General features: G+C 31.4%; 21 protein-coding genes and 1 non-coding gene across 28 annotated transcripts; 11 read left to right on the top strand and 11 right to left on the bottom strand.

Moving 5' to 3' along the window:
* Positions 1-9,720: 9,720 nt before the first annotated feature.
* LOC124830842 (protein transport protein Sec61 subunit gamma) lies at positions 9,721-11,764 on the top strand. Its single transcript, XM_047304724.2, has 3 exons — positions 9,721-9,897; positions 9,993-10,108; positions 11,536-11,764. Exons 1-2 carry the CDS (start codon positions 9,804-9,806, stop codon positions 10,106-10,108), a joined length of 210 nt encoding a protein of 69 aa, XP_047160680.1. The 5' UTR covers positions 9,721-9,803; the 3' UTR covers positions 11,536-11,764.
* A 2,894-nt stretch (positions 11,765-14,658) lies between these two features.
* Positions 14,659-17,706, top strand: LOC148204551 (uncharacterized). Its single transcript, XM_088113112.1, has 5 exons — positions 14,659-15,480; positions 15,511-16,608; positions 16,693-16,916; positions 17,002-17,259; positions 17,349-17,706. The coding sequence occupies exons 1-5, from the start codon at positions 14,770-14,772 to the stop codon at positions 17,704-17,706; spliced, it is 2,649 nt and encodes an 882-aa protein (XP_087969238.1). The 5' UTR covers positions 14,659-14,769.
* A 2,817-nt stretch (positions 17,707-20,523) lies between these two features.
* On the top strand, positions 20,524-25,559 carry LOC124830700 (indole-3-glycerol phosphate synthase, chloroplastic-like). 2 transcript variants are annotated; one of them, XM_047304607.2, is made up of 11 exons: positions 20,525-20,663; positions 20,755-20,885; positions 21,341-21,601; positions 21,698-21,874; positions 22,495-22,569; positions 22,690-22,734; positions 22,832-22,996; positions 23,415-23,493; positions 24,468-24,550; positions 24,877-24,945; positions 25,284-25,559. In XM_047304607.2, the coding sequence occupies exons 3-11, from the start codon at positions 21,428-21,430 to the stop codon at positions 25,365-25,367; spliced, it is 951 nt and encodes a 316-aa protein (XP_047160563.1). In that variant the 5' UTR covers positions 20,525-20,663; positions 20,755-20,885; positions 21,341-21,427; the 3' UTR covers positions 25,368-25,559. The 2 variants fall into 2 exon arrangements, with proteins under 2 accessions (XP_087949892.1, XP_047160563.1); XM_088093766.1 differs by having other exon boundaries at positions 20,524-20,885.
* A 941-nt stretch (positions 25,560-26,500) lies between these two features.
* LOC124830558 (WEB family protein At2g40480-like) lies at positions 26,501-28,983 on the bottom strand. The gene is made up of 2 exons (XM_047304355.2): positions 28,451-28,983; positions 26,501-28,202 (listed from the first exon to the last, which is right to left on the bottom strand). Exons 1-2 carry the CDS (start codon positions 28,673-28,675, stop codon positions 26,742-26,744), a joined length of 1,686 nt encoding a protein of 561 aa, XP_047160311.1. The 5' UTR covers positions 28,676-28,983; the 3' UTR covers positions 26,501-26,741.
* A 6,772-nt stretch (positions 28,984-35,755) lies between these two features.
* LOC124830046 (uncharacterized) lies at positions 35,756-36,828 on the top strand. Its single transcript, XM_047303694.2, has one exon. It carries the CDS (start codon positions 36,046-36,048, stop codon positions 36,559-36,561), a length of 516 nt encoding a protein of 171 aa, XP_047159650.1. The 5' UTR covers positions 35,756-36,045; the 3' UTR covers positions 36,562-36,828.
* A 3,893-nt stretch (positions 36,829-40,721) lies between these two features.
* LOC124830478 (peroxidase P7-like) lies at positions 40,722-43,012 on the bottom strand. Its single transcript, XM_047304240.2, has 4 exons — positions 42,740-43,012; positions 42,012-42,203; positions 41,575-41,740; positions 40,722-41,400 (listed from the first exon to the last, which is right to left on the bottom strand). Exons 1-4 carry the CDS (start codon positions 42,950-42,952, stop codon positions 41,009-41,011), a joined length of 963 nt encoding a protein of 320 aa, XP_047160196.1. The 5' UTR covers positions 42,953-43,012; the 3' UTR covers positions 40,722-41,008.
* A 6,180-nt stretch (positions 43,013-49,192) lies between these two features.
* On the bottom strand, positions 49,193-50,076 carry LOC148204550 (respiratory supercomplex factor 2 homolog C1565.01-like). The gene is made up of 3 exons (XM_088103568.1): positions 49,926-50,076; positions 49,639-49,732; positions 49,193-49,520 (listed from the first exon to the last, which is right to left on the bottom strand). The coding sequence occupies exons 1-3, from the start codon at positions 49,972-49,974 to the stop codon at positions 49,367-49,369; spliced, it is 297 nt and encodes a 98-aa protein (XP_087959694.1). The 5' UTR covers positions 49,975-50,076; the 3' UTR covers positions 49,193-49,366.
* Positions 50,077-50,614: 538 nt separating this feature from the next.
* Positions 50,615-53,490, top strand: LOC148204549 (uncharacterized). The gene is made up of 4 exons (XM_088093752.1): positions 50,615-51,110; positions 51,330-51,498; positions 52,212-52,281; positions 53,093-53,490. Exons 1-4 carry the CDS (start codon positions 50,825-50,827, stop codon positions 53,222-53,224), a joined length of 657 nt encoding a protein of 218 aa, XP_087949878.1. The 5' UTR covers positions 50,615-50,824; the 3' UTR covers positions 53,225-53,490.
* Positions 53,491-53,706: 216 nt separating this feature from the next.
* Positions 53,707-56,186, bottom strand: LOC124821929 (peroxidase P7-like). Its single transcript, XM_047293869.2, has 4 exons — positions 55,880-56,186; positions 55,529-55,720; positions 55,284-55,449; positions 53,707-54,267 (listed from the first exon to the last, which is right to left on the bottom strand). Exons 1-4 carry the CDS (start codon positions 56,117-56,119, stop codon positions 53,882-53,884), a joined length of 984 nt encoding a protein of 327 aa, XP_047149825.2. The 5' UTR covers positions 56,120-56,186; the 3' UTR covers positions 53,707-53,881.
* A 2,041-nt stretch (positions 56,187-58,227) lies between these two features.
* Positions 58,228-64,570, top strand: LOC148204548 (uncharacterized). Of its 6 annotated transcripts, none has more exons than XR_015780516.1 (9): positions 58,228-58,363; positions 58,958-58,996; positions 59,366-59,521; positions 59,615-59,680; positions 59,760-59,793; positions 59,883-61,650; positions 63,185-63,269; positions 63,516-63,811; positions 63,976-64,570. XR_015780516.1 is itself a non-coding variant. In XM_088093749.1 (8 exons), the coding sequence occupies exons 3-8, from the start codon at positions 59,442-59,444 to the stop codon at positions 64,007-64,009; spliced, it is 2,067 nt and encodes a 688-aa protein (XP_087949875.1). In that variant the 5' UTR covers positions 58,228-58,363; positions 58,958-58,996; positions 59,366-59,441; the 3' UTR covers positions 64,010-64,570. The 6 variants fall into 6 exon arrangements, 4 of the variants coding, with proteins under 4 accessions (XP_087949875.1, XP_087949864.1, XP_087949871.1 ...); XR_015780514.1 differs by having other exon boundaries at positions 63,516-63,888; XM_088093749.1 differs by lacking the exon at positions 63,516-63,811.
* Positions 64,571-68,583: 4,013 nt separating this feature from the next.
* Positions 68,584-70,280, bottom strand: LOC124828457 (uncharacterized). Its single transcript, XM_047301747.2, has 4 exons — positions 70,054-70,280; positions 69,454-69,579; positions 69,160-69,327; positions 68,584-68,854 (listed from the first exon to the last, which is right to left on the bottom strand). Exons 1-4 carry the CDS (start codon positions 70,129-70,131, stop codon positions 68,759-68,761), a joined length of 468 nt encoding a protein of 155 aa, XP_047157703.1. The 5' UTR covers positions 70,132-70,280; the 3' UTR covers positions 68,584-68,758.
* A 15,466-nt stretch (positions 70,281-85,746) lies between these two features.
* LOC124828452 (protein LURP-one-related 10-like) lies at positions 85,747-88,189 on the top strand. Its single transcript, XM_088093720.1, has 3 exons — positions 85,747-86,156; positions 86,223-86,450; positions 87,705-88,189. Exons 1-3 carry the CDS (start codon positions 85,890-85,892, stop codon positions 87,834-87,836), a joined length of 627 nt encoding a protein of 208 aa, XP_087949846.1. The 5' UTR covers positions 85,747-85,889; the 3' UTR covers positions 87,837-88,189.
* A 143-nt stretch (positions 88,190-88,332) lies between these two features.
* Positions 88,333-90,779, bottom strand: LOC124828451 (amino acid transporter AVT6C-like). The gene is made up of 5 exons (XM_047301739.2): positions 90,354-90,779; positions 89,820-89,972; positions 89,367-89,570; positions 88,816-89,281; positions 88,333-88,698 (listed from the first exon to the last, which is right to left on the bottom strand). The coding sequence occupies exons 1-5, from the start codon at positions 90,712-90,714 to the stop codon at positions 88,581-88,583; spliced, it is 1,302 nt and encodes a 433-aa protein (XP_047157695.2). The 5' UTR covers positions 90,715-90,779; the 3' UTR covers positions 88,333-88,580.
* A 1,306-nt stretch (positions 90,780-92,085) lies between these two features.
* Positions 92,086-95,174, bottom strand: LOC124828453 (amino acid transporter AVT6C-like). The gene is made up of 5 exons (XM_047301742.2): positions 94,640-95,174; positions 93,470-93,622; positions 93,157-93,357; positions 92,576-93,047; positions 92,086-92,438 (listed from the first exon to the last, which is right to left on the bottom strand). The coding sequence occupies exons 1-5, from the start codon at positions 95,031-95,033 to the stop codon at positions 92,321-92,323; spliced, it is 1,338 nt and encodes a 445-aa protein (XP_047157698.1). The 5' UTR covers positions 95,034-95,174; the 3' UTR covers positions 92,086-92,320.
* Positions 95,175-101,129: 5,955 nt separating this feature from the next.
* On the top strand, positions 101,130-103,819 carry LOC124828454 (alpha-soluble NSF attachment protein 2-like). Its single transcript, XM_088103507.1, has 9 exons — positions 101,130-101,485; positions 101,579-101,628; positions 101,721-101,793; positions 101,991-102,070; positions 102,193-102,344; positions 102,690-102,849; positions 102,936-102,983; positions 103,076-103,156; positions 103,567-103,819. Exons 1-9 carry the CDS (start codon positions 101,341-101,343, stop codon positions 103,645-103,647), a joined length of 870 nt encoding a protein of 289 aa, XP_087959633.1. The 5' UTR covers positions 101,130-101,340; the 3' UTR covers positions 103,648-103,819.
* Positions 103,820-105,120: 1,301 nt separating this feature from the next.
* LOC124828455 (uncharacterized) lies at positions 105,121-107,882 on the top strand. The gene is made up of 2 exons (XM_047301743.2): positions 105,121-105,435; positions 105,794-107,882. The coding sequence occupies exon 2, from the start codon at positions 105,813-105,815 to the stop codon at positions 107,490-107,492; it is 1,680 nt and encodes a 559-aa protein (XP_047157699.2). The 5' UTR covers positions 105,121-105,435; positions 105,794-105,812; the 3' UTR covers positions 107,493-107,882.
* A 1,436-nt stretch (positions 107,883-109,318) lies between these two features.
* LOC124828456 (staphylococcal-like nuclease CAN2) lies at positions 109,319-111,496 on the bottom strand. Its single transcript, XM_047301746.2, has 9 exons — positions 111,232-111,496; positions 111,010-111,065; positions 110,750-110,864; positions 110,520-110,630; positions 110,257-110,444; positions 110,121-110,177; positions 109,884-110,043; positions 109,730-109,798; positions 109,319-109,650 (listed from the first exon to the last, which is right to left on the bottom strand). Exons 1-9 carry the CDS (start codon positions 111,382-111,384, stop codon positions 109,546-109,548), a joined length of 1,014 nt encoding a protein of 337 aa, XP_047157702.1. The 5' UTR covers positions 111,385-111,496; the 3' UTR covers positions 109,319-109,545.
* A 5,072-nt stretch (positions 111,497-116,568) lies between these two features.
* On the top strand, positions 116,569-117,335 carry LOC124828458 (copper transport protein CCH-like). The gene is made up of 3 exons (XM_047301748.2): positions 116,569-116,699; positions 116,798-116,873; positions 116,974-117,335. Exons 1-3 carry the CDS (start codon positions 116,691-116,693, stop codon positions 117,117-117,119), a joined length of 231 nt encoding a protein of 76 aa, XP_047157704.1. The 5' UTR covers positions 116,569-116,690; the 3' UTR covers positions 117,120-117,335.
* A 3,594-nt stretch (positions 117,336-120,929) lies between these two features.
* On the bottom strand, positions 120,930-120,993 carry LOC148204547 (small nucleolar RNA snoR101). Its single transcript, XR_015783988.1, has one exon. It is a non-coding gene; the product is annotated as a small nucleolar RNA snoR101 (small nucleolar RNA).
* Positions 120,994-121,295: 302 nt separating this feature from the next.
* Positions 121,296-121,977, bottom strand: LOC148204546 (protein EARLY RESPONSIVE TO DEHYDRATION 15-like). Its single transcript, XM_088093706.1, has 2 exons — positions 121,691-121,977; positions 121,296-121,598 (listed from the first exon to the last, which is right to left on the bottom strand). Exons 1-2 carry the CDS (start codon positions 121,905-121,907, stop codon positions 121,432-121,434), a joined length of 384 nt encoding a protein of 127 aa, XP_087949832.1. The 5' UTR covers positions 121,908-121,977; the 3' UTR covers positions 121,296-121,431.
* Positions 121,978-123,397: 1,420 nt separating this feature from the next.
* On the bottom strand, positions 123,398-125,194 carry LOC148204545 (uncharacterized). The gene is made up of 2 exons (XM_088103372.1): positions 124,292-125,194; positions 123,398-124,189 (listed from the first exon to the last, which is right to left on the bottom strand). Exons 1-2 carry the CDS (start codon positions 125,155-125,157, stop codon positions 123,553-123,555), a joined length of 1,503 nt encoding a protein of 500 aa, XP_087959498.1. The 5' UTR covers positions 125,158-125,194; the 3' UTR covers positions 123,398-123,552.
* An 11,004-nt stretch (positions 125,195-136,198) lies between these two features.
* LOC148204544 (PRA1 family protein B3-like) lies at positions 136,199-137,314 on the top strand. Its single transcript, XM_088093701.1, has one exon. The coding sequence runs from the start codon at positions 136,359-136,361 to the stop codon at positions 137,004-137,006; it is 648 nt and encodes a 215-aa protein (XP_087949827.1). The 5' UTR covers positions 136,199-136,358; the 3' UTR covers positions 137,007-137,314.
* Positions 137,315-140,124: the final 2,810 nt, after the last annotated feature.

Below are 140,124 nucleotides of genomic sequence, written 5' to 3'. Positions count from 1 at the left end.
ATAGGAAAAATGTAGAAGCAGTGGAAAAGTAAACGGTGACGTAGGTTTTTGGATGCACATTGTTCCCTAGTAGGTGAAGGTACAGAAGAAGGAAGACATAGGGATAGGGACAGGGAGATGGAAAAAGAAGGAGAAGAGAAGAAAAGGAGAAAATTAATAAAAAAATGAAAAAAGTGGTTGGGTTGGCTAAAAGCATTGACTGTTGTTTGCGGGGAAGACAAAGAGAACCACTCCAACGTCTCAAACAAAACTGCCTTCTTTCATGGCCCACCTTAACCAAAATTAAACACACTCTATCAAAACATCTCACTCTTTCTTATAAACTCACACCACCACCATCATCATCATCATCATGCTGCTTTTCTTCCCTGCCCATGAAGAACAACAACAACTTCTTCCATATTCGAACCTTCTTCGATGATGTTTTTTGTCACCAACATGGCCCAAAGACGCTGTTTTGAAGAGGTCGAGGTTCTCGTTTCTGCTGGAGAATTCACCAGTGGAAGATTAGGCGTACATGGGAAAGCCAGGCATTTCTTCAACTTTTATTTTCCTTTAACCTTCTTTTCTGTTGCAATTAATTCATCATCGCTTTTTCTTTTTCTTTTTCTTTTTTTCATTTTTGTGGCTCAGTAACCCTTAGAATCTACTTCCTGCTACAAGACATTTGTAAACCGTTCTAGAACATCATGGTCATCAGATTACAACACTCATGAAATAAACATTTGTGACTGGTTTTCCATGTCCCTCTTCATTTGCATGTTGCTCTCTCCTTCTCCCTTTCTCTCTCTGTGTAGCTCCAAATTTTAGTGTTATATAGCATTGATTGGCATAAAGATTGATGAGCTTTTTTCTTCTTCTTCTATAAAATCGATTTCTTTTTGCTTTGAGATCACAAATAATAAAAGGGTAATGTTGTGGTTGATTTGCAAGGTTATATATTTGGGGGGAAATCTGCATAAATAGGAAGTTGTAAAACAAAGATGTTTCTGCTAAAAGCCTAAAAACTTCATTTTCGATATTTGCTACCAAATTTTTTCTGCATTAGTTTGTCGGCAATATTTCTCGTGTTTTGATCATTCGAAAACCCCACCTAATAAACTAGTCATGTGTTTCAAAGAGAAGACTATTTAACCAATGCATGTAGTAATTATAGATATGTGCATGTGCTTTCATTATTGATTATTGAGGTTCTACCAATTTCTGCCTCTAAATGCACCAACTAATCAACTTTTAATTAATTATGAATCTGGTCTCTTCAATAACACATTTTTTAAGCCTTTTATGTTTATATATTTTTATAATTAGGGTAATTTTTCTTTACAACCATATAGTCCCTTGATACTTTTACGTGGTCAAATTATTACTAATTAATCTATTTTCGTTGTGTTTGCATATATATAATCTAAATTTTTGTTTTCACGTGTTTTTGGATTTACGTAGATGTACAAGCACAATTTTAGTAAGAGCTAAACGTTAGTAACGAGGAAAATGTAATGTTAATGTTTTACCTTGTAATTAACAAGCGAAGTTTCACAAGAAGAAAATGTATTTTTTATTTCACTAACTATATTCTTAAAAAAACTAGTAAATATAATCAGATTTTGGTTTTTTCCAAAACTCATTTTGTGTTCGTGGATATAAGAAATGTTAAAATATCTAAAATAATCGCAACCACTAAATAATATTAACATGCATCCAATCATAGTGTGTCACATATGTTATTATCTTGTAGTAGCTGACATGACACTAGACTACAATAAGTGACTATTTTAGAAAAAAAAATTATGATAAATGAAAAAAGAATTCAAAGAACAACCCTAAGTATAATCATAATTATGAAAACTAAAAGACATAAATGATAAGCTAATTAATGTACTTCTTAATTGTTTAGAGAAAGAAAATACAAAATACTAATTAAATATGACTTGTAAAACAGGAATTTATATATATATAGATGCTCTTTGGGCAAACATTTAGAGGCAGAAATTAGGTTTTGAAAATGTTCACATGAATAGTGTTTGAATGAATTATTTAATCATTTTGTATGTGAAAATATTAATTTCATAACTATGACTGCAGAAATGCTTGATGATGTGAGATAGGGTAAAACATGATGATTTGACACGAGAAACAGAAACTACAATACTCTATACTATTACATATATCAGTTAAATCTAAATTATTAAAGTTGATGCTGCTTCATTATAAAATTGGTGGGTCTGCATTTTTCATATTGACATCAGAACTACTACGTTCTTTTAAATATTTGATCTTCACCTTTTACTTTTAAATAGATGCTTCTTACCATCCTAACAGCCATGTAAAAACAATCACTAACTACAGAATATTGTTTAGAAAGAAAGGGAAACACGTATATAAGAAAAGAGATAGGGATGCCAAAGAATTGAAACATGTTCCATAAAAGTTATTTGAAATATAAACATGATGATATTATTATTAAAGTTAGTGGTTTTTTTTTCATGCAAAACCTTTCGACATATATCTCTTGAGAAAAATAAATTAAGACTTAGACATAGTACTAAAGAAATTCGAGTTCTATTTACATGGAAAATTGATACCGTTTTCAATTAAACATTTTAAGATAACCTATTCTGATATTATGTTCAACTTCTTTATTTTTAATTAATATTAGACTCATGTTTAGATTTCAACAATCTCTTTTTAAAGGTTAGTTTCTTTTACATTAATATATGTTTTTTTGAGTTCAAAGATCATATTCTATTTGTATGAATTTATATGAACCGATGATTAAAACTAAAAATCAATTCTGATATTACTGGTGTATCTTTAAAAAGAATAACTATAAAAATATAAATAATAAAATATAAATCCAAGCAAAATAAAAAAATTAGCGCTACTTTCAATCCAAAATCTCAATACAATAAATTATATTTTTATTTTCATCCCATATAAAACTTATTTTTACGTTTGAATTCCAAACACTTTTTGTTTATACATATATAATGGTGCATGTTAGACATGGTTGTGGTGTCCATTTTCAGATAACCAATATGTTGAATTTGGTTTTGAAGAGTAATAAATGCTGCACTGTACTTGAAATTTGGATGCATATATAAATTTTGTTCTTGGTAGAAGGTATGGAAGAGGTAATAAATCCTTTTCAGAATTCTGCGGCAGACATTACGCTCGAGGAAGTTGTTGACTTTCTTTTTCTCTGTCGATGTTCTTACAATTGTCTCTAGCTAAACATTTTTTTGTTTTGTTTTATAACACCACAGCATTTGCCATACTTATGAAGTGAGGAAGATGAAAGATGGAAAGTATTATTATGTCATGAAGATGTCATATGGTAAAGTGGGTTTAGTTAAAGGTTAGAGTTTTTGAGGTTTTGGGGATTGGGAAGAAGAGACATTGAACGACAGAGAAGCCTGGAATTCTGTAGGAGATTAAAGGTTGTCAAAGTGGGTTTTGTTTAATTTTGACATTGTGTTCCATCCCTTTCACACAGGGATTTAATAATTTTGTCCCTATATGTCTCTGACTGTTTGCACGTGTACGCTTGTTTCTTCCTTTCACAGGTAATTAATTTCACTTCATCTTTCTTCAATCCCTTCCTAGGATGCCTTTTTCTTGGAAAACTTTGACTCATTCAAACATCTTCATATCAACCATTTCATGCCACATCTATTCTTTTCATTATTTAAGAATTTCCATCTACGTCCAAATTTATTTCTAATTAACAACTTTCTTAAGGCATTTTAGTCAGTAATCATATTTGGAATTAAATATATTCTTTTTCTTAATTTTTATTAAAAGTTAGAGATAGTCGTATTCAAAATTTGATATAATTTATTCCTCAAATTTAAAAAGTATGTAAATTTGATCTTTTAATTAAATTTTATTGTTTTAAACATGAAACATGATAACATTTAAATTGTTTATTTGATATATTTTTGTTTCAATGTTAATTAAGAAATAAATTTGTAATATCAAATAAATTTAACAAAATTTAGTTAAAGTTACTAAATCTGCAGTTTTAAAGATAAATAACTAAATTAGTCCGAAGCTTCAAAAATAAACTAATTTTAATTTAACTAAAAACATATTTAATCTTAATATATTTTTTATTAAAATACTAAATTTTTTTTAGGAGAAACATAAAAAAAAGATTTAATACTAATGAATGATAAACAAGTTTATATAACATATCATCATATTATTTTATTTATTGTAAAACGTCCAAATCACTTTGAATTTTTAATATAATTTAGAATTGTTTTCACAATCACATGTGAAAGAAACAAGCTTTTTAATATTGAGTGTATATCACGTTTATGCATAAACTTATGTAACAAGCATTTGATATGGATTCACTTTATAAATTATTAGGATGAAATAAAAATGATTAAACTTTGTAGCAGAATATCAGTGTTGATGAAAAGTCAATATTATGTTAGTGTAGTTTTGGTGCCATGACCGACACTAGTTTTCTCCAAGTAACACTACAGTGTCAATGGTAATGATAGTGATATATATTATGATAAAAGTTATAAAAAATGTAAACCCTGATTTAACAATCGAAAGTCAATTTAGGGAGCTTGAGTGCTAATACAAAACTATGATGCAATTCATCATGAAACAAATATGTTCTAAGTAGAGGAATGGATTGGGCTGTAACAGGTTGGGTTGGTGGGCCTTACGCTGACCCATCATAATTTTGTAGATAAAAATATTAGGGGTGTTCCTCCCTTCACCATCCCAAGCGCTCCTGCACCTTTCCATTATTTTTTATTTCAAAAATACTTTATACTTTTTACTATTTTTTTTTATTCCAAAAATACCTTACACATTCTCACTATATTCAAAAATATTTCTCTTTCTCTCTCCACATTAATGGAGCAATTACATGACTCAGATTTAAACTTGTGATATATTGCAAAATTTTATTTACATTTTTCCTTAAATAAGTTTGATTCGATCTTATTTTCACTGTTCAATGTTTTTTTCTTCAAATTACTTAATAAATGGTAAAATTTGTTCTAAATTTTTAGAAAAATGTTTATATATATGTGTTTTTTTTACATTTAATATATATAATTTTTAACATTATATTATGTTTTAGCTTATCGACATGTTTGACTCAAATAACTTGAATAAAATATTTAATTTATTAGATAAATAATAAAAATATTATTAAATACTTAAAATATAATAGAAAAGTTATTTGTTAAAGATTTGAAATTTATTTAGTTCTTTCGTCATTATAAAGTTAGTATATAATAATAATAATAATAATAATAATAATATATTATTTACTATTAATATTATTATGTTTATTATTTTGTATTTGCATCTAACTCTTAAGTTTATAAAATGGAAGTGGCAGAAGCACTAATATTAAAGTTTTCTCTGAATTTTATATTTTGCAATATATCACCAGTTTAAATTTAAGCCAAATGAATGCTCCATTAATGCAGAGAGAGAAAAAGAAAGATTGTTAAGGATAGTGGGGAGGTGTAGGGTATTTTTGGAATAAAAGAAAATAGTGAGGAGATGTAGAGTATTTTTGGATACACCTTTCAGAATTTTTTAATTCCAAAATTACATTTTTTACTTTTAACATTTATCCCTTTTTACTTTTTATGTCAAAACTCTAATTATCCTACACCTCCCTCTCATTTTCACTCACAACTACAACTCCACCCCAATTTCACTTTCTCTCTTTCTCTCCATATTCGTTCCTTTCCCTACCATTCTCTTACTCCATGCATATATCACATGTAACCTCTCTCATACTTTTCTACTTTTTCTTTTCTCTTTTACCAAAAACTCATCTTATCTTCCCTCCTTCACTACCATTAATTTCCCAAACACTTCACGCGCTCCTTTCCGTACCCTTGGCCATTCTCAAACCATCAACTCTTTTATCTTCATTAAATCACTCACTTTTTCCCAACAATTCTCACACACTATTTTTCTATCTTCCTTTCTCTTCACCAACGACATTCAAAACAGCACACACTCTCCTCTTATCAAAACTCATCTTCCTTTTTAACTTGAAACCCCACCATTCCAATGTTATCATTCTTTTTTTCTCTTTCTCTTACAAAAACTCACACTCACTACTCTCTTCTCCCTTTTTCTATTTTCTTCTTTTCTCCTTTCTCTTCCTTTTTAATTTGTTACGTAATTATTTCTAAATTATTTTTATTTTATTTAATCAAATAATTATTATTAATTTAATTACAGTTAATTGATTTTGTTTTGAAAAATTACAGTAAAGAAGAATCACAGTAGGAGAGAAGAAAATAAAGAGCAATTTGATTTATGTGAAAGTGGTAGAGTGTGGGGGTGCATTGGTGGGAACCATTAATGAGATTTAATAAAATAGTTGAATATTGGTGAAAGTAAAAACAGAAATTAAAAATTTACAGAAGGACAAAAGAAGAATGGGGAGGTGCAGGGAGCATTGTGTGGTGGTGGAGGGAGCAACTCTCAAATAATGAATCCCAGAGAGTTACTCCGTCCACCACCCCAACTGCTCCCAACACCTCCCCAGATTTTTTCTTATTTCAAAAATATCTTAGGTTATAATTTTTTAACTTTTACCATTTAACTTTATTTACTTTTTTAAAACTCTAATTATGCAGCACCCACCCCCTTACTTTCTCTCTTCCTCTCTTCTTCACACAAAGAACCCACACCCCTAACTTTCTATCTTTCTATCTTCCTCTCTTCTTCACACACACAAAGCCCCCACCCCCTTCCACTTTCTCTTTGTTTAATCTTCCCTTGTACATTTTTGTGGTTAAAGCTTCTTTCTTTTTATTCTTTTTGTATATATGTTATGTAAATGGATGTATGTAATGTGTTGTGTAAGAGGAAGAAGAGAAACGCGAAGACTTGAACGGATGTGAGAAATCTATTCAGCCTTCAACGGAGCTTGTGATCCGTCTATGGATGTCAAGATTCGTTGAAGGCTGGACGGATTTCCCACATCCGTTCAAGCCTTCGCGTTTCAACTCTTTTAATTTTTTTATTATTTTTAGTTTATTAATTTTTTTTTTGTAGATTTTAATTTCTGAACATTGTAAGTGTTCATTTGTGTAAATTTTACATAATTTAATAATTTTTGTAATATTTTTATGTATAAAAAAATTGTTAAAAAGAAATCCTTGAAAGAGAAAAGTGAAGGAGTAAGGGCTATAGAATTAGAGTTTTAAGAAAGCAAGAGGGTGAGAGATGCATTGTTCAATGCATCTTGATTGAAAAAACTTTTAACTTTATGACAAAATGGAAATGGAGAGATACAAAAGCAATGTGTTGATGGTGGAAGAGTAACCCTCAATCTTAATTGTCATCGTAATTGCCTAAACAAACGACCTAAATTCCTTGATTGCACAACTCATCCTTTTCCACCGTAAAATAATAATAATAATAATAATATTATTATTATTATTATTATTATTGGTTGTGAAATCATAAAAAACTAAATAATTAAGAGGAAATAATAATCGTAAAAACAGTGCAACGTGTCCATGTTTTTTTTAATTGTTTGCATATAATTTTATTTATTTCAATAAAAAATTACTCTCATCTCTCCTCAGTTATATTAAATCACTCGGACCTCTTTCAATATATATATATATATATATATATATATATATATATATATATATATATATATATATATATTTAAAATATTTAAATCTGACATGATACAAGTAGTAGGATTGAATCTTCATCAATAAAAGTTAACATTTAATGATAGTTTTTTAGGTAAAATTATGTTTACATAGGATAGGGTTTTGACTAATAATTTAAAAAAACGAAATAATATATTTAAATTAAGAATAAGTTTAATGTATAATCTAAACATAAAATCATTATTATATATAGTTCACTCTCCACACGTTATAAAATAATTTAAGTGAGTTTTTCTTTTCCTTTATACATGAATAAATAATATAGAAAATTGTATCATCTTTAATCATCAATCACATACTTGTTTACGTCTCTATTCTCAAGGTAAAATAAAAAATAAAAACGATAAATCTCACAATGAGATTAGGAGATAAATTGACTATAATTTAAATAAACATTAAAAAGATTAGAAATTGAAATTTCAAAATACAAAAGTTAAAGAATTTTTTATATAAAAAATTAAGAAATTATTTTTCTTATAAATAAAACATGAGATGCCAATGTCCTTTTATGAAAAACATAAGATGTTTGAGTGTTATTTATTAAAACCACGAAGAAAGTGAATGTTTATTTTTAAAAAATATAAGATAAATGTAATTTTTCAAAAACATAATAGAGCTACGTCTAAATTTTAAAGTATAGGAAATGTTATTGTCATTTAGTACAATTTTAAAGGAAATGAGTAGTATCTTGAAATAAAATTTTATTTGTCTTTAAGAACATCTTTAATTTAATATGAGTATTAGTAAATGTCTTAAACTTAAGAACATGTTAACATGACATACTCAAAGTCTTAACATTGAGACATTGTTGTTATACAATATATTTGATCTTAAAAACAAAAATAAATTTTCAATACTAACATCTTGTCTTAAAAAATAATTTAATTGTCATAATTAAATATCAATTTAATGTTAGTATTTTTCAAGTTAAAAAATTAAATGCTAAGTTTGTATTTTTCAATATGCTATATGTCCCCCATTAATAAAGGCATAAACACTTTGAGTTTGTATTATATTAAAATTCCATTAAAAAACCTTTTTTTTTTGTGAAGAGTCTGTATAATCTAGTATATACTTCTTTGTTTGACAAAAAAGTTATATAAAAATAAAGTATGAAACAAAAGACACATTACATATGATCCTTATGAGTGTGATTATCTACCAAATAAAAATGTTATTATTGTGGATAAGTAAGAAATGCTCAACAATTTTTATAGATTCACTAGCATAGAAAAGAAAGAAAAAATGTCATCACGCCCCTTCTATAATAACTGTAGACAATAAGTAATGTAAAATAAATGTCACTTTTGTATTACTTTCTGTACAAAAGTAACACATAGCATATTGGTTCGTATTGTAACTAAGTATGTCAATTTTCTACATAAATTGTCAATCAAATCAATGTCAAACGGCCCTCCATTCTCTATATCAATCACATTTACATCAATTTTAAAGCTAACGTAAAATATTTAAAATTAAGTAATGTATAAAGTTTTTGTTGTATTAGTTTTATTTGAAATTTTAGACGATTATAAAAAATAAAAAAGACAACAATTATTGAATCTAAAATACGCATGTGAAAAGGAAATTACATCCAACTCAATTACACTTTTCTTTGTTGGATTGAATTATTAGTTATTAAAACAATAAAATATAATATATAATATTTATATATACAAAATCCATAAAAAAATAATATTTTGATTTTATTGTAAAATTGTAAACAAAATTATAATGTGATTAGTTTTAAACATTGAAAAAGAATTAATAAATTTATTATTTATAATAATTCGTCAATGTGTGTATACGTTATCATATCATCTTCATGTTGTTTTTAAAATTTTGGCTCACTTAACTTTTTCAATATTTATATTTTAAGTTATTAAGCATTAATATTAATATTTTAATTAAAAGTGTTTTTCTACATCTTTTTAAAAAATTTAAGGACATATTAAAAAAGTGATTTTAAATATTGATAATCTAGACTAAGAAGATATTCTTAGCTTCCTTATAAATTAAAACTCCTATCCTGTCCGAACAAAAAAAATCAACGCCTATTTCCGTTCTCGTTTCCAAAGTTGGGAGACAGGGAAAGAGTGTGAGAGAGAGAGAATGGACGCCATTGATTCCGTCTTCGATCCGCTCAGAGAATTTGCAAAGGACAGCGTGAGGCTCGTCAAGCGTTGCCACAAACCCGATCGCAAAGGTTAAACCCTAATCCCAATTACGTTTCTTCCATTACGATCCGATTCGAATATCTGTGCAGTGGATCCTGATTTTTTCATGCATTTTGTATTTTAGAATTCTCCAAGGTTGCAGTGCGTACCGCAATTGGTTTCGTGGTGATGGGGTTTGTGGGGTTTTTCGTTAAGCTCATTTTCATTCCAATTAACAACATTATCGTCGGATCTGGTTAGGTGAATTATACTACTTCATTCAAAAATGTTTTTTTTTAATTGTTTTTTATATGCTTCTTTCCGGCTATTTGGATCTCTCGATTTTTTTGCGTGTAGATTTTAAAATAATCATTTGAAGGGCTTGTTTGATTGGTTAGTCAATTGGGAAGAAGTATTGCTTCAGTTGTTAGCATTATTTTCTGGTGATTGCGAGTAACGATTTGATATGATGGTTTGAAGCGAATATGGCTTCGATTCGATTGGATATCTAAGGATGAGTGAACAGTGGAGATTTTTTGTGTAAATTCATGTGTTTGGAAATTTTATAATAGCTCAGACAGTTTTCGTTCTATTGATTGATTGATAAGTGTAAGTGATGAAGTAAATTATGTTTTTTTAAGTAAAACTGAAGTCAAATAAATAATTTAGTCTTGAATGGGAATGGTTGAGTTCTTGTTCGATTGAGGTTCTTTTTATGCATATGATGATGTGAATGGGTTTACGATGACGGCGACAAAGTTATGGACTTGAACCTTGCGCATATTACTCAAACTGTCCACCTAACCCACCACCACTCCATCCACTAAGCCGACCTTACTGGGTTTTGTTTATATTCACATTGTACAAATTGAGATCAACCTCTGTCTGTCTTCTGTTTTTGCCCTGATCATATAATTGTTTAGATCAGATGGCATTGTAATAAAGGGCGGGGGATTCCCTTCTCAAGTATCTTCTTTTTAGAAATCAAAATTGACACAGTATTTGGCCTATGTATAAGAGTATGCTTGTTGTCTTTTATCTGTGCTTCTTGATGGAAGTTCAATATAAATTAATGGTTCATGGAGTTTTGAGGTTGAACTGGGTTGAATGACAAGTCAACCACATTTTAATGAACTTTATGATCTCTCTATTGGTTTTTAGGGTGAATAACTACTAGTTTTTACCTTATCATAATGCTTGCCATTTGTTAATTGGCAGGTGACTTTATCATCTTTGACTCTGTTATGTTCTATGTTTCTCTCGCTTACTTTGAATGGTATTGCTTTTGATGTAAAATGTAGAATTTGTTTGAAGCGCCAGAAATAATTTTTTGCATTGTAATACGGCTTTCAAAAGATAAATTCCACTGCCGTTAGTTTTAAAGGAATATACATGACGATAAGGTGCTACGATTTCATATTCAAACATCTTAGTGGGGATTACTTCATGGGTACATGTATAAGATTATGCATATCTATCCCCTCAGTAGCAATTCGAGAGTATTTATCAAATAAACTTTTATTATGGGATTTCTACTTTCTTTGAAAAGGCATTTTTAGATAGTCTGGTTTTTGTAATAATTTTAGTTTATTTTGTCTGTTTCGAGATGATGGCCGTGTTCTTTATGAAATTGTCTTGAACAAAGTGTGCAAAATGAATGATAAATAAACCTTCGGTTTTCTCCACAGGTTAAGGGGAACTGCAATTGCCTCAGGACTTCAAGTTATCAAGAAAATGGAGGCTGAAAAATCCCCCATGAATAGATAATTAATCTTTTGTTATATTTCATTTTTGGTTTTTCCTTATGACTGGAAAGCTATGAACGTTTGTGCTTATCTTCTGTTATATACCTTCACACATTGTTTTGATTTAGGATAAGGAGGAAAAAGGAATGGTGAAACTGTAGTTTTGTTTTTAGACGGTTATAACTGTTTTCTTTCTTATGTGATCAGTTCATGCTTCAACAGTATAGTTGCCTAAGAAATACTTTCCTGTCTCAAATAGTATTTTCTTAACAAAATAAATTCAACAATTTCTTTATAAGTAATTAGAAGTAGTTCATGAAGAACTATTTATATTGAAAAGATCAACAAATTTTTTATTAAATTAATATCACGGTGTTGGTGAAAACAAACTAAAAAATTATTAATCTCATTGGGAAAACAATTTTCCTTTCTCCTTCGCAACTAAAGTTGATTATCCTAGCTACCCGAACATGCCCACACTTCGGAGCGTCTCATTACATGGATGAACATTCACAACCTCTTTGTTATTTCTTTAATATTAAAAAACTCTTGCGAATTTCTATTTAAACAACATTTTCATACATAAATAACTTTCATAATGAATTCTATTAAAGTTACGAGTGGCAAAATGGACAGTCTGGCTTGTTTTAGTCTGGGTTGATATTGGTTTACTGAAAACGGGTGGGTTGGGTTGGACTTCTCTGTCAATTAAAAATAGATTGAAACTTAGAACCCGGTTTAGAGGATGGCAGGCTAGTCTATCAGTTTTTTATTTTTTGTTATATACATATAGTTTTAAAACTTGTATGTGTAGTGCAATACCTTTATGATGTATTCAGTGACATTCACATAATGCATTGTTACAAAAATAAAAAATCTTAACTGGACATATAAGTACTTGTACCAATGAAAATTCAGAAAATTTGTTCACAGATGACAATCATAATCCTCAAATATTACTAGCAAAGGTAGAAGTTAATACATAATAAAAAACTTCAACTTTCTTCTTTTGCCACAAGCCATCTACCTGAAGGAGTTTCAACACAAAACTTTCACTTGAACACAAATAACAAACTCAGGATTCAATATATTCATAACATAAAAAATATTTCTTCTTTCAATTTTCACTATTTTCCTTTTTAGGGTTATTAGATGTATCATTAGAACAACTTCCCTTCACTCTTCTATCTTCATCAACATCATCATCTTTGGAATGGAATTGAAAAAAAGAAGTTAGAATATAAAATTATTTATGAAAATTAAAAAAATTAATAAATTTTAAATTAGAGAAGTTACTATAATCACAAAATTCATGTTTTTAATTGGAAGTACAAATTATTGTTTCAACCTTTTTTGACAATAGACGACTTCTATACTTCTTTAAAATCCTTAAACCAATGTTGAAAGTAGTTCAAATGCAATTATAGTAATTGTGATACTTAACAAGTCTAGCTATGGTTGACAAATCTGAAAAACATTGACTATTATTCTTCCACCATTCAAGAACACATATACTTTCAATAATATCAATGTTCAATGTTGACTCACTCAAGTATATATCAAGTTGGTTCCTCTCCATTTTAGCAATCGCCTAAAGCTTGCATTTTTTTCATTTCCTAATATAAAAAGTGAAATCAAAGTTTAATTTATTGTATAATAATAGTAATTAAATGACGAGAAAATAATATGACTTACATAAAAAGAGATTGACTATGATGTTGACAAAAATCATGCATTCGCTTTAGAACAAGGGAAGTCTCATTCTTGGAACAATATTCAAAGAAAAGCTTGTATAATTTTTCTTTCATCTTCTTTAACTTTACTTCTCAAAGGATCTATCTTCTCATAACAATATCCTAATGTTTCTAACTTCATCATTGGATCTAAAATTTCCCTAAATGTAAGGATAATATTATATTTATCATAGTATTTATCAAACTACGCCATTATTTCAGCCATATTTTTGACAACTCCATCTTTATCTTTTAAACATTCCATTAAAAGGGTTGGGATGTTCCAAACATGTAAAAGGTACAAGTTCGATGTAGGGTAGCTAGAAATCATTTTTATAATTTCATTAGATGGTGACATAAAAATATATATTTTTTGTACTTTTTTTTTCAATTTCTCCTTAGACAAACAATACTTATAATTCTAGTCAACTAGGTGTAAACTTCCAAACACACATTAGTATTTAAGAGCACTTTAAAGCATAAAAAAAAGTTGAGCTTCACCTAGTAGGAACATCTATACATAAAATATTTTAGGTTTAATACCCAATGTTGTCCCCACTTTGGTTCGGAAATCTCAATTTAGTCCCTTTTTATAAAACTTATTGTAATGTATCCTTACTTGTAATTATGTGAGTCTATTTAGTCCCTTCCGTTAAATAGAGGCAAACGGAGTTAATGGGCTGATGATGTGGCAGTAGTCACTGATTAGGTGTCAACACGTAATTGAGATTGTGCTTACGTGGTGTTAGGGCACATGATTTTAAAGTTAGGGCACCTAATTGGAAATTGGGGGATAAACTGATTTGGGGTGATTTGTTGCAGATTAGGGCATTTTGGTGTGTGCGAAAGAAGACAGAGGCAGTGATCGCGGGAACCATTAAGTTTAAGAGAAAGCATTTGTCAGTGGACGACCATTCGTGGAGATCGTGTTGGTGGGGTATCGAAAAGCGACTTTCGAAGGTGCGTTTATGGCAGGTTTTATAATGTGTTGTGTTGCTTTGGGTGTGGTCCCCCCAGAAGTTTTGATTTTTGTATGGTTTGTCTGTGTTGTGTGCCCCATTGTCAGTGCATTTGCTTTGTTTCTGTTGCGCCATTGTCGTTGTGGTCCCCCATGATAGTGTGTGGTACTGTGTTGTGGCATTTTCTTTATTTACTGTGATAAATGTGGTTTTGCTTTGTTTGAGTTGTTTATGGTCTGTACAGTGGTATGTTTATGCTTTGTGTTTTGGTTAGATATCATTTGGGTCAAGGGTTAAGCATAGATTAACTGTGAACAATTTTTATATTAGATAATATGGCCAACTCAGACATTGAAGTCGTGTTTCACCATGGAGGGAAATTTGAGAATAATGGGACATTTGGATATCACTATGGTCAAACCACAACTTTAAAAATAGACCCTGACCGATGGAGTTATTTTGAAATATTAAGCATTCTAAAGGAGATGGGTTATAAGAATGTAAAGGACTTATGGTATTCATTGGGTCGTGGTCCTGTATTAGAGGATTGTTTGGAACCTTTATTAGATGACAAGGGTGCTTGTCATCTGATCAATATTGCTATGTTGAATGGTGAAGCTCACCTTTATGTTATACATAGGGTGTGTGAACCTGAGTATCTTCTGCAGTTGGAATACTTTTTTGAACCCCAAATTGATAGACCTAGTGGTGAAGGACAAGTTGAGAGAGAGAGTGCTGATTTGCAAGTTGATAGACCTAGTGGTGAAGGAGAAGTTGGGAGAGAGAGTGTTGAAAAGGAAGTTGAGATAAAGATTGGTGAAGCAGATGTTGAGGCAGTGGGTGAAGCAGAGGTTCAGACAGTAGCACCTAAGGTAGAACCTGAATCAGAAGTTGATCCACAAATGATAGAAGTTGAGGTTGATGTACAACCTGAGGTAGAACCTGATGTAGAGGCTATGGTAGAAGTTGAGGTTGATGTACAACCTGAGGTAGAACCTGAATCAGAAGTAGCCCCACAAATGATTGAAGTTGAGGTTGATGTAGTGGGTGATGTAGAGGTACAGAGTGATGTTAGTGTGGAGGCACAGGTTGAGGTACAGGATGTTGGTGTGGAGGCACATCTTGAGGTACAGAGTGATTCAAATGCTGAGGGAAATGATGTGAATGTAGACGTGCAGTCTGATGTGCAGTCAGAAGTAGAAGGAGAGGTAGAGGGTGAGGTAGAGGGTGAGGTAGAGGGTGAGGTAGAGGGTAATGGAGTAGAAGCTGATGAGTATGATGTTAGAAGTTGGAATGGGTCCGAAGAGGATGTATTGAGTGACCATGGAGATGAAGTGGGATTCGATATTTTTGAAGCTACTAATGAAGTTGAATTTGGTGGACCTAGGGGTTTATCTGATAGCGATTGGGAATCCGACAGTTTGAACAGTGTTGTGGAAAGTGATAACACAGATGATGACAGGGATGACTATGGGGATTTTGGTGTTTTTTCAATGCCCAAAACTATGGAACAATATAAATGGGAAGTGGGCACGTACTTCAGTGAGAAAAAAGATTTTACAGAAGCTATAAGATCTTATGGAGTAGAAAATGGTAGAAAATTAAAAGTTTATAAAAATGACAAAAGAAGAGTGTGTGTCAGATGTTGTGGGGCAAAAGGGAAATGTCCTTGGAATGCATATTGTGCATATAAGGCAGCTGAAAAAACATGGCAGCTAAGGAAAATAGTAGACAACCACACTTGTAGTAGAGAATTTAACATTCGTTTAATGACTTCAAAATGGTTGAGTGGAAGGTTAGAGAAGACTATGAAAGACAATCCAAATATTAATCTATATAACCTCCATAACAAAGTTTCTAAGAAGTGGAACATTGGTGTTTCTCGGTCCACAACGTGTAGGGCAAAAGCAATGGCTTTTAAACAAATAGAAGGTGATTTTAAAGAACAATATAGAAGAGTGTATGACTATGCCAATGAGTTGCTTCGGTCAAATCCTGGTTCAACTGTCAAAGTTCATGTTGAACCTAATGAGGACACTCCAATTTTCAAGAGACTATATGTGTGTTTCAAGGCCTGTAAGGACAGCTTCGTGTCTTGTAGGAAGATTATAGGTTTGGATGGTTGTTTCTTAAAAGGGAAATTTGGAGGTGAGTTGTTAACTGCAGTAGCAAAAGATGGGAATGACCAAATGTGTCCTTTGGCATATGTTGTTGTGGAGGTGGAGAATAAGGACAGTTGGAGTTGGTTTCTACATTTCCTCATTAATGATCTTGGTGGTGTGGAGATTTCTTCAACCATCACATTTATGTCAGATCAACAAAAAGTGAGTAACTTACTATTGCAATTTTTTTTTATCTTTTAAGCCTTCATGTCTTTTATTTTAACTTGTATACCTTCATGTCAATAGGAACTTTTACCAGCATTACAAGAACTTCTCCCTGGTGTGGAGCAAAGGTTTTGTGTTCGGCACATCTATGCTAATTTCAGGAAGAGGTTTCCTGGCCAGATTCTAAAACGTCTACTATGGAAGGCAGCAGCATCAACACACCCTCAAACATGGGAAGCAGTGATGAGAGAAGTTAAAGAGGTGAATCCAGACGCCTTTAAATACTTATTAGTCATTCCACCAAGGTATGTCAATCCACATGCCATTGTTCCTATTAATTGTTCTTTGTTTTCATAGCTGATATTTTGCACTTGTTATTTGTGTAAGTAGATTTTGGTCACGGTCAAGGTTTACAAGTAATGCTGTTTGTGACACCTTAGTGAATAATATGTCCGAAGAATTTAATAGTGTAATATTACATGCAAGAGGTAAGCCTATCATCACAATGATGGAAGACATTCGTCTGTACCTCATGAAGAGATGGGCAACAAATAGAAACAAAATAAGTACATATGAAGGTACTATTTGTCCAAAGATTAAGAAAAGATTTGACAAGGATTTGCACTTGACTAAATACTGGATCCCTAGGTATGTTGACATCACTACATTACCATTTGACTTCTTTATGTATTCAATTTTGTACTTTAAACAGTGATTTGTGTTTTAAAAATTTGCAGTTGGTCAGGACAAAAATTTTTTGAGGTCAGACACATTTCAATGATGAGTGACAAGTATGTGGTTGACATAGATAAACTGGAATGCAGTTGCAGAAAGTGGACTTTAACAGCTATCCCATGCTGTCATGCACTAGCTGCCATGACATTTATCAACATCAATGGAGAAGACTACGTCCCACATTGGTTTACAAAGTCAACCTACCAAGAAACATACATTCCAATCATCTACCCTGTCAATGGTCCTCAGCTATGGGAAAAGACTTCTCAGCCTGATGTTTTGCCTCCAAGTAAAAGTGTGTTGCCTGGTAGACCAAAAAAGAAGAGAAGGCTAGAGGCTTGGGAGCTAAAGAAGGATTAGACACAACTCAAGCAAAATGGAACTCGTAAGAGATGTTCCATATGTAGACAGCTTGGTCATAAAAGAAATAGTTGTCCACAAGCTCCTCCAGCAAACCGAACTCAATATCAATCAACTGAGCAAGCTGAAACCCAAGCTGAACAAAGTCAGCCAATTACTGGACCAAGTCAGCTTACTCAATGCGTTTTGGAACAAACTCAGCCATCTACAACACAAGTTTAAAAGTGATTTAGGACTGACAGTATGTTTAGGTTAAGTATGTTTAGCTTAAGTGATGGCTATTTTGTAATCAAAGACATGTATTTTGTTAACTGTCAGACGTGCATTTCAAGTCCACTTCGTAATTCCAATGACAGATTTTGTTTTCTTTATGATGTAATTATGAATGGTGTTTGGACCTTTGGCATATCAATTTCAATGACAGATTTTGTTTCTATGTGCATTTAACAATTCCAATTTCTCATTATATTTTGATCACAGCTTCTGTTTTGGTGTTTGATCACAGCTTTTGTTACAGAACTATTTTTTTGGATTAAAACAATGCACATATACTTCTTCCAATCACTGAAAGTCCCTTCTTATACAGAACTCTCTTTTTGGATTACAGAACTCTTTTTTGATTAAAACAATGCACATATCACTCCTCATTTTATTGCCAGTTACACACCACTTCCTCATTTTATGTTGTATCTATCAAACAAAATGTAAATTCAAACCATAATTTCAGATGCTTGAATTCAAATTTCACATTCATTTCATAACATCATATTACAATTTGCCCAAAGTGCTCTTCACATAAACTATCTAATAGAACACATCATGGACTTTTAAACAAAATACATAGAACAATAATGTTAATGAATCCCAGAAAACATATCATTGTTATTAACATCTTCTCCCTTTTCTGACATTCCCTAACACATTTCTCCAGGCTATTAATCTTCCTCCTTTGCCTTCCCTTAGTACTAGCAGCATCATCTACGTAATCTTCATTAAGCCATTTAAAGAAATTGCATCCTTGAAGTTCTTCATTTCTTGTCCGCTGTTCAAAGTATCCAATCACAAAATTTTCATTAATAACTAAAAATAATTTATCACAAACATTAAACTACAAACCTTGTAGTTAGGGCAGCCCCAGAATTGTTTCCCCTCGTTCTTAACTGTTTTTGCCACTCTCAACACAGCAGCCTCCCCACAATGGCATATTTGGCTTCCAACCAATCCTCTGGATGAACCACCACGAGAGCTCCCCCATGAGCAAGATGAACAACCGTGATTCGAAGACATTGCCAACCCCAAAGCGAGACAACCACTGAGAACGAAGAAGAAGTCGTCAACCGCGAACCACCACCAACCACTGACTTAAGCACAACCCGTAAAGAAGAACAACACGAATGACAAGATGATGAACAACAACACCCACAACTGCTCCGTGTTCGCAATGTACGTGAAGAACTCCAACTCCAGTTGCCCTAACTTTCTTTCTATTCAATGCACCTAAAGAACTCCACCTCCAGCTCCCCAAATCAATTTATCCCCCAATTTCCAATTAGGTGCCCTAACTTTAAAATCATGTGCCCTAACACCACGTAAGCACAATCTCAATTACGTGTTGACACCTAATCAGTGACTACTGCCACATCATCAGCCCATTAACTCCGTTTGCCTCTATTTAACGAAAGGGACTAAATAGACTCACATAATTACAAGTAAGGATACATTATAATAAGTTTTATAAAAAGGGACTAAATTGAGATTTCCGAACCAAAGTGGGGACAACATTGGGTATTAAACCAATATTTTACTCATCAATGTTTGCTATTTTTTTAAAACATTGTTTAAATTTCATCATTCTACTTATTAACATATTTTATGCTCTCCGTAATATGATCAAAAACATCACCAACAACTTTCAATCCTTCTTACATAGTCAAGCTTAAAATGTGTGTATAACAACACACATGCATAACAACATCACTCTTTACCGTATTTCTAGAAACTAAACTTGCACTAGGATTCAGATAAGTAATTAGGATTAGTTGATGAAGAACTACTTATATTGAAAAGATCAACAAAATTTTGATTAAATTAATATTGAAAAAAAATTCAACCATATCTTGTACCTTCATTTCTTAAAAGGTTATCATTAATAAAACCTCAAATCATTTAATGAATTATGAATTTGGTCAAAGACCAATATCCATTATATTGTAATTGTAATTGAGACATTCTCAGTATCCTAACTCTAAAGAGAATAATAATTTAGATATAATGATTAACTCTCACCATATTTTTTCAATAAAATTGAGGTCATAACACATTTTAAAATAATTTTAATTCGGTGAAATTGAAATCGTTAATCGTTAATTATATTAAAATAAAATCAATAAATATTTAATTTAATGTATTCATTGCATTCATGAATAATTTAAACTCGAAAGTCTAGAATAGTTCCTCACCTATTTTTCAAATTAACAATTGTATTCCTCACTTAATAAAAGTGGAATCCTTTTCCCCACGTATACAGAAGAATACACAATAAGAAAAACCAACAATAAATGAATCATTTTATTTCCTAATCTTCTCACTTTCAAAAATGAATAATCTCTTAAAGAAGTATGAATATTATGTAAATTTTTACTTATTGTGTTTTCTTTTTCTAATTGCTTTTGTAAATTTAATTTTTTTATGGCACATCTATTAAATTTAAATTTGTATTGATGATAAATCAATATGATAAATTAATAATAGGTTATAATTCTTGCATTGCATTGCAATTAATTGGGTAATTTTATGCCATTTTTAGGTCTCAATTTGTCAATCCAATCCCAACTGGTGTGTGCTCTGTTTGGCTCAGAAAAAGCATGAACAGGGTGTGCCATCGGAACTGAATTTACGCGCACGTGTTGAACGCGAAAACAGTCTTCTCCGTCAAATCAATATAACATAGATAGACGGTGTGCTCCCTTCAACAACTCTTTCATTTTGATTCTCGTCTTCCTTTTATCACTCCCTCATTCTTTCCAGCGTTACCTCCTTCAATGGAAGGTTTGGCTTCTCTCAAGGCTCCCTTTCAGGCCACCCCATTCCTCTCTTCAAGACCCAAAACCTGGGATCTTCAGACCCAACTCAATTTTTATAAAAGAAACTCCTTTTCAACATTTTCAGTTCGGGCCCAGGTGAGTTTTTTTTTGGCAAATTTTTTATCTTTTCGCAACATTTTGGGGTGTCTCCTCATGGATTAGTCTGGGTCTCTGTCTATTTTTGTTTTGGGAGTTTGGGCTCACTGAGAATGGAATACATGATAGGGATTCATTTAAGAATGAATGCCGAATTTATTTACAGGGAACTCTTGTTGATTTGCCATGTGGGGTTTGGCTTATGTGGTGTTTTGGTTGGGTGGAGTCCAATGAGCTGTGTGGGTTAGGGAAGTATGGTTTTTGTTCATTTGGAGTGAATGCAGAATTTTATGTTCTGAGGAACTCTTATTATTTGCCATGTGAGTTTTGGATTATGTTTTGATTAGGTGGTGCGTATGTGGGTCAGGAAAGTAGAATTTGGGTTCAATTGGGGTGTAGAAATGCTGACGTTTATGTTATGAGTAATTCTTACTGATTTGTGGTGTTTTTATTAGGTGGAGTCTACTGATGGTTCTGCTGCAGTATCCTCATCTGGTGAATCCGTGACAGAGGCTCTCAAGATTAAGGAGTGGGAGGTAGGAATGTTGGAAAATGAGGTTGCATCTAGCCAGGGCATAAGAATAAGGAGAAGGCCACCATCTGGACCCCCTCTGCATTATGTAGGACCCTTTCAATTCAGGTTGCAGAATGAGGGCAATACACCTCGGAACATTTTGGAAGAGATTGTGTGGAACAAGGACAAAGAAGTCTCACAAGTATTATGATTGAATTGTTTTGTGCTCTATTGTTCTTAATATAAGTTATTTTTTAACAAATGGATTGAATGTATTACTGGTGACTGTGATTCTCAGCTTAAAGAAAGAAAGCCCCTCAGTGTGCTGAAGAAAGCTCTCGAAAATGCACCTCCTGTTAGGGATTTTATTGGTGCTCTAAGGGCAGCGAATGAACGAACTGGACTGCCGGGGTTGATTGCTGAAGTGAAGAAGGCATCACCAAGTAGGGGTATTTTGAGAGAAAACTTTGATCCTGTAAGGTTTCCTTGCCTTCCTTTATGATTTTTACAGATCGAATTGTTTTCTCTCTACAACTGTAACCTTTATGAAGTTGTTCCTGGTTTTTTTTGGGAAATGTTTTAGCTGGCCTGAACTTGCTGACACCCATTTCGTGTTGTTGGTTAAAGCTAGTCCGTTCATTTTTTTTTTATTTGGCTTCCATGAATCTTCTTGTTACAGAATACATATTTGATCCAAGACAGGTCTACGTATCAATTTCTTCTCCTTTGCATCTTAAACCTTTTGCTTCCTTGAGTAATTTTCTGTTTACCCGTTTGATATTCATGCTCATCAAAATAAATTTCTTCTAAAATCTTTGTCTCCCGGATTTTGCTTTTACTATTATTGCATTTATAAAGTCAATCCCATTATAGTTGTTAAACTTTGTCCTCACAAAACAAGGACCTGCTGTGATTTTAATGTATCAGGAAGATGTTATGTTTTATCACTAAGTTGAATATCTTGGTCTTGGTGTTTTTTGTATCTCTGAATATATCATGACCCTTCAAACAACTTATCCAATAATTTTGTTGGTTTTTCTTTTTCTTTTTCTCTCTTTATGGTATATTCAATTGTTTGAGCTGTTTCTGTGTCAGGTTGAAATTGCTAAGTCTTATGAGAAGGGTGGAGCAGCATGCCTAAGTGTTTTGACGGATGAAAAGTATTTTAAGGTAAACCAACCAACGTGGAATTGGTTGTTATGTGTGTACTGCTTGATAATATTTGGTTGCTTGAGTACTGGGAGATTCTACAGCACAATGATAACTCACTCTAACTTAATATTGGTCCAGGGAAGCTTTGAAAATCTTGAGGCAATAAGAAAGGCTGGAGTAAAGGTTTGTTTTGTGATTTGTAAAGTATCTGATATTGTATATATTCTACCATCTAATGCCTTTTATAGACCACGTTGATGACTCTAGACAAAATATGCAGTGCCCTTTGTTGTGCAAAGAATTCATTGTAGATGCATGGCAACTGTATTATGCTCGAACTAAAGGTGCAGATGCTGTCCTTTTAATTGCTGCTGTTTTGCCTGATCTTGACATCAAATACATGATTAAAATATGCAAGATACTTGGACTGACTGCACTTGTTGAGGTAAAGTTGGCACTTTTTATTTGTTTCCTAAATCTGTTCAACTGCAGCATTAAATTTTTTTAAGCATTCTGATATCTTATGTTTAGTATGAATGTACCCATTTTTTGTGTAAACTTGGTTCTAAAGCAGGTCATTTATAATTTTGAATAGCGTAGTTGTTATAATTATAAAAATAGGGAGCTGACTACTTACAATATAAACACAGAACCCCTTTCGCATAATGATTCTGTACTTGAAAGCAAGAAATAAATTTTGATAGATTTACAAATATAGAATCTATAGATTGACTATGCCTTTGTTGGAACCAGAAATTTCCAACGTAGCTTCAATCAAAACTTATGGATTGTCATGACTGATTCCGTGATCGCAATACCTGATGGACAGAAAGATTTTTTCACATTTTATGCTGTTTTGGCAGGTCCACGATGAGAAGGAATTTGATCGTGTTCTTGCAATAGAGGGTATTGAGCTTATTGGCATTAACAACCGTAATCTTGGTATGTCTTATCCTTTACTCTCCACCCCTTGCATTTTTTTCTTTTTGATGAAATGTTATCTGGCTTTTCTCGAGCTTGTACCCTAAATGGAATGTAGTTGTAATTATATTATGCAATTTATCTTTTAATTTACAGTCAGTAAAATCCTTTTGGTGTTTGATCAGCTTGTTTTCCGATACCTCTCCATTTGGATGTGCCTTTTATTTCTAATTTTGCTTTCATTTTCTGTATGATTTTTCAAGTTTTCTACATTAATGTTCTTTGTCTTTCTTATCCTTCTACATGGATACATGATCACTTAAGTCCTATCTAAACCTTCTTACTACAAACTTTTAGAACTCTTAAAACTTTGAAGCACTGCAATTACTTTTATCTGCATACTTTCTGCTATTACTTCACCTAGCAACACTTTTCGTCACCCAAGTTTTTTAAGCCAATTAAGTTCCTATTTTTTTAATCATGCAAAAATTTGGCCCCTCCTTCTATTTTGTTATATCTGAAATCTTCAAATTATCTTTCTCTTCCTTCTAAATATTTGAGGGTTTATGACAGATTCAGGAAGTACAATCATTTTACAAATTAGAATTACAAAAGTTTAGGGGCTTTAAGGATTTTGTAGGGTGTGAAATTAGGATTTGAAGAGAGAAATATTTGAGATTATTATTTTATTTTGGTGAAATTTAGTGTTTTGTTCGGTTAGTTTTGAGTAGGAAAAGGTTTTAAACAATTTAGTTAATTTACATTGCGAAGGTCTCAAGTAGAAAATGAGAAATTAAGGATTTTAGGTAGAAAACATAAATGGAAGGACTTAACTAGACAAAAAAATTTAAAGGGACCAAAATCCAAAGTAAAGGAAATAAAAGTGGAACTAAGTTTTTTTTTTTCTTTCTCAAGCACAAATACATGTTTGAAAATATTAGTGATTTTGTATTTTGATTTTATCTTTCTGTTCCAATCTCTTTTTGTGATTGCAGAAACATTTGAGTTGGATATTAGCATCACAAAGAAGCTTCTTGAAGGAGAGCGAGGCAAAATAATCCGTGAGAGAGACATAATTGTACATGGCCTTTCCTTTCCTTGCCTTTGTTTAGAGTTACTCCCTGTTTTCCTATATAATATTCTCGTTTTGAAAAAGAATTGGTTTCATTTTTTTTTTCATTTATATTATTTCCAACTTTATTTTGCATTAAAATTTGGTTGGAGAGGAAACTGAAAAGGGTATAATAATGACTTATTTAAAACTGTCTTGAAAATAATAAATTAAATGTTTTCCTTGAGTGAAAGAATCTTAAAGGAATATTATATAGGAACTGAGGGAATATTTAAAAGAAACGTTGTTTTTGGTATATTAAAATGATGCTGATGATCATATGGTTTGTTCAGATGGTTGGAGAATCTGGTCTATTCACCCCTGAGGACATTGCCTATGTTCAAGAAGCAGGGGTCAGAGCTGTAAGTATTGACAATGTCATATCTTATCAATAAAACACCTAGCAAATTGTAATTGAAATTGAATTTCATTAAAGCATGCGTTCTCATTCTTAAACATGAATTTAAATTCTTTGCGGCGTTTATGGTGTTGTCCTTATGTATTTTGAAGGCTCAGCAGAATGACAGTACAAAAAACTTAGTAAACAATCTGGATTAAACATTTGTTTCTTGTTGATTATATTTAGTAAAATTTTCTACACTTCATTGTGAACCAACATCAACAGGTGTTTTATTACTCACCCCAGCTACAGTAATACCCTTATGGTATCAAACTCATTGTTTCACCATTTTTTTCACAGATATTGGTTGGAGAATCCATTGTGAAACAAAGTGATCCTGGCAAGGGAATCAGCAATCTCTTTGGCAAAGATATATCTATCTGAGTTGAAGTGAAACTATCTTCAGATATAGGCATTTGAGATGACTGATTATGATAAAGTTCTTGATTTGATGCCTTTATGTACCAAATTATCACAATTTTATCATCGGGAAGCATGTACCAAAAGAAACTTTGAATGTTAAATTATAGTTTCCTCCTAAATAATATATATCATTAAGGCAATAGTTTGGCGACAGTTTGTGTCATTAACTTTATTTTTCAGTCAGTTTTCCCTAAACAAATTCAAGTAATCATACTTAAATTTGTATGATATAAACGACAAAGTAGTGTGATAACGTCGTTATCACTGTTAGATAGTATGAAATTATTTCTTATAAAATTTATGAGTTCACACATAATAAAGCTCAAGAAACGGTAAAAAGAACAACAAAGTTTCTTATCGTACATACTGATCAGAATGATAAAAAGATACATAAAATGGTGACAGTACTCTTATTTATTTAAGTACTAACAACTATCAACAAGTAACTAATTCATAACAAATTTTCTGCACACCCAAGTGGAAGTGATGAACACTACTTTTGTACGTAATTTTGTGTACAAAAATTTAGCCAAAGAGGCACTTTTGACTGTAGAAAAAGTAGTCTTGGAAGTTTTTCATGATTGTACATTCACCTTGTTAGTATAACCAAGTGAGTAAAATTTAGTTAAACATCATAGGTGAAAGAAACAAAAAGAGGTAAAAGAAAAATTAGTTAAATCAACTTATCCCACCTGTGATACTCTACACAATTGCCCATTTACAAATGCTTTACATGAAATCTTTCGAAATTGGTGTTATTGAATATATAAACAAAAACTTTTTTCTGTGGCAATTATGCTTTATGATTTACATATATCCAAAATCTAATAAATCACAGAACATTTGTTTTCAACAATTAAAATGAAGCAAAATCTGGAAAATGGAGTAGTAAAATCATGCATCTAAGTAATCATTGTTATAGTCTGTTATAGATGCGTTTGAGTTATTCACCTAACATTTGATGAACGGTATTCCATATTTGATACTTATCTTCCACTACTAATTAACTGCGTATTGGTCAATCGACATCTCAGTCTGTCATTATCATCAACGATTCAATCTTAACAATAAACATAAGTAAAATCCACTAGCCCTGTTAAAACTGAGCAAGTTGTATAAAGTAAGACAATCACACAACAAAAACATAGTTTACAAAATCAAACAACAACAACAACAAATATAGCCTTATGCCGCTAAGTGAGGACTTTACAAAGTTATACAAAAGAGTCACAAATTCTATGACTTATAAAAAGCAGACGTAACATATGAATAAAGAAAGAATGGCAAAATACTGATGCGATTTGTGGATATTGATCCATGCATAGGCCTCAGGATTCATGTCTTCTTCTTACTTCGCTTTCCCAAGGGGAGTGATATTTGGATGAAACTGAACTTTTTCCTAGATGCTATGAACTGCTTTTGCTTTTGATTACTCTTCACATCTTTCTCGGGTATTGTCGGCAGAGTTTGATCCTCCTTCAATGCTCGAAGCATTTGACTCAAGGCTACTGTCTGTCCAGAATGCTCTTGCATATCCTTTGTTGTAGTACAATCTTCAAGAACTGGCTTTTTGCTAAGTACATCTCTCATTGAAACTGAAGACCTTAAGGCATGCTTCGGATCATTGTTAGTTGTAATTGATCGGATTACATCTGGTAGAGGAGAATCTTGACAAATTCCAGCTTGATTGAACATGCTGCTCTTAGTCAATGTCTGCCCTTTTAGATCATTCTCAGGAATCCATCTCCGAAGAGCCTCTTCAGCAGCAAGCTGCTTTATGTTTGCACTTTCAACACTATTCAATACCTCAGTCAAGACTTGTTTGCTGCGTAGAACTTCCTCTGTTGCTTCCTCAAACTTTTTCAAAATACCCAGTTTAGAAATGCCTATTTTGTCAATTTGGAACTCGGAATCTGTTTCCTTCTCCAAGGTTGACTCTTGAGGAAACTGAACTACGGGATTTAGAGGAGAGCACTCCCCTAAGGCAAAAGTCACTTTCTGATGTTCTGGAAAAGAAAATTCAGATGATATCTCATGGCAACAAAGAGCCTCAATTTCAGCAAGAGCAACGGCTTCTGCCGCCATTGCAGCTTCTTCCATCTTTTTAGCTGCAAACCACCTCATCTCAGCAGTCTTAATACTAAATCCATTCTCACCAAACTCAGGCAAGGGCCTTAAAACTTCAGAGCTTCTTGTTTCATTCATTCGATTGCACTGTCCAGTATCAAATCCAAAGCTCCTCCCACCATTAAGGGGATGGTGACACGTGCAACCTGTTCCTACAGTAGCTTCAGGAGGATTAAACCCTGCTTCTGTTTTGGTTACTTCTTGAGTAGAGACAGCTGCAAACTTCGATGCCAGCTTCTCTCGTGCCCTCTCAACAAAAAGCCTTTCCTTCTTCATTTTCTTATTTAAATCTTCAACAGAGGATTGTATCACTACAAGATCATTAATAGTTTTACCAAGACTTACTTTAGCTTGTCTTAACTCCACTAAGAACAGATCAGGTAAAGGTGCACACTGACTCGAACTTTGCAATGTCTGCTCTTCATTGTTGATACCATTCTCACAATTTCTAGTAGCAGCTCCAGCTTGTTCACATGAATTCTCACCTCGAGTTGCTAAACAATTCAATGCTTCTGATTGTAGCTGCAGCTTCAATTCCTCCAAAATTGCTTTGGTAGCTCCCAGTTCTTCAAGCACATCAAGTGTTTCGAGTTCTTTCACTATCAAATCCTTTTCTAACTTTGCTGCTTCTTCCTCCACTCTCTTTATGTCAAAGTCTTCAACACTGTTCTGTTAACGACAAACTTCATCATCAGAGAGTAAATCACCACAGGAATAATTCTAATTCAAGAACTGCCCTATACTAGAACATAATGCCACCAATAATTATAGTAAATGGTAAATAAAGAATAACACCATAAAGCAGAACGTAGGCCAGCACCGGCAACATTTTCAACATGCACCAACAAAAATGAAAACTGATAGCGAAACACGTTCATTATTCAAAATAAAATCCAAAACAGAAACAAAAAATTTACACGAGCCTCTCCAAATTTGTAAAAGCGTGTCCAAGGCCCGGTTCCTTCAAAACGGGTCACCGCTTCCTTGACAGACGCAAACGGCGGCGAAGTATCAATTTCAGCTCTCAAACCAAACCTTATAATCCCCGGGTTCTGACCTGACCCGGGTACAACACCAGGCTCGGGTTTCACCCTCGAAGTTGCCGGGAAGCCGGCTGCGGCAAGTTTCCGAGTGTCGGTCATTGGCACAAAGCTCAAAGCAAACGCGGGTTTCAGAGAAGCATCGATAACTAAAGCCACATAAAGGTTCGAGCTTTGAGCTTTTTTGGTTACCCATTTGTGTGATTTATTGCAATACCGAGGATGAAGGAGGAAGGGTGCGTGATGATGGTGTCGCGGGGCCGAGTAACGAACCGGGTCGAAAAGGGATGTCGGGTCCACACTACTAGAAGAGTAACGGGGAAAGCGGAAAGGGAAAAGGAGACCGGTAGCGGAAAGCGCTTCTATTGTGCTTTTCGCGGTGGGAGATAGTTTGGGGATGGTGACGTGGATTTACGGTGTGGGCTTGGTGTTATTGGTTGGTAGAGGTAAATATCAAGGGCTGTGATTAATTGTGGTGAAGTGTGGCCAATGAAGAAGAGCCACGTTATGGATTTAGGTGAGGGTGAGAATGTTGTGTCGGTGAGCTTTGCCTTGATTTGGAGCGAGATTAGCGGTCAGGGAAAAAAGTGAACTAGATGCCTTAAAAATGCAAAACGCGGTTAATTAATTTCAAGTCTAAAAAGCAGAAAAATTGTAAAATATCTACAAATTGAAAAATGTGAATTTGATCTTACAATTAAATTAGATACGTTAAAGTTACCATTTATTTCTGTGGATATATTCTTTTTAGGTGGTAGCTGATACTGTACACACTCACTTCAACTCGATTGATAATTGATGTTCTTTTACTGTTTTTAAGATCTGATAAAATCATAATATCGATAATTTTCCTTTTAATTATTTATTTTTATTTTTATGTCTAAAAATACTTTTAAATTTTCACTTAATTTTTTACATTATATTTATATATAAATTATTAACAAAAACATCACAATTTCACATTTTTTCTGCATTTTATATGTTTTATATTTATTTTTAGTTTTGCAATATTTAGATTTAATTTCTTTTTGTGTTATTATTTGTTTTTCTTTTGTCTTTCAATTAATAAATGGGTTAATGCGAGCCTTAATTTTTCAAATTTATTGTAATTTTATATCTTCACTCTAAATTGACTTTGCAATGTCATGATTACTTCAATACCACTAGAAAAAGTGATTGCCTCAAATTATTAACCAATTCTAATTAAAATAATTCTTTGAAGTTAATTTGGACATAAAGGAACAACTTGGATCAGAGACAAAATTAAATCATTTATTAATACTAGGAAACAAATTTCAATAGTGTATGTATATTTAAATATCATAAAAACTTAAAAAATTTGACTATAAAAACTAAATATAAGTTGATGTGCTTATTTGTATATAAAAATTGATTCAAAATTTTACAATAATGGTATTATTACAGTTTGATCGACGGACGGACGATCGTCCTATTCAGGTCTTCTCCTAATATCGATCGTTTGCGTCTCTTTAAAAGTTCTCTTCAAATCGATATGTGTTTGACCTACAGAAAACACTCTAACCCTGAAGTCAGATATGCTTCACAAAAAAAAGTCTTAACAAATTGAATTATGTTCAATAGAATTTATAATAATCAAACCTATTAATTAATTATTATTGACCGTTAACATACGTGTTAATCATCCATTAATGATTATTATCACATTAATTAGCTTTTAACTACTTTTAATAGTTTTCTGTAGGGAACGACCATGCCCCATCAGAAATTAGTTGGCATAAACGTATACATAGTACAAGTACTATCTTAACTTTAATCATTGGTATATATTTGTAATTAATTACACACAATATACAACTCTATCATATAATATAACTCTTTTAAATTTTAACAACCAAATATATTAATTTCAAAAATTTTATGGTAAATAAAAACAATATTGAGATGAAAGTGTGAAAAACTAAAGTGAAAATTTCTAACAAAAAAATATAAGAAATGGGAAAATAATTATATATTTACTAATAATATGGCTTACTTAAAAATTTAAAAGTAATTTTAAATATCAAAATAGTATTAAAAAGTTAAGCTAAATACTAAGATAATAATAATATGCTTAATTAAGTATGAAGTCGGTTGTAAAATTTTAATTTTAATTAAGTCTTCATTAAATATATTTAGTATATTAAGTATTTAAATTTTGTATAATTTTTAATTAAGTTTTGTCGTTTAATTATTTTTAGTTAAGTGTTATGTAATTGTTATTTTGTCTATATCATATTTATTTATTTTTACATATTAAGAAATTATATATTTTATTGTTAATACATAACGATATTGTCTTAGTGTAAAATAATAAAATTTTTATTATTTTAATTTAAAACATGCCAGATAGTAAAATTATTAAATTTTTTGTCCGCATTATCTACCACAATAAAAAAAATTGTTATTGTAACCACCGTTGATATAAAAGACAATATTAGTACCTTGTAAATCAAACATTTTTTAATATAAAATCTTAAAATAACTTATTATTTTACATTAATAATAATATCCTTTAATATTAATATTAAACTTCACATCTTTTAACATAGGAAGACAAGTAAGTAAAATATAAGATAAAATAATAATCAGATTGAGTGAACGAAAGAATTAAATGATAAAAAACTAATTAAAGAATATAAAATTTTTGAGTACATAATAAACAAAAAATTAGTATAAACTTACTTAAAAATGTTAACCTTTTATAAAAAAGGTGGTGTGTCTTTGGTGAAGTTTGTGGTGAAGTCCCTTGTGGAGTTTGTGGTTAAATCACTATAGTGAAATCTATTGTGGTATTGTCTGCTGTTCAATCACAGATTTAGTCAATAATGATTAATCATGATATATGTTATGAATTAATATTATCTTGTTAAAAATTTAGATGTTTTTACTATTAGTGTGTTAGTGAAGTCTGATTCATTGGTTAGCATGTTTTATTTGGAGAATGTCGTTCTCATAAATAGTTTACAAGGTTTATAATATCTAGATTCATCTTAGTGAGTTTGAAACAATTTTTAATTCTTTGACATGCAAGAAAGTTCATTTTTTGGATGAATTGAAATTAGCTTTGAAAAGATATGATATGTTTGATGGGAGAGAAGATTCTAATACGAAGAAGAAGATGATGTTAGTCCACTCAAATTAAAAAAAAAACTTGGTAGTGATAAACCAAAGAAAATTAATATTAAATTTTCCTAACCAAAAACTTATAAAAATTGTTAAAGACTTTTTTTAGAAAGTGAGAGAGTTACCTAATAATAAATATGCTAAGAAATTTTTTATTTAGTTTTTTTTTTTGCATAATAAAATTTTCTTGTTTATATATATGTGATATAATTTTATTATGAATTTGGCATGGTTCTTATACTTTTACTTTTTTAATAAAATTTTCATGACAATAATGTCTAACATAAAACTTTATTTGAAAATTTTAATTAATTCAAAATAATATAATATATAATATAATGTACGATTTTAAAGTATAAAAGAAACCCATTTTAATCTAAACTAAAATTGTCTATATATATTAAAAAAAATTGTAATACAGTTTTGTTTATATTTTTCATTGTAGTGAAAAATTAGGAGGTATTCATGGACCTTTGGGTATTTTTGTCATATGAGAGAGTATTTTTTTAACTGGATATACAATAGTCAATGAAACACATTTTTATATCAAATAGCAACTCTTAACCATTAGTTATTTCTCATTTTTGCCTCGTCCCACTATCATTCATTTCTATTATTGATAATTAATAACGAAAAAGACAATTGATTCAGCTTTATGGATCTAATATAAATTTTACAATTATTTATCTAACCTAATTCATCCGGTTCATTTATCAAGTCTAAAGCGACTACTTTATTTTTCATAATATACATTCATATAATTTTAAAAAAATATATCTTGTCGAATGACTTTGGTAGATTTCAATTTAACATGTGTTTTAGACTCCACTTAATTATGTTATTACGTTCAATGAATAAATTTTATTTATTTATTTTATCTTGTTCTTTATTAGAACTAGGATTGTTATAGTGTTTTTGTCACTATCATCTTCACCATCTCAAGTTGTTTCTATAACAACATTTTTAGATACACCACATTAAGAGTAAATTAATTATTAACTATTACAAGCAACTATTAAATTAACTTTTAAATAGACTTGTGACATTAACAATTCACTGAAAAGAGTATTAAGATAAAATAGGGAATTGTGTCGAATATAGTTTTATTATATATATTATGTAGAAAGTAAAAGATTAAGAAAGTGTGGGGCAATGGTTTTAATGTGCTATATCCTTCCACAGGGACCTGCCTAATCCCTGCATGTTCTGTGTTGCCATGTCTAATTCAGACCACCATTCCTCATAAGTGTTCAAATCAAAGCAACTTTTCGTATCATAATTAATTTGTTTTTTTTTCTCTGTCCCCACAACAGAGAAATGGCAGTAACAAAAGTGACTTCTTCTGATATGTAGAAAGCAAAAACATGTTTAAGAGTAAATATTCCGGATCGCAACATGCAGTAAATTAACCTTTCAGATTCAGTGATCAACACATTAAATCCTAATACATGTACATAGTTAATGCATGTTGTCGTGTAAATGTTAATATTATTTCGCCATTCAATGTTTCTGACCCACACAAGAAGAAATTCCTTCATCACGATCTTTTTCCAGCACAGGACCAGTGCATGGTCCTGCATGCTGCTGTTAATTAATTCACCTAAAGTGATAATAATGGTAGTTTCTCTTTTGCAGTAATGGGAAAGTTTTGATATGAGTCTCCTTCTTTTTCATCTTTATCAAATATTTTACCTAATATGATATTTAGGGTATCACGATATCTTATGATTAATATTATTAGATCCCGTTTAAAAGGTGATAAGAGTGGAAATAATGGAATTTGTTGATAGCAAAACGTGTTGGAAAGCAGTTAACCGTATGAAGATGAAGTGACTTTTCTGATAACACAGCTCATCCCATATGTGACATTTCATGGCTAATAAATAATAGTAATACCATTCACACTTTTAAGTACTGTGTGATGCGTCTCTATCCAAGATGCCCGAGTAGGTCAACCTATTCATGAACTTCTTCCTGCTATTTAATGAGGCTGAATTCTTCACCATCCAATATCCAAGCTTGGGTACAAAACAAACTTTGCTTGGAGAAGGCCATGGCGCAAATTGCAGCCATCTCAACCACCTAACACGTAGTAGAAACACCTTTAATTACATCAACTTTTTTCATTCATTTTTACATCACCTTTAATCACCTACCATGCATTGATTAATATCAGTGCCTTCGTATCATTGGATTTTCTTTACTTCAATCATATATAGCATTACATGCTTTTAGTATCTTTATAAGCTAACATCTCACACCTGAAATCACTTGTGTTTTTTTTTTAAAAAAATTCCTAATGAAATATAATTAATTTAAAACCTTGTGAGAATGACAATTTAGGTAGATAGACATGAAGTTTGTTTAGGAACAATTACACAGTAGAGTAATACGTAGAATATCTACCAATTCTTGCTTTCTGATTTCAATGAGCATGTTTTCATTTAGAAAAATAATGCGCTAACCGATATTTATTAACAATATTTTGATACAACATGTAAAAAAATATTGAAAATATAGAATCTATATATAAATCTAAATTTTACTTTGGATAGAAATGAGAAAGTAAAATATTATATAAAAGTAAAGACTTATTAATCCATATATCTTAAGATTTTGCATAGAGTGTGGTGTCAATTTCTATGATTCAACACAAAAATAGCTTTTAACGTATGTTATTTTAAGTTTTTGATGTCTTTTAAATGTTTGACGTCATAGTGGGAGACGCTAAATTGACACCGCCGTGAAGGTGAGAAAATAGACAAGTGCGGCTGTGAGGGTGAGGAGAAAAACGCCCACAATAAGGTTCGAAAATCGCCACCGCAGTTGTCCCATAATGCGTCCAAGAACTGCACCAAAAGTCAATGAAAACGAATTTTAATCGATGAAAATGAAAGATAATGGTTCCAAACGTAATATAATCGGTTCAAAATGATTTTAAATGGTGCAAAGTGGAAGAAAACTTACCTGAACGTTAAATGTGAACGAGAGAATGCAGAGGAAGAAGATGAACATAGCAAGAGAGAAAATGCGTAACTAGCAAACACGAACGAAACAAAAACTCAAACGCAAAAGAAAGTGAGGCTCATATTCTGAGTTTTTGGGGTTCAAAAGGGCATTTGACGTCGGCAACCCTCTAGATCCGACGTCTAATTGTTAAAAAAATCCATTTTTGCGTTATTTTTGGGATATTTTCACAGCTTATTGACGTCTAGGGAAGGGGATCCGACGTCTAATATGTATTAGACGTCGACCCCTTCTATGTTCGACATCTAATGTTTGCAAAGGTGACCTTTCAATTCTTATTTTGCAGCTGGCAGAGGATTTGACGTCTGATTTGGAGGGCACTAACGTTTATTTTTGGACCTTTTTTACATCTGATCTAGGAGGCCCGACGTTTAAAGAAGGATTTGATGTCTGATTTGGGGGCGTCGACGTCTATGTCGTAAAAAAAATTAAATATTGACACTTAAAATGAGATATTTTCAAACCTTTTTAACATCTAATTTAGGGGGTTGACATCTAAAAAAAGATTTGACGTCTGATTTGGGGGACCGACGTCTATGTCGTAAAAAAAATTAATATTACCGCTTAAAATGAGATATTTTCGAACTTTTTTGATGTCTGATTGGAGGAAGCCGACGTCTGACACAGGGGAACCGACTTTTATAAAAACGTTTTATTTACAAGAATGTTATAGGTATTTTTTTTATGTTGGATTTTGGGTGATCGAAGGTTATGCGCCTGAAGTTAAAAGTCATTTTTGGACTAGGATGAACCTTTTTTTCTATAGATCCACTATAGGGCCAGGTTTACTATCTTTTTGCTTTCATTTATTACAGTGCTAACGCGTAACCAAATGCCCTTTCCTCTCAACGGTTTCACCTCACCAATGATTTATAAAGGAACAACCACACACTGTTTCGTCAGTCTTTAGTCAATGATCGAGATTCTTCCATAAATAATTTTGCAGCTACCTCTAATAACCCATTCAATTACACAGTTTAATCATCAACAATCCATATCAGACATTAAATTTGGCCACAACCAAATTGGTGCGCTCCAAAAATACCTCCCATCAAATTCATCACACCCGGGCCCTCCTTGATTAACTCCATGCTTAAATTAATTCCCAATCAAGAAACCCAATTCCTGAGTAATGTACAAGAACATGCTCTCTTTAATGATATTTATAAGTCTTAAGTTTTTGGAGTATGATAAAGTACTGGTAGCCATAAAGCAGTGCTAAGGGTCTAGAAGGCAAATATAAGGGAGGAGTAGCAGCAGCAGCATAGTTGAGGTAAGAAAATCTTAGAGTTGAATCCAAAATGGTGAATGATGGTGTATCGATTGAGAAGTCCTTCAGAATAAAGGAGGATGATAGGTTCTTCTCAAGGCTATTGTCGAAGGAAACCTCCAAGGCTAACTCTTCTTCAAGGGTCTTCTATTATGGAGAAACATCAATCGCAGTTCCTTTCACATGGGAGGCACAACCTGGTACCCCAAAACATCCTTCTTCTCAGACTTCTCTACCTCCTCTCACACCCCCTCCTTCGTATTACTCCAATTCCAAAACCAGCAACAAGAGAACAACCAAGACCAACATATTTTCATGCATTTTCCCAAGGTTTATCAAACCTTCAAGAAAGCACCAGGGCTCACCATCATCATCTCGCTCATCCTCCTCTTCCTCATCGTCTTCATGGTCATTGGTATACCCATCCGATCAAGGAACCCTCTCCTTCTCACGCTCAACTACTACTGTTCGCACTTTTCTCAAACATAAAGCTTCCAACAGATTCAGAGGCTGCTATTCTTTCGGAAACATAAGGAACGCAGCCTAGTCTGTCAAGGTAAAATCGTTACAACAACATCGTTTTCTGCTGTGTATCAGAAAAATGTAGATGTTTGGTTGGTCATCATCGTGTGAGTTTCGAATGTGTGGACAAAATAATTTCCTATCTCATTATTTTAGTTGAGATTGTATATGCCTGAGTGCAGTTAAATGTTCTTATTAGTTAATTATAGTAAATTGTCACCCATTTAAATGTGCGCTTAGATATGCTAACTCGTTAATGAAACCATAACCTAATCAAAATGATTATTAGAAATTCATGTGTTTTCAAAATCAATTTTCAAAGTTGCAGACAGCTTTGTTCTTCTGAAGGATTGTTTGATGAAATAATTGTTTTTTTTGGATGTTCGGAAAATATATTCCTGGTGATTCAATAAAGTTGATTAAATGTATTTTTTTGTCATATTCTTACAAATATTTGTATAAGATTTGTAATGATAAAATAGTAATTTGTGTTTTTTTATGCTGTACAATTTTTTTTTTTAATTTAGAACATTTATATTTCCATCTGTTTATGGGAATAATTTCGTGAAAAAATCACTAATTTTTAAAATCATGATTTTTCTCAAATAAGCCTTTGTCAGATTAGTAAAATCTAATAAAGCACAACATGGCAAGAAAAATTAATTTTCGCTTTAAATGAATTTACATTCAAATTGTATAAAATGTTTTTAGAATTTAGTTATATGCTTGTTGTGTTTGGTGAAATAAGATTTGAACCCAGATAGAAAAAAGCGTTGTTGTTTTTGGGTCAAATAAGAACTGGATCTAAACATAAAAGCCCTAAGGCCCAGGCCTAGATATGAAAAATCTAAAAATACTGTATTCGTTCAGTAAATAAATACATTTACGAAAAGTTAATTTTAATTTTATTTATTTATTTTCGGTCAACACTAATTCTATTTTTTATGTTTTTAAATTGATAATTTTATTCCTAATAATTTTGTAGTAGATGAATTTCATTTCTCATCCTAATATTCAGACTTGCATAAAGAGAGACAAAGTTCACTAATTATATAAAAAAATGAGAACTAAAATTACTCTATATATATATATAGGGGTTTGCTAACGCGCGTACGCCTGTTTTTCAGTTGGTACATTTTAGCAATGTGTACCGGGTTTTAGTAGACAAAAATACCCTTATATATCATGGATTCTAAGTTTTAAGGTTAAGGGTATTTTAATAATTTTCATTCTCAAAACTTAAAAAAAAAAAAAAAGAAACCCCCAAACCCTTACTCACCTCTCTCATTCATCTAAATCCTTTCTCTTTCATCTCTCTCACTCCAACATTTTCTCTGTCATCCCTACTGTAGCCCCAATTGAAAAAATCAGAAACACTTGCCTTTAAACAATTTGTCTTTGTAAAGAGTTGAGTCATTGACATATTCACCTTCAGGCAAAGGTTCATTCAAGATCTCTTCAATCTCACCATCTTCACTAATTTCTCTAATTTCATCATTTGCATATGTTGAATCATCATCTCTAAAAAAACCCTCCAGGCCAATTACCAATTCTTTCGGATGTCATTATGCTTGTGAATATTAGATAAAATTATATACGACAAAAATTATAAAATGAAAACTCATTATAAAGTCATTTTTTGTAAGAAATTGTTTAACAACAAGTGTTTCTGATTTTTTCCAGGCCAATTACCAATTCCTCTGATGTCATTATGTTTGTGAAAATTAGATAAAATTAGATAAGACAAAAATTATAAAATAAAAACTCATTATAAAATCATTTTTTGTAATAAATTGTTTAACAACAAGTATTTCTGATTTTTTCCAGGTCAATTACGAATTCCTTTATGTTTGTGAAAATTGGATAAAATTAGATGAGACAAAAATTATAAGATCAAAACTCATTATAAAATCATTTTTTTTGTAAGATTGTTTAACGGCAAGTGTTTCTGATTTTTTCAATTGGGGCTACAGTAGGGTGTTTCTCATTTTTTTCAATTGGGACTACAGTAGGGATGACAGAGAAAAGATTGGAGTGAGAAAGATGAAAGAGAAAGGGTTGATAGGAATGAGAGAGGTGAATAAGGGTTTGGGGGGTTTCTTTTTTTTTTTTTTTAGTTTTGAGAATGAAAATTATTAAAATACCCTTAACCTTAAAACTTAGAATCCATGGTATATAAGGATATTTTTGTCTACTAAAACCCGGTACACATTGCTAAAATGTACCAACTGAAAAACAGGCGTACGCGCGTTAGCAAACCCCATATATATATATATATATATATATATATATATATATATATATATATATATATATATATATATATATATATATATATATATATTTACAAAAACCTTTTAACTAATTCACGCACTTTAAAATATAATTGATTTAGTTATTGACATTTAATTTTCAAAAATTCATTTTATTTTTCAAAATCATCCTTAATATTTTTAAATTATTAATATATCTTTGTATTTACTTCTTTCTCATTTAATTAATTAATGTTTGAATTATTATATAGTTCGTAGGTACCCATCTTCTCTGATCCTCACAAAAGTGAGAAAATGTTCATCAATTTAATTTTTAGTATTCGTTATTTTTAAGTAAAAATAAACTAATTAAGGATGCTTTAGAGAAAAATAATTAGGAAACAGTCTTGTAAGAAAAGATAGACAAATATATGAAAAAGATCTGATGGATATAAATAAAGAAAAATCAATTAACTTAAAATATATTTCACCACACACACTAATTAAAATAAGTATTAAAAAAAGAATAATGTTAGTTTTGTTATAATTCACGTGGATCTTATTTATTTTTAATATTTATATTTATTTAAATTAATATCATATAAAATAATACTAATTTTATTATTAGTGTTATTTATATCAAAATTAATTTTATTTATTTGATTATATATTTAAGTTAGAGTTTATTAGGTCTGATATTTAAACAATATATATTCAATATATTTAATATTTATTTAAGTTACTATCTATTTAACTAATTTTAATTTTATTTATATGTTATGAATTTTTACCTTTTTATGAAGAAAAATAAAAATATTAGAGTATTCTCAATTTAAAATTAAAATATAATAAAAATATTTTAATATGTGTAATTTTAATTAACACAAAATTTTTATTTTTCTTTGTAGATATCTGAAAAAATAGTGCAAAAATGATTTGTATTGACGTATTTTATTTACAAAAAGCGATAAATCAATTACATATTTAAACTTTTTAAAAATTTTTGATGTGATCTACACGCATTTGGTTCAATAGAAAACAATTCTATTTGAGAAAAGATTTTATAAATTTATACATGTTATATTTTTATTATAAGTTTGGTGTAGTCTTTATGTTTTTCTTTCTTTTTTTTTTCTTTTATAAATTTTTCATGTAATAACAATAATATGTAACATAAATTTATTTAAGAGATCACTTTATTCTTCCCCTTCCTAATTTCCTATTCACCAATAAGAAAGAAGGAGAAAGATAATAAGTTCTTAACTAATTTATTCGGCCTAATTGTCGTACTTAATTTGGAACTGTTAAACTAATCAATAAAATAAATTATAATTTGACATTCTTTTGTGCAAGTCAAGGTTTTGTTTAACAGATTAAGACTAATCTTAATAAACATGCTACTTCTTCAAGCAACTTTGTTAAAATAATTTTATCCTTTCTTAATAAATATATACTTTTTTTTAAATATAGAGATTAATTTATTTGAATATAAAGTAGGAACAAAATAATCAATGCTTACTTGAAAACTAAAGTAAAGACCTAAATTTTCCTGCACGTCATCTTTTTATTTTCTCTGTTATCGAACAGAACAAAAAAAATTCAGCTCATTTTTCATTGAACAGAACAAAATCAATGCTTCCATGATTCTGACTCATAATCTGAAGCAGGTATAGAGAGAACTCTAAGTTCAGCATTTATTTCAGAGCAATACATTCAATTCAACGCCCTTAATCTTACACCAAGTTTTATGAGCAGATTGATATAGATATATATGCTCATGTTTCTTTTACCAAGTCAATTCTCACAAAAGTTAAAGTTCTGAGATATCCTGATCTCAGTTCATATTTCATCATTTATAGTTGTAGAGGAAGAGAGTCATAAAAAGCTAAAATGTTTGTAAGAAAACAGACAAAAGAAGCATAAACATAAAAAGGAAAACAAAAACCGAAAATCGGAATGGAGTAATAATTGTGGTAGAAAAAGTCAGGAATGAACTTGTACATCGAAAGCCTTCAACTTCAACATCAGAACTCAGAAGAAAAATTAACAAAATAGGACAATGCAGGTACACTTGGTAGCACACAACATAAAAATGACAGCAGCACATACTTAACAACTTATTACACCTGCATTGTTATCAAATCATAAAATCCAAAAGTTACGGTTCATGAGTATATATCCATATATTTATGTGTGGTGTAGATCTCTTCAGCAATTCAATCAGTTCAACCTTCTGCAGTTCTTCCTTATTTCTCCGGTGGAGCCAGTGAGGGGACTGATGTCTCCCATCTTGATCATAGCGGCGGAGAAATCATCGAAAAAGGAGGCTGGGTTGGTGCTGTAGGTACGCACAGTGGAGTCAGTGGAACCGCCATTAAAGAGTTGTTGATCAGAATGGAGAAGACCCTTCTTCTGAATGAGGTTCTTGAAGTAGTGATTGTCAAAGAAAGTGGGAGTGGCAAGGTCAAGGGGTGCCAAGTTGTTGTCCCCTGATCCTGAGTTTCGAGGGCATGTAGATTGTCTCGTGTGGGCAAAGGAGCTATCTATGTTGGTTTCGTTGTAGATGCGAGCTCTAAAGGTTGTGCACCTTGCTTGTCCAATTGTATGACCCCCTAGAATATGAATGAATTCAGTATTGTTTCCAAGGTAACAAGTTATAAAGTACCGAGGTTACACATATGTTTGAGAAATTAATGTTACAAACAGTTTCTAAAACACCATTTTATAGTCTCGTTTTGTAATGTTTAACATGTGTTAGAATGAGTGTATGTAAAATCTTATAGTACCAGATAGTGCAACCAAGTCCTTGGAGGAAAGTCCGAGAGAGTTGAATCTGGAGATGAGTTGGTTGAGGTTTGAAGTGGGTCGTGGGATGCCATTGTTGGCAGCAGATTGGCTTGCTGTTCTGGAGTCTCTTCTTCCAAGTTTCACGTTCCAAGTTGGGCCACCAAGCTGAGATCAAAGAAAAAGAAAAGCTGACAGTGGAAGAAAAAGAAAAGGCAAAAAAATGAAAATGACAGTAGTTTATTTTCTCCAAATCAAATAATGAAACTTTAAGACACATTTGTCAAGGTTAGTGAATAAGTCTTTTTCAAGGACACTTGACCTTATATGTTATATAAAATAAGGGATATTTTAAACATTTTTATATAGATACTTTCTATAAGATTATAAACATATATGATTAAACTATGATATATGACAGGTTAGAGTAATTGCTTACGATGTGAACAGAATCTCTGGCAGCAATGGCAAGGATATCAGCACAGGAGACAACACCCGGGCACACTTCCTCCACAGCTGATTTGATTTTGTCGATCACTTCAAATCCACGAGCAGAGTTCTTGTTAGGACCTGCGTTCTTCTCTCCGGTGAAGCTTGATGTATCATCAAGTAGAATCGACCCATCACACCCCTGCACCATTTATTATTCATTCAATAATCAGCAAACATATACAGTGTTCCATTATATACATTGCTAGTTTAAAATTGTTGACATAGTCAACCAGTTAGAAATTATTGTCGGTATGATTTTCAAAGTAGTAAATCAAAAGTAAATTTATCCTATACAGTGATTTATATATGAACAACTATTTATAATATCAATAAACATGGGTTACTTTGCAAATTATGTATCAGCAAGTGAAAAATATGCTTGGACATACATTACACTGATCATAATAATTGATATCTGAACTAAGACAGAAAATATACGGGGTTATTACTTCAGTATAGTTTGCTTGTATAAAATGTAACGTAAAAACTAGCCATTAAATATTGCTTTTAAGTAAAACCACCAAACCTAAAAAGATGTAGAAACAAAAGTGTTAAGGAAACAAACTAGAACATGTTAACTTCTAGCAGTGAATAGAATTGCATGCTAAAATAGGCAACCTTTTGCTGATAGAAGAAAAAAAAAAGAGTATTTAGTAACAGATGTTAAAAAATTACATTGACAAAGCAATCGTGGAAGAACAAACGTAGGAGAGAAGCACCCATGCGGGTCTCCTTTGATATGGCTGATTCCACTTCGCATTTCACAGTGTCAAAGAGTTTTGGGCAAGAATGGGAGTAGAAGTTTGTGTAAAGTGTTGCATTGGCAGTTCCAAAAAGAAGGACCAAAAGGGTCAAACCGACGATAAAGCTAGAACAAGAAGAAGCCATTATTCTGAAACCCTAGAAGAGTAAGTAATACTTTGCTCTGTGACTGTGTTTTCCAAGTGCATATGTCACATCTTTTTATAGCCACTGGCAACGTTATAGTTTGTCAATGCGAGGTTAAATCTCAAGGTGCTTTGTCTTTTTGCCGTTACCTAACCTAACACGCAGAACTATAGCTAAGTTGTCAATGCATATGGAGCTTTTACTTGGCTTTTGTATTTTGATTAATCAATTCACAACAACGATGTGAACCTGCTTCGTTTTTCCTTTTATCCAATGACTTCTGCTGCCGGCTTGCCATGATTTGTCAAAGTGTTGGCAAAGTAGTTAGTAACCTTTTTTTAGGCTCTCCTATTATATCATATCATTTCATAGATTATCAAGCAATTCATACAACTCCACATAACTGAAAAGATTCCAGAATGCACCGTTTCATTATAATATAGGAAAAACTCGTTTGAATTATGTGAAGGCTATGAAATTTGTAGTATATACTTATCAGTTTAATCATGTAAATGTACATCATTTCATACTTTATCAACGGTCAAAGAAAGAATATTGAATTAGGTTTATGTATTGATACTACATGGATTAATCTTTGATCATTCTTTGTTAAGGAAAAGTAGAACAATAAAAGTGAGAATGATGATATTTTTTAAAATTAGAGTTTTCATGCACTAAAAACTGCATAATTTGTGAGAAACAAGGTTTTTTTTTTTTCATTTTTGTAGTAATATCTATGAACTTCCTCAGTGGGTATTGAAATTTCATCATACAAATTAAATGAATAACTGCCACAACGATATTTTACTAGCTTAAAAATTTATTCTAAATATATCAATGTTAATCCATAAATAATAGTATCTTTATGTATTATGAAACTTTTGTGTAAATTGGACGGCAACAAGAACAAAATTTTGCTAGAAAAACATCATAATCTATCAGAATTCTTTGTAGTGTCCCTCATGCAATTAACATAGCGTCTTCATCACGTTGTTTTTCAGCATTTTTTCCACAAATTTGTGGCCCCTAACTTATCCTTGGAGAGACTAAAAATATTCTTCTGTGAAACATATTATAGATACATTATTGGTGAAGTAATTGTGAAAGGAAATAACTTGAGAAGGATAGATCAATTTAATTGGTGGTAGTAACAATCATTACTTTATCACAAAAGTATATTAAAAAATTGATGGATCGTATCAAACTTCGATTATATATGGCTATGAATATTCTCAAAATTAGATAGACTTTTTGTGGCAATGGTGTATAAACTCTTTACAAAGTAAGAATCGTTTTGCTTTTATTGTGTCGTTGATAGTGTCTTTTTAATTGGTTTTGTTAAAATTAATTTTATAGTGAAATGATTTTTGTGCTTGATTTCTTTTATTACGAAAGGAAGTTTGGATAGGGGACAAGTCTTAGTTTTCTCCAACGAACATTTAGTTTTCATATACATTTTTTTTTTATGTTTTCTACAAAAATAGGTGAGAATTTGACTTACATGTTATGGGACAAGTATTTTAATGATATGAAAGTAGCAAAAAGAATCTTATTAGCGCATGCAGCTACACCTATATAAAGTTTGGAAGCATTTTATTGTTAACAACATTTTCTTTGACATGACCCTATTTTATCAAATTAACATTTATATTTTAAGAAAAATCAAAACAATTTTTGGAAACAAAATCATCAGGCTATTTTTGTTTTCTCCTTTTTTGTGTGTTTTTATTTGTTTATCTTCATTTTAATTAATTTAAATGTGATAAGTGATGACTGGATAAAGTATATATATATATATATATATGATGATGATGATTATGATTGTTATATGACTATAACGTAGTTATTTATAATATGACGGATATCAAGTTGAATTGAAAGATGGACACTTTTATTAGTAATAAATTGAAATTATATGCATGTGAATATATGAATGAGATAAATTCTGATTGTGTATATGATTTAAAATGTATATGCAGGTTAAAGTTAACTATCAATAATTCAACCGACAAAAGCCTGTAACTTAGTCTATATTTCGTTGAAAGGATGCTATTGCTCATGGTCTAAAGAGAGAGACATTAGACAATAAGAATACATAAACAAATCAAATGCTTTTACGTTAACCTTTAGCTGCCACTAAAGAAAAAAAATATACATATTTTGAGGGAGTCTTTGTAAAAGTAGTTCAGAGATGAAAGAAAATGCACAATCAAACAAAAGTATAAGGAGAAATATGATTGGAGTGAGTAAATTTGAATGATTAGGTTATATGACTTGGTCCCATTTTGTTCTTTTGTACCTTTTTTATATCACCATTGGAAATATCCACGTTCCCTCATACGGTGCCTCTTCCAAATTAAATAACCTTTTGTCCTTTGGAAAATTACAAACTTTAGGTTTAAAATTATATTCATTTTGATCATCGTGTTAGGTTATTATTACTTGTGTATTAGAAAGTGATAGAAAATCGACTTATTTTGGATTATTTGAAGTTTCATGGAGAGTAACGAATCTTCCACGGCCTTAATGTAACATTGCTAAAGCATAACTAATACCATTTACTATAATAAAATTCAACGTTCACAAGTTTGACAAAACTACTATACAGTATTTGTGCCACAAGGCTACAAACTTGGTTTAAATATGAATTAATTAATTAATTAATTAATTAATTAATTAATTAACTAATTATCTGTTCGTTATTAACCATGAACATAGAAGAACCTTGAATGGTAATTGCATTTAAATGCCAGTCAGAAAAATTAAAGGTAATAGTGTGAAGTAATAATTTTTATGTAAGTTTTAAATATTCATCAATCCCAATTTTAATTTGTTAATTAATATTTTTGGAAAAGGATGTTTATTTTTACCTACTTGTCTGGTGAAGATGATAGGATCTGGACTTTTTGATTGTGTTCACATTGTTTTTTGTTTCAATTGTCAAAGTTCAGACAACGATCCGTTGGATAAGATCATGGAGAGAAAAGATGGTCGAAAATTAAACTATGTGATTAATTTTTGCCTTTACATATAAATATAGATGAACTGGCTAATTTGGAATTAAATTCCTTAATCTCTTGCACTGTTTTCTTTTTGCTTTATCTTTTTCTGCGTTGACGATGAATTAGAATAACCTTTTAGTCTTACTGATTCAAGTGGTATATATAATATAGATTATGATTACCAACTTAAATGACCTCATTGTCAATAATAATAATTAATTAATTTCACTTACAGATGGAGATTTACTATCAATCAATCTACTGTAATGATTCAGATCATTATAGAATATTTGAGTTTGATTTCAGTCATCAGCACCAAGTTTTTTTTTCTTTTCTTTTTTTTTTTAATTTTCTTAATGAACCCTACTTTTTGACTATGGTAATTAAAATTATTTTATTCATATGTATATTGTTTAGGAACCTTTAATTAAATAAATCTACCGTTGAATTAATCTAGAATTATTTTATACATTATTCGTATACATAAATAATTAAGGTAATATGTGTTGTTATCATTGGTTTGATAAATGAATTTTATATTTAATTTAAAGTTATAGAAAATGTAATAACTGATATATCAATTTAATTAGAAAATGTAATAACTGATATACTATAATTCCTTTTAATCGAAATTAAGAACATGATATAAACTCTACTATATAGAACGGTAAAACTAACATACGCCATGTAATTATTATTTTTTTTCCATCAATCACCATAATAATAAAAACCAGATCAAAATATTGGTAAATTACACGCACATCCTTTTGTCCTTTCTTACTTTCACTTACTTTTAAGGATTAAAAAGTTAATGTTTATATTTGAGTTTCATTAAAATTTTATGAAATTGTTATTACATTCTAATTCACTTATTTTAATTTCTTTTAAATTTTATTCAAAAACTCACATTACACTCAAACTTTCTTACTTTGATAGAATAATTATAATTATATGATTATCAGTATTAGTAATAAGTTAGTAGTTATGTTAATAAAAAAACTTACCTTAAATTGGAGCAAGTAATAAGGGAAGTAAAAAAGGAATAATAGCATAATTTTTTCAGCTTAATTATTATTTTCAATAAAATTGTGTGCTCTCATGTTTTTTTTTGAAGTTTAATCATACAATATTAAACGAAATAAGAATTTGAAAATATAGGATGAAGTAAGATTTGGTTCAACATACAAAAGTTTTAGGAAAACATTTAGGGTGTGTTCACTTGGAGGGTATTTACTGTTTACTAATATTGGAAAGCGATGAAAAGCAATGTATTGGGTGTTCACTTAACTGTATTTGCGCGGAAGGAACGTGACTGATTTGCGGGATGGAGTTCTTTTTGGTCACCCGCCCGGCTGAGAAGATTTGGAGGGATAGTAGGGTCAATTACTCATGTGCCCCTGACATTTTAAATTTTTCCATAACCACTGTTGCATGATTCAAAATTTCCATAAAAAAGTGTACACATTTATTCTTTAAATAATCTAAAATATTCAACAAAATAAAATAAAACAGAAAATTGTAACACGATTATATTAATAAAAAATTAATTTCAATCAAGTATAATTTAATTATATTTTTTAAATTATTTTTAATAATTATTCCAAATTTTTAACTTTTAATAAACATTTTTACAATTAAATATAACATTAACAAATATAATTTTATATTACTTTAATACCTAGGGACATTTTGATAATCTTCAATTTCTACCAATTAAACTAATTTTTTAAAATCGTCACATCAATCAAATCCTACACTAATTCTCACAAACTTCAACCCAAAATTCACTCTCAATTACTTTTAAATCCACTCAAATAAACACACAAAAAAATCACCCTCAAATCCCCTCAAATCCACTCAATCACTCTCCCCCAATTACCTCCAACTAAACACACCCTTAGGATTGTAGAAAACAAAAGAAAAACAACTAAGCCAAAATATCTAAACGCAATGCTAACTGGTTAGATAAGTTTTATCACTCATGACATTAGTTTAATTGATTAAATTGTTTAACTCCACTAAGTTAAAGCAAGAAGTATTTTAATTCACTTTTGAATATAGAAAACAACAAAATGTTTTTGAAAAACAAGTACAGATAATTATTCTCTTATAAATGATATATTTTCAATATAATGAATATATGAAAATTTGTAATAAAAATTTTCTTTTTCAAAGAGAAAGTACAGACAATGTAAGTGAGAGAGAACGTTGAGAGCATAAAAGAAATTAACAAATCTTCTTATTGTAATTTTTTCCTCATGCAATCCTTTTATATAGACTTTTTCAAAAAGAAACTGTTACTTAGAACATTAAATTTTACATAGAGTGGGTAACATTTACGGACGAGGCCAGAGGTTATGTTGCTAATTGTGTTGCTTGTAAGGATGCCTTAGAGGAAAAGTATTAAGAAAACATTCCCAAAATACAAGGAGACTTCAGAAATTGGACAACCAAATCCAAAGAAAAAAAAACTAAAAATCTTGAAAAACTTCTTTCAATCATTCTCACAACCCTATAGTAATAGAACAATAAAAGAGAAAATGAGAAAAAAAAAATGAACATTATTACCACAAAAAAAACATATAAAACATAAAACCACTCTTTCTTATGAACGTCGAAATTAATAAATTAACGACTATATAATAATTTATAAAGAATCAAAGTTTAGCTAGTACCACCTTATCTAACCAAATCAAATTTACTCAATTAACATGATTCATATCAAAAGAATAAAACTTTTTTACAGCTTTTTGAAAAGGTATTAATACAGTCTATAATCAAATTAAGTAGAACCTCATCTCATTAACCATTAAAAAAATAAAAATTATATAAACTGACAAAAGAAAAAAAAATTTCAATGACTACCTGTCCAGATCAAATTAACAACACAACACAGTGTACCCTTATTACGTAATAAAAAATTCTAGCCAACCTCATTCATAAGTTTAATAAAAAAAAATCAATTTTAAAATGCTATTTCATTATTTCAGTATCTAACGTTATATATACCTTTACAAAAAGTTTCTGTTTACCTAACTTATTAAGTTTTATATTCTATACTGCAATTAATTTTTTTTTTAAAAAAAGCAGGAGACATTAACTTTTTTATTATAATTTAAGTTAACTACTTATTAGATATCGTGAGTCGTGGTACTTACACATGATATGTACGTGGGCCCAAACAGCGTGATTATAGGTGCAGTAGATTCGTATTGAAAACAACCCGGTAGACCCAAAATGAAGTAAAAGCAAGTGAAGTCTTTCTCATTTCCCTTTTATACAATTCAATCACCAAACTCTTGATCTCCAAAAAGGATAACTTTCTGTTTTCCTCTTTGTGGAGTCTGATAATTTTATATTATATAGTAATTAAAGAAACTACAATAACTTGGTAATTATATAAAGTTCAATTTTAGAAAGGACTTTGGAGCTCCCATTCAACTAGCTGGGCCACAGTGGGAGAAGGATAGTGGGCCTGTTGTTTTGGGCCACATTCACGAAACTCGTAGTATCGATAAACCGCAGCACCAGACAACACTGCCAGTGTTAAAGCTTGCGCATGCATTCTACAAATCCAAACAGCATAAAAGAAATGAGAAAAGAAAAAACAAAGGAACACTATATTATGTATGTAGGTGATGAATGTGCATGTATGTATGCATGTATATGGGACATGTCATGTACCTGGCATGGATGAGTCTAAGACTAGGTTTCATTGGAGACCTTGTACGTGAGTTAGCCACAAGTGATGCCCCAATCCCAGAAGCCCACAGCCCCCCTACAACCAAACACCAATTAATCATAATTTCCTTGTAATTGAATTTATGGAAAACATTACCTACCATACAATTAGAAATATAAGTGTTGTTTAATTATATTTTTTTATTAAAAGTAAAAACTTGAGAGAATTTTTGTTGTTAAATGAAAAATAGAATATGTAATGTATAAGAAAATGAGAATAAATATCTTACCAAGTGTGGCTAGTTTGTGGTTTGAAACCCATGATTGAATTGTCTCCATTTTTGAGTCTTTTAAGTTGCTCTGTTTTGTGCTTTGGAATTTAGAAGGTAGATATTTATAGACGAGGAGGAGAGGGTAAGATTGTAATTTGGGAAGATTTTTTATGTGCCCCTTGATTTGTTTACAGGGTGTTCCTGTGTGTTGTGTTAGAACACTGGAAAGGTTAAACAGGAGCAGTCTTACCCTGGTTTTGTTTTGGAGGACGGTGTTGCTATGGGTGGAATGAAATAATAGGGAGTGGGATCATCCAAAACTTAATACATTTATATACAATATAAAATAAAATAATATTAAAAAAGTAAATTTTTATATTTTAAAAAAATATACATATAAAAAATAAGAAAAAAATAGTTTTAAATATATATAAAAAATTTATATGTGTGAAAGTATTATTTTTTCTTAAGTAAATATTTTATGTTACTAGGACTAATTTTTAAATTTTATATATCATAAAATTATAACCCATGTTAACCTATTTTAGAAAGTTATACACGATTTTTTAAAATAAATATTATGGTTATGAATTTTCATACACACTTATTTATTTTGTAAAATGATAAATATATATGAGTAAACGTAATCTCGCTATTGCCACGTATGACTGAATATTAGTAAGCCCAATCCAAGCTCTGGCCCGTATTGGATAGGAGCAGGTTTGGCGTTGGCCTTCAAATTAAAAAAAAAAAAAAATCGAATTCCAGGTGTCTGGGAAGAAGAAGAAAAAGAAGAGGAAGAAGCTTCTTGTGGAATCCTCATCTTTCTCGCGCTTGCAGTAAAATTTCTGTACTTTCTTCTGCACACGTTTAACTTGTTTTTCGCCGGCAATGGAGAGCCAACTCCGCAAGTAAGAATGGAAACTAACAGAAGACGAAGAGTGGTCCCTCGCAGAAAGCCTCTCTCCGATATCACCAACACTTCTCCCCCCGTTTCGCCCGAACCTCACAAAACTAACCCTTCTTCTTCCTCTACTTCTTCTTCTGCGCTCGATAATCGTGCCACTGAAAGCAGCGCTGTTGCCGCCGCCACCAATCTCGATGATGCCCCAAACCCTACCTCTCCTTCACCGCCCGTTCCCTCCACACCATCTATCGGAGCCCCCTCTCTACCGGCCGATTCAATCACTCCCCCTTCACTTCGTACGCACGCTTCCCTATTTTCTTGATTTTTGGATTTTAGTTTCTCTTGCAACCGAAGAGACATTCTACTTTCCAATACTGCTGTTACTTGACAAATTTAATTTCAATATAGCGTGTTTAATCTCTGTGATTAAGTCTTGCTGTCTGATTTTAAGCTCTCGTGCATGCTGTGTTTAATCGCTGTGTCATTTCTTTTCTTTTCTTCTTTTTTCCCTTCAGAGACTGTTGATGCTGAAGCTTCTGATGATGTAGAGGCTTCTGAGCCTGTTCAGTCTATTTCAGTAGTGTACAGCCTAAGACGTTCTTCGAATAAAAGAAAGAAGGATAAAGGGAAGGCAGTGGCTGTTCCTGTTAGTACCACGCCCAATTTGAAGATCTCTGATAGTCGGTAAGTGATTACCCCTCTCTTTTTCGTTGTGGTAGATTGTGTTTTTGTGGAAGTTGTACCGATTTTTAAGAAACAATGATCGAAGGAGAATAAGAGATGGGTGTTCGAAGTTTGGGACATGGGGAATAAAATGTTAAGGCTGAAATCTACTCTTTTAAGCTAATTCTTGATTAGTACTAAGGCTGAAATCTATTGGAAATTATACAATAGGGGGTTTCACTTTTTATTTATTAGGTCTCACTTATGATTATTGTATTTGATTAGTTTACAGTGAATTTTAGCCAATAGTTGAGAGTTTGTTAGAGCAGTATGTTGCTATTTGCCAGCACTCTTTTATATATTAAAATTTAAGTTCTTGAGAGGAATTCTCTGAAGTATTTTTTGAGTGTGATGTTTGGATTGGGTATATTAATCTTATAAGTTTTGTTTGAAAATGCATGAAAACTCTTGGATTTGTGAAACTTTCCTGAACAGATTATTTATTCGTACTTATCTTTTTTTGTTTGACCTGTTCAGTCTGTCCTGTTTTGGCATTATTATGCTTTATGCCCATGACATTGTATGTTTCCTTCGTTTCTTTGTTGGATTCAATTTTATAGTTGGATACATTCATTATATCTCTTGTCGTGAAAAATGAGTTTGATTTTTGTTTTTTTTCCTGGAAGTTCTCCCATATAATTGTTCTTTTGTATGGTTTTGTGATGAAAAAACAGCGAGAAAAATGATGAGTTTGAAGGTTTGAACCTATCCAAGGCCAAAGCATTGACTTTTCCTCGTGCAAAGGTATATTAATTTACTATTGTGGTCCTAAGTTTCTGTTATTTTATTAGGAAACTCAAAGGACATTGAATTTGTTATTCAGCAAGGACTTGATCTTTTATGAAACTGTCCTTGTTAAAAATATTGCACTGAGCATTTCCGATGACTGTTTATTTACTGTTTAAGATCAGTATCCCTGCCTTTTTAGTGGATGTATCAATTTCTTTGGCATGATTGATCTTAAGTCTGTGAAACTAGATAGACAACTTTAAAAGAAGGAGCTCTATGAAATGTCCTCACATCTAAAATATAATGGGTACTTTCACTATTTGTTGGTCATGAACTTGTGGGAAGGGTGAATCTTGATGCATTGGTAAGATTACCACCTGGTGATCACGCATGGGTTATATAGCCACAGATTCAACCTATCCATCCGTTGGGATATAAGGGGAGCCTTGTTTACTGACCACCATATTTGTATAGTATTAGAATAATATTGGGAGCTTTGTTCGATCTCAGATAGTTCTTGTGATCCCCAATTATTGATATTTCCTTTGTCATTACACATTAATCACTGTCCTGGTAAAATCTTTGAAATAGTTGTTGGGTGGAAGTCGTATATACAAAATTTCTGGTAATTTATAGCTTCATATCATGCACCTCAGTAAGTTCTATTTGTTACCCTTTCACTTGACATTTTCTTTTGCTGGGGAATGGAGGTGAAATCTTGCTTAGTGGCCCTAGATTCTGCATACTTAGTTTTAAGTTACGTGTTCCAAATCATGTCAAAATAAATATTTTGCTAGTGTCTGATACATATTTGCTGAATTTTCAGAAACAGCGTACTTTGTCATCTGAAAAAGATGCAGTCAAGGATCACCAGCTTCAAGAATATATAGAAAAACAGAATGCTTACTTTAAAGAGATTGATGAATTTGAACTGGAGGTTGAATCTGGTGAGGAGTAAGATTAGGTGGTAGGAGATGTAAACTAAAAATAGCAGCTTGGAGTTTCTTTGTTTTGGTATGGTGTATAGTTGAGATATCGTGGTTTTCTCATGAAGTAACTAACTCGCTGGCTTGTCCATGGCCAATATATAGATGTAAGCTCCTAATAATATTTTGTAATAGTCCTGTGGGAGCCATCAAAGTTAATTCTGTGCTTAACACACTATGTCTTAGAACATTTTTCTGATTTCTCATGTAAATGTATTATAATATTGTGATTTTACTACCTTGCTTTGTTTCACGCCATTGATTATTTTACAACCTTACCGGGCAAATGCAAAGAGAGGCAAATTTTCTGGATAGATTTCAAAGACGACTAGATGCTGATATTCCTAATGCTGCGTATTGTCGTTCATGCAGAGGTCATAAGTCTGCTGGTTATGTTGATTGCTTATGTTAGCAGTGACGATGAGATAATTCTGAGTGAAATGCTAATGTATGATATACATAAATACATATACTTACATACATATATTTATTTACACACAAACACAAATGTATAAAACTAGGTAGTTTATTGATGATAAAGCCAGGTTGCTTGACGGTGAAAGGATCAAGTTCTTTTTAAGAACAGGGAAATCGAATTTATATTTTACATCAGCATCACTTGCTAACGTTTAATTGAGTTTCCCGCAATTGATTCTGATCTCTCCCTGGCTTCCTGTGAGAGGCTTGATGTTGCTCATTTTGACCATGCCTTTGGCAAAGTCTTCGAAGAATGCAGCAGTATTGACAGCGTATTTTTTAACCAGATTGTCAGTAGAACTGCCATTGAACAGCTCCTGATCGGAATGAAGAAGGGCTTTTTTACTGATCAAATTCTGGAAGTATAGATTGTCGAAACGGATTGGAGTTTGGTGGTCAAGGGGTTCCAGTGTATTGTCCCTTCCACTTCTTGGGCATTTGCTCTGCAGGAACTTCCGGTAGGAGGGATCAACGTTGGAGTCATTGTAGATGTGTGCTCGGAAATTTTTGCACTGAGCCAGGCCAATGGTATGTGCCCCTGTTATTGAAAGCTTCTGTTATTTAGTCGTAACACTTGGTGAACATGGCAAGTTAAAAACTTCATCCAGGATCCTCACATTCTCCTAGCACGACAGTGTTCTGGCAGAGAACACAATTCAGAGCAGGAAATAGAGAGTATTTCACAGGAGATTTTATTTTTTTCAAAATAAAAAGTATACTATATTGAGAAAAAAAACCAAATTAACCAAAATCGTTTTCAAGCATAATTTAGGAACATCAGAGTAGTCATTTTGGTAATAAATCGGGGGACCAAAAGTCAAACTGACTAATGATAATTTAAGGTATTAAATAGGCAGGGCCACACTCTAAATCAACACTGGAAATTGCATTCCAATTCTGGCAATAACCAGGAAAGGTTTCAGTGTGACTCATTCAACGTTAAGAGTACAAAAATTCGTTTTGACTTGTAGTGACAAATTAAGGATGGAGCATTTAATAATGAATGATGAATGGAATCATAATAAATGAGATGAGTTCGACTAGAATGAGATGAAATAAAAAATTTCATGTTGAAGTAGAAGAATTTTTTTTATTACATTATCTAAGAAGTTAACTGAATACTAATAATAGTATGAAATAATAATTTGGTTCCAACCATACCTCGATGGAAATCAGACGAGTAAACAATGAGTTTGTACAAGATTGCATGAACACAATAAACTTTTAATGATTTTGTTTAATTTCATCAGGAAAAAGTGATCTTTTAGTTATGGACATGTTAAAGAATATTATAATGGTATTGTAAGCTTTTTGAAAAATGAAAATATGATAAATATTGCAGTATTTCTCTTTAAAGTTAAATGTATCTGGTTCTGAAAAAAATCTGAAAAGACAGAATCACAACATTACTTTCTTTAAGCTCAAAGAAATTGGCTACTTATCAAATTTTTTGTTAAATCTCAACCACTTTACTTTTATTAATTCAATCATTGAAAACATGATCATTCAACTTTTCATCACTGATTGAAGACATCTGATAAATTATTACATCACCTGAAAGAGCAACCAAGTCTGTAACAGAGAGGCCTTGATTAGCAAAATTGTTTGTGAGATTAGCTAGATTGAGGAAAGGCCCAGGAAGGTTATTATTAGCATCCTTTCTGCTTGCTGTTGTAGAATCTCTTCTCCCCAACCCCACTTCCCAAGAAGGTCCTCCTAACTGCAAAACTTTTATATGTTTATGGATAACTCTTACTCCAATAAAAATAGAATCTTAGAAATACAAATAAATCTATTACATAGACAACAGAATCTCGAGCTGCAAGAGCAAGAATATCCGCACAGGACACCACTTTGGGACACTCTTTCTCCACACTGCACTTAATATCATTTATCACACTGAACCCTCTGGCTGATTGGTTGTTAGCTGCTGCGGTTTTCTCTCCTTCCAAGTTGCTACTATCATCCAACAGTATTGATGCATCACAACCCTGAACAACATCACAATGTAAACCCCATTTGAAAAAAATTATCAGATATAGTTCTAGATCATGAAACATTTATAGTCTAGTCAATTTTTACAACACACAGTTCATTCAAAGATTGTTAATACCTCCTAGCAGAAAAAAATACCAACATTGTATACTTACGTTTACAAAGCAGTCATGGAAATGCAATCGGAGTAAGGAAGCCCCCATGCGTGGTTCTTTTTTAATGGCTTGAGCCACTCCTTTCTTGACTATGGTTAACAAGTTTGGGCAAGTGCAGGAGTAAAAGTCTGTACATAGGTCTGTACCAGAAGCTGTAATAGTTGTTGCACCGACAAGAAGAAGCAAGAGGAAGTAGAAAGAGGCCATTGGAGCTTTCATACAGGAGATACACCAAATCATTGGTGCTTTCTCTTATACAGGGTTGGACCAAATTATCTTGTTCAATCAATGAATTCAAGTGAAAAGCTCTATCTCTCTTGTCAGATAGTGGGGGAGTTCAAATGAAGGGCATGTTATACAAAATAGTCCCATTTAATTCAAAAGCAAACAATACATTAAAACACCGTTATTCAATCACAAATTTGATATATAAAATAAGAATATTGACTTTTGTAGTAATTCTTTTAGATAGTAAATATAAAAATTAAAAATAAATTAAACATAAATTCACTTTAAGCATTTTTACTTTGCTATTTTTTTTAATTATTTTCTGGTTTTCTTTTCTATTTGCTTTTGCATTTTTTATTTGTTTAATTTCTCTGATGATGACGGTTCAACTATTGCATGGTGTTGCAGTGACAAATTTAACAGTTTCGATAGTCCAAAAGGCTGTACCGTAATTATTTCACCTTTTCTGTGCATGGATTAGATTGCTCGTGAAGGGTTCAATCAATCTTATTATTTTTACAAAATAAAAAAATACAGCTTTTCCTTTTATATAGTATACCGATTCACGTAAATTTATTTAATAAAACTATGAAAAAAAGTAAACATTAATAGACAATAAGAAAATTGTTTGCGTGTCTAAAGAAATTGTGTCTCGTAACGCAGTATTAAATATACATTTTTAAAGAGCAACTTTTCAAACTAAGAACTAAATTTTTAACAAATTCATAAATAATTATTAATTTTATTGATTAAAAATAAGTAATCATAATAACCATATTAATTTATAAACTAAAAAATATTAATAACTAAAATAATTTCTATTATAAATAAAAAATTATAATTAATTTTTAAATTGATAAGTAAAATGGTTTATATTATGAATTGGTATATTGATCACTAACATTAAATTTTAAGGTTTTGGTTATCAAAAAATTTGGTATTTAATTAGGAAATTGGTCTCTAAACATATTTTTTATCATTAAAATGGGTCATATTTTAGAATTTTTTTATAGTGTTTTTCTTTTCTATTAAATATAACTAAACAACACATTTGAAAATGAATAAAACTCTACACTATAAACCCAAGGTCCAAATAGAAACTTATATTACTTACTCTACTAAGTCTATAATATAAGATTATAAAAACTCGCTGATGATCCATAATAATATGTTAGAATTACATAGAGAAAAAAATATTAGGTGGAGGTTTCTATAACCTAATGTGTTGTATTAAAAAGAACAACGTATATTACATAGGGATTTACAATGTCATATGAGTCAAAAGATGTTTTCACTATAGAGTTTTGTTTTAGTGACAACGTAATGAAGATAGTGTGATGGGTAAAAATCTCTATATCGAATTCAATATATGTGTTTTTGAAAAGTATAACTATGTGTTTATGTAATTGATAACAATAATATTTTGTCATGAGATATAATCATTAATGATTAATATTTAGATACTTAGTTATAATATCAAATGAATGAATTGAAAATATATCCAGTAAAATATATATAGATGAAATATAAACATAATAGGTACGATTTATTGCAAAAAATAATTTTAATAACGGTTAAAATTATACATTTTAACAATTAAAAATTATCATAAATACAATTTTAAGTGATTAAAATAACTATTTGAATTATATATGTCAAAAAATATCTGTGACAGAAATATTTTAAAAATTATAAATTTTAGCAATTAAAAATTATCACAAATAAAATTTTTAGTGATTAAAATAACTATTTGAATTATATATGTCAAAAAATATTTGTGACAGAAATATTTAAAAAATTATAAATTTTAGCAATTAAAAATGATCACAAATAAAATTTTTAGTGATTAAAATAACTATTTGAATTATATATGTCAAAAAATATTTTTGACAGAAATATTTTAACCGCTGATATTTTTCTAAAAAGAAGTTTATAGCAATTACAAGATTTATTCTTATTTAATAATTCTCTATTAAATTCTAACTATTAAATACAGCCCTAAAGTAAATTTTTTTTTATCATTCAACGTTCTTTAAAGGTTTAAACTGTCAGAAGTTATTTAAAATGTCTTTCTAAATTTTCTAAATTTTAATCATTAATTTTATAATAAATAAAATAGGGTTTTCCTCTGCCATTATTACGTGTTGTTAGAACTCTCTTCCATTCCCTCCTTCGTTCCCGCGCTCCCGTTCTCCCACTCGTCGTTGTTGGGTTGATTTCGCACACCTTGTTGTTGTTGTTCTTCAGTCCCTGTCTGTAAGATACTTCGAACCCTATTTTATTTGCATTTCATAGGTTTTGTGGTCAGTGTTGGTTTTGAAAAAAAAACTCAAATTTCATAGGTTTTGTCTTGGGAGGATTTTTTTTTTTTCGGAAATAGTTATTGTTAGGGTTTGATGCGATTTGGGATTTCTATTACTTTTGGGTTAGGGCATTGACATAAGTTGGTTGTCTGCACGTATGTTGTGTTTGGGGCAAAAGTTACACTCTGTTGTTACACCTAAGTGGCTATTAGGTTTTCCTTAAGTGGTAACATGAGATAATCTTTTTGTGCAATTAAAGAGGGTTTGTGAAAGATGCTGAATTTTCAATTAGTAAATTCAGAAGTAGTTGAAATAAGCTCTCGCGTTTGCGTTACATGTTTCTATTTACTTGATTTAAATATTTGATATCTAACTTGACTAGGACTAAAATAGTTAATCTTCCAAATTAAAAAAGGTAATCCCTCAAATTTAAAAGATAAAACAATTTAAAAAAAAAGCATTTTAATTTCTTAAATTTAATGTTTAGCATTTGAAAGCATGATGTTTGGGGCTTAACTATTATTTTCAATTTGAATTCCATTTACAGGGGAAGATATTTGTAAGGAAGTAAAAGAAAAAAACAGAGGTAAGGAAAAAATTATCAAAATACTTTTTAAGCTCAAGATCCAATTATATAAATTGAAACATTCATGGTGTGGTGGGTCCCATGATATATGCATAAAATTGTGAGGATTTGAGGGATAGTCGTGTAGTTTAATGGCATTGCTTCATTCCATGTAAAATAATAAATTCGAAATTATTTATGGCTTATGAGTAAGGTTGCTCGTGAAACCAAAAAAGAGCTACATGCTCTCTATCATAATTAGTGTTGAAGTTATTCTGAAAAACCTGAAATACCGCATGCCAAATTATTATTCAAATTGACTTTCTAGATAAAGGGTCAGGTAATTGTGTTGCATTCTAATCTAACTTAGTTTTTATTTTTTTTCTGCAGAAGCTCTTGACAGAGGAGAGACATCACACTTAATTTCATTCTATTTTTCTTTTGGTTTGATCGGTACAGTTAAGCAATGAAGTTTGATAGGACAGATGCTCTGTCAATTTTGTCACAAATTAAGCGTCAGGATAAACAGATTAAACTTAAGAGTAGGTAAGATACTCATTCTAGTATCGCAACCTTGGTTTTTTTTTTTTTTTTTTTTCTGTGTTAGATTTTAATTATATGAATCTGAAATTGGTGCAGATGGTTACTCGGCATTCCTCCCACAAGATATGAGAGGAAGAAGTTGAAAAAATATTTCAAAAATAGGTTAGTGCGTCATTTGTTCAATGATTTTGGTCCTAGGTTTTCACTCTAATGACATTTTATTTTTCCTTTTGATCAATAGGTATTTATCCGAGTCTTTGATCAGAGAAGAGGATGTAAGCATTACCATTTCTTTATATTTATTGTAACTATGGTTAGTTGCATTACTATTTGAATGATAAATTGACAATCTAGTAATTGTCAGATGTTTTATGAGTCAGTAAAAACTCATCTCGAAGATGCCGATGGAGAACACTGCTTTGAACAAGAGAACGATATTCCTAAGGGGGATATGGATTTGATTCAAACAGTGAACATGAAAAGGTTGATATCACCGTTGCTTGATAATTTGACTACCAAGGGTCTCTATCTTCTCGCTATGATAGTTACTGGCAGTTCATTTAAGTCTGAAATAACTCGTTGCAAAATGAAAAGGGTTATCAAGGATTCTCTTTCAAGTGTTCTGGGCAGCAAAAGCCGCCATAACCATCTGGATACTTGTAAACAAATTTTTTCACTTCTCAACAATCCACAAAATTTTCGAGACAGATGTGAGCCTTTGGGTGCATTGCGATCCCTCTCTTATCATGCTGCGGCAGAAAAGGTATTGCACAGGCTTCAAAACTTACCATCTCAGACCTTGATTGCAATGCGTAGAAAACTTAAAGGAGTGAAAGCACCAGTACCGCAGTTACAACCCCACAAGCATGGATGGGCAAGAGACCATCTAATCAAGCTAGTGAAGAAGATCAGTATGGAAATGCTTTCAAAACTTGATAGAGAAAGTGAGTTGCCAGAGCCATTAGCCAAAGCTATGGCAGTAGCAGACTTATCACTAAAACTCACAACTGGTTCTCATAACATGTTTTCAAAAGAATTTTATCAATTCTCCCCTGAGGTGAAGTCCTTGCAAAGGGATATTATTAAGGCTATATGGTCTGTTAAGAAAGTAACGACAGTGCCAGAGCTAAGAAATTTACAGCTTCTCATAGAACCAAAGGCTACAATATCAAACCGGTGCATTCGGACAACTTTTGTAAATTTTTTAACTGAATTTCTTTTTGAGTGCAGTGATATGGATAGTATTCCGAAGTCTCTATCACAGACCCTAGATGTTATTAACAGAGGTCCTAATAATGGTGGCTTTCACAGTGTACTATTCGAAAAGAAGTATATTGAGGAAGAAGTTGACTGCATACTAAACATTAGTGCTTTGACAAAACAAATTGTTTTGGATTTGTTGCCTGATGATAAATTTGATAAAGACTTTACTGATGCTTACATGGAGCAATTAGAAGAAAGTGATGACAGTGACAGCAATGAGGATGTTTGTAGTCAACTTCAGGAGGACATACGATTCGGAAATGGATCATCATTTGATTCAATCGATACATGCAATGAAGCTGAAAGTATTGGAGATTTTGTGCCATTTGAGTTCCTTTCTTGTACCATCAAAATTGAGGAAAATGTTTCATCTTCCCCACTTACAGTTAGTGGTAGGTTGAATAGTGGTTCTGAACGACTTCAACCTAATAAATGTTGTAGTGTAAATTTGGAATCTGAATTTCACAATACTACACGTAACATGGTAACTGACCAATGCCAAGGAGAAAGCACAGAGCATTTTGATACATTTATGGCTGGCAAAAACAATAATTCATCATTTGTTTCACCTGACAGAGAGTTGGATGAAAAGGTTGTAAAGAGAAATCATTTGTTTGAATCTGTTACTAAAATAGCTGCAACGGACACAACTAATTTGTTTTCTGAGGAGAAAGAACCTGTGCCCACTAAGCACAGTGCATGCAAAAACCAATACCTTGCTATCCAAGATGCTTGTGATAAGACAAGTATGCTTGCATATAGTCTTGTAGGTCGTATGTTGCATGAGTTTGTCAAAACTGAAGGCCTAGATGTAAACATGAGCAAGAGTTTATACCTCAACCGTAATAATCTCACTGAAGATGTTGAAGGTATTGAAAGTTTATGCTATCTTACCTATTATAACCAAAATATATATCATATTGTGCCTACCATTTTAAAGATGTTGTTTGATCATATTGCTATTATACATTGTATTAAAAGTAAATTTCGTTCTCTGACAAGATTTTGTCCTTTGTGAAACTTGAACAAAGTAAAACATGTCAGTATACCTTTATTTATTATTGAATGAAATGTCATTTGTCTCACCCACAGAAACTGTATCTTTTTCCTAGAAACCTTGTCTTTTTTTCTTTTTCGATTTTCTTGCATGTTCTCAGTTCATGGTACATACTAATGGTAACTGTAATTTTTTGTAAAGCCTAAGATTGTTTCATTCATTGAATGCGTAGTAGTTTAGCCATAACTCTGTCATGTCTGCTTTAGGTGTGCTGAATTTGGAACTTATTTTTAAAGATAGAGGCCAAATTCTCATATATGCATTTCCACATTTCTAAATTCTTACTTATGTACAACTCCATCAAAGTCCCCATTTTATCATACAAGCATTTTACCACGAAATGTCCTTTTTCTCACCCAGGGAAACTGTATCTTTTTTCTGGAAACCATTTCTTTTTAGTCTTGCATGTGGCAGTTCATGGTACGTACTGATATAACTCTGTCATGTCTGCTTTAGATGTACTGAATTTGCAACTTATTTTTAAAGTTAGAGGCCAAGTTCTCATATATGCATTTCCACATTGCTAAAATCTTACTTATGTACAATTCCATCAAAGTCCCCATTTTATCATACCAGCATTTTACCACGAAATGTCCTTTTTCTCACCTACAGAAACTGTATCCTTTTTCTGGAAACCATTTCTTTCTTAGTCTTGCATGTGCTCAGTTCATGGTACGTACTAATGGTAACTGTAATTAATTGTAAAACCTAAGATTGTTTCATTTTGTGAATGCATAGTTTAGCCATAATTTTGTCATATGTTTGCTGTAGGAGTGCTACATTTTGAACTTATTTTTAAACTTTGACCAAATTCTCATATGCATTTCCGCACTGCAAAATTCTTATCTCCGAAGTTACAGCTCTATCAAAGTCCCCATTTATGTGACCAACATTTACCACGTAATGTTTGCAAATAATATGTTGCATATCTTCATGGTGCTGATTCCTTACCAAAATATGTCTGATTTCAAATCCCACTGACTGCTTGGCTGGATACTATTGAATTTGAGATGATGAAAACTGTTAGATGCTATTTCTGTAAGCCAATGCAATAGAGATGGAACAATGAAAATTGGGGATCAGCTTGCTTTGTATTCTTAATGTTTGCCTTGTGTCTTTTCCTCTTTATATTTTAAGCTGAATATGAAATGGGGTCAGGATATGATGGCAAGTAACAAAAAAAACCCTACTACTACCATGCCTCGTGCATAGGTTTTTGTGATAAACATCTAGTGCTTTGGCATACATCTATAAATTATGAATATAGACATTTGATAGGTTGAATCCAATACTCTGCTAGTATCATTGTGCAGTCTAAATTGATTAGCCTGTTCTATTACATGCAGATATAGAAGAGCAGTCATCATCTGGGAAACATGCAAGAGATTTTGTTCAAGTAATTGAAGAGTTGATTCCTTCCTTTCCAAATAGGTATTTAGTACATTCTTCAAATATGATTACATAACTTAATAGTGTTGTATTTAACATGCATGCTTCTTTTCCTAGATAATCCGTTTAGTTGAAAACTTGTTACTTGCTTCATTCATTGCATCGTGTGGATTACCACTCAGATTCAAGGCAGATATATTAGATGCTTACATAGGCATATAAATGCATATTAAAAATCCAAAATTATGTCTCTTTAACTACGAGCAACTCGTGCTTTGGACACTGCAGTAGCATGGAAAGACTGAAGATTTTGATGGGCTTACAATAACGGAACTCAGGGTTTCAGGTTCAAACATTTTCAAATAGGTTTGACCCAGTTGTGAGCTTGCTTGGTGTGAGCTTTGCCCTTCCCTCCAAGGAATTTTCTTGTCACAAATGGATTCTCTGCCGTAACAAAAAGAGCTCGCCACAGAGGAATCTTATAATTTTAAGCCTCCATCAATTCTTGCTACAACGGATGGATAGCCTCGTCATCGAGTTTATTGCATCGCTGTAGTTGTTGAGAAGAATAGAAGCACCTTGGTGTAATTGTTGTATGCTTTATTTGAGTACATTTTGGTGGGAAAATTCAACGAGCTGGGACGTGCTGGAATGTTTTAGTGTGCGGCATTTATTAAAGATAACATTAATTGCAATATGTCATTGTGAAACAGCCCTTATTGATGGTGGTCTTGATGTGGGAATGCAGGGTGTTCCAAACCGTGGTGCTTCTATTAGGGTAGGGAGGGAAACAAAGAAGAAAGGGAAGAGATACTTTGAGGATAGGAGGTCTGCATCTAACATGGACCCTTATATGGTCACTTCCATGATTTGCTGAAACAACCATTCTTTTGGAAACCATAAGCAACCTAAAAATGAATTCGACAAATTCAGATTCTTCTGCCTGGAATCTGCATCATGGTGACTTAGGAATCAGAAGCCTTGTAATGATGACAGTACTTCTACTCATGGGACTGGTTTGGCTATAAATTTATGTGCCTTATATATGTATTGTTCAGTTTGAAAATTAGTGGTAGATGAGATGAGGATGTTATTTGCAGTTCCTTTTGCTCGTGGAGAGTATCTTTTATTCTACTTTCACTGTACAACACACAAAGGCCTTGAAGGCTATTACCATGTCTTCCTCATTTGGCTTTCCGCATTGTTCATTGTTCTTGTAGGAACTGTAGCATCCTATGGCTTTGCAGCTTCAACATATATGTCAACTGTGAATAACTTGCAACCAATTCAAGTGTAAAAAATTTGAAATACATTAATTTGATGAAGTATTGCATATTTGTAAATTGTGAGCCTTGTTATGATTTGCAGGATTGTACTAGGCTATTAAATAGTGTTTATTTTGAAGTAATAAAAACATATTGATTATAAAATAATTTTAAAATTGTAGAAAACAATTCAATTAATATAAAGAAATATATGATAATGATTTCATAATTTAAAAAAATATATGATAATGATTTCATCGGAGTTGGGTTTCATAATCTAATTCAATATAAAAATACTAAATAATATACTTTTAAGTTCTATTTTAGGATTCACATCAAATTTGATTTGACAAGTCATAATTCTTAACAGTAAGTTTAAATTTTAGTAATAAATTTTTTAATATTTTAGCAATTTTTTTAGTTCAAAATTATAATGTTATAAATGATTAATTGTTTAATATATGAAATCTATTAGTTGTTTTATTTTAATCAAATTTTTTAAACAATTTTTCAATTAGAATGTATTACTAAATATGTAATCAATAAGTATTTCATTAAAAATAAAATATAACAATATTCTTATTGATTATATTTTTATTTTTAATGACATTCTTATTAATTAGTAGAAATATATTGACTAGTAATGAAAATAATTATATCTAACTTCCAGAATGAGTCCATTTTTCTCGAGTCTCTTATTTATAGGATTTGCTTGAATTTCTTTGAATTGGACTCTGTTTGAAATTTGGACTTAATTTTTATAGTTGAAATTCCTCTATAACTTATTTAGTTGAGATATTTTTTAATTTCCAGTGATTTCTATTTATTTGATTTTTATAATTAAAGTAAGGGTTAAATATGTTTTTAGTCCCTAAACTATTGGCCGTTTCTGGTTTTCGTCCCTCTTCCAAACTAAGGTACAATTTGGTCCTCATTCTTTAGAAAAACGTTCGTTTTAGTCCTCAAAATTTTGTTTTTAGTCCTCGTTTTAGTCCTCAAAACGTTCGTTTTTTCGACTAAAACGAACGTTTTTTAAAGATTGAGGACCAAATTGTACCTTAGTTTGGAAGAGGGACGAAAACCAGAAACGGTCAATAGTTTAGGGACTAAAAACATATTTAACCCTTAAAGTAATTATTTATTCAATTTTTTTAATTAAAGTATTGATGATTAATTTTTATTAAAATATTTTTTAATCTTCAATAATTTTTACTTACCTGCATAAATTCATCTTTTATAAATTTGATATTATTAAGATTTGAATGTAAAAAAGGATAAATAGTATATTTTAAATGTTAAAAATTATAAAATATATTATAATGACATAAATATTAAAACATAATATCAAATAATAATGGTACAAATTTCAAATAATTAAAAAAATAATAAATAATTACGTACAATTAAAATTTTATGATAATTACTTGTGAGTATCTTAAAATATAATATATTATTGGAACGAAATTGCATCATGTAAGAAATGTGTCATCAAAATTATGACGAAGAGAAAAGTATCTTGAAATCTAAACTAATAAAGTGTTGAATAAGTCAATTGAATTAAGAAGAAAGACAAAATTTTATAGAAAAATAATGATTAATCAAATGAAACGAAACTAAACACTACAAAATAATAGTTTTTTAAATTACTTAATAAACTATAAACATTTATAATAATTTAAAATAAAAACATGAATGACACAAATATGTATTTGTCATTCTCATTAATACAAATATTTATCATCAAAATAAAAAATGATTTGTCATCCCTCATTATAGTAACTAATAATTTAACACAGTTAGTCGAAAATACAGTAATTAAATAACAAGATAGATTTTAATAACAAATTTAATTTAACTTTTTTAAGTTACTGGTCTAAATAACGATTAAAATAATGTAAATGACGATAAACTTCAGACATCACTAAATACCCTTTTCTTTAATAATGCAACAATACAATCAAATTTTTTGCATATAGTTAGTAAAGTTTCAAACTTTCATGTTAATTATTTATGTAATTGTTTTAATTAACATACTCCTTTTTTAGTAAATATTTTAATCAACTCTTAAAATTTCCATTTTTTCTTCTCCTAGAAATTTTATATATTATAATATAGAGGGAAAATTAACAGGATATATGTTACACTTGTGACGTATTTAAACTATATTTTTTAAAATGATTCTCAATTTTAGGAATTATATCTTTATAATTATTTCACACGATATAAATATTTTTAAATAAATACCTATTCATCATATCCGAGACAAAACAATAAATTAATAGTATAAAAAAGTTAAAATATAATTACAATCATTTCAAATTATTTTATTCAAGTTAATTATAAGAAATTAAAAAACATATTTATAAATATAATTTATATACCTAAATATATAGTACTCCCCACATATATTATTATAATTATAACTGAATATAATCAATAAGGAAAAATTTAATCCAATTAAGTGAGGTTATTAGAATCTTTACATATTCAAAATTCAAACTTGATAATATTGGTTATGTTATACTACAATCTCATACCCATTTATTAACATATTGCTGATACAAATTAAGAACTTATGAGTGGAATCAAACAAAATAGAAGTTCATGACATGGTAGTATTTTAAGAGGTGAAAAGTTATAAATTTTTTAAAATAATCACATTTTACTTAACAAAGAGGATATATCATATAAAAAAGATCACTGATTTTTATTACAATGTTTGATCTTTGTATGCATATATAAAGAAATATATATTATTATATGCATCAAAACAAAAAAAATGCTTAATTATAATGTAGGAAGAAAATGCAAAAGTTTTAAAAAGTTATTTATTGAAAATATAACTTAGTTATTAATTTTTATTTTTTAAAGAATCTAATTATTTATAAATTATTATATGTTATGTACATTAATATATATATATATATATATATATATATATATATATATATATATATATATATAATATTACTAAAAAAATTTAGCATATTTCTTTTGAGTTTCTTTCGGACTCACCTGTCCTTAACAATAATAGGCTCCCTCCCAAATATTCTTATAACAATGCAACAGCGAAAATTAATTTTATTTATGTGCTGCCTATTAATTACACATTTAGTATTATAATAGAAAAAAAAATCACTTCCCTACAAAAATTAGTCCCACATTGATAGGTTTTTATATTTGGTTTTCCCTTTTAGCTATACAAAGAAAGCCATAATTAATGTATTTTTATTTAATCATTGCAAAATCTTATTTTATGTTAACTTTCATTACTTAAATAAATTAAAAATATCCTTTTTTAAGAAAGAGTTTGTTGGTATTTAGATGAAAAAGATTTTGCATCTCTTAAATTATTAGAAAAATCTATTTCATTTAGTTGAAAATACATACTAATATAGAACAAATAACTAGTTTTAGAGAGTGTTACTGCTTTCTTTCTCATAATATTTTTTGTCAGGATCAACGATTTTTTTTATAGTTATTTTGATACATCAAATCTCATGCAATATACTTTTATAAAAATACTCATATACATACATTATATATATATATATATATATATATATATATATATATATATATATATATATATATATATATCTCAGTCAGATGTCCCACAAACACAGTGTAATAGAATATGTGTCTATTTTGAAAGGAATAAAGACCCAATATACAATTTAGTTCCAAATTAAAATGTTCCATGCAAAGAATGTTCTTAGTTGAAAAAAGATCCAACACCTAAGAAACTGTAAAGTTATCTGACTTCAATTCATGATTAATAACATCCTAAAATCTTAGTTTGAAAACATTCATATCATACGTCTATTCCATGTCAACACGTGTCAAGTTTCAGGATTTGCTGTCTCAGTAGGTCACATCTTTGTTAACTCTATGTACTAAGCACCTTTAGTCCTTTAGGATGTGCCATCAAGTTTTACGTATCTCAAGGCAATTTATACTCATTCCATTCTACCTCTGAAGAATATAATATGTTTATGAAAATTTCATATAATTTTATGAAAATTAAACTTACTCCTTTGGTGTGTATCTATCTATATATATATATATATCTTAGACATGCTGATTCCATATCAACAAACTTATCAATCATCAACTACTCTTCTTCATTATCTTCATATGTATCTTAGACACGCTGACATATTTTCTTAAAAATTGGAAGCTAAATCAATTCCATAAGGAACAAATTACCATCTAGCCACCATGAAAGAAAATGAAAAAAAAAGATGAAAAATGCAAATTACTGATTTACTCTTCATCGCCACCTTTGCTCCAGTTCTTTATTGCTTGTCCTACAGCTTCTTTGACAGTATGTGCATCAATGGTGTCTCTTTCTTCTTCATTCTACAAAAGTTACTTTAATATTTTACTATCATTCTTATACAGGAATGTACATATATACATGAAAAAGATACATGAAAATTAATGCATAGTAGTTAATGAAGGTGATAGAGAATTAACTTAGGTTAAGATTTAACACTACGTCCTTTTACTCAATTACCCCAATGAGGAACTTCTTATAAAAGGACAAAGCATGTGACATCCAAAAGTATTGATAACAGAAGGAATAGAGAGATAAATGATATGCATGTTAAAAGCAAATGAGGAATTTTAACAGTGGTTCTTTGCTATGTATGTGTATCTCTTACTTCTCCAACAGCTTGAAATCGAAAAGTGTCTGTACACGAAACCCTAGCTTCGAGCACAGTTAGTCTCATCTCTTCAAAGACCTCCAATATGGAAACAAGCAGACCTGAACACCCTTTTGCTGAGTAAACATTTATAAGAAATCCCTTTTCCAAGGTTTCTACTGTAACCTGCAGAAATCAATTCACTAAATGTCATTCCAATCAATGTTTTTTAAGGCAAGAAGTTTATAAAACATTATATTAAAATTGCCGAATATAAAGGATGCTGTTAACTTTTCTAAGTTAGGGAAATACCATAGGCAATGGGTCGTGTGCAGTTGAAGTTTCTGCAGAAGCTATCTCTTGATTCAGTCTTTCTACCTTTTGCTTTAACTTTTCAATATACTTCGATGCATCGATAACGATCGAACTTTCGTTTAGCTGTAATGCATATACATATATATCACCATTATCAGATAATTTACTTACCTCTATATGCTGCATATAATTGATAGAAACAACTGTAAATATGACTTAGTGTACTAGTTAAGAAAGTTATCAATCACTATTTTCAATATTATAGATAGTAATTAGTAATAATCTTAATTATTTTTTCCACCCAAATATGAAAATAAGAACAACTCAGAAAGATAATGGAAGTTACAAAAAGAATGAGTATGGATTTCGTCAAAGGAAATTGTAGCTTTGTAAGATTTGATTAATAAGAGAAAGAATCCTTTAACAAAAATGAAATAAAATTGAGAAGAGGAAGAGAAGAGGGAAGTTTATTAGTGTATAACAATACTACTGTTCTAACTGAACATTCTTTTAGGGAATTAGCTGATTTCCTTGAGAATATTCACAGAGAAATTGAACGAAAAGGAAGAAATCAGAGAAGATAATGCAGGGAATTACAGCATGAGAGTTAGTAAGAGATCGAAGATGTTGCAGCTGCTCATGCAGTGCTGCTCTCTTTTGCTCTTTGGAAACCATTTTTTCGCGGTCTCTTTCTCTCTCACAGCTTATGATCCTTCTGGTTTTTTCACTCTGGTTCTTTTCTTTTGCTATAACCTCTGCAGAGTTCTGTGGTAATTTAAAAGAAGGGATGAGCTCTCAAATCCATATGATCTCATGTGTTTTCTCCCCACATGACTGACTCAGTTTATTCATAAAGAAATACTATACATTTTATCTTTTCTTGAACTTACCAAAGTACCCTTCTGTTATATTTTGGACTCTTTCCATCCTTCAATTTTGAAACCTCTTCTTTCTCCTTGCCAAGTATTAAGGATGTGGCAGCCAGAAGATTACAAGTTTCATTAATATAATACACATCTAATAGTTGTTCTAGATCATTTAATTTGTCATCTGTTGTCTAATCTTTAGTTTTCAAAAAATCATACTTTTCTGTCATCTTCTGAAAGAAATTTCAAAAAGATGACTGTTTCTGAAGAAATACACTTCCCACAATGTGTGCTTAAGTTTGTGTATTTCCTTATCAAAGATTAACTATAGTGAAATCATTAATGAATTATCAAACCGAAGTGATATCTGAACTCAGAACATCTAAATTATATAGTTTGGTTTAGAGTATATGCAGTTTGTAATTAAGTTGCATTAATTGAAGCAGAAAAATAGGAGAAAGTAATGATGATTAGTGTATTTAAAAGTAGAAAAAGGGTATGAAGAGAAGAAGGGTATAGAGGGAAAATGGAAAATGTATTTGGAAGAAAATGGGAGAAGGGGAATCATGAACTCGTGATAGTGAAAATAGACCATCGAAAGAAGTGAAGGAGAAGCAACAAAAGGATGTTTAGTTGTGATTTTGGAATGGCTCCAAACACTCCTCACGGGGGCTTTTTAGCCTCTCCTCCACTCTCCATCCTTTCTCACACCTCCAATCAAACTTTTGTCTTCTTTCTCCCTCTCTCTCCACACGTGCCATCATACCCTTCTTATCATATATCACACAAACACCTCATTTTCATTTTCATTTTCCATTCCCGCTTCAAACTCAAATTAAAATGTCATCATTTTGTATTTCTATGCTTTTCTTTCGTACGTGTTACCACTAACATGTATACACATATACTTCCTAGCTGTTCTTCAGGTACCATGCAGTTCCAATATACAGATAATTAGCGTCCATTATTAATTATGGCATCACTTTTCATGCATAATTATCTCTTGTCTCGTTTCCATATGTATCCAAACCTGTACATAAAACTTGACATGGATGTTCACATGATGATATATGGATTTCTGTATGTAACTCAAACTCTGGTATTCATATCACGGATACTGAAATTACTGCATCCACTTTTTCCTAGTTGCAATTATTAGCTTGTCCAGCAAAGAAACTCTCACCACATTATAATATTATATTATTCATTTCTTTACTTTGAAAAAAATGCATCTCATCCTATGTTCTTTATTCTAACATATCACGTCAACCGTTTAACCAGTCCAGTTAATACCAGTTTAAGCCTTGTAATTTTAACACGTACTAGTCAAGTTTTATTTCATAAAATTAAAGAGTATGAAGGCTATTTTGAATAACAATGCGATTGGAATGGAATAGTTTTCGTACATGGTTTAATTTATCAGTGGTGATCTAATTCTCACTTTATTCAGTATGGGAGTTTGATTACAACAAAGAAACTGAAGAAAATTTGGATGGTGCCTTAATTTGCAGATTAATGCTTATATAAAAAATAATTAACGCACTAGTTTGCAAAAATGTGAGTTAACTTTTGCATAAGTTCATGACCCTCAGATCTGGTAATCTAACAAGTGTCAATTGTATTTCTGAACTTTATATAATAATTTTTTTTGTCAGTCACATGCTACTTTGCTCTGATTGTGCTAAGTCAAGCTGTTATTTGACAATAATTCAAGTAGACAGAAAGACATTGCTAGAAGAAGAAAATTCAGAATCGATTCTTATGGAATTAGTCTCACATAAGAAAGGTAAGAGACATCCAAGCAAAAAGAAAAAGAGTCTCGTAATTTTTCTTTACACCAGAAGTTCATAACTGTTTACAGTTTCCCCCATGCTTAATTCCAAGATCAAAGATTTTGTCCTGATAAAAACAAAACATATCTGCAACAGTAACTCTACAGTATTAGTAGACATATACATATACCAAACATTAGAATGGTATGATCATGTAAACACCTTTAACTGCATAATTCTAATTAGAATCTGATATAATTAATATATATATATATAGCAGCCGAAAGAAAAGGCATGCAGTAGTGACAGGATATAGAGATATATAGAGAATATGTGTGTGTATATGGAGGTGTTACTGGTTCCGCATTGCAGTATTGTCACGATTCCAGAAGGACAAATCACGTACCCACCTGTATTCACATGCGTGCCCATTAATCATCACAACAAAACAATATCCTCCATACACATATCCTGCTCCTACCTTGTCTCTTGCCTTCCATAAAACCATTTCTTCCTCTGAACTCTCCTACACTCTTTTAGATTCCATTAGTGCTCAGCTATACTCTTCCTCCACCACATCTTCCACCCTTCTATGGACCATACTCCTTCCTCTTCCTATTATTCTTATTTCTATCTCCTTCTATTTTACTTATCCATTTTAATCTCTTTCTTTAATGCAAATTCGTCTGTTAATGTAGAGATCATCACCTTAAATTAATACAACTTTTATACTCTATACAATCTAGACTCTTGATATCCTATTCACAAATCAAACATGTTACTGCTATATATATAGCATGTCATTAATAACATTTTCGTCTGCTAACTTTAAGATTTAAAATAAAGATCATCACGAGGGTAGTTTTCTATCATGGAAATTCTTATCTAAGTTAATTTTTTGTAATGTCATGAACATCTAATTAGTTCCATTTGTACTGTAATTGTCATTAGCATAAAGTTCTTTCAGAGTCAAATAAAGAAAAAACTCTATATAAATTTGTGATGTCTAATTACTTTCCCTACCCATCGAGTGTCTAAATTTCCCAGAAGGGAAGAGACCCAAATATTCAATTATTTCATCTAAAAATGGAAAATTTATGATTTTAAGGAACTTATAATGAGTAGAGGTAATGATTTTAATTAAGATCATATATTTTTCATCACATTTATTTTTAATCTAATCATTTTAGTAAATAGTTTATATTTAATGGTTTGATTAAAATAACTAATTGGTGAAAGCGAAAAGTAAATCTCTTATAATTTCTAATACATTTCATCATTAATAATTATTAAATGATATTGTATTTTTTTACATTATATATAAATTGTGTATGATAATTTTTTTTATGATAAAAAATGTATAATAACAGAAATAGTTGTGTATAATAAAAAAATGTACTTTAATAATAACTATTTTAAAAATTCTTTTATGAAATGAATTCTAATTGTTTAGAACAAAGTTATAGTCAATGAAAGTCTTTATGATGAATAATATTTAGTATGCATAATCAAAGAATAAAATGCATTATTAACCAGAGGAGTTCATATAGCAAAATATGAGCCTCATAAAAACATATGGCAACAAAAGGTTATGCTAGTCAATTCCAAGCATTAAAGTTGAAGTTAAAAACAAAGGTAAATATGTACTGACTGGCACATCATTGAAAATTTGACAATAAAAGAACAAGACTTGGTTGGGCCTGGGATCAACACTAGCTAGGTCATTATCATCTATTTGATTTAAATGTATTGTAAATATGTGCCACAAAATACAAAATCATACAGCCAACTCTTTTTGTCTTCATAAACAGTGGTCTGGTATATATAATTAACTTTATTCCACCAATCTTTTATCTTATATACAAAAAAATCTCATCCAGCTGATTTTAATATTATCGTTTCTAAAATATCTTTTGTTTTATGCAGGTTTTCAGATTCTTGATTTAAGGTCTAATAAAAGATGGTTTGGAATAAAAACATTTTTAATCAAAACTTTTTCTTTCTTTATGTTGGAGACTGAAGAGAGTATATATCAATTCAGACACGAAAAAAGGTGAATCTTTACCATATAGTTTAAATAAGCATAATATATAAATTAAAATAAAGCAATGTTCACAACATGGCACAAATAAAATTCTGTATTTTTACCCACAAACACCCTTTCAGTCATTCTGCATTGGATCATTTCAAACAAAATCATATTAATTGATCAGAAACCAAAAATGGTGTCATTAGAACGATGCTGTAAGTTTCAAAATTTAAACCTAATTTAATGAGATCGAATATCAGTGATGGGAATCTTACTGAATTTGCAGTCTTTTCAAGAATGAAAGGAAAAAAAGAGAGAAAAGGTTGTCTGTGTTATAGCTGATCATAGATAGGTCTTAGTTCATAAATAAGTGTTGTTAACAGTGTAACCTAAGACCTTCATAGCCGGAGTGTCCTTGAAGGGTTGAAGAGTTGTTAGTTGCAATAAAGTTGGAGAGTGAGAAGATTCTGTTTTGGATTTGAATGTTTTTACTTACGCATGTTCCATGATCCATGATCCATGAATATGATATGTACGGTACACATTTTTTGTATGATTGAAGTCATGCATGTGTAGGTATATATAATATGGTGGATGATTATTTATTACTATATCATGCTGCATAATCTCAGAGGCTATTATTTTCAGAAATGATTTTAATTTAGTAAATGATATGATGATGAGTGATAGATAGATAGATATATGAATAATATATAATGATATTATTATATATGTATTGCTGACCTGTACGCGTTTTTGTGTCCATTAGTATAATAATATCACGTGAGCAAATGAGAGCAGAATGAAACCAGAAACAGAAACATTTTTTAGGGTCCAATTATGCAGAGAATTCTTTTGCTCGTTTCAGAAAAGTTTCTCGTGACATTCCAAATTATTTTTAAATCAATCTCTAATGTTTGTCTCTATATATGAAAGGGAAACCCTTAGCAGATTCACACATTTCACAGAGCCTCCATTTTATCCAACTGCTAATACAGTAGATCTGCATATGCACAAGGATAAAACTGTTATTTATCTTTATGACTGATATTATATTTGCCTCTGATTTTATATCTAAAAAGCACATTAGTGATAGATTGATTAACTTGTAAATGTTTAAGAGAAGGTGTTTTTTACTTTTGTTATATATCTATACATTGTGTTGGTTTTGTAATGTCGTACATTAGTGGTCTGAATCTTGTTACTTGCGAGATAGCAAAACTCACGTGAGTTGCACTTTGGAAATGGAAAAGTACATTCACATGCCAATGTGTGACAATGGAAACAAAATTTATTAAAAGTATAAAGTTGAGTGACAAGTGCTTTTGTTGTTCATGAACAGGCAAGAGAATCATGTAGCATTGGCCAACAATGCAAGAATCTATGAAGATAATATAAACAAAAAGGCCAAACATTTCATTGTATATACGCATATATATATCTACAAACATCAGGTAAAGTGTCTTCGGGTAAAGGTACATGCAGTGTTTACAGTTTGGGTAATCAAACTGGGTTAACTTTTCGGCTCATCCTTTTCAAATTCACTCATCTATGATTTAAGTATTCTTTCGATTTATCGTTATATATCGTACATGTATCGTATAATTTTTTGTATATTTTTAGTCTTTTTCAACATAAAAGAATATTAGTTATAATTAATTGTGTTTTTAAATTATGTTTTTATTTTTAAACATTAGAACAAACTAAAGGATCCAATTTTTTTAATCAAAATATGACCCTGATTATTATGTTCTAGTATATAATAATTAATTTTATTGCAGACAAAAGTGTATATTTTAAGAATCTATCTACTAAATAGTATATTGTTCTCAATTTATGTTTGTTTTTATTTAGCCTAGGTTATCCATTACATGGATTAGACCTTGAGTTCAGTCTGAAGTACTTTCCATATATACTTTTACTCTTTGTAAATAATATGTACCAAAAAGATAAACACACCTTCTTTAAAAAAAATTAAATATTTTACGTTTGTCTTTGTAATCTGTAGAAATTCATTATTTAAATTTCGAAAACTATCAATGATTCGTTATAAATAATAGTATTCAAAACTAAAGATGAAAACAATTCAGAATATAGGTAGTGTCTACTTTTATTAAAAAAGAATTCTGTTATTTGCTTTGTTACTTATATTCTGAAAAATATTTACAGTTTTTTTTTATACAACAAAATAGTAATACAAATAAATTTGGTCATTTTAAAAAGAAAATTCGAATAAGTTGTTCCGAAATATAAATTTTCAAAACTTAATCTTTTACAAAATAATTTTCATTTCATAAATATGAATAAAAAATAAAATATATAATGTCAAGTTTTAAACAATTTTTAAATAATTAATATTTTTTTATTAATACTTTTATCTTGATTACTTTGATTTAAAACTAGCCATTCAAATAAAATTTATTTAACAATTATTAAAGTATTCGAAGATTAATAAAAATAACCACTCACATACTCACATAATCAATAAATAGATATTTAAATATCCATATTAATTCATTAATTTATTTAGTATTTGTCGCATATTTTACATATAAATATTCATGTGTATGAATTTTTTTTAGTCGTTTAAGTTAAATGATAAAAAAAAAGATGTCTTTAATGAGAGAAATTTATTGCCTTGATAAAATTAAAAATAAAACATTCTCTATCTAACTAATCCATACGAAGCTTGATTAAATATGTTTTTCATTTCTATAAAATTATTTTTTTTTCCAAAAAAAGTTTTCTTTTGGCTTTATATATAAAGTTGGATTTTGTTTTTTTTATTATGTGGCACACATTAAATATTTATGTATAATAAAATGTCAAATTATTTCGAGCAGTACATTAGAGTTATATAATATATTAAACATACGTTTTTAAAACAAGTGTTATTTATATCTTAAGAAGTTATAATTTCAAATTTTCAGAGAGACTAAAATAGAGTAAAATATTTAAAGCAACAAAATTATAATGCATTTATTTCATTGAATAAAAAACTTAACTGAGAAACAAAGGACAGAACAAAACATTATATAATTTAATTTAGTTGACAAGTCTTATTATGTGTTCCAAAAGTATTGAATAGAAGAAGATCTGTTTTCACATCTCTATTATTGTGGTTGTATTTTAATTTTCTTCCCATTCCAAATGCAATAAGTGAAAATAGGGTTTTGATTTGCAAGAAGAATAAAAAGGATGATTAATAGGGTTTGTAAGCATATGGTTTATATAGGTAGCTAGACAAACCCTACATATCCTATATGTTGCTGTTGTGACTGTGTTCCATTCAGTACATACCAATTTCTGCAATTAGATCAAATCTATTTTCATTATCCACATCATACAATTTTATCTTTTCTCATTCATTATCTTTTATTAGACTCAATATGTAAAAATATATTATTTTAAAATTTGAGATAGAAATAATCTTTTATGAGAATTTGTTTGTGAATCATTTGTGGCAAAACCTTTTTCCTTGTTTTTGATTGACTTTTGGATGTGTAATTAAATTGGTCGGTTCTCCAATAACATAGGGGAAAAAACAGCCTTTTTAAGGATTCCTTTGTTTAATCATAGATTGAGATGAAATTAGATAAATGAGTTGAAGTTAAGTATTATAAGTTTGACATAAAAACAATAAAGGCATGAAAATAGGATGGAATAAGTTCACGGACTTGAATTGGAATGAGTTAGAAAACATTATTCATTTCAATTATATAGGAAATCTAGTCTGTCTACTCAACCCCACTCACCACTCACTCATATGGATTATAACATATGCTTTGGAACTTTTTATAGCCTTTTTGCTTATAAAAATATGCATGCATATTCATAATTGATTTTACAATAAATTTTCTTTTTGCAATTAAAATAATATTACAAATGAAAATTACTGAAAAAAGTGATTTTTAAAAATTTTCATGATTTCATTCACAAATAGAGTGTACACTGCCCTAGTTTGATAAAAAAAAAAACATGTAGGTATGTTTACAGGTTAACAATGATAAAAATGACAATTGTTTTAAAAAAAAGTTAAAGAAATATAGTAATAATTGTATGCATTTTTATTACTTAATACATTATAATATTGTATGGAACAAAAATCTATTAAAATACACATATGCAGGGTCCACATGTCGATTTGTTATTGGGACTGACTGTAATAATTAATGTAAAACTTAGTTTTAGATGAGGCTGTATAATTGTCTTTTACGACTCCATATATTGAGAGAGGAGTTTTATTATTATCTTTTGTTTTTCTTTTATATTTTTTTTATTACACATGACTTTGGACATGGATTAAGATAATTTAATAATTTAATATATTTGTTATTGTCAGATAAAAATAATAATTTCTTTGCAAATTATGCATGATTTAAGAATTTAAAAATTAAAAATATTATGTATAAACTAATTTTAATTTTTAAAAGAATAGTTTATAAAATAAATTTTTATTAGTTTAAACAGAGATATCTTTTACTTGACTTGTAAAATATCTCTTTGGTCAAGATGTTCTCCGAGATAAGATATTTTTCGGTTAGATTTTTTACAGAAGCATCTTCAATACATTAAAAGTAAATTATATTCATCACATAAATTAGTATTTATTTGCTAACAAATATTATCAGAAAAATAAAAATTTCAACAAATAATAAATCATTATATTAAAAATAAGATTATGTTTGTTGTTTTTAAAAGAAGTTTCAAATAGTTAAGACAAAAACATGACAACATGTATGCATTATCATTATTTTTAAATCCTAATAAATGTGAAACTGTTATGTGAAACAGGTTTATTGTGTTAATTCACACTAACATATGAAATAATCTCAATTTTAACATTCACTTTATTCAAATTAAAGGAACGTGAATATAATCAAATTTAACATTAAAATTAAGATCTATACGATCAAATTGGCTTCATGTTGATTTTTTTAATGTGGATTTGGTATATAAGTATAACTTTTAAAAATCCAATTCACACTAACACGTGGTTCTAAATAATAATTTTAAGAAAATCAATCTGATATGGTTCTTTTTATCAGCAATTGATTGATCTGCATCATTATACATTACGAAACAGTGCTAAAATATAACAATTAACTTGCGTTAAATATTTTTTTAATTCCTAAATTTTAGATATAAAATTAGAATTTATTACTATTTTAAATTTTGATATAATTTGGTCTATAAATTTGAAAAATTATTACATATATTATTTTTAATCGAATTTTAGTAAAAAAAAATTATGCATTAAATAACGCTTCAAATTAATATTTAAACTGCTTACACAAACACAACTTACAGATCATTTAACATATAAAACAAATGGTTAAAAAATTATATTTATTATTTTTTAATTTTGAAAATTAAAATGTATCAAGTTTAAAATAAAAAAAAATTCAATTTTGTTTTAACATGAGAGATATATTAGGTGTGAGATGTGAGGAGGTAGAAGGAAATGGTGCGATGAAAAGAAAGTTAGAGGAAAAGACATAAATGATGAAGCGAGGCATAGAGTGTTCACAGGTTGTTGTTGAGAAGGCTGCAAAAGCCATGAGAGGAAACAATGAAAAGGCTCAAAATGGCAGACATCCAGAAACAGTTCTGCATCCTTATGTTATCATCAGGTCTTTTCTAAGAGAGACATATCTCAGCACCACCTTTATTTTTTATTTTTTTATTTTTTTTCAAACACTTTCTGTCTATTTGTTAATTTGGAAATTATCTATCTGTGATTTGGCAGCTATTGATGCAGTCAGGAGGAACAAGCTTCATTTCATGGTAAAAATATCTTGAAAACGACGTCACTCCAAATTTGAAAACCACCACTCTAGGGAGACTGTCAGCTCACACTGTCACCCTCTCACCACTTTCACTACCTATACTATGTCCTATACTATACACTATGTACTGTATACTATATACTATATACTGTATGCTATACTATGCTAATAGTACACACCACCATTATTTATACAATAATATCTGGTGGCTCACGCAAGGATATTTCAAAAATACACTTTTAATCTATATCATTTAATTTGCTCTTTTGAATTTAAATTTAAATTTAATATATTTTTTATGTGCAGGAAGTGAATTGTATTTTGAGGATATATAATATGAATGTAAAATTAAAGTTAGATCATTTTAGTTTTAATTAATTGAATGAATAATTGCGTGTGCATTTAACTCGACATGTTCTGTGGAAGGCCCAATAAGTATTTTATTATGGGCTTTGTTCCGAGGCCCATGTAAGTAGAGCACGACAACGGCAACATGGTTTTCCTGCTGCACAACGTAACCTCGTACAGTACTACCGCTGTTGCTGAAAACCGTTGTCTTTGAATTCGAGAGACAGTTGCACACTGAACCATGGTCATTGCAGGTGGGAGAATGGTGAAGAAAGCAAAAGGAACGTCATTTCTAGTGTTCCTGCTTCGTTTTCTGGTTTAGAAAAATGCTCTATAACGTTTTCTTAAATTTCTTAACAACTTTACCTTCTTTCTTCTTATTGATCCTTGCCTACAACGGTGCTGTGATTGAACCTATTTAATTTGACATGGCTGGGTGAAGATAAACATTGAAAAGCACAGCGAAAAAGCGTTCCAATGTGAACAAGGGCTCTACAAACTCTAGCCTGGTCTCTAATACGAAAGAGGCAAATCAGGATGGTCATAAGGTCAGTGAGTTGTACATTGTTGCAGAAAGGATGAAGCAGCAGGAGTAAGAGTTGCACATGTTTGAATAGGATCCTAAGCTGCAATCATATTTGGACCACAGGGGTTAGTTACTTTTCTCTTTTTCTCTTTTCATCCTATGCTGGATCCATTACTATATTAGACCAAAAGGTGTAGCTGATGACCTTTCTACTTAAAGAGTGTCCAGTTCTAGTGTTACAATTCCTTGTGACTATCTCTCTCACCAATTGTTCTACTAGGAATCGAAATTTTTTACTGTGATTTGACTCATTTAACCTACGTCACAGGATAATTGTGCAACCTTCTGAACAATTGTCAGCGGGAACGAAACTCGTGAACTTGGGTTGCTTTAGCTAAAGTAAAAAAAAGTTAATATTTCGTCTAATAGTAAGCTTTCTGTATAACTATTGTCAAGAATGGTCATGAATCAACCCGCAACTTCTCTCTTCCTAACAAATTAGTATCCAGAACAAGAAGATCTTGGGACTTGACAAAAGAAGAGAGTTCTTTTTTATCATAGTGTAATTTGTCATCACCATGACGGCTCTCAACGGGCACATTCCTAGAAATTTACCAGTTCTTGATAGCAAGAAATGAGACAAATGGAATGTTTAGACGAATAATTTGTTTGGTTTCCAGGATATTCTTGATATTATCTTATTGGGTCTAAAGGAGGGAGACAAAAGCACAAATGAAATCTAAACTAACCATATAATAGATTGACATCATTCTCAGAAACCTTAAAGAAATTAGTTTATGAGTCATTCATTTTTATTTCTATTCAACTTCTTTGGATTTCCAACATATCTCTGTCGCAGTTTTAGTGTTGTTTGACACTATGATCGCTGCTGAAATCAGCTGTTAGCCCAAATAAATACTTAAGGTGTGATAAGTGGGTAAGATACTATAGATGTTCTAAACATACTAAGATATGGATTAAATACTCTAACAAAAAATATAAAAATGTATTCGTGTAAAATAGCCAAACCAGAGGAATTTAGCATCCCTATGCAGCAAGATTAGAATTGGAACTTGAACATTAGCAAAAGGCTAACTAGCAACCAACAAACTTCCATAAAGTGTGCAGGTTGCACTCTTACTATTCTCTTACATGTTAAAGAATATTGGCAACAAGACTAGGGAACTGACTCAGCGAAATAGTAACATGAAGCTCAGAACTTAATATCAGAGTTGAAATGAAACCAACAAAAGAATAAATTTGGAAAGAAACTATTGTTTTTCATTAATGCATAGCCATCAACGACATTTGTCGATGATAATGATCACAACTTGAAAAAAAAAAAATCTCGTGATCAAAGCAAAGAAGTATAGTAATTTCTTACCAACTATAACACATTCTTTCTTCTATCAACGTTAACTACCATTCATAAAGTGTTAGCCCTATACAAATGCTTGCTAATTACTGCCTGACTGTATCAGTTTTGTCCTCCTAACTCCCATTATAAAGAAAAAGCATGGCTTTCACTCACGGTTCGTATTCAAGAAATCCTGCACCAGAATCTAGTATCCTATAACTTTGCCTTTGCTTTACTATATTTTTTTCTGGAAAAGAATAGAAGGTTGGAATAAACATAAACCAAATTTCCTACTTATTTAGGAGCCATTTTTTTTTCTTTTCAAACAATAATTTTCTAACATGAGGAAGGACAGGGTCTTACAGGAGGTTTCGAAAAAAGATTATTGGAGTAGTATTTACTATCTTATTTTTGTTCACGCTCATAAAAGGATTAATGTAAAAGAATAGGAAAAAGTAGACTGATTGTTCCTACAACCAAGAGAAGTTGTTTCAAACTTCTCAGTAATTTTATCTCTGTTCACAGTTCAGTTCTGTTTCTTTTTATGTTGTATATATTAGCCTTTTGGTTGATAATAATAAGATCATTTTCTTCCTTATCTCTTTTCTCCTTCTGGTTTCTGATATTCTAATATATACTGCAATAATTACTGTCTTTTTCAGAAACACATTTACTACCATATTTTCACACTTCATGGTTTGTACTTTCTTGCATTTGGACTTCATCGTGATGATGTATTTTTTAAACAGAATCAACTTACAATTTTCCTTCCATAACATTATATGTTTTGTGGGACATTATGAATGCAATGTTTTATTCATATTATGTGCATGTATTGTACATGAATTAGAGTATTCATTGTTGGCTCGGGGTCACTCAATAAATTCGGTAGGTGATGTGTGTAGTGCTGGATGAAAGACCAAGAGGACGACTTTGTTCCTTCCTACGATTTTCACATGTTGTTGTAAATGATCGATAGAATATATCTTACTTGGTTTTGTTTAAACTGTTAATTACAATTTTGTTGCAAAGCAAGATGTTATGACCTTAATTCCATTGATATAACATAGTCAGGGTCTCTTGGGAAACCAAATATGAGTCCTTTACGTGGCTTGAACTCATGTCTTATTAATATTGTGTCTTATCTAAATCTTCTTCAAAAGACTCATCAGATTGTTAGTCTTGGTGACCAACTCACATGAATAGCTATATCAAAAATTTTCTTGTCATAGAATTAGGTAAGCATGTCATGTATGATGATTGGCTATACAACTAAGGAGGTAATCATGGTGTGAAATGTTTCCGTGAGAGAGAAGTATCAATACGAAGGAACTCATACAGGAAAAATTATTGGATTATCCAAATGTGAGTCATAATGTTTTGGATTAGAAACGGTGACAATTCCTTTGGATTCTACTCGTATCTCATTGGTATTATGTTTTATGTTTTTTTATGAATAATTCATTGAAAGATCCATAAAGAATTTATTTGTAGTGTAAAATGTTTACACTCCTCCATTATACATGCTATCATCACCATCACCATGTAACAATTTAACTAATGGCAGATAGCTAGTTAATTAGTATGTTAGTTTCGGTTATTATTGCAGGAATGGTTATGTTAATCAAAAGTTGTATTCATTTCTCATCTCTATATAGAAGGGGAGTTTGACACTTTAGTAATAGTAACGCATAAGAATGAGTCCATTATCAAACAACTATCCTGAAAATTTTTCATTAACATTATAGATCAAATACAAAATTTATTGTATAGATGACCGTCCGGTAAGCTATGCATCAGATGGTTAACTAGTCTACAATCCCATATGAGTCGGTCGGTAAACCAATTGGTCGGACTAAAATCAGAATTAACTCTAAGAATAATTACATTAACCCTAAGTTAGATCACCACCGTTTGAATCGTAATTATCCCAACACTAATAAAAAACACATCTCCAAAATCTATAAATATAAGTTTGGTATTCAGGTAATACCAAGTGCTAAAGTCAGTGTTTGTCTGATAGCGCTAGCAATAAATGTGCAATCAATGTAACCAACTACTTGAATACCAAACCAGTATTTATAGATTTTGGAGATGGACTTCTGATTAGTGTTGGACTAATTACGGCCCAAACTATGATGATCTAGCTTAAGATTAATGTAATTATTTTTAGCGTTAACTTTGTTTTTAGTCCAATTGAGCAACTCATATGTGATCGTATACTGGTTGACCACCCGATTCATAGATGATCGGACGATCATACTATACATTTATCGTGTCATTTTTATTTGCATAAAATAATAACATATGTACTAGTGTTTCTTGACAATTTAGGTAAGACAAAAAACACATAGTATGAAAAATAAATACACTAAAGAAATGACAAGATGTATAAAGACAAGACAATGTAACCTCCAATGTCAAATAACCACTGAGAAAAGTTTTATTGGAACATTCATTATCAAATACAAAATCTGTCATGCCATTTGATTCACACAAAATAGTGATAGTGTATGTAAATTGATTTTCTCAACAAGCTAGGTGAGACACAGAACATATAAGGTGGAGAAATGCATACACCGAAGAAATGAATGACAATGAAATCAATAAAAGTTTCAGAGTAACAAATAATGCGACATGAGTACTTCTGCTGATTCACATGAAACAAGGTGAAAGACTATTTAAGAAGGCTACAGAGGATTCTTTTATGTTGTTTTATTTTTATTGTTATTTATTTTGTGTTGCTTTAAATCTGATTTAGTCTACCCTGAGAGCATCCATCTTTGACACTATCTTTCCGTAACAAATCACTCATTGAGATATGTTGAAAAGATTCAAAAATCATCATTTTTTATAATTATTTAGGTTTAAAGTATTTTTTTTATCATTGCAAATAACTTATATTAAAGGTGATAGTTAAATCCTTGTTTATGACATTCATTCGATTACTTGTAAAATCTGAAGTACATGTTTTTGGCTATATTGACTTGGTTCCTCTAAATGTTTTCATACACATTAAATACCAATTTCAACTCGGTACATTGTCTCTAAAAGGTTTAGGGGTCAACTGCTTTAGTATTTCTTTTTCCTACATTTCAAATATTCTTCAGTCTGAACTTTGAGACAGAAATTCTACAAAAATTTTCAGCTAACCTTTTTGAATCAAGATTTCAAAATATTCATTTAGAATATTAGAAAATAATAATATTGAAATAAGTTTTTCTACATAAGCTAAAACTATACTCACAAATTCAAAACTTAACTGTTTGAAAAAGTTAAATGTAAGAACATATATATATATATATATATATATATATATATATATATATATATATATATATATTAATTCATCTCTGAATTATCTAAGTTTACGGAGAAATCATCTGTCAAATTAGAATGAGTAAGTAGCAGATTACAGAAGAGAGAACCGTCAAAAAACGAAGGCTATCAGAGTCGTGATCTATCTTCAGGTCTCAGAGCTGACTATGAAATATACGAAAAGTCATTTTGAATTTCTGATTGGTAATAATAGACATCAAGCTCGTGCTAACAAAATTAATTAAGTAATTATTAAAATAGTGATTCCTTATCTCACTTTTCTACCGTGTTTTGTTCTGATAATTCAAGAACACCAAACATGAGAAAAGAGAACCACTTCAGCTCTCAAATATACATATATATAGCGTTTGCTTCCTGCCCTATACACCAACAAAATCCAAGCAAAAATCTTCTTTCTATAAGATCTTATGGAGGCCAGTGGTTCTGAATTGCCATTGGAAGTTGCAGAAGGGTTCTCGAAGATCAGTGTTGTGGACGATAGCTTCTGTGTAACTTCGCCAACAGAAATAACAGTGAGAAAGAAATACTGCGGAGTGTTGTTAAAGCAAAGATACAAAGTATTAGATGTTAACGGTAATGTCTTGTTTGAAGTTGATGGCTCAGGCCTAGACGTTCGGAAGAAGAGAATGATGCGTGATGGTGGTGGTTCCCCCATACTTACAATGCGTGAGAAGGTAAACCTTTATGTTTTTCATGCATGAATATGATAGAAGTAGTGTCTGATATTGATGTTCTTGAAGATTAATCTGAAATCACTGAGGCATCGGTGGATGGTTCACAAAGGAAGAAGCTCGGAGGAGAAGGATCTGATATTTGGGGTTCAACGATCGCACCCTCTTGACATGAAGCCACGGCTTGATGTGTTCATGGCCGCCGATATGAACGAAGCTATCAGCAGCTTTCAACTTGTCGGGAGCCACATCGACAACTCCTGCAAAATTTACAAAGGAGACACCGTCATTGCAGAGGTGCGTTGTATGCCCTTTCTAAGAATACTGGATTTTAATTATTTTTATTTAATTTTTAACATTGCATAATTAATTTAGCCTAATAGTTTCATTAATAACTAAAAACATAATTTATATTCAACTCGACTAGATTTTTTTTATTTATATCAATCAAAAAATAGTTTCATTAAAAATTAATAAAAAAATTCTAATTAACATCAATGAAAAAATAACTGTTAACGGTAGTAAAATAAACCTTATGGATGTTAATCGATAAATAATTCTAACCTACATTGTGATCAACATGTGCTGTAAACAATCTTAATAAACATTAACACAAAATTCTAATTAATGTTTTGGCATCACATCAACTGAAAATAATACATCATGTTAACGGAAAAAAAATTGTATTTTGATATCAACCAAAAACATTGTTGATATGGACAAAAAATTGCTACCAACATTAGCTAAAAAATAATATTGGCTTATGTTTGTAAACAGTTAACTTTCGTTACAACGATTAAAACTAACAACAACCGGTTTTAACTAAAAGAAAACATTCATTAAGTCGAAAAATCGATGTCGAGCCAATGACATATCAATCTTGAATGAGTGAGGATAAATTTAAGTGAAAAGAGGCTATGAAAAAGTTCCAAATTCTGTATACTTTCATAATTTTTCTTTCTTTTATAGTTATCTATCCAAATAATATATTATACTATAGAATATTTCAAATTCTTTATAGAATAATTATCTTCTAAAATTCTTTATCCAAAATCGTTCAACTAAATTTATTTAATATTACTAAAGATATTTGAATTTGTTTTAGCTAGTTAAAAGTCTAGTCTATATTGAATTAAAAAAATAAGACATCTCTGTAGTTGGTTGAATTCAATAAATTGTATATCATGAACATGTCAATAGTTTATGGTTATCATCAGGGGTATCCTTTTGTTTTAACTCTTTTAATTTAATAAAAAATGTTTTAATTAAGTAAAGTTTCCAATAGTACTATTTATAGAATTAAATTAAAGAAATGAAGTAACTAGAACTTCTATAAATTAAATTAATCTGAGCATCTTTCACATTTATTGTGGTAAGACTCTCTCATTTAACTTTTCAATAAGTTGAGATGAATAAAATGTTTCGTGAGTAAATTATGAAATATATAAATTACTTAACTTAGATTATTAAGCGCAAAGTTCCTGATTTTTTTTTCTCTAAAAATGGAAAAGTGACTACAAACCAAAAAGATAAACTTCAACATGTTTGCAGGTAATTGATGTATATCCAAGAAACAATTTCAGCAATTGGACAGAAAGCTTTAGAGTCAAAATAAATGCAGGGGTGGACTATGCTTTCATTGTTGCCTTACTTGTAATACTCACTGTAAATGATTACATATAGTTGTAGAATACAATTATAAATTCAATTGTATCCATTTTTTAAAACATGTTTTGAACAACATCTTTAAAATATGCTTATATTAAAAAATAAGTAACATAACATAGATCACTGGGAGATCGATCCAATCACATATACAATGAACTTGTTTATTTTAATAAATTTGTCTTCTGACTATTCCACCAGCTGTTCCTTCTCCATCAATATGACAGAAAACTAATCGTTAAAGAACTGATGAACCGACTCAGTGAATTATTTTTTAATTCCATGAAGGTGACGTTGACTGAGATCTGTTCAGAATAATGGACATCAACTACCAACATTTTAACAGGAAGTGTATATGCAACTGGGATTGTGGCCAAAATTTGTTAACTTTCAACATTAAATTATATTCATTTAAAGCAATGAGGCTGGTTTTTGGATTTGGAGGATAGAGATCTTAGAAATGACTAAATTGTTCAGTTTTAGAAAATAAAAAGTAAAACTTCTGCAGACATAATTAAAGAAAACTCAGTTCTACTGCTTAAATGATGTTATTTCTTTGGCATGCTTGTTATTTTACACTGCTAGATATACCAATTTTATAACAAGTAATAATGAGATACAACACCATCCTAAAGACACGTGCCTCGACTGTCAAATGTTTCTGCTATTGTCTCCCTCTCTGAATCTTGAATCTCTGGACTGACCAAAACTTTCATAAATGGAAAGAGATAGGAAAAAGAAGAAAACACAGATGATGAGCTTCTACTGAAAAGCTTTGTATACGTTGGTGGAGATTGCAATCACACTTGTTATTGCAGCTAGTATGACCATAAACAGTGCAATGATTTTGTCCCTTCTAGTTGCTATACCGTATAAATCCCTGCCATTTTTTTGAAACAAAAACAATTTAGAATGGGGTTTTGTTTATTTATTTGGAAATTGCAAGTCTTAAATGGAAGACAAATGAATATAATTACTAGAGAAAATGGTAGATTACCTTAGAACAATAGCACCAGGGAAGACAAAGGAAAGACACACAGTAGATGTTGATCCCACAAACTGAAAGATGTACCAAATATCTGGGACTGCTACAGCAGCAAGGTAGCTCAAGACTAGTAAAACTACAGTGAGACTCACAAATCTCTTAGAGTCAGTGGCTAATAGAGGCTTCTTGGGAAAGAGGAATTCATCTATGTTGGTTCTTAAGGAGAAGTTCAAAACTGGAAAAGTGAGTATAACATGCAATCCATAGCTTAATCGAACTAAAACATTGAGCAAAGAACCAACTGCAGATCCAGTATTCTGGTCAAAATTTACCAGAATATCAGATTGTGTGGAATCCCCAAACAAGAGATACCCAAATAGTCCTATAGAAAAGTAAATAGCTGCACAAAGCAGTAATGCTAATCGAACTGCTGTTGTCATATCTGATGCATTAGCAAGCTCAAATCCAATTGGATGTACTGCAGTTCAAGTAAAATCAATCATCAGTTACCAAATCTACTATAAGGGTAACAAAACCACCATTGATTATAACTTGACAAGTACCATTAAAATGAAATGTGTAAGCTGTGACAATCACTGGAACTGCAGTAAACAGGTCGAAGAAAGTGGTCTGTTCGTCCAAATGAGGAATCAATTTAGGAGACTGTGTTCTTCCTTCTACAATAGCAATTATGGCCAACACAGTACAAGTTGTAACAAAGGCCACAGCAAGAAAAGTTGATATTGCAGAGCTGAACTTCAACGACTCTGCAACCAACACACAATGGCATGATACAAAATAAAATGTTATTCCTGGCTATGCACACTCATGCACATCTTATATCAATAACAAAAAAGAACAAAACTTCTACTTTATTTTCTAATCAAAATTTGAGTGATGAAACTTCAATCTAATACAACAGTATTTAAGTTTTGTTAAATGGGCTAGTAAATTCATGATACAAATTTGAGCATCATAACCACAGTGAAACAAAGAGAAATGTAATGAGAACTTACCTACACGACGGTACAAGACCAATGGAAGCAAAATTAAGAGCAAGATCACTAACAAAGTAAATTCCCTTGAATTCCACCAGTGAACTCCAAACCATTGTTGCAAAACACCCAAGTGTACTTCTCCTTGGCGATTATTACCAGAAAACACATCCGCTGTTCATTGCATCAAGTAACCCAAGTTATCATAATTGATCTTTGAACAAAGTTTTTCTGAGAAATTTTCTCAAAGACTTCTCAAAACATAAAAATAAAAGAAGTGAAGTGACTTTCATTATACATTAAAGTTTTTTCATGCAACATTAAAAAATTAAAATTTATAAAACTTTTATTAAAGTAACTTTTCAGAAGCACCTTTTTAGAAAAGTTAAAAAATAAATAAATAAGTTGAATTGTAAAATAAATCTTTTTCATACATAGATTAGGAGAAAATTATCTGAATTTTACTTCTTACATGTCTTTACATAGAGCTGTTATAAAAAAACTCTGTCCATATCCTAATTAATAAATTTAAAAGAAAGTTAAATATTTGCTTACCAGCAATAATAAGGTACATAATTAAACACCCCATATTAGTAAATCCAACAGCTATCTGAGCTGCTACAGCTCCCACTGGTCCAAATGCCTCTCTCATCACACCAGCATACGTTGTCGTCTGTCCAGCACGCGTGAACCTCATCAGGAACTCTACAGAAAGTTCAGCCAGAAACGCAATCACAAGAATCAACACCAAAGCCGGAATCACACCAAGAACCTTCAAGGTTGCCGGAAGAGACATTATGCCAGCGCCGATTATGCTGTTGGCAACATTGAACACAGCACCAGAAATCGTTGCCGGAGGAACACCACCCTTAGAGTCAGGGAGGAGAGGAACACGAGCTCCGGTCACAGGCGACATTCCAGCAGTGGTGTGTAGGAACAGCGATGATAAGTGTAGTGTCTAACGACAAGATGGTTGGATTTATAATTACTTTACATTCCAATTATTAAGGTTGCGAGGTTACGATAATGCCATTTATGAATTGGCATGGACAAATAAAGGTAGAAGACAAAAGGGTAATATGGTAAATGTGAAAGCGTGAGGATTCGACGTCGTTTATTGCAGGATGGATGAGAAGCGTGATGAACTTGGACGGGAATGTGAAGAATGGCGGTGTGGACCCTTTTTCTTCTTGGTCAAGTAACTTGGAATATGAAGAATGGCTGTGTGGACCCTTTCTCTTATTGGTCAATTACTTATAACCTTTAAAGAATTTGTCTTAAAAGCTGTCCTGACAAAATAATAATTTTTCTTAACTTTTATATAATTATTATATTTAAAATGAACGTTTCATTCAGTGTATTTTATATAAATTTTGTTTTTTATTATATATACAAAATTATTTATAACTTCAAAATTAAATTAAATTTAACAGTAGAAGACAACTTAGACTAGATGTGTAGTTAAAATCAAGATAAGGTAGAAAAAATGTAGTTTATAAAGAATAATTTGTTTTACTGAATACGAAGTAAATCGAAGACCAAAGAATACCTTCAGATAATGGAAAAACATGCTACAAAACAAATAAATAAGAAATAAAATATTAAAAATATCTTAGAATAAGGTTGTCTAAGTAAATTTGTTTGAAAGATAGCAGACCATAAATTACAAATATTCAAATATCTAAATAATTCATGTCAAATAGAATTATGACACGTCAAATAGAATTATGATTCCAGTGGGTTCTTGGAATTGTGTTAACCACAAATAATATATTTTAATAAAAATTTAATAAAAAAAAATATAAATAAGGTGAATTATATCTATATTTTATATCTATATCTATATATATCATAATCATATTCATATTTTTAACTCTTATATTTATAAAATTGATCACGTGAATTTTTTAATTAAAAATTATAATATAAGTTTGTTGTAATTTTGATAAATGAAATCAACACGAGTTTCTGCAAAGTCAAAACTGTTACTGGTTAATTAACTCAAAAGTTACATTTTTACAAAGTTAACATTTGGTTCAATTTGAACTGAGTGAAGCTAACAATTTTAGTTGAGAGAAAAAAATCAGACAAAAAATAAAAAGAAATTTGATATATTATTAAATTTAGAACCAGTTTTCTGTCTTTTTAAATCTTCTAGCACCTGACACCCACAATATAAAAACACGTTGAGTAGAACACCCACACATAACTCAATGTTATGGTAAATCAAAAACACCATCAAAAGGATATTGTATTTTAAACAAATAATAAAGAACTCAATGTTACATGTATAAAGGGTATTCAATAAAAAATAGCTTAAACAAATAATAAAATCATTAACAATATTTAATATCATTTGTTCAACCTGGATTTAATGGATTTTTTAGAAAATCCATCATCCATCAACTTTACTAGTTTAATTTAGATAACCTAACTAAACAAAGATTTTGAATTTTAATTGATTCAGTATATTGGATTCATCAAACCAATCAACCTCTTAATAACATGGCTAATTTTAATCATTAACCATCCCCTGGATTCAAGTTGGTCCATATAGCAATTCCGCTTGTCCCAACAGCAAAAACAATGACCGAAATTGCAATGACTCGATCTTTTGTCTTTGATATGCCATGCATGTCCCTGCATTCAAAAGAGAAGAATGAGAAACAAACTCTGTTTTGCCATCTCTGTGTACAGACAGAAAACATCAATGAATATATAAATTAAGCAAAGTTATAGATATATAAAGAGTAGGAAAATTTGATAGTAGCATATACCTTAGAACTATTGCAGCAGGAAAGATGAATGAGGTGCAAACAACGGTTGTGGATCCCAAGAACTGGAAGAAATACCAAATGTTTGGGATGGCAACAGCCACCAAGTATGTGAGGACTAGCAAAGACAAAGTGAGTGACACAAATCTTGGGGTGTCTGAAGCCAAGGGAGGTTTATTTTTGTTTGAGAAAATAAGTTCATCTATGTTGATCCTCAAGGAATAGTTCATGATGGGGAAGACAAGGGCAAGATGGAGTGCATAGCTTATTCTAACAATATCGTTCAGCAATCGACCAACATGGGTATTGGAGTTTTGATCAAAGTTTACTAACACATCGGGCATGATGGAGTCCCCAAATAATAGGTACGCAAAGAAGCCAATGGCAAAGTAAACAACCACGCATATTACTAATGAAATCTTCACAGCCTTACCCATGTCTGTAACTTTTCCAATCTCTGCTCTAATTGGATGAACTGCATCAAATCATGTGTTCATTCACACAAATAAGCAAATTATTTTCTTCAAAATGAAAAGAAAAAATTATAAATAATCAGTAGGAACTTATAAAATCATGAAACTAACCATTGACATGGAATCCGAAACCAGTGACAAAGACAGGGATAGTGGTGAAAAGATCAAGGACAGTGACTAGAGAGAAATCAGGCACCATCCTTAGTGATTGAGTTTTGCCGGACAACAATGCACTAAACGCCATTGATGAGCATATTGCAAGAAAGACCAATGCTAGTAGGATTGATATTGCAGAAGTATACCTCAGTGAATCTGTTCACAGAAAACATCGAAAACGAAGACACAGGCTATGCTTGATTAGCCAATTGTTAAGACAAAGTGTAGCAATTAATTGCTTATGCATTTGAAAAGTAAGAGTGCTTACCAACACGACGTAACATAACGAGTGGAAGCATTATGAAGAGAGCAACAATAAGAAGAGTAAAAGCACGAGAGGTCCACCAATGGATGCCAAACCATTCTTGTAGAACACCCAAGTGTGTAGTTCCGTTGGACTCATTTCCACACAGCACGTCTCCTTCATAACCCAAGGCAATCAACACACTCAAATTTATACGTATCACAAATTATTAAGAGAAAAAATAGCTCAATCTCCACATGTCATATTTTTTAGTCAAAAATTATTAATAAATTATGGATAACATAGTTTAGCTTGATTTTCACATAATATGTAATCCAAATATTATTTTTTTTCATACATTAAAAACCTTAAATACATATAATGTAGAGAATGGTTGAAACTATGAAGATATGGCGGTGTGAACAGCTTAATTATATCCCCCCCACTTTCAAACACGTTCTATTTTAACTGATATATTAGAAATATTTTTTAAATAAATCTAACATCGCGTTTAATAATTCTCAAATAATTGTATAGATTTAAATAAAGTTTAATCAAAAGTAAATGTATGTGAGAAAAAAAATATGTATTAAATAGTGTATTGTTAATGTTGTTAACACTCAGATTCAAAAAAAAAGATAAAAGTCACGTTAACCTAACTAAAAATGATTTCATTCGTCCACCCTAACAATAGTTTTAGCTTATTAAGAAAAAAAATCAAACTAAGTGATATTTTCAGTAATACATTGATTTTTATTTTAATTGATACATAATAAATTATTTTCTGTTTCAATTAAAGTGAAATATTTATTAAAAATGAAATAATTTTAATAAAAACGTTTCAAAACAGAATATCTATTATTGTTAGAAAAAAAATGGTAACCATAATAATGGAGATTTTAATAATTATTTACTGTATACCCTACTCCCACAATTGCAAATCAATTATTAGTCACAGATCCATTGAAATTTTCATTTCTCAGGAATACAATCACCCAAAATACAAAAAGTGCAGGTAAAAAGAAAAGACTAAAAATAATCACAAGTTCATTTCTACTGGTTTAGCAATAATTTGATTCTAATACTTTAATTCTAAAACGTATTCATTTTAATTCTTTTATTCTAGTTAAAAATAAAATAAAAATAATATATGCATATAGACAAGAACTCCAAAAATAAGGAAGAGGAAATTACCTAGAATAATGAGATATATAATGAGGATTCCGAAATTGGTTATGAGAACGCAAATCTTAACGGCGAGGGATCCAACGGACCCAAACGATTCCCCCATCATGCCCGCGTAAGTAGTGGATTTTCCGGAACTCGTGTACCTCAGCATAAATTCCACGGTCACATCTGTTACAAGTGCCACCAACAGGATCACCAGGAACCCCGGAACTATGCCCAGCACCTTCATCGTCGCCGGAACCGACATGATTCCGGCACCGATCATGGTCGTCGATATGTTGAACACCGCTCCGCTGATTGACCCATTCGGCGCACCCCGATCCTCCGCCGAGTGCTCGCATTCCGGCGACAGGAGAGGCTGGACTGCTTCAGTGATGTCGGAGTGAGATGCAATCTTCATTCGGAAATCATGAATGTTGTGTATTGGAAGAAGAGTGGGAGACACAAGCTCGCCATTTTTATCCTTTTCCTATTACCTCCTTTTATCAGTGACAAAAAAACAAAACTCCTTATTTAAAAAACAACTCAAACAACATTCTTTTTTCTTTTTTCTTTATCTGTTTCTAACGTATATGTGACTTTGATTATTCTTGAAAAATATCCGTCAACTCAACAAAGTAATGTCTATTTTTTTTTTGTTTCATATTTTATGGTTTTAATTAAAATACAAAAAATAGTGTTTAGAAGCATAATTTTAGATATTTTTTTATAATTAAAATGAAGTTGTGATATTATATGTTTTTATGACGTGTAATTCTGATCTTCTGCGTGGGAACCTCTGTTATGTTTTGTCCTTATCGTAGAAATGGGATCGACTTTGATGATTCATATCTTATCTTAATCCACTGAACTCATATTTTTAATTTTCCACAAAAATTAGTGACAACAGGTTTATATTTAATTTAATGAAGAATTGGATCCCAAAGGCACGTAGATACAAAAACGAAAATAAACGAATCAATATAAATTTTGTTGTACCAATTCAAGTTACACAAATTAGCTATACAAAACCAATGACAAACACATAAACTAAGTTAGTAACCTAGTCTATTTTTAACTAAAAATCTAAAAACTTTTTCCACTAGTATTCTAACTAGTCTAAGCTATCTATATTTTCTAAAAATATTATAATTGAAGAAAACTAATAAACATAATTGTCATGTACTAAACTAATGCTACACTCCTAAGCCAGTGAAGAAAAGTAACTAAGGTAGATCTTATGCACCTAACACTACTAGATTACCTATTCTTACGAACTAAATCTAGAGTCCTAATCTTAAAAATGCAAAACTAAACTACTAAAAACTAAAGGCAAGCTAGACACTCCTAAAAATATGCTAAAACTATTCTATTAACACTAATTCTAAAATAAAAGAGAATTTAGCAAAATAAGAGAACCTACTCTGATATGAGCTAATTAACTAAAATAAATCCTAAAGAAGACACCATTATCTAGTAAAAACATCACAAAATATGTACTTAACAATTACACATACTTAAATTTGAAAGTTAACTAGTTCAACACGAAAAATATTTAGACACGATGAATGATATGTTCTTGAATAACTGTAATGCAGAACACAATGCTACGCAGTTACATTCATCAGTGAAGAACTTTAGCATAGTAATGAGGCATGGACTTTGGAGTTGTTGTTCAATCATTTTTTGATGGAACACTACCTTGTTCTTCCATGTGCAGGTGCACCATAGACGATCTTTTACTTGAAATGTTTTTCGTGATTTCAACTAGTAATGCTGCATCATTTTGACGTTTAGGATACACAATTCTGACATGGCTTAGCAAATTGTAGTGGTATTCTTCCATGTTTTTCAAACAGTTCAATCGATAGAGAATATACAAAAATGTACATGTCAAAGAAATATTAATAAACATTATAGAATAACTATTCATGATAACTTGTCTTGTTTGTTTTATGCTAAAGCATGTCCAAGTTGAAAAAGATTTGTGCGACTTTTTTTACAAAATTATGATAATTGTTTTATCAATATTCTTCAAACATACAAAATTTATCAAATAAACACTTGGTCTCCTCCTTTATAACTGGTTTAAGACACATTTTTTCATTCTGATTAACTTAATTTTTCTTATTCTCAAGAGAAGTAATCAAGCTCATCATTTCACCTTTCACCATTAGCAATCTTTCTTCTTCTTAAATGCACATGATCAACAATGCATTAATAGATCACTTATTCTTATATGTGTTATAAGAAATTTTAAAATGAGCATATTTATGAAGTTGAGTGCACAAAATATAATGTACCGGAAACGAATCAAACATTGTAACTTCCAAGGTTTTGAGTTGAGTCACAAAGTCCCTTATGCGCATGATGTGATCACACACTCCCTTAATCCATGAGCTTTAAAGATGAAAATGTATGATAATAATATTGAGAGGAGATTTATCAATTGTGATAGATAGTTCATCAATAACCTTTAATAAATCTCTCATATTGTCATGCTAATCAACAAAACTTTGAACTCTAACAAAAAAAATGTTAATATAAAGACAATTTAGCATTTCTCACTTTTCATAAAGATCAATAACAACTAGAGTGGTGATTTCAATAATAACCCGTGGTTCTGATTTTCTAATACCATAATTCATATTAGAAATATTCACAAATAAAGAAAGTGCAAATTTTAAAATACATTTTCATCATCATGATTTGGGATTATAGGAAACATCATTTTTAATCATGTAAACATGTTTTAATAAATGAATCGAGTGACATAAAATTTACTTGTAAGTTAAATCTTATTCACTTATACTCGTATAACTTAATGATAAAACTATTAGGCTATGTTTCTTTCTCAAGTGAAAAATATAAAAAATATAATCTAATATTTCATTATAATTAATCATATAAACATAAAAAATTCTGGATAAAAGTTAAGGTATAATTAATTACAATTAATGTTTATTATGTGATTATAAATATCAATCAATTATAAATGTTGTGGCTATTATTTAATTCATTAAAGTTATATTCACAATTCAAACCTTAAAAAAATAAAAAAATTACATCAACATTATTTTTATTTATAATGCAATCAGCATAAATAATAATATTCATATATAAATTAAATATACAACCTATAATTTATATTAACCCATCTAGTGCAATCAAGGAATGAGTTTGAAACCTTCATAACATATATTTTTTAATCTATTATTAGTTTTGTACAAAATCATATATTAATATTTTCTTCAATTGAGTTGTTTTATCAAATAAATTCAAAATAGAATAAGCATACATGAACTCATATTGGAATTCAAACAACTGTATTATTTAACCACCACCCCATAAGTATTTCACTTTGAAATATTTATATTGCATGGATATTATTAACTCAGTGTACCAAACTGTTGAAGTAATATAGATTGTAAGTCCAAAAGAAATTTGTGTTTGTTTAGATAGTTATAATTATTTACTAGTTTAAGCAATTAATATAAGCAACGAGTGGTTCAAATAAGTTGAAAACATGTAAAATTACTCAATATAAAGGTTATAAAGTAATATGAGTAAAGACTCGTCGGGGTTGGATTTCATGACCCAAACTCCAAGGACTCATCCATACAATATATCATTAACATATTCAAGCATTCACATCATAGGTAAACAAGCCCTAATTTCCTAGAAACAAGTTATAAACCTTTATGAAAAAAATACTAATCCCTTAAATATTCAAACACAAGATTTTCATTAAGAAAAGATGTATAGAATGACCAAGAGTCATGGTCTATGTCTAGAGGCAAGTCTATTGGTTATTCTATCCATGTCTAGGTTCCAAAGCATTTTCCAATGCTTAGCTATCAACAAAATAGCATAGATATTCTATCATGCAAGTGAATAAAATGGATAGAACACAAGAAATATGAAAGATATTCTATTGCATAGAAAGAACTACAAAGAATTTAGGTACATTACATCCAACCCTAATGAAATGGAGTTTAGCTATACATTGTAGAACACAAGGATGGATTGGATGATGAAAAGGATGAAGGAAGATGAAGTTTTTGAACCCTAGAAGTGCTTCAACCCGTGTTTTGAGCTTTAGTTGTGTTCCCACGTTCAAAACTATATTTTTTTTCAATTCTTGACACTTTAAAGGGTCACCAAAAAGTGATCACTCGTTGAGCCACCAAATCCTCTCGCTGGGCTAGAGGTATCTTTCATATTCATAACTTTTTTTCAGCTCGCTAGGCCTCCTGGATGGGTTAGCATTGTCAGGCTCTCGCTGGGCGAGTAGAGTTGGCTCGTTGGGCGAGCCACTTCTGGCAGCAACACTTTGCAATGCTCCAATCTTCTAATTTCCTACAAAATAATCCAAAAACATATGAGTATCTAAATCTATAATACCTATATACAAGTCTTGCAATACCTGATAAAAAGACAAATGAGGGGTTTTACTATGTGTGAATAAGTAATTATCTCACTTATCATATATAAAACAAAATTATATACTCTCCTTATTTTTAACAAAAATAAAATGTCCAATTTGATTAATTTCAAACCTTAAAATAGTAAACACATTCGTTGTCTAAAACTAGTGTCATTACCATAAGCAAGCGAGAAAACTTCGTACTACATGAGCACACAATAGATCTCAAACTCTTTAGAGCAAATTCGACAAAGCCTCTAAGGGCTTCAATGTTGATGTCCTAAGATCTTTTATACCCATAAGAACAAAGCATGACATTAGATTAGCATCACCTCACCAATGATGACACATCCAATATCGACAATGTCAGGTCTAACATCAAACACAATTAATGAAAAAATAATAATTGTGAAAACACAAAGGTATTTAATTTTAGGCTTAATTGCTTACTTGGTCCCTATGTTAAGTGGGTTTTTTCAGTTTAGTACCCGATTTTAAAAGTGTATACATTGAGTCCTAAAGTTGTAAAAATTGTATGAATTAAGTCCATTCCGTTAAATTGGCATAAATAGAGTTAACTCCGCGCTGACGTGGCTGCACTTTTTTTATCTCTCCCCTGCTCTTCCTGCCATCTTTTTTTGTCTCTTTTCTATTCCTCTCAACATTAATTAAAAGCAGTAAGTGAATAGACTTTTTTTCTCTCCTCTGCTCTTCTTGTCATCTCCTTCACCCTTGGCCGTTCGGTTCAAGCGTCCTCTACCTTTCGAAGAAATTGTCTCTTCACCCATTACTCTACCGTTCAGTGAATCAGTATTCGGTCGTTCGACGCGGAGGTCCTCGGCCATTCGGTTCAAGCGTCCTCTGTCGTTCAGTGCATCAGTCTCTTTCTTTGTTCCATCTATTACAAACAGCGGCGCAATTTAGGTATGTGAAGGTTTCGCAATGGAAGTTGTTGTACGAGAATGATGGAGAAGGGGGTGGGCCGGTGGTGCCCTGGTTATGCAAAGTTATGGAGGTTTCTGGTGAAGAAGATGAGTGTGGCGGCTTCGACGTGCTTTTTTGATTGGGGGTTTTGTAACACGTGCAAGGCATGACAATAACGAGGTGGGTGAATCAGTTGCACATAGTGGCCGAGTGTCGGATGAAGGAAGGAAGGAAGTGAAGCCGAAAGTGTCAAGCCGAACGACAAAGTGTAAAGCCGAGAAGAGGAAAGGGGAATTTTCACCGAGCGGCAGAGAAACTTTGCACCGAACACCAGAGGAATTTTTGAACCGAACTGTAAAGTGTCAAGTCGAGAGGGAGGAAGGGGAATGCGTAGAGGAACACGTCGGCAGAAGGAGAAAAAGAAAAAAAAATTGTCCTACAATTATGAAAATCATAAATATAGAAAGAGAAAAAGTTGAACGTTAGAGAAGAAAAAAATCAAGTTTTATAGCCAGCGCGGAGTTAACTCTGTTTATGTCAATTTAATGAAAGAGACTTAATTCATACCATTTTTACAACTTTAGAAATCAAGGTATACACTTTTAAAAATCGGATAATAAACCGAAAAAACTCAATTAAGGTAGAGATTAAGTAAGTTGTGATACCAAATGAAAACTTAAAGGAAAAAAAAGAAGGAAAGTCTAACCTCCCACCGTTGCCACGACGATAATCTTTTATTGTAATTTTTAATTTGAAATTCTCGCCCTCATCAACTTTGATGGTCTAATATAATATAAAAAAGAACATATTTAATGATCAAACACACAAAGCAGTTATATATTTTATAAAACTCTCTAAGTCATATAATAATTATTAGAATAAATTATTCTAAATTTTTGTGAAATTACATTATTTAAATTCATACAATAAATCTAAAAATTGATTAACTAAATATACCGTAATTAGGGAAATATTTAATCTGAATATTTGTATTATTCCACATATTTAAAAAATTGTCAACATAATTTTTTGATATAATAATTATTATATGATAGTTTGATATAAAGCCTTTTATTGTTTATTATTAATCTTGTAGCATATGTTAAAATATTTTGGAGCAAAATGTATGATAATACTACATCGATGAAAGTGCATTTTTAGTAAAAAAAAATTGTTTGTAATGGATGAAATGGCGGAACGAGCGGACCCGGGAAAGCATCTTCCTAATTGGAAAAACTAACCATTGTTGTAATTGCGTGTAAAACTTCCCATTAGCGTTAGAGTTTAATTTGATGATAAAGAGTTTCTATCAAGGAACAATTAACGAAGACTGCATGAAGGAGAGGGAATCGATCGATTGATTCCAATAATTAAAAACATGGGCGATCATTTGGCTAGGGCCCAGGATTTCGAGAGCAAGGCAGAGAAGAGGCTCACCGGTTGGGGTTTGTTTGGCTCCAAATTCGAGGACGCCGCTGATCTCTTCGACAAATCCGCCAATTCCTACAAGTTGGCCAAATCATGTAACCTTGATTTTCTCCAAATCTTTAGATTAATGATTATTAATGGCGATCATGTCATGTTGGTTAAGGTTTGGGATTATATTAATGTTTCAGGGGATAAAGCAGGAGCCACGTACATCAAATTGGCGAATTGTCATTTGAAGGTAACTAGTCGGTTTCGTTTCGTTTTTTTTTTTTTGTGTATTTGTTCTGATTTGATTTTCTTTACGTGCTGTGACGAATTGAATTGTTGTAGTTGGAAAGCAAGCATGAAGCTGCCCAAGCTTATGTTGACGCTGCGCATTGCTATAAAAAAACTAACATAAATGGTATTTTTGCGGTTACAATTTACATACATTAGGATTATGTTTTTGAGAACAATTGAACATGTTTCTTTTTGTTTGCTTGTGTGCGTGTGTTTGGGGTCAAGTTCACATGTGCTTGTTCGTGATCAAATTGTGTAATGCATGCCGGTGCTTAATTGAATTTTCGATGTTGAGGTTCTTTTTGTATCTTTTTAATGCAGAGGCTGTATCTTGCTTAGACAATGCTGTAAATATTTTTTGTGAGATTGGAAGACTCTCTATGGCTGCTAGATATTTGAAGGTATCTTACTATTATTTTTATTTGGAGGTATCCTTTTTCCATTTGACAATGCTTTTTCGGGCTTTCCAGCAGGAATTGTGGTGCATGTATCATGATTGGCTTGAATATTTCTGTATGCGCAGGAAATTGCTGAGTTATATGAGGCTGAACAAAATATCGAGCAGGCAGTAATTTACTTTGAAAGAGCGGCTGATTTTTATGAAAATGAAGAAGTGAACACTTCTGCAAACCAGTGCAAGCAAAAAGTTGCTCAATACTCTGCACAGCTAGAACAGTAAGATTTTTCTAATTTTCTGCTTATTTTGATGTTCTTTGTTCCAGTGAACTGTGAGAGCATTGATAATAATGCTTGAAGATAGTTTTCTTCTGTTGTTCTGTGTTTGTTCGTTACTATGTTTTTTGATTTAGTAAGCTGGCATTCCTCTGTATCACCCCTAGCCTCTACCGCTGGGTTACGTGTTTTGACAAATATTAGCCGATTGCTTCATTTAATCTTATTCATATATTGACGTTATTCATATATTGGCAGTAACTTCGAATAATGTCAAGGAACTTTATCATAGCCTTCTCTGTATGTTAAATAGAATATGAACTGTTCTAATTTTTTATATATCTCCAGATATCAGAGGTCAATTGAGATTTACGAAGAGATTGCTCGCCAGTCTCTAAACAATAATTTGCTGAAGTATGGAGTTAAAGGACATCTTCTTAATGCTGGCATTTGCCAACTTTGTAGAGGCGATGTTGTTGCTATTACCAATGCACTGGAGCGATATCAGGTCCGAAATTTTCTATGAATTTACATCTTGAGACTCAGATAACATAACCAGTTACTAAATTCTTCGGAATGTATTTGTTTATGCAGGATATAGATCCAACATTTTCAGGAACACGTGAATATAGATTTCTTGCAGTACGTTTGTGTGCTCTTTGTTTCTCTTAATTTCACGGGCTATTTCATTATTCATTCCCGATAATGTACTGACAATTTTAAAAAATGGACAGGATATTGTTGCTGCAATTGATGAAGAAGATGTTGGAAAGTTTACTGAAGTTGTAAAAGAATTTGATAGCATGACCCCTCTGGTAAGCTTCAAATAGTTGTCAAATCAATAAGAATTTTTTTTTATGTAGTTAAGATCTATATTCTTGTTGAAGAAATGTACATATCAAAATTGAATTAACCCAATTGTCAACAATTTAGTGATCTTGTTCTCTCTAATTTGCATCTGCGTTGAATGTTCCTGTGAAATATTGATTTATTCATTTAAAAACATAGGTTGGACGATAGTACTTTTCTGCGCTAGTTATATTGAGAAATTTGAGTCAGACACTATAAAATTGAATTGAATTCTACAATTTTATGAGATGAACGTTAAGGAAAAATAATTCTCATTATTTTTGTGTACTATGTTGAACCCAGTTATGAACTGTTGTGATTGTTAACCTAAACTCTCATTTGATCAACATTGAGTGTTTACGTCAATGTTTTGTAGGACTCTTGGAAGACAACACTTCTTTTGAGGGTGAAGGATAAACTGAAAGCCAAAGAACTTGAGGAGGATGATCTTACTTGAATTGGATAATAGTCTTCTTTTGGTTGGATATCTTGTTTGATATTTTTATGGTTCTTTGTCTAGTTGCTCATCTCACTACTAATATAAATTGTACTTTGCTTTGAGTTTCAATTGGAATGGTCTTCATGAATTCTTGAAATGAATATGTTGAGGTAGCTAGAGTTAATCTGTTGATCCACTTTTATTGGATTTGCATATATATCCTGGACAGTTTTCATCATAAAGAGATTTTATAGTAGCAATTTATTTGGAGGAATGAAAAGCCTTCAGTATGGATCTACCATAGAATGTCTCAGTACTATTTTTAATCAAGCCGTGCCATCTTCATATTCTCATATTTTCATAATTATTGTTTTTATAAATGAACGGTATGATTTAATGAGTATGGGAAAAACTAAATTTCAAAAAGTCTAAAATTTTTACCTGCTAATTTTTCAACCCATTAAAAAAGAAGCACCTTGATTGTCATTTTTGCTAGCAGTTGCACTACAACCTAAAGCCTGATAGGTGGAAGACAGCTAACTAATGATGTTTTAGTTGTTGTTATTATCAACATGTTAGTTGTATTTTAACTCTTATGTGCTTACATCTTCTTCATAAATATAATCGCACATACATCATCATATACTCTAAAACTATAAGTAGATATATAATAATAGTAACAATAATAATAATAGTTATTGTTATTATTATTTAATATTCTTTGATGTTGTGAAACAGGTAATCAGATGTAAACGCTGAAATAAACAGCATCTCATAGTTGTTCAAAGTGATATCATCTTAATTAATATCTATTTAATTTATCAGCCGACATAAAAGAAGGTATTGATCTTCTAAAAAAAGCAAAAAAAATTATATTTTAAACATCTGCCGAAACTATTATTACTCGTGTTTATACTACTTAATTATACATTCAAAAAGTATAATATTGATTTTTCGCAGAATTAATAAATCATACAGGGTAAGGAAAAGGAAAAGGGGCAGGAATAAAGCAGCCATCACGTAATCAAGATAATAAGTTTACGAAAAGAAAGAAAAATGATATTAATTAGCGTATTCGTCATGGTCGCAGTGGCTGGTTGGGACCTGTCTTTCCCTTCCACAATGATAAGCTTCTAGATAAATTCAAACCTGTCAGTTTGAATTTTTAAAAGTCAAGTAAATTAAGAAAGAAAAAATGTCCACATAAATAATAATAATAAAAAAGTAAACCTCTGTTGTTTAAATAAAGAGTAGGAAAATGAAAAAAGAAGAAGTAATTTTTACTTATTTAAATAAATAATATAAATACAAAAAAGGGGTCCCACCTCCAAATTTTTCTTTGTATTTTTGAAAGAAACCTCCGAATTTCTTTTTCTTTGATTATTTCCATCCACTAATGTAATAATAGTCCAAACAATACAAAAAAAACACATGATATATCGTTTTTTATTATCCTCTTTTTGACTCAACCACACAGTATGACTGTCGACATGGTTGTCGGAAGAAAAAATAAATATAATTTCCAATTTCGACCCATCAAATAAATTGTCAATATTTTCAATAAATTGTCAATATTTTCAATGTGTTGTTCTTTTAGTTTTCGGGGAATTGGCATTCTGCAATCCGTTTGACCAGATGCTGGGAAACAAACAACTTACCCGTTCGTTTCACATGCGATTTCTTTGTTTTACTTTGTACAGTTTGTACTTTCCAGAGTTTAGATTCGTGATTTGCTTGTGAGATTTTACAGAGAATATAACTCTTGCTTGGATTCAAACGCTTTCTTCCTTTTTTGTCACCTTACAGGTACGTTTTTAATTGCTTGCTCTTAACGCCTCGTACCTTCAACCTTTGATGTTATTGTTCTATTTTTTTTTTCTTCCTTTGCTCTTTTTCTTGAGACGAATCAATTGGTATTATTTACATTAGTTTTGTGTAATTATCAGTTGATATTTTTGTTGTGATACTTTTTTGTTGTGAATAAATTATCTGTTTACTAGGTTATCGTCGCATATATTAAAAAAAAGTCTGAATTTTTGTCTTTGTGCTAATGAATACCCGTGAATTTGATATGGGTTTGAAAATTTAGCACAAATGTTATGTTCTTATCCTCGCTGATTTTGTTCCTACAATTGATTGTTGGGTTCTGATTTTGATTGAGAAGGCTCAGGCTTCATATCAGAATGGTTTCGGTTGATAATGGTAAAGATGAAATTGAGGAACCTAATGGAAATAAAGTAAATGACGTTGCTTCCATAGATATTTCAACATCTGGAAGAACGCTGGTGGGCGATGAAAACTCTCAGAAGAAGTTCCAGGGCACCTTGGGTTTTATTCCCAATAGGATCAACTTGTTGAAATTTGGGTCTGCATCTGCCAAATTCAAGCGGCTTGCAACAGAAAAGGACCAGATTTCGCAGGGTGTGCCTTCACCGAGTTCTCTTCGCTTGAGGGAGCGCTTCAGTGGCATGTTTGCTAAGAAACTTGACTGGGGTTCACTCAAGAAGATGTGTGTTGAATGGATTAGGGACCCAATGAACATGGCCCTTTTTGTGTGGATCTTGTGTGTTGCTGTTTCTGGTGCAATTCTGTTCCTTGTCATGACTGGCATGTTGAATGGTGTGCTGCCAAGGAAGTCTCAGAGAAATGCATGGTTTGAAGTGAACAATCAAATACTCAACGCACTGTTTACACTGATGTGTTTGTACCAGCATCCACAGAGATGCTACCACCTTGTGCTTCTGTGCAGGTGGAGTCCACTAGATATTTCAAAACTTCGAAAGGTGTATTGCAAGAATGGGACTTATAAGCCCCATGAGTGGGCACACATGATGGTAGTGATCATTCTCCTTAATTTGAACTGTTTTGCTCAATATGCACTTTGTGGTCTAAACTGGGGGTATAAAAGATCTGACCGCCCGGCCATAGGAGTTGGAATATGCATATCTTTTGCTATTGGTGCGCCTGCAGTGGCTGGTCTGTATTCCATTCTTAGCCCTCTAGGTAAAGATTATATTTCTCAGATGGATGAAGAAGCACAGGTTCAAGATTCTGTTGCTCAGGGGCAAGATCAGCTGAGAGTGAAATCATTTCAGAAGAAATATTCATTTGCATCCAGACAGCAACAGAGGGTTATTGAAAGTAGGCCACAGTGGAGTGGAGGAATACTTGACATTTGGAATGACATTTCGCAAGCATATCTATCACTTTTCTGTACATTTTGTGTCTTTGGTTGGAACATGGAGAGACTTGGCTTTGGAAACATGTATGTTCACATTGCTACTTTTATGCTGTTCTGTATGGCTCCCTTCTGGATCTTTACCTTGGCTGCTGTTAATATTGAGAATGACACTGTTAGACAGGCTCTAGTGGCTACTGGAATCATTCTTTGTTTTTTTGGTGCACTCTATGGTGGCTTTTGGAGGATCCAAATGAGAAAAAGGTTCAATTTGCCTTCTTATAACTTTTGTTTTGGCAAACCTTCAGCTTCTGATTGTACACTTTGGTTATGTTGTTGCTGGTGCTCTCTTGCACAAGAAGTAAGGACGGCAAATAGCTATGACATTGTAGAAGACAAATTATGCAGGAAAGAAGGTTCTTACAGTGACCAACAGCCAATGTCACCTTTGCCTCGTGAAGATGTGGCATCAAGTAAATCTGGCACAAGTTCTCCTTTGGGTAACTCTTCCCCTTCTATGATCAAGCCATCCAGTCCTCTAAGTTCAAGTAGTTTCTTGAAGGAATATCGTAGCCCTGAGAGACCACTATCTACTGTAAAAGAAGAGCTTTCTGAAAGAGTTAAAGATGATACAATGAACCCACCTACTCCACCATTAATAAAAAGGGAATCTCTTAGTCCTTGAAGGTGAAAGGTGGGGATGCTTTCTGCTTCCTGCTAAACATGGGATTATATGGGATGGTCCATTAAATTTTGTGCTAAGTATATCCTAATTGATGGTTTTATCCTCTCAGTTCTCAGTGTATATCAACCTTGAATTTTATGTTAGGAAGTACATTCTTGATGTTGAACATCAGTCACACTGTGTAACTAATTGAGTAGATGTATGCTTGAAACCAAGGTCCTTTTCTTTCTTTTTCGAGGTTTTCTTTACAATTTTCCCCGAAGATGAGATGATTTTCAACGACAGAGGAAATGGTTGTAGAGAACATTGTACATTCTTAAATCTTACCGTGTTCCTTCTTGTGAGAGTTAAAATAAATGATTGTGCATACACAACCAGGTTTCCTGTTCATTTCAAGGCATTGGCTACAGCTTGTTCAATCCAAGATATATCCATGAATGCATTACTGTGATTTTATCAATCACAAGGAGCATCTTTTGTTAAGTGATTGTATATATTGTATTGGAGGGGGCGTAGGTAGGAGACAGAACAATCTAATTCAAATTTATTATTTTAATTAAACTTAAATACTAATTTAATTTCTATTTTCGTTAAATCTTTTTAATTCACTCCTAATGTTTTATTTTTATTTAATTAGGTTTAATTTTTTTTAATTTTTTTCTAATTTAATTTTTTTTAGTCATTCCGTTTAAATAGATAATATCAATGAATAGAGCAGTCATTTTCATTTAGAAACAAAAATTCATGTAAGATATTAAATAAAACGGGTTACGTGAGACGAAATAATCACCTGTATGTTTAGTTAAACTATTCAGACAGCATTACAAAAAATATTAAACTGAATAAAATTAACAAAAATTGAAATCTTTGAAAAAAAAAGTATTAAAACTGAATTGAAAAAATTCAACAAAATTATGAATTAAGTTAGTATTTAAACTTTTTAATTATATAATCAATTTATTTTAGTATTAAAATTGAATATGCTTTCATTTAAAGAGTCTTCAATAGATTGATTTTTGGCTTATATTTTATTAGCGTTGTAACTATATTGATTATGACTGTTTTGATATAAAAGTATGATAATAAGTAAATTTATCTGTATGAATATAAGTATGTTATAAATTGAATGGAATGATTTTTTTAATTCTTATACCAAATTCAATAGAATCTATTCAATTATTTCATTTTTTTTATTTTATAATTTATAGTACATTATTTTCTTAATAAACGTGTTTAATAAATATTGGTTCATTACAAATAATAATATCATGTAATATTTAATATCCATATATTTTGTTAAGCAAATCTAATTCAGTTGGACGACTGATAGTAAATTCCTTATCTTTATTTAATTTCTATTTATTAATTTTTATACACATTTTAATGAAATAATTGGGATGGAAAATAATTTGTTCTCATAGAACATGACAAATTATTTAGCTTTTGGAATTCAACATTTTAGGCTTTGATTTATGATTAAACGTCTCATTAGACTATGCAAAGATTATGCACCAATAGGTCTCTTGCAACTGATTAAGCTGAAACATTTATACCTCAAATGCAAAAGTGTAAGTTATATGGTATGACTTTATTTCATTTGAATTGGAAGATTTTCCAATTGATGCCTCTGTGAAATTAGTGTTTTTATATTTTCAAAAAAACAATGGTTTCTGATATGATTTGAATTCTCTTTCAGTATGGTTTTGGTGAAGAAATTGGTTCAAGACACTAAAATAAACACCCCTGCTGCAAATCGTGTTTTTACATATTGAAAACAACCTCACGTTTAATTTCAAAGTCTACATTATCTACCAATGAAAGTGATATGCAAATGAAAATCACTTTATCAACATTATAATGATTTTTCTGTCCAAAAGAAATTGTTTGGAATGTCTGAAATCAGATTTGTCAATGATCCAACATTCCATTGAAAAGCATACCTATTTAGTTCACAGTTGTTTTGTGTATACACACAGTTTGTCAAACAAATCATACATTAATATTGAATGAAGAACCTTTGTTTGAGTTTTTCAGAAAAAATTGCAGACAATTGTCATGCACCTTCTCTTTCTCTTCTTTCTCTTCTCCAATCCCATGGCTTTTCAGGATTTTTTGAAGCCCATAACCCAACACGCTTTGCTCTGGCTTGTTTTTCCCACTAACATAAGAACTCAAGCAAGTTAGGATATTTATAATTGAAAAATAATGAATGAACCATAGCATTTGTTAGTAATTACTGTTTCTAGTTCCTGCCGTTTGTCATAGGCTGTGTAGTGCCATGCTAAACCCTTCTTTAACATTATTTCCTAGTCACAAATGGAAATCAAAATGAGAAACTCAGAAAGTAATAAAAACATGTATAGATTCAGAGTAAAATAATGATAAGATTACCTGTACAAAAATGCCATTACAATATATATCACCCACACAACGACCATAGCGATCATCTCCATAAACAAGGACCCTCAAAGGCTTCCCTTGAACAATCTTGACCAGTTCAGTTTTAGCTTCCTTTCCATAAGGCATTGCACTTTCTGGTGCATCAATTCCCCTGTTTTGTTTCTAGAGTTCGTTACTGGCTTCCAAAACAACTTAACATTCTATCACTAGTGTTTGGTCGGTCATTACCTTAATCGAATCCTATATTTCTTAGCTAGGATTTCCTCGTTTTCAACAGGAATCACCCTAAATAACCAAACAATTAGAAGAAAAATAGCATGTGTTGGAAGCACAGGCATAAGAAGTTGGGAAACTACAAACCAACCGATATCCTGCATCAATTATCTGTTTGTGAAATGCATCAGCGTCTTGAAAGTTCCTTCGGGCACGTGCTTCTGATCTTCTCACTGCTGCTGAATGAACGTTGCCAGGGACAAATGCTGATTCTCTGGGGTCTGCTGTGCTGACATACACTGTTACGGTATCCCCATCTGCTACTGCTTTTGCATCAACCTGGTACCATTGAAAACCATGTCATTTTGTCAAAAACCACATTTTATGGACTGCATGGAAATGTTATTTTCTTACAGGCAAGGTGTGCATTTCAAATTGAACTCCATCAGGCAAGGATGACGGGGCTTGAGCAGTTCCTTGAACGAGGGTGTGTGGTGGAGGAAGACCATAGAAAGCCAACAATCCCTATAAATTAAGCAACATAAATTTCATTCACAATGAGCTTTGTCTTTTGCAGGTGGCTTAGGTAAAGCAACATTCCAGTGCAGTCATACTTAAGTAAAGGTTAGGAAGTTCATGCAAACCTCAACATCTGCTTTTTGGTGTCTTTTCAATGTCTGAATGACAAGTTTAGCTGCTTCTTCAGGTGTCTTAGGAGGGGGTTTTGCCTCTTTCCAGGCATCTACTAACTTTCTATACCTTCAAAAAAATTGCAAGGAACAGAAAGGGCACACATAGTTGAAAGGCAAATCTATCTAGGATAATCTTCTTTCACAACAATCACTCGCAAGAAAACATAACAAACAAAAGTTTCTCACATAAGTTAAAGACTGTGGTGACCTACCAATTAGCCTGAGCCTTCTTAGAAGACACAACATGCTTGCTGAGTCCTTCCGGGACCTAAAAGATTTGAAAAGGGAAAACACAGAGACCCACAAAATCAGTGTACTAATTAGCTGAAAAGCATAAAAACCTCACAAACTGAACATGCCAAATTAGCTGAAAAACAGATTTAGACAAAGAGTGAGTTCCAAATTAAAGGATCGAGAGAGCAAAATGCATGCACCTGCGAGGTGATGTCAAAGTGAAAGAGATCATGGGCAAGTGCTGATACACCAACGGTGGCAGAGGACACACCGTGAGGCCCAAGTGAATCAGAATCACCAGCTGCTGTGGGCTTGCAGCAATGCCCGTAGAGAAACCTCAGGGCGTTCCCCATGATTCAGTCTGATCAAAGCTTGAAACTTTTTGAGAGAATGGAAGAGAAGAAAGGGGAAAATATCTAGGGGCCAGAGCAAATCAGGATGTCGGATTGGGTACAGAGAAAGTGAACAGACAAACAGGTGGCGTGCTATAATTGGCCATTACCTTGAATTCTTAGTTTCTTTCTTTTAATTGTATAATGTTGTTGGGAAGGAACTATAGCAGGTCATCGTCAACGGTTTAACGTAAAAATGGGTAACGCTTTTTTGATTACGATGGCGTGGTTAAAACTATGGAATTTTTTTTTAACAATTTTTTTACAATTTTTTTAAATATATGAACCAATAAAACAGGATACATAATTTATAGTTAAAAAATTATTAAAAAGATTGTTAAAATATGGGTTAAATATGTTTTTAGTCCCTAAACTATTGGCCGTTTCTGGTTTTCGTCCCTCTTCCAAAGTAAGGTACAATTTGGTCCTCATTCTTTAGAAAAACGTTCGTTTTAGTCCTCAAAATTTTGTTTTTAGTCCTCGTTTTAGTCCTCAAAACGTTCGTTTTTTCGACTAAAACGAACGTTTTTTAAAGATTGAGGACTAAATAGTACCTTACTTTGGAAGAGAGACGAAAACCAGAAACGGTCAATAGTTTAGGGACTAAAAACATATTTAACCCTTAAAATATCATGCTAAAACTAATGGGATGCTTTAACACTTTAAAACTAATTTAAGATTTTCATTTACATTTTACTTTTGAGAATTACAATTTATTATTCTCATTACTTCAAAAATAATTAATTTATAACTTAAATGTTTATTTCGTTTAGTATCAGTTTTAAAAATGTAGACATTTTGTTTTTATATTTTTCAAATTTGTATCATTTCAGTCCTGTCCGTTTAAGTTGATAGAAACGACTTTATCTTCTCTTTTACACTTTTTTTTCTTTCTCTACTCTTCCTCACACATTTTTTCTTTCTCTTTTCTATTTATTTCACTATTAACCTTTTTCCCTTTATTTCACCATTAACTTCTATTGGAAATGTCACTTCACTTCTTAACATAATTAAAAGGTAGATTCTTTCAATAAATATTTTAAATAACATTTTTATCTCACATTTTTAAATAAAATAAATATTGTAAATTAAATAATTTGAATATATATTTTCCTTTTATATTTTTCTAAAAATATTTTAAGTTTTATCAATCACGCTTCGTTAATATTTACAAATTTAATAAATATTTTTATTTTGATAAAATGTTAATTGATAGTTTAATTTGAAATGTCTATATTTATAATTGTTTTCTAAATATTTAATATTGAAAAAACAAAAATATCTTTATTTTGATATTGAATATTTAACATTATTATGTTTTATTTGTCATAATTTTTTTTATTTTATAAAATTTAATTAATTAATATTGAAATGTATGAATACAGATATATATCCATTATTCAATAAAGATGGAGATAAAATAAAAATTTAATACTCATTTAGTTGAGTTTAGATATGAAGATGATTTTTTTAGTAAGAATAGATATGAAATAATGAAATTGGTTCTATATGATCGGTGACAATAAGAATAGATATGAAATAGTGATATTTCCATATTTAATCTCAGTCTATATAATTTTATGGTATTTAATGGTAGCAGGAAAAGCAGAAGTTAATGAAGTTAAGGTCGTTTCTACCGACTTAGCATATATGACTGAATTGATACAAATTTGAAAACATAGGAACGAAATGTCTACATTTTTAAAACTGAGTACTAAACCAAAATTCAACTCTTAACATGGGACATATATGACTGAATTGATACAAATTTGAAAACATAGGAACGAAATGTCTACATTTTTAAAACTGAGTACTAAACCAAAATTCAACTCTTAACATGGGACGAAGTAAGTATTTAAACCTTAATTTATTTATGTTATCTTATTATTGTGTATATTATTTATTAAAATTTAACTACAGATACCATGTGCATGTGGAATAGATCTAATTAACGTTAAATAGATACTACGTATTGATATTCACGTTTTCAATAGTCTAAACTATTAATATGTTGATTTTCAATTTTTGGTATTTATTTTTCATTAATTATTAACGAGAGAAACGCAAGAAATATGAAAAATAAAGTGTTTAATTTGAAAAAAGAAATGAGTAAGAAGAAATATTGTTTTATTTATTATAATGAATTTATTTATTATTATCATAAAAAATGTATTCATAGTTAGTTATGAATGATACATAATTAATTATAAGATTATTTATAATCAATTATAAATATGTATGTGAAAAATACATATTAAAACTGAGATTGTATAACATATATAACTGATTATAAAAATTATATTTTGACGTCATGTAAAATAACATATATTTATTTTACGATATATTTTAATAATGTAATAATTTATATTAAAATATAATAGAGATATAACAAAAATATTGATATATTAAAATATCATGTGGTTGTATTTTTTATATTGTAGAGTGTCACAGAATCATCTCCTTTGATATTTAGAATACTCATCTAACTAAATTATTACTTTGGATTCATTGGCTACACAAAAGAGAAGGTTGATGTTTTAAAGTGATCTAAATGATTTTGTATTGGCCGTACTATTATTTAGAATCTTTTGTAAAAATTATTTATTTAAGGAAAAGTGGAGATAGTTGGTAAGAAAAGGTTTGAAAAAATTAATTGTAATTATAAGTTAATTAGCACAAAATATCCTTTATACAAATTGTAATATATTGATGGATTTTATGTTAACGAAAATGTTATCAATAAATTAAATTATAAAATTAATCAAAAAGTATTATTAATAAATTTAAATTTATCGATAAATTTATTCACAAATTTTAACTATGTGGTTTGTTTAATTACAAGACTCTAGTATAGCATGTTCATATATGAATTGTAAAATACTTCAGCAAAGAATGATTGTGACAAAAGAGGAACAAACTTTAAAGGTGATTTATGAAAAAGTTTCCAATCAATGAAGATGACATAATTGTTATCAGGATGAGAAGGAGAAAGAGGTTGAATAAAAAGGATAAACTTTCACAAATCTAGGTATTTCAATAGTCACAAATTAAGGTCTTCTAAAGAAGCTGTCAAAACGGGTCATCCGGTCTGACTCGGTCCGACTCATCACGGGTTGGTCATTTAGTGAGTAACCCAACCCGGCTCATTTATTAACAAGTCAGAAAAATTCGAACCCAGCCTGACCCATTACGGGTTGGTGAGTAAACGGGTTGATTCACTAGCTCACTTAAATATAATTTTTTTAAAATAAAAAAATTTACAAACTTTCTATAATTCAAATATAAAAATTTTTTACTACCAACATGGATGTTTAATTAATTTTGAAAATAAGAAATTTAAATAATTTTTTCAAGCAAAAAATAATAATAAATATTTTTTTATAAAATTAAAATTAAATTTTAATAAAATAAAATTAGGTAGGTGGGTTGGTGGGCCAACCCGGCCCACCACGGGTTCAACCCGCATGAGCCGGGTAGAAATCTGACCCGCATAAAAAAATACAACTTTTTCAAACCCAACCCGGCTCAAACCCGTGGTGGGCCGAATTGGCCCGTGGGTTGTAACCCGTTTTGACACTCTACTTCTAATAGTGTTTTGGGTGTAAGGTGAATGATGTACGCTATGATTTATTCACAAATTTTACCAAGTTAACTTGAGTTATCCTGAATACTTCTTGTTGGGAGTCTTTCCTTTTTCACGTTGGAACGGTCTGGGTGTATCTCTTAAAGTCATTCCAACACTCAAGTTAACACTTAATGGGATCTGAATCACATTAAAATCTTAAATTTCTAATAAATGTGACATTTTCCCTTCTTATCTTTAACTTTTATTTATAAGTTTTGAGATCAGTTTCTGATTAGTGACATCCTAAATCACCACCCAATTATCTACTAAATAACTTTTACCATTAATCTTGATTAGGAGCATCCCTTTTCCATGACCGTGTAATTAGTTGATAAACAATGTGTTTCGGCAGGATTTAGAATCCTAATCCAAAACATTCAAAGTTGTCTGCTCCGATGTCCAGTTGTAATGTCTTCTCCTTGTCCAAGCCGCGGGGGAGGGTGCCTGCAAAAGACACTCCGACGCTCAAGTAAGTGACTTTGCGTAATAATCTTGTAATCAAGATTTAGTTATCAGAGCTCTAAGTTTCAGTTCAAGTTCAAGTTACCCGTCTTCCTTGTCAGACAAATATTTATAAATTATAATGAGTTTACCGTTAACTCTTTGACAATTATTACTATTAATTACCTTAACGGCTAATTTAACTGATCGATTCATTCACCTGAGAGGTATCATCAGTCGGACTGATTCTACCGATCGCTTCATTAACCTGAAAGGTATCGTCGATCGGACGATTCTTCTGCACCTTTACTGTTCGGTCGGCTATGAGCCCATAGTAACACAATGTTTATTAACACTTAACGAGATAGTGTCTAATAGTGTTGATCACAACTACTAGACGTCTCTTCTCGTGATATTGTCTAGTTATTCAATATGTTCCTACGAAATACAAATAAGAATGTCAAAACAAATAAAACAACTATATCAAGATTTATTAAAAAAATGTTACTTTTATCTGGTTGAAAATAAACAATTTTATGTAATCATAATTTTTAGACCTTGTAGCAATCACATTTACAATATAAGAATCATCAATTACATGTCAACAATCAAATATAAGGGAATAACAATGAGTCATGAAGTTCAATATGCAATAAGAACACACTATTAATTAATAGTTTATCATTTATTTATAAATTATATCATAAAATCTGAATAATTAAAAATCACTAAAATAATAAATAAAATAAAATCCAATTAAATAATATATATTGTAACAAATAAATAAAAAAAATAAAGATAATTAATTTAAAGTTTGAATGTGATTCCTTTTTCTTTGTTTCATTTTGCAGTCTCCTTGGTCCAAAGAATGCATATTAGCATTTTAGTTATCTGAGTTTGAGAAAATGAAAGGTGCAGGACATATTTGTTGCTTGATGCATTCCTCTTCCTTCTAGTTTTTGGCGAAACCCAATTGGGAGATTGTGGTAGCCAACCTTACCGAATGAGTGGAAGCCAGTAATTCCCAGATCAACAATTTCGAATAAAGTGAAGGATTCCATCTTTCATATGCAGAACCAGATTCTTCACTCTTTGCTTTTCCATATAAATATATGGATGCATCTCATCACATTCTTTCACTAACACCTTCTCCTTTTTCTTTCTTCTACCTTCTCTTCGCTTCTCACATCAGAGACTCTCAATGGCAAATGTAAGAAACTTTACTACTTCCCTCTGTCGATCATTTTTCTTTCAGCTACATATCGGACAGAAATCAAACTCATTAACTTTCTTGTTTTGTGCCATCAGGTGGTGGAAGTCAAGGTTGGTTTACACTGTGACGACTGTATCAAGAAAATTCTTAAGGCCATCAAGAAGATTGAAGGTTACTATAACTAATTTCCAAAGCTCACAAAACTATGTACCTAGGTTTAAAAAGAAAAATTATACATGTCATTAGTCTAATTTTTGACGTGGCTGTGCAGATATTGAGACGTATAACGTGGAGAAACAGTTGAACAAGGTGATTGTTACAGGAAATGTTACAACGGAAGAAGTTATTAGGGTTCTTCATAAGATTGGCAAGAATGCAACCCCATGGGAAGAAGCTCAACCCCAACCCAATTGCTGAATTCAACTTTTCTTTTCCTCAAACAAAAATATATAAATTATGGACATAAATTATAGAGCTTTATGTCAAATTCTATCATATATGTCTGGAGTTTGAAGAGGTATAATTATTTTCCATTTCAATTTTGTAATTCATGACCTTTATCTCAGAACGAAAGCATCTTATAGAGAGACATCAAATGAAACAATTGATCAATAAAAATAACTATTCTATTTATTTGTATACAATCTTAATGTTTAACATTGTAAATTGTCATAGCAATAATAAGAAAAATTAAATATATACCTTATTAAGACAGATAGAGACAAAAATAAAACGAATGTATATACTCATTTATCTCTTTATTTAATTTATGAAAAAATATACTTAACTAAAATGAAGTTTCTATACAATACCTACAAATACGAATTCATTTATCTTTATCATATCCTATGTAGACATTCCAAAAGTTAATTAAAACCCAAAAATACATTGAGAGTTCCCAAATACAACTATTACGTCAATTTAATTCTTAAAATCATGAATATCAATTAATTTTAACCAAAATATTATGAAGTTGCAGCAAGGAAAACAGAAATTGCGTATATTTAACAATTTTTAACCTGAAATTGCTTTGTTTTTTTTTTCTGATTCCAAAGATTAATTTAATTATTACTCATAATTTTAAGAATTATTTTGGTGCATTAATTGTTTTTTATAATTTCCACATAAACTCAAGTACCATTTGATGAATTCCTTGTAATTGTTAAAAATTATTTTATAGTTGAAATATATTATAATTATAGGAGTTTGTGCTCTAGAAATTTGGACTTATAATTTTGTCTTGAGGTCTAACATGAATAAATGTTGAGAAAGTCTTTGTCCTTTATACGACTTGCAAAGAAGCTTCCTCTGTTGCACTGCATATGATGAAAAAAACAAAAGAAGGTGCTGTGTCCCACTCTGAGTTGCCTCCTTTACCTACAAATATACAATTGGTTGTTGACCCATGAATCACTATGTAAGTCATAATGTTCTAAAATATTACATAAATAAACTACATATATGTTTTTCTTTCACTTCTCTTTCTTCCTAATCATTCATTTTTTATTTATTCAAATCGCTATAATCATACAAAGAATACTTCTAATTCACTTTTTCCACATTTACTTTTTAAATCTTAAAATAAATCACATAAAGAATAAAAATAAGGTTAAACCCTTTAATTGTCCCAATTTTTTTTTTTAGGTTTTTTCCAATTCGATTTCTATTTTATTAGAATTTCTAATTTAGTCAAAACAAAATGATAATTTGAATCAATTAGGTCCTTGCCGTTAAATTGGCTTAACGGGGTTAAGTCTTTTATGAGGTGGAACGTTTACGTGGTCAGGTTTTTGAAACCATTGCCACATCATTCCTGCTACGTCAGCATCATCTTCCCAATAGCAGAAATCCTAATTTCCCTCAAGAGTGAAACCTTAGCAAGCAAACCCTAGCGTCTCTGCCGTAAAGTCGCTGCAAAGCCTTCAATCTCGCCGTCACCACCTTGTTGTGCCGCAATCGTGAGAACACTAGTAACGCCTTCGCTGCACCGCACCATCAACGTCATCTTCTTCACGCATCCACCATCGCATCATCTCGGACCGCCACATCGCCTTCATTTCCTTCCACCATTGTTTCTTCTTTGAAACAATTTCACCACTGTGAACCATGAGTCAGAAAATCAATCAGCTAAGAAATCCAAAATCACACAACCTCCCTCGCCATTGTTCAAACACCACAAAGCCAGCAAACGTTCAAGCAGCCATCGTGAGTGTTCTTGCACCACCACGTTCCAAGAACCTACAAACAATCAATCCTCTCACGAAGCAAATGCTAAGAACCCTAATCACAATCTCCTATACGACGTTCTACCTCCACCGCAAGTTCTCCCCTCATCCAGAAATGCACCCCGCAACGAACAATCACCCTTCCATCGCGATGCAAAAGCGCTCTAATGTCGCTATCACCAAATCGCGTAGCCACCCTAAGACACAAGTTCCTCTTCCATCGCGAGATTCCTCCACACACAGTACTCCAGTGCTACTATCACCAAATCGCGCAGCCATCCTAAATCCATTTCGAAATCCTTATCAGGGTTTATGTTGTTGGAGAAAATGACGTTGACGTGACAAGAGCAATGTGACAATGGTTTGAAAAACTGGCCACATCAACATCCTACCTCATCAAAAACTTAACCCGTTAAACTAATTTAATCAGGAATCCAATTAACTTAAATTAACATTTTTTAAAACTAAATTAGAAAAAGAACCCACTGGATAACTAAAGAAATTTAACCTAAAAATATTACAATGAGATGAAGTTGAAAAATATCTTCCAACATTTTATATAACTTTTCTAAAATAAATATGTAATATAATTCCATGTCTTTATTACAAAATTCATATTTTTATTCTATATTATGATAACAAAAGCACCTTTCATTATAATAATCAATCATTTTTATCTAGATGTTTTTTATTGCATAAGTATCAACTCAGAAAAGTTAAAAGACGTTATGGTAGAGGCAAGTACTAACTCCCTTCCACATCGTTTTGTTGTCTTTTTATCTTGCACATGGATTTTAGTTTATCAACCACATGAATAACAAATAAACAATAAATTCTTTAATTAATTGAAAAATACTTAATATTTCATTGAACAATAAGTCGAAGCCTAATGTAGATAGTATTTGATTTTTTAATTGTAGAATATTTTAAGTTATTTTTTTCTGATATGATGAAGAGAAAGAAACAGAAATATGTGTATGTCTTTACACACGGACCAATATCTCTTCATGTAATCTTTGTTGATTATATTTTTTTAAAAACTAATATTTTAAATTTGGCCTCTCTTAAAATATTAGTTTTTTTTAACTCGAGCTAATTTATTGTCACATAACACAAGTATTCTTTAAATTCGTTCTACAATGCGCAATGACAAAATTCATCAGTCATATTATGTGTTTTGATGCCTGACACTGCACCTATAAACCGCATGGTCACTCACTCTATTCATTATCACACCTTAATAAATCACAGTATTATGTTGTCATCGTCTTTCTCAATATTATGCAGTGTTTTCCTTATCGATATCCAATAATACAACAAATGTTGGAAACTCTAAAAGCTATGGCAGAAGTATTGGTGTGAAAGGAAATACAATGTATATAGATAATTTCAAAAAAATAAAAAATTCAATTATAATGGAGAAATTAGGCAAATTTTGATAAAATTTATATTAAAAGCACATTATTGAAATAAGTTCTTAAAAAGTGAGAACTTGCACTTCGGTGAAAACTAAATTAGATCATCTAATTAAAAAAGTTGAAAATAAAGAAAAACGGATTACTTTTTTGGTACAAAATATCTTGAAAGAAGAGGAATTTAACTAAAATAATGAAATTTCCATAAATATCAAAATGTTATTCCATTCCAAATAATGCATAATGGAATGAAGATGGAAATAAAACTAGTCCGTCGAAAGACAACCAGGTTATTTATAGTGTGATAGAGAATAAAGACCATCACCCAGGGTTCAGAATGTGATTTTCTGAGTTTAGGCAAATTCCTTAGACAAAATATCTTAGAATGTGAAGCTTGAGGTACCTAATTTTACTTTTCTAGAGTAAGGGGTAAACATTTAAAATAGAAAAACAGAGTTATAAATATTTATTCAAGAAATGCAAAACTTGATCATAAGATAAAATCTTTCAATATTTGAATGTCCTAAATTCTCATTATAAACATTTTTCTGCCCTTCTAACAAGTTGAACTTTAAGTGCAATGAAAATGCATCAGCAAATGAACTTGTCAACACATGAACTTACCTGAAGTTCAGAGATCAAGTGTAAAACCATCATATGCATTAACTTTGCACTTATTTCAGTTTACGAAAAGGGCAACTCAAAAATATCATAGCACACATTAAGTCCAAACAGCAAAAACAGATAGAGATGATTAATTTTAGTTTGAAACAAAATTAAAATAATTCTTCCACTTATTCTCTTAAACAAGAAAAAATCACATTTGTGGGTATCGAAATTATCTATGTCAAAATAAAGTGCTAAAGGTTAAATCAAGTAATGAGGGTTAAGATATCTCTATAATCTAGTTAGATTATAAAGGTTAAGATATCTCGATTGATACAAGAACATCATTGTCAAAGAAACCAAATCTATCAAATTGAAAACATTACAGACAACCTGTGCAGAATGTAAAGAAAATCCTAAAATTACAATAAAGACGGAAACTTTTATGTATGTACATAAGCCGTCGTGCTGGACCGGGCTGATCTACCTGGGCTGGTGAATAGCCCGTGGACTCACTTTGGGCTTAACAAACTTTGGGGCCTTTTCAGCATACCTAGGAACTTCGGCCCACCCTCCTCCACTGTTTCGCCATTTCAGCACCTCCAGAGACACCACCTCTTTTCCCTCCTTCCCTTCGATCTCATCTTCTTCTGTCTCCATTCAAAACAATCAATTAATTAATCGAAAACATAGATAAATAAATATATGGAAAATAATAAAGAAATGAAAGTAGATGAGGTACCCAGATCTAGGTCGAACTCGAAATCAAGAACTTCGTTTTGGTACTGGGGATCTTGGAAGCACTCGCGGAGCCAGTAGTCACGGAACCACGGGGAAGAATGAACCAGATCCCACCATTCATCGGAGAAATCCTCCACCGTCCGATAGGCGAACGGCACGAACATTGGAGCGTTGGGATTCAACGTCGATGAGGTTGAGGAACGAGAAATGACTTCCATTGCAAACAGGATAAGGATCAAAGTGACCACTGAAGAAAATAGTTGTCAAATGTTTGTGCTTATCCACTCTGAGGTGGGTGGGTATTTATAGCGGATATGGGAGCCAAAACGACATGGACTTCGGCGTTGGGAGCATTACACACGTGACATGCGTGAGCCCAGCTTCGGACACGGTTTTAGGATCAGCCACTGTTTTTGAGATATTTTTATGTATGGTTCACTTCATGGGTCATGATGGGGGCATCCGCATTGCATATGTACATACATAGATACATTGTAGACAAGGTTACACACTTACACGTCATTTTTTTGTCTGTCCTCATCTTCTTGGGGTGCTAATTATACATAGCCTTGGATCTACTTTATTTACTTTATGCATTTTAATTAATTATATAGTCATTAACCTTAACTTTTGGTAATTATTAAGTTATAAGTATAATTTTATATTATATTTTCAAACTAATTATCTTCAGCAGGTCAATCCCTGATTATTTAAGTATGTTATTTGGTTATGTGAAAATAATTAAACGTTTATACGTTCCCTATAAGAAATCTCTGTGAAAAGGAAAGGTTGTATAAGATATTATTTTAGGGCATTATTTAATTTAAAAATAAATTTGGCTACACTTATTTGCTTGCTATATTGGTACATTTTCATGATAAAATGTGTTGTTATTTAAATTATTATTATTTTCAACAAATCCAAATTAATATTTTAGTTAGAACGAGTTTATAGTGGATATTTCACCGAAATAAACCTGTGTAAGATTGCAAGGATTGAAAAATTAAAAGTAAAAATATGTTATGCAAAATAATATATTATTTATGTAACTTTTAAAGTCTAATTAAAAAACGAATAAAATCATTATATTAATGTTTTTTTTACATTAAAAACAAATTAGCCTTGTATGTAAGTTGTGTTTAGATTTGAGTAATGCTAATTATAATAATAATAAATATGGAAGGAATTTTACAATGACTAATAAAAAACAACTTAGTGAGATAACGTTCATTTCTCAAGGTGAAATGTTAATTTATTTTCTGTAAAAATTCTATGTTTGGGTGATGTTGAATTTCTCTCAAAAGTGTTGACTTAATATCAGAATATCATTAGATGTATTTCACTCCAAGATCAAGAGTTCGAAGGCCAAAGGTCTTGGAACATCAGCAAGCAATGTAAGAAAAATGTAAAATAATAACATTTATAATGATTCATATTCACGATCAACTTGTTGATGTATTAATTATAACGAGGAAGTATGAAAGAAAAAGTAAGATCTAATTGAATTTTTCACATGTTTCATTTCCATATTTCTAATAAAGCATAATTACAAAGTGGGTCGACTATAAAAAAATTAATCCATGAGTAATAGTTTAAGTAAAGAAATAACACTTGAGATGCAATACCGATGAATAATTGTGATAGTGACTATAATAAAATGACAATTAAAATAAAATCTCGGTGATTAATGGTAATAATGAAGCAATAGTAACTATAACAATAACATAAATAGTTAATTATGAAATTGTGAAAGTAGTATAATGATAATAACCATGAAAGTAGAAAAAAAAACAAATTGGTAATATGCTTAATTGTATTTGTATGATATATTTTTATGAAATTAAGTAGTGAATATATTAAAATTCAAATATTGAGATAAACTGTTTCTCGAAAGTCGAATCTTTTGGTTTCATGGTAGAATGTCTTGTGCTTGTTAGGCCAATATGTTAACCATATCCAACCTCTGACCTCCCACTCCATCGTCTTCCCCACAACACCTTTATCCACTTTCCAACACACACTTTCTCCATATTCATCACGTGCAAAAATAACTCCTCCTTGCCTCGTGAAAGGGCGATAAGCACTGGAGTACCTGTCTTTGAACCATGCCTTCGGGTTAAACATCGCAACCTTTGAAGGCCTTGACGAGAACACTTCCTTCCCATCGCCGCTATCATGAAGAAACCAATTCAAATTTGCACTGTACCCATAAACAGATTCTTCGAATTTCCATGGCTTTAAGCTCACAGTTGTCGACTCTCCCGCTGACACGCTGATTCCCATGTAAGGGTTCGGTGGATCGAACGACGCTTCTATTCCTTTCTCCACTCCAAACTCTATCACCGGATTCTCCGAGGATTTCCCAACCGATACGCTCAACACCTGGTGTTGAAGTGTTGGAGTAAGTTGCAACGAGATTCTTGAAGGAAAATGTTTTTCGGCTGCACCTGCTCCTCGTTCTCTCATCAGACTGTCATCTACCAATTTCAAAACATCGCATCTTTCCACAGAAACGTAAATATTTCAGTGATTATTCAACATGATAAACAGGAATGCATATTCTCTTTCAATTGGACAACTATTGTGGATTAATTATAGTTACCTTATGTTGTCAATGTTCACCACGATTTCGACCCATTTGTCTTTGATTATGACTTTGTAATTGAACTGAAGAACACCTTCAAGTTGTTGATATTTGAGAGAGAATTGAAGCCTCTCATCGGGTGGATGGTTGTTTGCATTCACAACATCCATGTTTATGACTGGGCAGTATAGCTGAACTTTCCATAACCCGGCTGCTGAGAATGCATACGAAAATAGAGGTGATGGAGTTCTGAGGGTGATTTGACCATTGTGATTGGCTTCTTGGAGCTCCACAATCCAATTTGTGATGGCAAGGTTCACGGAACGCATCCACTGTTCTTCCAAGTTGGAACCCAAGAGTTTCATCAGTAACTTCGATGCTTGCCTTGAACGACACCCTGCAAGTTGTTCTTTCAGAGTGCTGAGACAATTACAACGAAGATCAGAAGGGGCTTCGTATATGCAAACTAGGAACAAGAGAGTGAGGAAAGCAAGGTTGAAAATGTCTTGGAAGTTGGAAATGGAATCAAGTTTGGGAAACTTGATGTAGGAAACATTCTTCTTGTTGGAGCCATAGTGAAGGATATCTTGTATGAAATTAGCAAGGAGATTGGAAATGGTTTCACCATCTGTTAACCTCATGGTTTTGGTGTTAGGTTTGAAAGGTTTAGAGGTCCAAAGAGATATAGGAATGCTGAAATCTGCCACAATGGCTAAAGAGAGACTTGAGGATTGGTGGTGATTTTTTGCTATGATAAGATTTAGTGATGGTTGAGATGAGTTTGTGTAACATACGCTCATAGACATGGAACCTGTTTTCCATTCTATGATTGGTGGACTGTTTTGAATCCATGAAAACACATCAAGAAATCTGTAGTAAGCCATGGCAGAAACCTAGCCAGATGTTGGTTTGTGGGGCTTCATGTGTCCGTCAAGTTCTCTATTTAACAGACGAAAAGTAAATTAGCAGAGAATCTTGTTTGGCAAGAATAGTCAAAAGTAGTAGTGCATGTGATTTTTATGATGATATTAGCATTTGGGAAAAAGCAAAGATAGAATATTTGTACGTAGAAGATAAAGACTTTTTCTTGCGTTCCATCGTTTCCCTCATATGCTAGTTGCCTAAAAATGCATGCATGATTGTAGCATAACTACAAGACGCAATGATAAAACCAGAAGAGTGGAATCATTGCTAACTTTTGTACAGTTAGTTTGTGGTTATTCTTAGGTGGCTTCACAAGGTGTAGCCTTTGAATATCTGGTTGGCAGATAAACTCGTTGTTAACTATGTCTCTGTAATGGAAATATTCTTTCTTAATTAAAAGTGATGAAATTTCTCTTTAGCAAATTAAGACAGAAAAATAACTGAAGGAAGAGCAATCATAGATTTACATTTATTACTTGACGTGTGGCACTTGAAGGGAAAGGGCATCTTTTGTTTGTAAAATGGGCATTGGATTCTGATTCTCCACCCACATGCGTGGAAATCTTAGCTTGATAATAGTGCTTATTTAACCCATATACATAGTATTTTAGATCGGAAATATTTTTAGTTGGAACTCGGATTCGTGTCTAATGGAATGTTTGTCAATAATAGTTCATAATAGCAAGTTGCTCACTTTCTTAGCATTTTCCATTTGTGCATGTTAAATTCTTAATAATGTTCATGTAATGGAAGATGACCTAACAATGAAAAAGATGGCTAAAATTGTTCATAAATCTTTATATTGTCAATATATATATATATATATATATATATATATATATATATATATATATATATATATATATATATATAATTACTTCTATAAAAGTTCACATATTGAAGTCAGTGAATTAAATTTTACTAAAAATCAATATGATATAAAGAAAGTTATTAAATTAAAAGTATAAACAAAGGAAGAAAAAAAATATAAACTTAAAATAAAACATAAATGTAAAGCTGATTTATCTCATCACTAATATATAATTGATGATCCTAATTATCAAAACTTCAATGTGGCTTATAAGATAATGCCCACATTTCAAAAAATAATTACACACTTTCTTTTATTGTTCTTCATTTTCCTTTTCTAATATTCAACCCCTATTTTCAATTTTGTAATACATATCTTGTATTCATGAAACTCTTTTTTTCAGGATTTTTCCTACTTTTTCATTGACTCACTAGTGCAAAAAGGACTTTAGACGTCTGTTATTTTGGGCTTTTAACGTCTAATCTCTGTCCGACGTCTATATGGGTGACGTTAATGAGACGTCGGGCCCTTTAGGTCAGACGTCTCTATAGACGTCCGACCTATATAGGTCCGACGTCTCTATAGACGTCCGACCTATATAGGTCCGACGTCTCTATAGATGTCTGACCTATATAGGTCCGACTTCTATATAGACGTTCGATCCATATAGTTTCGACGTCTCTCAGGTTGTTCCTAACTCATGGTGATTCGAGTTTACAACTTTATATTTTAGTTGAAGAGAATGTATTGTACATTTTTTTTTATTGGATGGTTTTAAAAACGTAGTGGAGGGAATTGGAGGAGTACAAAACGCAAGAAATCACCGCCATAGAACGCCACCATAGAACGCCGCCTAAAGACACGAGAATAACTGCACCAAAACCCAACGAAAACGCATTTTAATCGGTTCAAATGAAAGATAATGCATCAAAGAGTGATGTAATCGGAGTAAAATTAATTTAAAACGGTGCAAAAGTGAGAAAACGAACCTGAAAAGTGTAACCCGTAGAGAGAAAACACGACAAAGATGATGAACAATGAGTGCGCGTAACAACTGTCTCGCGTTCACGGTGTTTTAATGCCAAAATTTAGACGTCGGTTCTCCCAATTAACAGACGTCTAAAGGCTTTAGAAGTCAGATTGGCGGGATCAGACGTTTAAATAGAGTCAAAAAGTGACTTTTTCAATTTCTGGATTGAGGGTTTAGACGTCGGTTCCCCCAATTAACAGACGTCTAAAGTGCTTCAGAAGTCGGAGTGGTGGGATCAGACGTCTAAATGGAGTCAAAAAGTGACTTTTTAAATTTCTGGATTGAGGGTTTAGACGTCGGTTCCCCCAATTAACAGACGTCTAAAGTGCTTCAGAAGTCGGAGTGGCGGGATCAGACGTCTAAATGGAGTCAAAAAGTGACTTTTTAAATTTCTGGATTGAGGGTTTAGACGTCGGTTCCCCCAATTAACAGACGTCTAAAGTGCTTCAGAAGTCGGAGTGGCGGGATCAGACGTCTAAATGGAGTCAAAAAGTGACTTTTTAAATTTCTGGATTGAGGGTTTAGACGTCGGTTCCCCCAATAACAGACGTCTAAAGTGCTTCAGAAGTCGGAGTGGCGGGATCAGACGTCTAAGTAGAGTCAAAAAGTGACTTTTTTAATTTTTGGATTTAGGGTTTAGACGTCTGATCCCCAATTAACAGACGTCTAAAGTGCTTCAGAAGTCGGTTCCCTCCATAACAGACATCTAAATAGAATAAAAAATTAATTTTTTTTAACTTTTTCGTTTAGTTTTGGCGTCTATTCGGGGGAGCCGACGTATATGAATATTTAGATGTCGGGCCCTTCCATAACCGACGTCTAAATAGTTGTTTTATTTACGAAAAATGCCACCGGTCATTTTTAATGTTGAATATTCGAGGGTCAGACGTCTAAAGGGTGACGTTAAAGGTCTTTTTTGCACTAGTGACTGTATTCACTTGAATAGACAATCATTGTCTTGAAAGAGTTCAATCACATATATAAAGTTTCTTACAATTATTTGATGTTTGATTTCTTGATCTTGGAAGTTCAATACTACATATAATTTTGTGAATGCAAGTGGAGCCTTTCAAGCTCTACTACTTACTACCTATGTTTTATGGCAATTCTTAAACACACAAACTAACGTTTCGATTGAAATGTAATACAACTAAGAGCTTTAATAAATCCAAATTAAAACAAAAATTGTGTGACTACAATAATGTTGAAATAACATCCATTAGAAGCATACGCAAAAAGGAGGAAGCGGATGCCAATGGAAAAAGAAATACATAAAAGAAACTGTATTATTTGCATGTTAAATTTTAATATATTGGGTATGTGTGACATCCCAATTATATATATATATAACATATATAATAAAGACGTCATCATTTATTAATATAGGAAAGCAGTCAAGAGTAATTTAAGGATTACAATCATCCTTAGAATAGCATGGAATTGAAAACTTAGAATAATAGGGTTTCTCCCTAGAAATTACATAGAATTTAAAGCTTTAAACGTATAAAAGTCCATCAAAGCTAACTAATAAAAGCTAGCGAATCTAAGCTGCAACATTGTCTTCCCCATCAAGTACTGTTTCCAATGTATCCTCCTTGCCATCTGCTCCCGTATAACGAATTATACGATCATCGCACATACCCAAACAAAACAAACACAAACAAGTAGGGTAAGCTAACATGCAACCAATCATTTATGAAACGTGCATGCAAACCTCATATAATAATTATGTCATACATACTCATACCATCATACAACAATCACATCATACATACTCATCCATTACTTTGATACACATGGTAAAATGACATCACAAGACTTGTTACTTTATAACCCGACTCGTCCGGACTAGAATGATTACCGAGCTATGGCGGGTCTTGCACTCGTGGTGGCTTTATGAAACTTGGCACTACCGCCTTATGAAACTTGGCACTACCGCTTTGTGAAACTTGGCACTACCGCCTTATGGAACTTGGCACTACCGCCTTATGGAACTTGGCACTACCGCCTTATGGAACTTGGGCACTACCGCCCGGCCACAGTCACGAGGTTAATCCGTTATCACTCACCTTGGATCATATGGAAGCACCCAAGACTAGGACCTCCTGCTACTCCTCACCACATGGTTCAATCCTCTCTACATGAGAAGAAAGGCCATTGGAGTTTCAGGATGACCCCCAAAACTGAGCTACCATGCAATCATTCTATACACCCCCAAATCACCACCATGTATCCTCTCCTTGAGGATCATGGAATTACGTTCATGAATCATACTATTACCTTGAAACTTAACCCAAGACATGAATAACCATATACCATCATATTATCACAGTGAATCTAACATATCTCATACATTCACATACTTTCCACATAAATAACATCATTATAGTTCACAATCATGTTCAGATGCATAAATTCAAATGTAATAAAATCCAATCATTTCCGAAATCATACAAACTGAATATATTCCAACCAGATATATTACACAATAATTTAACAATACATAATCTGTTCAATAGGATTTAAGTTAAAAACTTGTCGAGTAGACTTCCAGGAAAGAGAGGTGCGTCACAATGGACAACTTAAGTACCAAATCTTTCCTTAGCCAAAGCGTTCCTCAACTAGTTTTTAACAAATTTCTTATTTACAGATTTAAAACAATAGCATATAATATTTACACCGAATTTCAACATAGATAGATATACAGTAAGCATTAACACTATTCACACATAATTTCAAGATATGAATAGTAATAAAACAATACTAAATCATAATATAAAAGCATAGAAATACTAAATCATAATATAAAAGCATAGAAAGGTTAGCTCCCCTACCTCTATTCCAGACTTCTCTTGCTCTGAATTTATTTCTCCGAAACCCTTCAGAACCTCTACTCAAAATTTCTCCCTAACTCTTTTTTTTTTTTTTCTATTTCTCAAGCTCTCACTTGATTTCTCTTCTCTTGGTGCAGAATAACCTTCCCTCCCATGGCTATTTATAGTAAAAAAAATTTACTATTCATTAATATTTTAATATTATTTATTATTTTAATATTATTTAAAAATAATATTTCAATCATTTTCTCACCAAATCTGATCCTAATTTCTACCTACTACTTTCTTCCATGCTAAGGAATCCAAATGCTGAAAATTTATTTTTACTATTCACTTTTTACTATTTACTATTTACTTTTTACTATTTACTATTTACTTTTTACTATTCAATTTAAAAAAATTTACTAAATAAGTTACCAAAAATTTGAACATCTCCTTCTAAAATTACTAAAATTTTATATCCAAAATTTACATTTTTCTATCCATTAAAATTATTATTACTAATAACATACTAAAATTTACTACTATAAATATATATATATATATATATATATATATATATATTTCATGGGTCTTACAGTATGTAATAAAGTGCCATAAAAGGTGTCAAGCTTGCCACTTTTTTACTTGGTTCAAACTTGCTGCTATGAATATTTTGGATTAAATCGTGGAGAGAATCATGTACTTGCCCTGCTACCATGCTTCAACCACTGCACTATACCTACCAAGCTTGAATATTGTCTTCAAAATCCTCGATTTTCAACTAAGCTTCACCTATAAAAATGATGACAAATTTTAACATAAATTCTTTTATGCAAACTATTTCCTTGTGGCGAGATACTACCGCTTCACACAAATTTAAAAAGTTTGAAGACTCAATATTCTGTCACTAAAAGAATCTTCCACCTCTTTCTATTGTATTTTCTATAACTATGTTTAAGAAAAAAGAGAGGATTAACCTGATAGTGTGACAACCTCCAAATCATTGTCACGTGGCTATGTTAAAATATTTTGGGTCTGGTTTTCTGGTGTGACTTCAACATTGGGTATCTAATAACAAAGGTTATTCAGTTCAAAGAAAAAAATTTGTAAGTAAAGAACGGTTTTTCAATCGTTGAAAGCTGAAAGTTGCACTCTTCTGTTTGATAATGGAATATACGAATCATAGGTCTGACACAGTTTGGAATATTTAACTTGAAATGTTATCATCTCATACAGGAAATTCAGTTCAAAGAAAAATAACGTAGATAAGGTTGAACGTTGATCAATTATGAATTTATCATGATCACGAAGGGTATATACCTTAAATGCATGCTTACGTTAACTCTATTTTTAACAAACTTTATTTTTATATATTTTCCATATTTTAACTTTAATTAGTTATATCCAGAATGGTAATGCAGAAAATAAATCACATTAATGTTAAACTCTTATTCTTCTAGACATGCACTCTCTGGAAGTGTGTCACTTAAGAAAACGGGCAAGCTAGGTTGGTGAGAAAGTGGAGATGCTAAGCATATATTGTTGACTTGTGTTTTGAAAGCAAAAGGGAAATATATATTGTAAAAGCTTCTAATACAGCTTTGTTGCCTAATTAATCCACTATAGTAGTAAACCTAACATGTGAATATATTCCAACTTTATGATTACAAATATTTCAAAACTTTTGATAGGAAAGGATGTTAGCCATATGGGTTTTATCTATATATTCCTGTTTTTTTTTTCAGAAAAAAATGAAGAAAAAAATCTAAAATGTTTTGTAGTTAGAAGATGAAAATCAACTACTAATATTTCATCTATGTTAATGATTAATCCAAATACACTTTCAAAAATTACTCTTAATATTATTGTTTATGATTTGAAAAGATTTAATTATTCATTAATTATTGATTTTTTTAGTGTATCTAAGAAAGGTGTAATTGTTGTATACACAAAGAACTACTCTTGTTACGTTACCGGCTACATTTAGTTGTTCAGATGCTGGCTTTGACCAATTTCAACATTAAAATTCATCAATCTTGGCTATGATTAGTTTCTTCGTCTCGTCAACTTGACATTCAAGAATTGTATATTCTCAAATAAGTTTGACCCATTTGGTTAAAACGTACCAATCTGTAAATAAACTAGCCTAATGAACGTGTCTGTTTTTTTCTGACTAAAGAGGACATTAAATGCTACTGACCATAGTCTCATAAATAAGAAAAAAATTATCACGGGAGGATTTTACATCAAATGTTCACTTTATCGAGAACAGAACGTAAATAGTCATAGTTTGTTTACCTGACTTTTTCATGTGAAACTATTGCAAAACACCTTTCTTAAACAGAAACCTATACCAGACTTAAGATCTTGGAATTAGACCTGTTAATAAATCAGATATTGATAAATCATTTCTTAAAATTAGTTCATATCACTAGTACAATAAACAGAAATGGCATCGGTTAGTTTCGTTTATACGCACCGGTTTTACAACCGGTGCATATGGAGGCGAGGTAAAAAGGATACGTTTAATGCCTCGGTTCTAAACCGGGTCAAAAAAGGATCATTTTGGCATCGGTTATCTTTTGAACCGAGTCAGTATCATAAAAAATTCAATAAAAAAAAATTTCAGAAAACTGCCAATGTATCTGGGTCTTTTCCTCAATCCTTTTCCTCAATCCTTTAACACAGCAGCCTTATATGCCAGTGCATTTTCAGAAAACTCAAACTCCAAAATCGGGTATACAGGGTCTCAAACTCAAACTCAAGCATTTTCAGTTATAATTCCAAAACACAAACTAACTCCAAAATTCAGAATAAGATACATCACAGAGTCCAAAACACAAACCAACTCCAAAATTCAGAATAAGATACATCACAGAGCAGATAAAACCAAAAATCATCGTGAATAAATTGTTCATACTCTTCAAATCACTCATCCTCTACAGAAACTCATTTACATCTTCAACTCTGTGTTAGAAAGAACCCCCTACTCTTCAAACTAGCAACTTTCATCCTCTGCAGAAACTCATTTTCATAGATTGAGCCATAGCCGCCAACCCACCAGGCGGTGTGACATTGTTTCCCGTTGCCCTCACCTCCGCCGCCTGAATCGCGGAAGCGTCACTCTGATCCACCGCTTTGTGGCACCAGGCAGTCCACGAACAACACTAGATCTGAGATCGCGTCCGCTGGTGGAGTGAGATCGCGTCCGGTTGGGTGACGATTGGTGGTGGGGTTGGGGTTGCGGTTGCGGGGTGGGAGGCGTGACGGGTTGGGGTTGCGGGGTGGGAGGCAGCCATGGCTTTCGGAGGCGTTGAAGGAGATGTGGCGACGGCGGAGTGGTGGCAAAGCAACAGAGAGAAGAAGAAGAGGAACTGTGAGAAGGAGATTTGAGCGAGAGAGAAGAAGATGAAGAGTGAGAAGGGTACCGTGAAAGGAGATCTGAGCAGCGGAGCGGCGGAGCGGCGGAGCGGCGGAGCGGCAGAGTGGTGGCTTTGAGATTTGAGCGTGAGCGAGAGAGAAGAAGAGGAAGAGTGAAGGAGATCGCGTGAGCGAGAGAGAAGAGGAAGACTGATGGAGATCTGAGCGTGAGCGAGAGAGAAGAAGAGGAAGAGTGAGGGTGATATGTACGAGTATACTGCCTCAGTTAATATTTACCTGAGGTAAGAGAGGGATACTGACTCGGTTTCAACATAACCGGTGCCTAAAGTTTCGAAAAATAATTAAAATTTAAAAATATATACGGGTTATATGCCTCGGTTGGCGCGTAACAGATGTTGAAAATCGTTTTGGCTTCGGTTCTACTGATACCCGAGGCATATAAGTTGTCTAAAACTACAAAAATGCCACCGCGCTTTTATACGCTTCGGTTTCAGTAAAACCGAGGCATATAGAGCGCGTTAAAAAGCTTCTTTTTTACTAGTGTATATAAATATATATTTGGTTTAAATCCTATTATTCTTATAATTGTAAAAGAATATCAAGTAGATCCTCTTATTTAAATTTTAAATTTTGAAAAATCGTAATAATTAAGCTATTTTGTTAAATGTTGACATATAGTTAGCAAATGCTGAGATTGTAATTATTTTTAGAAGATGTGTCATTGTGTATTAAATTCAGAATATACCAACTCATCATTCCTGCCACAACAACTGCCGCATCATATTTTCCAAACAAAAACCTTTCTCATTCCTTGTGTCGTCACCCTTATGGCCAATGCTAGTCGTCGCAGAAACCATCACACCACACTCCACCTAGCCCACGCGTCACTGTCAATCATGGCAATCATTGTACTGAAAACCTGAATGAAAACCAAATGGAGCAAATCACGTCATCCTTATCATTGCGCCACAACCAACCGTCACAAAGATTATCGAAAACCTACAGAGAAGGAAACGCAAAAAACGCACAACACCCAAACCCAAATCACGAGGCTTTCTTCATGCATCCTCTCCCTTTTCGCCACGGCCACCCAGAAAATCAAAACTAGAAAAAACCTCAAACGCGCGAACTCAAATCATGCAAATCAGTTCATCTCCTCGCCGCTGCCACAACCAACCGTCACAAAGATTATCGAAAACCTACAGAGAAGGAAACGCAAAAAACGCACAACACCCAAACCCAAATCACGAGGCTTTCTTCATGCATCCTCTCCCTTTTCGCCACGGCCACCCAGAAAATCAAAACTAGAAAAAACCTCAAACGCGCGAACTCAAATCATGCAAATCAGTTCATCTCCTCGCCGCTGCCACATTCCCCACAAGCCATATGTGCATTGCAATATTTGACCAACATAAGGCTAGACATTGCCTATCAACAAACTGAGTCAATACATGAGCCCACCTACCATGAATCATTGGAATAAAAAGAATACTAAGATATCTCCAATGCACAATGAACCTATGTCTACATATAAAATCCTTAAATGATCTTGACATAATATGTATTCTGATGTAGATTGGACAACTAGTACCAATGACAAAAAATCTATGACAAGATAGTATGGGTTTCTTGGAGAAGTTCCAGTTTCTTGGTCCTTAATAAAACAAAAGACAGTTCATGATCAATCATAAAATCATAATACAGAGCCTTGATTGATCTTGCAGAAAAAGTAGTTTGGATAGATCACTATTGGCAAAACTAAAATTACCAATTGTTAGAAAATCAATCATATGATATGATAACTTAAGTGCAAGTCAATTACATCTAATCTAGTCATGGACACAAAATCTAAATACATAGAGATAAACATACGTGATTAAATAATTTAAAATGAAGTAATTGTGTCTTATGTTATTAATCAAATTGTAGATTATTCAACTAAACCTCTTACTCATATAATATTTAATTTTTTTAGAGACAAACTTAACATGACCATGTTAGTCGCCACAATTTAAGAGAAGAGTTAGACAAAATCAAATATCCTATTAATTATGACATTTTAACTAAATGATTATTATAATTATTCGTTAACATTAGTTTAAGAAAATATTTGTCTCAATTCATATAATTATGAAATCTTGATTTTACATTACATTTTCTATTTAAACAATACATTATGTATATAAATTAAACACTCAATGACGTTTCCTAATGGTTTTAAGCTTTTCTGAATACAATAATGGAATGCATTTCCAGTTTCAAAGTGATCTATTGGAGAAATATTTGAACAAATACCTTTTGGAAGTTCTTTTAAATAATACTGACATCCCATTTGGCCTTTCATACATGTATATTTTTCTTATATTTTTTAATAAAAACACATTCACATTTTTCTAAATTTTAAATAATATTTGTCTTACTTGCACTTTTAATAAATGATAATTATATATTTATCATTAATAAGGTAGGCCTCCCTTTTCTTATTTATTTCAAAATATTATATTGATTAAATCCAAATAAAATATTGTAAAGATTAAAAATATTTTTATGAAAATGATTTTTTTATAAATAAATGTAAGTACTATTCTATAAAAATATAAAAAAATTAAGTATTATTTAATAGAAATTTAAAAATTATAAAATATATGCTTATTACTTTCTGAAAAAAGGCGACAGATGTTTATTTTAAAATTAAAAAACGATTATCACAGTTCAAGAAAAAATAACGACTTCCATTAGAAGTGTCCTGTCATAAAAAAAGTGGATCTTATCATTAAATAAAAGATAGTATTACTAGTATAATTAATTGAATAAAATAAATATTATTGTTTGTTTATAATTATACATATCGGACGTTATTTTTGTTATTATTGAAACCATTTTCATATAGTTTGGCTTATTTTATGGGTAACGTTTTCTGCAAATAGATTGGGCCCATGGCCATCCCACGTTAGGGAGGTTATGTTTGGACAAAGTAAATCACATTCACATAGAAACACGTATTTGGTGCGAGTATTTGTTCCCAAACCCAGAGCCCCAACCAACCAGAGTCTCCACTGCGCCTCGCTCGCTCTATCGGTTCTTCCATAGTCACGCGCGGCAATTGGAGATTCACGCGCCACCATGGCCACTCCACCGACACTTCCAATTTCCTCCCAATCCAACGCCTCCGTCGGCGCCGCATCGCAGTCTCAGCCTCCGATAGCCACGCCGGCCTTCCGCGCCTTCATTTCGCGAATGTCCTCTTCTCTCCGTCAGGCCTTCTCGCAGCGGCGCCCGTGGTCGGAGATGGTCGACCGTAACTCCATGTCCCGACCTGACACCCTTGCCGAAGCCTACTCTCGGATCCGCAAGAACTTCTCATACTTCCGCGTCAATTACGTAACCCTAATCGCCTTCGCGCTAGCGGTGTCGCTCATCACGCATCCGTTCTCGCTCCTCGTCCTCTTTGGCCTACTTGCATCATGGTCATTCCTCTACCTCTTCCGCCCCTCCGATCAGCCTCTCGTTCTGTTCGGACGCACCTTCGCCGATCGGGAAACGCTAGGGATGTTGGTGGTGCTCACCGTGTTCGTAATTTTCCTCACTAGCGTTGGATCCTTGTTGATCTCCGCTCTGATGGTTGGATTGGCATTAGTGTGCGCGCACGGCGCGTTTCGCGTTCCCGAGGATCTGTTTCTCGACGATCAGGAGTCTAACAGTACGGGATTCCTCTCGTTCCTCGGTGGCGCCGCCGCTTCTGCTGCCGCTCCGGCCGTCGCGCGCGTGTAAACGGCGGGATCTGGAAGGTCGGTGTGTCCGGTGGATCTTTGTCAGGTTGGTTAGGCCCTTTTTGTTGTATTATGTTGAATTGAAATTGTTACGAGATATTCTTTGGCTTTTAAGATCCAAAGCGAATTGCTTAGGGGTTAGTTCTTCTGTCCTTTTTTTGTTTTTCGCCGAGAGATTGTTGAGCTATCAAATCTCAACTAATGCAGTTTAGTTACTGATTTTTCTTCTGAAACTGTTTGTCATATATAATAGATTTGTATGTCACTTATTCTTCTGTTGTCGAAATGATACGTTTCAATTGGACTAGAGATTTAGAGAATGAGATTACTGTGAAATGTGCTTTTGTTCTGTTGTGAACTGTAGTGATATATGGAGTTCTTGTACTTACTGAAAGTTCATAGTACTCAGAAGTTTCTGGGAAACTTGTATGACGCTTAGTTTAGTACTTTGGTGAATTGTGGTCAGAAAGATGGGGTTGTCAGTTGTAGGAAGAAATTCTGATATTTTTGTTGGATTGTACGAAGAATTTTGTTGGTTTTTTTAGATGGTTACGTTGTCTATTATTTTATCTATCTCTTTAAAAACAATTATTTTCATTCATGTGTTATCTTAAAATTTGAAGACTTCTAAATTATATTCTTATAGAAAAAACAGCAACATTTGCAATACCCAAATTATAAATGAGAGAAATGATACATCAGAAGTTTTTTTGTTTTTTTAATCTGAATGTGACAACTTTAAATGACAAGAAACAAAAGAAGCTTTTTTTATGTTGACTAATTCAGTGTATTTTGTGTTTGTCAGCTCGGGTTAATTTTCTTTAGATGTTCAACGAGACAAACTTAACAGTTGTTAGTGTTATTTTTAAGTTGAAATCAGTGTAGGGACCCGTCTCTAATATATACTTTTTTCACTAAATTTTGTAACACGCTATAAGCAAGATAAGTTGATTTGGTCACTGGTGAATATCTGCAGATGTATTGGGAGTTTAGAACACCTTCAGTGTAACAGAAGTCTTAGATTATATCTTATTATGTCAAGTCACTTTTAAACCATTATTTATATTTCTATGACTTTTCTTTCAATGATAAGGATTGTAAAAGCTCATAATTTTATTATTTTTTAGTTGTACTATAAAATGAATTTAATTGTGTTTCTGAATATAGTTTTAATATTGAAATATTGCATTTTATTGGTAATACCCAATGTTTACTTTGAAGAACATTGTTATATCAGCTTGATCCCATAAAAGTTATTTTTATAAGACCTTAGTTCTAAATTTAGCATCCTTTCGTGTGCATTGGGGATGCCTTTGTGGTCACATAAGATAAGACAAGATGGTTCAAACATATGATGCAGAAGATAAGACGTAGATGATAACATGGTTAACAAGGGTGGATGCTTTTCAAGATGCAGGTACTCATAGGATCACGATAATCTTTTCTAGTCTTCGTATACTCCCTTCTTTATTATCGGATGCCCTCCGGTAAATAAAGGAGAGTAATGTGGAAGAAATAAGTAGAATAAATGAGAAACGATAGGGAGTGAATAAATGATTATGATTTTTTTTAAAATTTCTATTTTAGTCTATAAGATTTTTTTTTGGGTAGTGTATGGTAACAAAAGTTTATATAATGAATTTTATTTTGATAATCTATATAACGAAAATTGATATTATTATCGAAGTTAAACTTTAGTTATCATATTGATAAGAGTACCGATGAACTCTATCCACGTCTTTCTACAACTATATCAACACAATTGTAATGATTCTGTGCTTATACCCGTGCCCAATAGTGTAATTAAATCATGGGATAGTGATTTTGTTGAGTGCGATTGTACCCTGGTTCTTCCAAGTTCTCACCCATTTCATGTTTATGGTATAATGGGAGACCAGGTTGCTAGGCATTTTCAGATTCTATAATCTTAGATTACGAAGTAGGAGTGTTTGCTTGTTATTGGAAGTTAGAATATTTTTAGATTATATTTTTGTTCCTAATTTATATCTCTTCATTACTTAGTATTAATGGCCAACCTAATTATTATGAAGCCTTTCTAGATATAAGAACAAGAATACTTGTGAAGCAGTTTTTACTAGTCTTTCGTGTGATATGGTGTTGCGGGGCCATATCCATACTGATAAAGATACTGTAGGTCCATTGCAGTGACGTCTTTGAAATGAGATATCTAGGGTGTGTTAATCTCTGATTTACAAATAGATTGAGCTTATCGTATACTACAATTCAAATCAAGAATTTATATATTCTTAATATTTTACTTTATGCATGCCATTTTAAAACTTTGATATAATTCTCTAGTATTTTGTTCTCAGAAACAATAGATTCAGTTTTATTACTCGCAAGTGAATTTTAGCCCAAATAGTGATTTGAGTTAAAAAAAGAAGTCAGAAAGCACGAATACGGCAAATTTGGCAATTTTGCAAGTTGTAGCTAATGGTTAAAACAAGAAATTTATGCAAATTTTCTGTTTTAGAAAACAATATTTATTTATTTTTTATTACGGTACTAGTAAAAACTAATAATATTACGAGTATAGATTGCAGGCTTGCAGCACGGGTTTACGATGGGGGCTTCTGATACAATTCATTTTAAAATGAATGATGAGTAGTGAAACGTTGAGAACATTATATATAAAAAAACATTTATATTACAATCTAAAATAATAATATATTAATTATGTTTATTTTATTTTTAAATTTAAAATTTAATATATATTATTGTATTATTAAAAGAAAAATACTATTTTAATTGTGTTATAAAGAAAATATACATCCAATTGATATTCTTTTAATAATATAACATTCAATATTAAATTTTTAAATTAAAAAATATAATTAAAATATTATTATTTTAAATTTTAATATAGGTTATTTTTAATCTTTTGTAGTGTCAACATATCACTCTACTGCTCTCCAAGAGATAAAAGATTGTATCTTTACAGGGTCGTAATTTACTCCTCCAATTTATTTTATTTAGCATTTAAAATAATAGTTACATCAATTTATATAGTAAAACAATAAGACATCTGTATTCCATAAATGTATTGACGAAAAGGTGAATAATCCGTGGACAATTTATGTTAACAATAACATAAAACA

This window comes from Vigna umbellata, chromosome 1 (genome assembly GCF_029865625.1).
Source record: "Vigna umbellata cultivar VRB3 chromosome 1, Vumbellata_1.0, whole genome shotgun sequence".
Lineage (NCBI taxonomy): Eukaryota > Viridiplantae > Streptophyta > Magnoliopsida > Fabales > Fabaceae > Vigna > Vigna umbellata.
This window is presented reverse-complemented; position numbering and strand designations above follow the sequence as displayed.

Excerpts from the sequence above, each read along its gene's own strand:
- LOC124830842 (XM_047304724.2), top strand. The coding sequence starts at position 9,804 with ATGGACGCCATTGATTCCGTCTTCGATCCGCTCAGAGAATTTGCAAAG. Across the intron at positions 9,898-9,992 it reads CCACAAACCCGATCGCAAAG|AATTCTCCAAGGTTGCAGTG; the intron begins GTTAAACCCTAA and ends TTTGTATTTTAG.
- LOC148204551 (XM_088113112.1), top strand. The coding sequence starts at position 14,770 with ATGGGTTATAAGAATGTAAAGGACTTATGGTATTCATTGGGTCGTGGT. Across the intron at positions 16,609-16,692 it reads TTATGTCAGATCAACAAAAA|GAACTTTTACCAGCATTACA; the intron begins GTGAGTAACTTA and ends TCATGTCAATAG. Across the intron at positions 17,260-17,348 it reads ACTAAATACTGGATCCCTAG|TTGGTCAGGACAAAAATTTT; the intron begins GTATGTTGACAT and ends AAAAATTTGCAG.
- LOC124830700 (XM_088093766.1), top strand. The coding sequence starts at position 20,748 with ATGGAAGGTTTGGCTTCTCTCAAGGCTCCCTTTCAGGCCACCCCATTC. Across the intron at positions 21,602-21,697 it reads AGGACAAAGAAGTCTCACAA|CTTAAAGAAAGAAAGCCCCT; the intron begins GTATTATGATTG and ends TGTGATTCTCAG. Across the intron at positions 24,551-24,876 it reads TCCGTGAGAGAGACATAATT|ATGGTTGGAGAATCTGGTCT; the intron begins GTACATGGCCTT and ends TGGTTTGTTCAG.
- LOC124830558 (XM_047304355.2), bottom strand. The coding sequence starts at position 28,675 with ATGACCGACACTCGGAAACTTGCCGCAGCCGGCTTCCCGGCAACTTCG. Across the intron at positions 28,203-28,450 it reads ACAAATTTGGAGAGGCTCGT|AACAGTGTTGAAGACTTTGA; the intron begins GTAAATTTTTTG and ends TGTCGTTAACAG.
- LOC124830046 (XM_047303694.2), top strand. The coding sequence starts at position 36,046 with ATGGTGAATGATGGTGTATCGATTGAGAAGTCCTTCAGAATAAAGGAG.
- LOC124830478 (XM_047304240.2), bottom strand. The coding sequence starts at position 42,952 with ATGGCTTCTTCTTGTTCTAGCTTTATCGTCGGTTTGACCCTTTTGGTC. Across the intron at positions 42,204-42,739 it reads TCCACGATTGCTTTGTCAAT|GGGTGTGATGGGTCGATTCT; the intron begins GTAATTTTTTAA and ends TAAATGGTGCAG. Across the intron at positions 41,401-41,574 it reads GGACTTGGTTGCACTATCTG|GGGGTCATACAATTGGACAA; the intron begins GTACTATAAGAT and ends TTCATATTCTAG.
- LOC148204550 (XM_088103568.1), bottom strand. The coding sequence starts at position 49,974 with ATGGAGACAATTCAATCATGGGTTTCAAACCACAAACTAGCCACACTT. Across the intron at positions 49,733-49,925 it reads CCACAAACTAGCCACACTTG|GGGGGCTGTGGGCTTCTGGG; the intron begins GTAAGATATTTA and ends GTTTGGTTGTAG. Across the intron at positions 49,521-49,638 it reads CTTAGACTCATCCATGCCAG|AATGCATGCGCAAGCTTTAA; the intron begins GTACATGACATG and ends TTGGATTTGTAG.
- LOC148204549 (XM_088093752.1), top strand. The coding sequence starts at position 50,825 with ATGGAAACTAACAGAAGACGAAGAGTGGTCCCTCGCAGAAAGCCTCTC. Across the intron at positions 51,111-51,329 it reads AATCACTCCCCCTTCACTTC|AGACTGTTGATGCTGAAGCT; the intron begins GTACGCACGCTT and ends TTTTCCCTTCAG. Across the intron at positions 52,282-53,092 it reads TGACTTTTCCTCGTGCAAAG|AAACAGCGTACTTTGTCATC; the intron begins GTATATTAATTT and ends CTGAATTTTCAG.
- LOC124821929 (XM_047293869.2), bottom strand. The coding sequence starts at position 56,119 with ATGATTTGGTGTATCTCCTGTATGAAAGCTCCAATGGCCTCTTTCTAC. Across the intron at positions 55,721-55,879 it reads TCCATGACTGCTTTGTAAAC|GGTTGTGATGCATCAATACT; the intron begins GTAAGTATACAA and ends GATGTTGTTCAG. Across the intron at positions 54,268-55,283 it reads AGACTTGGTTGCTCTTTCAG|GGGCACATACCATTGGCCTG; the intron begins GTGATGTAATAA and ends TTTCAATAACAG.
- LOC148204548 (XM_088093738.1), top strand. The coding sequence starts at position 59,442 with ATGAAGTTTGATAGGACAGATGCTCTGTCAATTTTGTCACAAATTAAG. Across the intron at positions 59,681-59,759 it reads AAAAAATATTTCAAAAATAG|GTATTTATCCGAGTCTTTGA; the intron begins GTTAGTGCGTCA and ends TTTGATCAATAG. Across the intron at positions 59,794-59,882 it reads CTTTGATCAGAGAAGAGGAT|ATGTTTTATGAGTCAGTAAA; the intron begins GTAAGCATTACC and ends AGTAATTGTCAG.
- LOC124828457 (XM_047301747.2), bottom strand. The coding sequence starts at position 70,131 with ATGGTTTCCAAAGAGCAAAAGAGAGCAGCACTGCATGAGCAGCTGCAA. Across the intron at positions 69,580-70,053 it reads CTCTTACTAACTCTCATGCT|CTAAACGAAAGTTCGATCGT; the intron begins GTAATTCCCTGC and ends TATGCATTACAG. Across the intron at positions 68,855-69,159 it reads GATTTCAAGCTGTTGGAGAA|AATGAAGAAGAAAGAGACAC; the intron begins GTAAGAGATACA and ends TAACTTTTGTAG.
- LOC124828452 (XM_088093720.1), top strand. The coding sequence starts at position 85,890 with ATGGAGGCCAGTGGTTCTGAATTGCCATTGGAAGTTGCAGAAGGGTTC. Across the intron at positions 86,157-86,222 it reads TACTTACAATGCGTGAGAAG|ATTAATCTGAAATCACTGAG; the intron begins GTAAACCTTTAT and ends ATGTTCTTGAAG. Across the intron at positions 86,451-87,704 it reads GAGACACCGTCATTGCAGAG|GTAATTGATGTATATCCAAG; the intron begins GTGCGTTGTATG and ends ACATGTTTGCAG.
- LOC124828451 (XM_047301739.2), bottom strand. The coding sequence starts at position 90,714 with ATGTCGCCTGTGACCGGAGCTCGTGTTCCTCTCCTCCCTGACTCTAAG. Across the intron at positions 89,282-89,366 it reads TTACACATTTCATTTTAATG|TACATCCAATTGGATTTGAG; the intron begins GTACTTGTCAAG and ends CTTGAACTGCAG. Across the intron at positions 88,699-88,815 it reads CCTGGTGCTATTGTTCTAAG|GGATTTATACGGTATAGCAA; the intron begins GTAATCTACCAT and ends AAAAAATGGCAG.
- LOC124828453 (XM_047301742.2), bottom strand. The coding sequence starts at position 95,033 with ATGAAGATTGCATCTCACTCCGACATCACTGAAGCAGTCCAGCCTCTC. Across the intron at positions 93,358-93,469 it reads CGTTATGTTACGTCGTGTTG|ATTCACTGAGGTATACTTCT; the intron begins GTAAGCACTCTT and ends TTCTGTGAACAG. Across the intron at positions 92,439-92,575 it reads CCTGCTGCAATAGTTCTAAG|GGACATGCATGGCATATCAA; the intron begins GTATATGCTACT and ends TTTTGAATGCAG.
- LOC124828454 (XM_088103507.1), top strand. The coding sequence starts at position 101,341 with ATGGGCGATCATTTGGCTAGGGCCCAGGATTTCGAGAGCAAGGCAGAG. Across the intron at positions 102,984-103,075 it reads GTGAATATAGATTTCTTGCA|GATATTGTTGCTGCAATTGA; the intron begins GTACGTTTGTGT and ends AAAAATGGACAG. Across the intron at positions 103,157-103,566 it reads TTGATAGCATGACCCCTCTG|GACTCTTGGAAGACAACACT; the intron begins GTAAGCTTCAAA and ends AATGTTTTGTAG.
- LOC124828455 (XM_047301743.2), top strand. The coding sequence starts at position 105,813 with ATGGTTTCGGTTGATAATGGTAAAGATGAAATTGAGGAACCTAATGGA.
- LOC124828456 (XM_047301746.2), bottom strand. The coding sequence starts at position 111,384 with ATGGGGAACGCCCTGAGGTTTCTCTACGGGCATTGCTGCAAGCCCACA. Across the intron at positions 111,066-111,231 it reads ACTTTGACATCACCTCGCAG|GTCCCGGAAGGACTCAGCAA; the intron begins GTGCATGCATTT and ends CAAATCTTTTAG. Across the intron at positions 109,799-109,883 it reads GTAATGGCATTTTTGTACAG|GAAATAATGTTAAAGAAGGG; the intron begins GTAATCTTATCA and ends ATTTGTGACTAG.
- LOC124828458 (XM_047301748.2), top strand. Across the intron at positions 116,874-116,973 it reads GGCCATCAAGAAGATTGAAG|ATATTGAGACGTATAACGTG; the intron begins GTTACTATAACT and ends GTGGCTGTGCAG.
- LOC148204546 (XM_088093706.1), bottom strand. The coding sequence starts at position 121,907 with ATGGAAGTCATTTCTCGTTCCTCAACCTCATCGACGTTGAATCCCAAC. Across the intron at positions 121,599-121,690 it reads CGAGTTCGACCTAGATCTGG|AAGAAGATGAGATCGAAGGG; the intron begins GTACCTCATCTA and ends GAATGGAGACAG.
- LOC148204545 (XM_088103372.1), bottom strand. The coding sequence starts at position 125,157 with ATGGCTTACTACAGATTTCTTGATGTGTTTTCATGGATTCAAAACAGT. Across the intron at positions 124,190-124,291 it reads GTGAACATTGACAACATAAG|ATGCGATGTTTTGAAATTGG; the intron begins GTAACTATAATT and ends TTCTGTGGAAAG.
- LOC148204544 (XM_088093701.1), top strand. The coding sequence starts at position 136,359 with ATGGCCACTCCACCGACACTTCCAATTTCCTCCCAATCCAACGCCTCC.